This window comes from Coloeus monedula (assembly GCF_965178545.1).
Source record: "Coloeus monedula genome assembly, chromosome: 1".
Lineage (NCBI taxonomy): Eukaryota > Metazoa > Chordata > Aves > Passeriformes > Corvidae > Coloeus > Coloeus monedula.
Window position 1 is genome coordinate 24,379,470 of NC_138781.1, and position 144,179 is coordinate 24,523,648.

A 144,179-nucleotide genomic window follows, 5' to 3' on the forward strand; every position below is an offset into this window, starting at 1 on the left:
GAGTGTGACTATCCAAGTGTCTGAAAGAGACATTATCAAACCATAGTGAGTGAATGCCCCACTAATCCACTGCTAGGTATGGATTTAGTTATGCATTGCAATTTCTCTTCACATCTGCTTTGTTTGAAAGCAGTAAAATAGAGAAAGCTGTCACAGTTATCCACCAGTTCAAAAAGCTCAAAAATCATGCTTTAGTGTGTTTTATGGAGCTCTCACTGCAGCTGAGATCTATTGCATAAGCTGGAAAACAAAATTATCATATTTTATGTTTTCTGTTGTCTGATGGTAAAAAACGCTACCTTTTAGGCTGTTGCTGAGTACAGAGATACATTTCAAAACTCTGTTAATCCCCTATGCTGCCACCTGAGAGTCCAGATAGCTGATTTTTAATTTCTTTGTACATTAGCTAGTGTATGATAGTGCTGCAATATGAACATATGACCAACAAGTTTGCCATGTAGTGCTCAAGAACATAAATCAACATTGTTCCTTGGAATAAAATATGCAGCTTTTATCACAGAGCATACTGTACAGAATAGACAGTGGGATGGGTTTGCTGGAAGGGGCAGGGAAGGAGGGCTCTGTCACCAACCTCAGCATCCCAGCAGGCCAGGTCGCGTGGTGGAAGCCCCCTGTTCACTCCTGCTCTCCCCCTCCCCATGGCCACTTCCCCACCCCCATCCAGAGTGATGCACCCAGTGCTGTGTCCCTCTTCAGGCCCTGTTCCTCTTGCTCTGTACCTCTCAGCTCATGTCCCTGGCAGTGAGCTGCCCCTGGCCCTGCACAGCACTGGGACAGATGTCCTCCCCAAATCAAAGTGGTGCTTCTAGCACAGGCTGTGACGTGCACTGGCAATAGGGATTTCCCTGTGTAATCGCAATCCTAAGTGCCCTGGGTGCCCAGATGAATGGACTCACTTGTATCCTTAGTTTTTCTGTGATGTCCTCAGAAAACTTACTTCCATTTCCAGCCTTATGTTACTCTTCACTTGAGACAGTCACTCATACTTACTGGAAAATTTGGACTGAAAGCTCAGACCATCTGGCTAATAAGCACAGAGAACATGGTCAGGTCCAGTGTCTCTTGGCTTTTTCAAGAACATGGTAAAGGCAAAGGCTGTTCAAGAGGGCAAAACAGAAGGAAGTGCGATGAGTCAAAAAAGGCTCTCCCCTCCTCCTTCCAGCCCAGGATTCCTTAGCCAAGGAATGATCATCACTGCACAACTTTCAAAAATGTCTCTTGTGATTAGGAGGGACCATGCAAGAGCTGGGATTATTTTATTTTCCTCTGATCTACCCTTCTCAAGTGCTTAAGAGAGTCCTACCTCTTTTCTCTCCACAAAGCCATCTGAGCTGTTCGTCAGTACTTCACAGAGCTGAGGGTTTCAGCAATAAATAGTTTGAGGGCATTTTGAGGCTCTGAGATCTGCAGCCTCGCCCTCTGCAGCTGAGACTCAGCATGCTCCTCCCTAACACTTTTTGGGCTGAAATCAGAAAGCTATTTTGAGAAGTCAGATTTCTCAAAACTGAGAAAAAATAAAATCTGAAACTTAAGTGCTACTGAGTGCTCACTGCCATATTTAAAGGCGTAATTCAGTCTGTTGGGGATAGAAAAACTGTGGGTGTCTATACAAAAAGGAGGCAATAAAGAGTTGGATAATTCTCTGTCAGCTCTATTGCAATAGGTTTGTAAAGAGCTTCTTTACTGTGTATCTGGAGTTCAAGAGAAGCTTTCCATCTGCATTACTGCAGAGCACAGTCTGTAATCTTTTTTCAGTCTCCTATTAAATAAGAAAATAGAAAATTGCAAAACAAAATGAGGTGAGCTCTACTTCACTACATTTTAGTGTCTGTGGCTTTAAAAGGTTCTATGATAATTAGAACTTACATTATTCATACTGTACAGTTTTGTTTGAGTTTTGCTTAGGTTAGTTCACTCTAGATGGACGCAAAATTGCTCTTATGAGACCAGTTAAGGAATTCGTTTTAATTGCCAGTACAAAAGGGACACTTAGGTGCCTACTAGTGTATACTATATCAGAAAGAAGAGTATCCAAACTATATGATGAATTTAAACCATACTAAATTCCTCCTTCAATATAAACTGATTATCTAATTATCTGAATACTGTTTTTAGATTTAAAAAGAAGTCTTGGCAAAGGTGGAAGGAACAAACCCTGATAAAACTGAATCAAGGAAATGCCTTCAATATTAAAACAGGTATTTACCAGTATTTTTGTAGAATAGGCTTCATAGCAGTTTTAGATCTAATCCTATTTGAAGACATATTGAAGTAAACCAATGAGAGTTGCTCCACCAGATCAAGCAATCACATGCAGAAGCTCTGTGGGCACTGAAACAAAGATTGGAAATTTTTTGTTTAGCCTTTGTTTTTTTGCTTGCACTCACTGATGAACACTGGAGAAGTAGATCTCAGGTAAAGCAGATGCATATGCTGCTGCAGAGGAGCACTGATCTATGCAAGATCATGTTTCTGCACTTAAAAGGAGGTTATTAAGTCTTTGGATTCACTCCAGCTCTCGTTGAAATCGTGGTAGAATCCCTCTGGATGGCACAGCGGAAATTGTACAGGCTCCTTGTGCTCCAGTGCAGCAGCCTGGCTGCATGAGGGAGCAGTAAATACCATTTGTCATCACTGTTTTTCTCATTAGACTTCCCTCCCACTTTTAGAGAAAAGGGGGGGGGGGGGGGGGGGAGAGCTTTGCCAGCTGTGCTACTTTCTACCAGATGCATTTTTATTAAGTGTTTCATCATCAGTAAAAATCAAGATTCTCCTTGTTGAAAATTACGGTAACAATGCAAAGCTTTCTGATTTGGTAATGTGTATTTTTCACGCTCTACTCTTTTGACTCTTTAAATAGCTTTTATTAGTATAATCCATTCTTTTTATCTTGCTTCCCATACACAGAAAAAAATCTCATAGACAACAGAGTTCATATGCATTTATTAGATACTATGAGCTTTATTACTGCATTTCACACTAAGCTTTAAAACATGTAAACAGGCATTGCCATCTTAGAAAAGCTGCTGCAAACTTCCCGAGTAGTGCCCTACCTCCAAGAAAGCTCACTGAGCAAAACTATTGTAACTCAGCTGGCAGATACAGCATTTAACCTGTAGTTAATACATTAAGGCCTTTAATGAGGATCTGGCCCGGGAAAACAATAAGGCTTAAGATTCCTGTGTGGTCACCAGCTTGAAGTTCAGCCCCACCAAGTCAGACAATGTGATGTGCTTTGAGTTGCAATTGCATTTAAAACCTTTTCTCACAAAAGCAGGTGTGTGCTTTTGTGCCTAATCCGATCTGTCTGGAAGAGCACCAGTTTTGTCCATATTCATCTGAAATTATGGTCAGCACTGCCAGTACAAAGGGGACCTTCATTAAAAGTGACTTGTTTTATTCCCACATAATAGATACAGTGTCCTACATTTCATACGTTAGTCTTTAACTTGCCTGAACTATCTCTCTTTTATAAATAGTTCACACATGAGCTGGGAACGCTCATTTCTCCAGCATTTATTTGGAAATCACAGCTCATGATCACACCAGTGGCTAATGCTTTTATGTATCTTGTTTACATATATTACTTTTTAAATATCACTGCTGTTCATCAGGCTCTATATTCTATGATTAACACCCCTTCTCCTCAGCAATGAAGTAATTTATCAGATGACAGACATTATTGTACTGGACCACCATACAATGAAAAATGAGGCTTACTTCAACAGAAGCAAGTTTTTCTGTTTTCTAATTATTGCCAGTGATAGTCTTTCTTTCTAGAAAGACAATGAGGCAGATTTTGCTTTCAATAACACTGATGTAAATGCATAATAATTCTGGCAGAGCCAGAGTGCAGTTCTTCCAGATTCACATAGTCATAGCTGAATAGTGTTTCTCTAGCAGAACAGATTTCTTTTCCCTGTCTGGGTTAGAACAGCTGCCCTCAGCCATATGGCTGACTTCAAGCTTTGGGATAAAATCTCTCACCTCTGATCTGAGACACAAGTTTAGGGATTTTTAATTTTTTTTTTTTTTAACATGGCCCATTGTTTCTAATAAATGCTTCTTTCTAAAAAAAGTTCCATGTTTTCTACCTCCTCAACTGATGAGAAGTGACAGAGAAACAGGAATGCTTGTGGTAATCAGAAATCTGACTCCAGGCATACAAGCTGAATTCATTGTCAGTTTGCTACTACAGTATAGAATTGCGAGAAAGCCATTTATTGGGGCAAATCACTGTTAAAATTATATGTGGTGAAATTCTGCTTGCCATCATGTAGCTTATCAATAAAAATATTATGTGGTTCCACATTAATTTTTTTTCTTTTCTCTTTTTGACATTTAAAATTCCATTGAAATATGAAGATGAAGACATTCTTTCACTCTGGAAATACTTTATAAAGCAAATCCTTGAGTACTGCCACAGACCTACGATGAAGAATCAGTGCAGATTTTCATTTTTATAATTTTTATACAGTTCTTTGCAAGATATCTCTAAGAAATTATCTGGAATAATGGGTCACAATGAAAGTTAAAGAGCAATGATGTTGCAATGGAGTTTATTCAAATCTGCTTATTCCAGCAACTACTTTTCAGGGGCAGGTATGACTGTCCTGTGCAAATCACTAGTCAGGAGTTTCAGTGGCAGTTTGCCTATGCAAACCCGACTGATTATAATCACTGCTTCCCTCCTCTACAGTAGAAATTTGCACTGTGACACACAATAGTAGATGCTGGACACTGGCTACTATAATAAAAGTTAATTTGCAGGATGGTATGGGCTGCATCAATTTTCAACGTGGCAAAACACTAACAGTTGGCCCAACCTCGGGCCCGTGTTGCTTCATCAGCAAACTGAAAAAGGAAGTAAGTAATGAATCATATAAAAGGCTGTAGATGACAAGTGTTTAGATTAGTCAAAGTCACAGTAGTCTGAAGGGATAGTAAACTAAGAACACAAAGCAGAGCAGCACAGTGACAGCTGAAATTCTTTGTAGCTAAAAAAAAAAAAAAAACAAACCAAAAACCAAGAGATGAAGGCATTTACCTGGAAATATGGTACAATTTATGTAATAGCTTCAATAAGGAACTGAAAAAACTTCCATGAGCACCTCCTTTCCCTGCCCCACCTCCTCCAGAATACTCTACAGCCTGCTCACTAGGAAACCCTGTGAGAATTACGGTTTACATTAAATTTCTATGTGATACCAGGTAGATAAGGGATTAAAACCCAAACCTATGATATTTCACTGCACCCTTTAGCAGTAAGCCCTTAGACTTTAAATTGTATTTTTATGCAAGAAAAGAAAGTGCCTGTGGAACAGCTGCATTATAAAGGGCTGCAGTGGCCACTGCAGCACCCTGGTCAATCAAGAGAGCTCTTGCTGAGACCCTGAGCTGGCATGAACAGAAGAGTACCAAACTCTTGGATCCTTTCCAGGACATGAGCAGGGTATTGCATTGCTCAGGGCATGTTATGATGTGTGACAAGGCACCCAATTCTGACATCAGAAAGTAGAGTGGAGCTGCTCTAAGATTTGGGACTCCCTTTAAATCCTAGGTCCACTTTTGTACCCCATTCTAAAGATACTCCTATGAAAGTCAAAGACCCAGAGACATAAGAAGTAATAGTAATTTCTCAAACATGATCCCAAAAATTATACCCCATGGTGTTGCTGTTAAAAGACAGCCATCCTCTACAGTTAAACACCATGTTTAAATTGAACTCTGACTTCCTAAACAAGCTCATGTTTTTATAAGCCATGGTCAGAACATTAAATAAACACAGCCCTAAACATTAGCATTAGGTATGAAAAAATATTCAGAGGACGCTTTGGGCTGCTGCTGTAAACAGGACAGCCAAAATTCATAACCCACAGGAAGGAATACGGGCAATGTCCATAGATATCGTACCTTGGCTCCCCCAGGGAGTTTATACTGTCCCCTTTATTTGAAGGCTGGTTACCAAGAGAAGAGGTCTGGCATGGGACAAGCACTCAAAGCTCTGTCACTAGTTACCTGCAATTGTCTGCTACAGTGTTCTCATTCATCTGCACTAAGCAAGAGATGATTAAAATAAAAGGGGTTTTGAGACCAAGAACCAGAAACAGAGTGGTAGAAAGACAATGGCAAGCACAGAGAGCTGCTTTAATTGGGAATTTGGCAGTGATAGAAACATTAGTAAGAAAATCTTGACTACTTTGCCCATCGTGTTCCCTCTCCAAAATAGGCTTAAAGCACACGCCTGAATTTTTCTAACTGAAAGCCAATGTCATTCCAAACAACTAGTTTGTTACCCACACAAAAGCTATTCATATAGTGCAACATCAAACAGGAGACCCAGCAGCAGACAATCAGCTTAACTAAGCACCCCTTTGAGAGCAGGTCTTTCGAGAGAGCCAGCTGAGCTACAAAACTTCTGGGGATGAATAACCTCAATGCAATTTATTGGCTTTCTTCAAATAAAGACCTCAGTGTAAGGAAATGATTGAAGAGACAACTAAACTCTGTTAGAGTCATAATCAGCAAATTATAGGTTCCATTACACATATTGGTCTATACAACTCATTCAGGAAAATGACAGAACAAGCTTTTTTTTTCCCCACAAAAACATTTTATTAACATTACTTACCAATTTATATTTAGAAAACATTGTAGGTGAAATTAACTGAAATCCAGGCATGATTAAAATACAAAACATAAAAGGATGTGCAAAAGTATCACCATAGGCATAACCTACCATAAGAAATATAAAAGTGCCTCAAAAGAGGGATTACTCTTTTGTAGATGAAAATTGCAGAAACTTCTACTGCTCTAACAGCTACTGCATTATCACAAATATCAAGATCCTCTGCAGATGTAATCAGCATAGCTCCATTAAAATCAGTAAAACTATGCTGATTAATGCCATATGAGGATCTGGAGTAACAGCAAAAATTTCAGATGTCATGAAAAGTAATGGCCATGTTTTTATTTTAATACTCAACTAGCTTATTCATTGCCTTTGTCACAGTGTTTATCAAGGCACCCCTATTCCAAATTCTTTCCTGTGGGATGAGCTGCATTTAAATTTGTACTTCTTTTACTGTTATGACAGCTTCTGAAAGCCTTGACTATGAATGTTAACTGTAAGTCACAATCTATTTAAATGATAGGGCCAAAGTACGTAAATGGCAGAGCAATAAACCTCTGAACACACTTGTGAAAAGTTCATTTTCTTTAGTAAGCAGAGGATGCAAAAAAAAAATTTAAAAATCCATGGTAGCTTTTCAGTGTTGTAGTCTCCTTAGTTATACTAACAGACAATTGATTTTTCAAATTTTAATTGATTTGCAACAGCTGAAATATTCTCCCAAGGCAGTAGTAATATTCCCCCCATAAAAACATGGAACTCTAAACACCTGTCTTTCCAAAGTATTATTGCAAAGACAACAGAGAGAAAAACCAAACTTAGGTTCATTCTTCTATTAAATGCAGTTCCTTATAAAAAAGTAAATTGCACAAAAAGCAGTCCTGAAAGACAGAACTATGTCAGTATAAAACTTAGTGAAAAATATCTTACAAAAGAAGAAAGTGGAATCAACAAAAACTGTTTCAAACATCCAAGTGCACATCAGCTTTAAGACGTTGGGTTATACGTCTGAGATTTTTTAATCAGTTTTCTCACTATTTTTCTGCGGAACCCATTTGTCGGCCTGTTGATCCTCGGTTTCTGATTTCCTGCTAAAAAAACAAAGGAAGCAGTTAGGGAAACAGCATGACAAAACTGTTACTACTCTTTATTGTTTGGTTTTTTTTCATGTTATGCTGTTCAAGCAGTTGTCCAATAATAACAAACATGTCAGAAACTGTAAAATGTGTTCTCCATTCCCTATTCTCACACTCTAAGGTCTCCAGAGTGTTTACCTTTGGCACTGGAATCCTACTTTGTTGCTCTTTTCCTGAGCAGGCATCAAAGCTTTATCTAGCTGTCCTGCAGTGACAGCAGAATGGAACTAAATACACTGCCATCTATTAAAAAAACCCAAACCAAACAAAAAACACCACCCCCCCCCCCCCAACCAAAAAATCCCAAACTATTCTTATATTTGTCTGAACAGTGGCGTAAAGGTTAAAAAATACCCAGTGTTTCTGAGAGATGAAAAGAAAATTTGAGTTTCTGCACAAAACTCACAAGCTGCAGAGTGGCCTAAGACAGTCCGAGTTAACTCCAGACATGCTTTCAAAGGCTGCAAGAACTGTGTGAGTGCCGTTCAGAAAACAAGTACTCTGCAGTCTTGACTGAAAATCTTTGTCTTTCTGCTACCTATTTACCAGCATGCAGAGCCACTGTGGCCAGTTGCCAATTCTTTTGCTGTCACTCTAATGTGTTTGCTTTCTTTTCTAATATAAATTTTTAAAAATGAAATTAATCACAAACCTTTTCACTCAAAACACTATACATCAATTTAACAAGCAGTTGCATATTTGCACAGGGAAGGTCAACTGAATTCGAGACTCCAAAAGGTAACAGAAAAGATGCTGGGGAGGAAATAATGGAAGCAGAAGAGGAGGAGTGGCTTAAGTTGCCTGAATTATTTGCCTAATGTTGCAGTGCCAAGCCACAGAAATGAATATGCATAGCACAACATTAATTAGCACTAATTATGCCCTTAACTTTGGTCTTTGGCTGTACCAAGCCTTATTGAATTGTGAAATCCACAAGCTGATGAAAAAGCTTGTAACTGATACTTTACATGTGGCTATCTGGTGCTCTAGTTATAAGACAGACAGCATTTCCTTACTTCTTTCTTCCACAACAACAACAACAAAAAAAAAAAGGTGAGGAAGAGAGAAGACCCAGGTGAATCTGGCAGGGGCAGTGTGGAGGTGAGATGCTGAAGAGGCAGTTTCCTTCCTCCTCTCCCCACACACTCCAGCCTGGAGCCTGGTCCTACCACTTCACAGGTAGTAATGAATGCGAATTAGATAATCACAAGCATCTCTGATAAACTTAACATACTATTAGAGACTCTCTCATAATACAATGGCAGAGACACACTCAGACTTGTCATCCACAGAAATACTGCTGTCATGACTAACTGGCAGACAGTACTTTTATTTCTGAGGACCGTACTCCGGGTGCAATGTTTGCCCCAGTCCTGGATTTCCAGCCCAGAACTGAAGAATCATCATCTCCCAACATAAGGCTTCTGACTACACAACTTCAATACTGAAGTACTCAGACCTTGTGCATATTCTGTTTAAAACAGAGCTACTTTTTAGTTTTTCCTTTTTTTTTTCCCCAAAGGCAATATACATGCCTGATATGGCCTTAAATTTTTTTCCAATTAGTATCAGTTTTTAAAATACTAGCTATGTCTGTTTCCTAAGTGTTCTGGGGAACAACATACAATTATGCTTTTCTCTATTTCTCTCATTTATTTTCATATCAAATGAATTAAACTAGAGTATTAAAACTTGCAATAGCTGGTATGAACATATGACTGCAAGTAAAAGCACAACTGTTTTGATTTACAAACACAGCCATTAGCTGGTTTGAATAAAACCATTAGGAAAAAAATCAATTATCATTCCAAGCTTTGCCCCCACAGCCACAGATACAGCTGACACAGCAAAACTGAGGAGGCAAAAGTCTTCAGTAATGGGAATAGGAAATATGAGTAGGCAACAGGGAATTGAGGTAGGATGGTAACTTCTGAAAATTAAAAGGAAAAAAGTAAACTGATTTCACAACTGACTTTAATCCTATTTAAAACTATCCAGAATAAAATGATATTTTAATTAGTGGTCATGGAGGTACTGAACAGTTTGAAGACTGATTCCCTGTGGGCTCTAGAAAGCAGGCTTAGTCTTTTTGTGTGCCCTTCTCAATACTTCATTCAAATATGGTGTAACCACCTCACATCACACTGATCTTGCCAGAAGGATTTAGCATTGTATTTCAATTTTCCCTGCCTTCGAAAACATTGAGTCCAAAACACAAAAAACATACCCCTGTAGCAAGCCAAGGTGAGTAAAAGAACACTGTGAACACTTGTTACTGGTATGTGGATTGCTTTACCTGCTTGTGACTGACAAAATACAAAAAAACCACCCCTTACCTTTTCTACAGACATTGTAGCAATCCATTTCAGTGACAAAGTTGTTGGCATTTCCACCACAGCCAGTATATCTGAACTCTTTACATGATTTAGTCTTGGAGTCATAGTAATAGCGAGGCACAGAAGAAGAACACAGTCCTTCATCCTTTGGGCTATAGCATAGCAAGGGGCCAGCTTGGGGAAAAAAGGGCAAGTGGAAAAATAGACAAAGGAAAAAAAGAGAGAGAGAAAAAAAAATTACATAATCTCTGTAAATGGCTTCTTAAAATTGACCCTGCTATAAATTTTGTGTCTAAACAGCTCTTTTTCCCCTTGAATTGACACTATTACCAATGACTTCAGAGACTTTCTACATCTTATTCTGGTGAGTTGTGCATTTGAGAAAGCAACAGACCATCCCAGAAAACAGGATTATTATCCCATAAGTGAAATTCATCTGCTTTCCCCATTTGTGGTGCTACACGTATGATAGCTAAGATTTTTATGTAATCTTATTCCACAAATACAGGAATATAGCAATAATTTCAGTGGAACAACCTCTGTAGGAAAAAAAAAAGGCACAACTTTGCTATGATTTTGCCAGCAAATTCTGCTTGCAGCAAAATGTACAAATCCAACAACTTTCCTCAAGAGCATGTTTCTTTTTGCCTCAACAAAATTTTACTTTTCCTGCTGTAGACCCCTTATCAACTCATTAGAAGTGCAAGAGAAATAATTCAGCTTTCACCTAAGAAAATGCTGACAATCTGTCATCAGCCACAAATAAATGTCATCAAGCACTAATAAAGCTTAGGCAGTAACAGCTTTCATACATTCTGGTAGATTTTCAAAGATCCTATCTTGAACTGGATGTTCATACCAAATGATGAACCTGGTGTTCATACCAAAACTTAGTTATAGTCACCTGCTCATAATTACCACCATTCTTATTTAAAGCTCAAATAGAGAGACAGTGAAGAGTCACATCAGGCAAAACACTTTTATCAAAAGCAGAGCTGTTGAGTGCCAAAAACCTGAGCCACCTAACACCATCTCTCAGGCCTGAATTTTAGAAAGGTGCTTCTGCTTTATATTACAATACCACTTCTCTGAATGTGACTGACACAATCTCTGACACATCTGCCTCAACACAGATCTTCAACCTTATAATTTCCCTTCAGATACATCTCTCTAGAAGTAAAGAAATTATTTGGGTATAGTTATGGGTATATTTAAGATCACAGCATTTTTGTTCTTTCAGTAACAGCTAAGACAACATATTAAAATTAAAGTGGACAATATAAACATCTGCTTCACACAAGTCTTCAAATATACCACTGTATGGGTATTCAGAGAAAAACATCAAATAAAGTATCATCTTCATATCACTTTCAAACCATCTATTTTATTAAAAATTTGGAACAACCATTACTTTTTTCTGGCAGACAGTGGTCCATACAAGACTGCAAATCTCTGAAGTTATTGCCATTTCCATAACAGCCACCGTAGATGAATTCCTCACACCGCATCGAGCTCAAGTTAAAGGCATATCTTCTTAGATAACTCCTGCAAGGTCCTCCATCAGCCTCCATCCGGCATAATTTGGGCACTTCTGCAGAAAAAATAATTTCATCCTCTGTAAATTCACCTCTTCATGGTTCGCATGTTACTGCAGACAATACACTATTACTTCAGTTGCAAGCAAGTCCCAGTTTGTCCCACCTGCATTTTACTGGAGGAATCCAGTGCATTGATTAGCAAGTAGGTGCAATATTAAATTACATTTAAAGTACTAATAGATAAATTCCACACATCATCTCTGGGCCAACTCACTCTGGATTTTCTGCCTGAAATTGACATCAGCAAGAAGCTGCAACAAGCAGGAGGGACATCAGTCAGACTCGATCATCTTAAAGGTCTTTTCCAACCTAAACAATTCTCTGTTTCTAAGATTCTATGATACATCGAGTGGGTGCAAAGCGTCCGGCAAGCCACGCAGCCTCCCCGGTGTCCCCTCCAGCCCCCTGCCACCCCGGGGCCCTCTGGGACACTGCCGGTCCCTGGACTCACTCTTGATGGTCCAGCAGCTCTTCTCACAGTCGTCGAAGGTGAGGAAGTTGTTGGCGTTGCCGTAGCAGCCCCCGTAGGTGAACTCCTGGCAGCTCTGCGTGTGCCGGTCGTAGTACCAGCGCGGCACCAAGGCGCGGCACGGTCCGTCGTCGGGGGGCAGCAGGCAGGCGCGCTGCTTCTCTGCAGAGACACCAGCCACCGGGGCTAAGGCCACCGCGCCGGCGGAAGCGGCCCCGGCCCCGCGGGGTCCCACCGAGGGCCCTCTCCTACCTGTGAGGGGGCGCTGGGCCAGCGCGGCACAGGCCAGCGGCAGCAGCAACGCGGGCAGCAGCAGGCGGCGGCCGGAGGCCATGGCGCGGCGGGCGGGCGACAACGGGGACCCGGCAGCGAGCAGCGCTTCACGCTCCGACGGCAGCACTTTATATGCACCGAGGCGGCTTCCCCGGGCCGCCTCCTTGCGCAGGTGGTGGGAGGGGAGGGTGATTCAGCGGGTCAGGAGCTCTCCGTTGACCCGGCCGTCACCGGGGCGCGCCAGGCTGCGCGATGCGGGAGTCCGGGGAGCGCCCGCAGCCCCCGCCCCGCCCCGCCCCGCCCCGCCCCGCCGCCGTCGGGGGGAGCATCGGGGGCCGGGCGGGGGGCGCCGCCGGGGCTGGCTCCCCGCAGGGCTGCGCTGCCCATAGCCCAGGGGCCTCCTTCCCGGGGCTGCGGGCAGCTGGCTAGGGTCCACCCCCCGCCCCACTGACATTACGGGATGATGCTCAAAGAGCATTTCCTGTAAATCACGGCGAAATCCGGACAGGTCACTTAGCGAAAGCCCCCTCTCTCTCCCCACGTCGTCGTTGTCCCCTACCCCCCACCCCCCGAGGCCGCTCCCTGTTCAGAGGCTCCGGGTAGAGGGCGGTGGGGCACCGAAAATCAAACGCTGAGCCTGCTGCAGGTCCTGATCCAGCTGGATCGACTACAGGTTGCGTAGCGAGTGCCGCTGAGACAAACGCGCGGCAGTAGTTTACTACCGTTGTGTAAAACGCTGGTGAACTTGAGAAAATCGAGGCATCGTCAGAGGGCTTGGACTCTGGGGAAACCCGAGGGGCCGAATGGATAACACCTCTGGCCAGTGCAAAGAGAGATGGATTTCAGGAAATGTAATGACCTGTTTTATTCTGCAGATTTTAACCCCACCAGGCAATGGGGTGTGGTCTGTGGGAGGAGGGGGTGAGCAGCAGCAGCACACTTTCCCTCTCTAATGTATTAGAGACATTACATTAATTAGTGTTTTCCTCAGACTGAATATAGTGAGAGATAAGAGTGGCTGCAAATTAGGCGTGTTCTCCATAGATAACGACAAACTAATCTGATCTCCTATTGTTCTCTGCTCCCTTTACAGTGACATTGGGCCGAAGTCCTGCGGGCAGGCACTGCCCTCGATGGGGTACAATACAGGGCCCTGGAAATCTGTGGCCTGCAAGACAGAAGCCACAGTCTATACGGGCTGTAAGGAGGAGGAACTTCAGAGCATCCTGATTATTTGAACTGACTTTCTCTCCACGGGTTCTCCGCTTTCCTTATGTTGTGGAGGATTACAACCTAGTTTTCTGACATCATTTTATTTTTCATAAAGGCAAGAAAGGAGCAAATCTAATCCCTACCCCACCTATGTGACTTCTGAAAGGATATGAATGGTACCTCTTTCCATTGTTTTTCAGAACTGTGCCTTTTTTCAGAATCTCCAGTAGCTAAAGGATAAGTGGGCGCTTTAGTGACAAGAAAATAAACCCTGGTGCAGCTTGAGTCATCATGATGGGATATATCTGCCGTGCTTTAGAATCTTATAGCTACAACTGTTACTAACAGGTGTCCTCATTTTTAGGGCTTTTGCTCAGCTTATTAGGCAGAGCAGCTGTATTAAATCTTATGTCCCTCCAGAAGGAAAGAACAAACAAAACAACCACATACTTTTTCTATTTCCAAAAGAAAACAAAAAGTAATCTTTCTAATATTGGGAAACAAAAGTGATTTTATTATGTTGTTTTTTAATATGATGTCCTCGACTGATGTCCTTTAGTTTACATCACATTTTTTGGAATTGCAAAGAAAGTAATTGAAATACTGCTTTAAACAATAGCAGCAAAGTGAACTGTATAATGCAAACACCATTTTCAGTATTTTCCATTTCCTCTGTGAACAGACACTTATAAATCAAAGTCTGAGTTAAACCCACCTATCCATCAATGCTGCTATTCAGCTTCTCCTTTGCTATAACTTAGATCAGGTAAATATCTGTAAAAATATATGAACCACAATAAAAGTTTACACAGCAAGTGATAGAAAGCCCATTTGTGACTGCCATCTGCAGAGCTAGTCATGTCAGCAGACAGGTCAGTGAAGGCTTTCCATTACAGAGCTATGGATACCAAGTTCTTCCCACCCTAACCATATCAGTAGTGTGCCAGAGCCCACTTTCAGCTCACTCCTGCACCTGCCACCACCACATCACATGCTCTCTGCCTCTTCACACCACAGTGTTTCTGCTCCCACCAACAGCCGGGGCTCCTCTGAGTCTCTGGCCAGCCAGTTCCTTCCATCTGTTTTGACTGGCCCAGGACCAGCAGCTGGTAGGGTTTGGGAATGCAGCTGTCAGTGTAGGTTATGAGAATGTAGAAAGTGCCTACCAACAGCTGGGGAGGGGGAGATTGTAGCCAGAGGGAGAGGAAGAGAAACTGATTTTAGTGAACTGGCTAAAGTAAAATGAATACAAACCCCAAGAGCACTACAGGAGCAGTGCTGGAGAAGATGTAAATCTTACATGCTGCTGATAGCTGCTTACATCTGGTGAGTAGGGAGAGGAGGAGAAAGGAGCTATGTTCAGTCTCAGGGGTCCTGAATTCTGCTTCCACTGCTATTGTACAAAAGCAGCTGCTAGGATGAGAGATGCTAGGTGCTGTACGAACATGCATGGAGGGGCCACTCTGTTCCTAAAAGCATAGAATCCTTTTTGGGATCTAGATGTCAAAACTATGCAACCACAGGAGAAGAATTTCCTAACTCCTTGCATCTTCTGAATGCATCACTTCCCTTTCATTGAGTAGTCCACCTCAACACCTGTCATAACTCCATGTGTCCAGAGACCCTTTGTGCTAACCAGGCACAATAACCCTCTTACACAGAGTTGCAATTCTGCTTTGCAGACAAACCTACCAAAAAGTTGCTATGTGTGGCATTGTCGGGCTGGCCGCCTGCTGGGGCACTTGACATGGGAGTGGTTCCTTCCCCTCTCTACTTGGTCCACACAGTTGTTATGCACAAGTAGTTGTAATGCACAAGTATTCAGGAATGTACCCATGCACACCACCTGCTTCTGCCTTAGCCGCTGGGCAGAAGAACACAGAGCCCAAGGATGCTGGTGGCATAGAGCATGAGTCATTTCTATGGCCGAGAGTTGCGTGAGGAGAAGGTGCTGGGGGGAAAGATCTCACTGCTGGGCCAGAAGCTCCAGCCGAGCTCGCTGCTCTTGCCCCGCACTGGTGTTGTAGAGGATGAGGCCGGGGAGGTCAGCACAGGAGGGTTTTCCCGCTCCCAGCTCCTGCTGGGACGGCCGGACCTCCCTGTGCAGGCAGGACCCGTGTCAACGCCCCGGCAGCGGGGCCGGGCCGAGCGGCGGGCTCTAATCCGGTTAGGGGGGATTAGCGTGCAGGTTTAAAGGCCGGAGCGGCGCGGGCCAGGGGTGCAGGCGCGCCGGAGAGGAAGCGGCCGCCACCGAGCAGCGGGGCAACTCGGCCGGCAGCGTGTGAGTGAGCCCGGGGGCGGGCCGGGGGCGGCCGTCCCACAGCCCCGCCACCGCCCGGGGGCTCCGGCCCCGGCGCCCTCGCTGCCCAGACGTAACCTTTTGTCCTTACTCCCTGCGCGCTTCGATAGTGTAGACGATGCCAGCCATCAACATCGAGGACCTGAGCGAGAAGGACAAACTGAAAATGGAAGTGGAGCAGCTCCGGAAAGAAGTCAAGCTGGAAAGGCAGCCGGTGAGCGGGCGCGGAGAAGGGGCCTGAAGCTGCCCGGCGGGCGGCGGGGCTGGGTGCGGAGCGGGGAGCAGCCCGTTCCTCCCCGGGCGGCGGTGCGGGGGCTCGGGAGGCGGCCCCGGGCACGTCGCGGGGGAGCCGCTCGTCCGTAGAGCCCCGGCTGTTTTGGGACGCCCGCGGTTTGCACCGACGGCTCCTGCCACCGCTTTGGGTCAGGGGCCCGGGACGGCGCTGTTGGCACAGCACCGCTAACACCCCGTAGGAGCGCCGGTCCTTCTCGGGGGTGAATGGGGAGCCGGGGGGAAGGAGCGCATCACCCCTGGGATAGAGCGCCCCGAGGGGCTGGCAGGGCCCTGCCCGCCGCGGCTGTTCCCGGTGGATTTGGCATCCCTTAACTTCCCCTCCCTGTGTGTCCCTGGCGCCCAAGGCCGGCACAAGGCAGCCTTGCCAGGCGAGGGAGGAGCACGTCGCGTTCTGTTCCCCTCTTCTGTAGGCAGAACGCACTGGGACGTGCTGGTGCTAGGGGAGGGGTGGTCCTACCTTGGGAAGCCAGGGGAGCCCTGTCACGGCTTTACACCCTGCCCTGGCCCGTAGCTGGGTCTCGGCCGCCCGCGCCCCCGCCCCGCTTCCCGTGCTGTGCAGTGCCCGGGCGGAGGGCAGGACCCAAAGGACCGCCCGTGCCGAGCCGTGATCCACCCAGCCTTGAGCCATAGAAACATTTAGACATTTGCACTGATTGTTCCTTTCCACGAGTACTTTCCCGTTAAAGGTTTATGGTTTTCTACGTTTTCTATAGATGAAAGATGTGAAGAACTGATCTTGCTCCACGATGAAACTAATATTCTTTTTTCTCAGTTTTTTTCTTTTTTTTTCTTTAATTCTGCATGCAAGCAGAAGCAAACTGCACGTAAATAAATGCTTCTAGTTAGGACAAAAAATACATTTATATGTGGGAATCAGTAGCATTAGTCATGTTGATTACGCTGCAGTCTAGGTGTTCAGCCCAGAAAATAAGAATGCCGGAGTTACGTTTTAGGTGTGAGTTAGGTATCAGTGGTTGTAGATGTTGTGGTATAGTCTAAAGCTCCATCAGTACTGAGGGCTCAACATCCGACTAGTCTAGATATCTATATAATCTCTCAGAGAGTTCTCAGACAACTGAAATACACTCTGCAAGATGTAAAGTTTTCAAAATAATAATAATTTTAAATACTTGTCTACATCTTTGGAATAAACCAAAACCCTGATCACTTTAGGAAAATGGATTTTTTTCAATTTTCCTGTAGTAAAGCACACACAGCATGCTCAATTTCACCAGTGCATTGTAACAGAAGCTTCACTGTGAGAATGAAATCTGTGCTGTAATTGCCACAGTCCCCTGGGACCTGTATGGGTGTTACAGAAACAGGGAAATGCAGAAACCATATTACTGTTGGTACCAAAAGTAAAAACTTCAGCCAAAGTTTTCTTGACCCCCACTTGCACCTTTACAGAATAAAAAGGAAGTGTCCTTTGGAATGAATAAAAATTTCTAAATGTGTATTTAAGCAAGCTTTTTTTCTTATAAGTGAAAATTATCCTGGCAGTGCTGGCTGAAGGAAAACTACCCCTGATCCTGCATATACTTTGGCATGCAACTTTGCTATGGTGCAAGTTGCTCCAATTTGAATGAACAAAGTTTGCAATGCACAGAAGAACAAGACGTGTAAGGGGATTTGTAGGCCCAGCTTCTTATTTGCTCTATGGCAGCTAGATCTTATTTTATGCACTGTTTAACTGGGAATTAACTCTGTTCTTTCTGATGGCTTAAAGCCTAGTTTTGCACAGGCCATGCTCTGTTGTCTGTGATACAACAGGTATTTGTTGGTTCTCTTGTTGTAGTTTTACCTTTGAAATAAAGTATAATTAACAGAGGAGGCAAGGGGCCTTAAATTAGATATACTAATCATCTAGTGGCCTGGCCAACAGCTGGTTCCTGCTGCTGACTCTGCACAGCTGTGCTGCTGCAGGGACTGCGGGTAAGAAGGGAGGAGGTAGGAACAGAGCAGGAGGCTATCTTCCAGTATGTCAGGTATTCGAGCATCAAAGGACAGTTTCTGCTGACACGGAGCAAGAGATGTGTGTGCACAAGGAGCCTCAGGAGCCCCAGACATTCACTTGTGCACACTCAGACTCCACAGACATCCTTTACCGCATGCGCTGCATGTGCTCCTGTGTCAGTGAACAGAAATTAACACACCTCTTCTCCATAGGTGGGTTCTGTGCAGGTTTACCTACATCAGTGCTAGTTTCCTTTGAATGCCATGGGAAGTGTTATGGTCTCTCATAACACAATAGGCCCTTTTATTAACCATAGCTTGAAATAACCCCTGGTAACAAGCAAACAAATTGTCTTTCCTAGTTAGGCTCTTATTCAAGGTGCATCATTGCTATACCAGAACTGCAAAGTAAGAATTTGCATTACCACTGAAAAATCATTGTTGAATGTTTTGTTTGTGAAAAACACATAAAGTCATAAACACTTTGAATTCAAAGTTACTGACCTTGAAACTATTGACCATAAGTCACGCTGCTGCTGAGGGAGAGCATGATCCACAGCTTAATAAAACTAGATTGGTTAATTATGAAGAACATACGTTTAACTATGCAGGAACTGCTGTGCGGAGTGGCGTTTACATTCTCAGAGATAACGAACATGTTCTGTGCGTATTGGGATGTGAAAAGAGAGGAAGGAAGCTGAGTCTGCATGTGCTTAGTGCTCTGTGGCCAGATATTTTATGCTTGGCGGAGAGGCGAATGAGAGAGAATGTAAATTCACGGGTTTCCTCCTCTGATGTACATTCCCCACGGCCGTAACGCAACCACTTCTCTGTCCTTTCCCTCGAGGTGTCCAAGTGCTCCGAAGAGATCAAGAACTACATCGAGGAGCGGTCGGGCGAGGACCCGCTGGTGAAGGGGGTTCCCGAGGACAAGAACCCCTTCAAGGAGAAGGGAGGCTGTGTCATCGCTTAGGAGAAGGGACCCCGCGCCTGCCCCCGGAGCAGACATTCCTCCTGTACCCCTAGGGCGTCACTAGCGTGTCCCCACCGCCGCCGGTCCGTGTCGAACGAGCACAGGAGCGGATTTCTTTTTATTTTCTATTTCTCCTTACAAAAATACAGAAACCCGCGCGAAAGCTGCCGAGCCCCGCGCCGGCCGCTGGGCAGGGCCGGCTGTGTCCCGCTCCCCGGCGTGGCCGGCCCCTGTCGCTGCGCGGGGCCCTATCGCCACCCGCTTGTCGGTCGCTTCATGGCTGTTCGTTGGCATTAAAGAAAACCTGCCCGTAACCCGAGAGCTGCCGTGACTTGCTGCGGGGGCGAGAGTAGCGGGAGGAGGGACGAGACGGGACGGGGCGGGGCAGGGCCTGCCCCGGCCTTTGCTCGGGAGCAGGACCAGCGGCGACCATGGCGCTGCGGGGCGGCGGGCGCTGGGCGCGCCTGGGCTCGGCGCTGCGCGGCCGCAGCTCAGGGCCGCGGGACGCCGGGGGCACCCCGCAGCACCGCGACCTGCGGGAGGCCCTCAGGAAGGTACCGAGAGGGAACGGGGAGCGGCGGGACCGTGGGACACCCGGCCGCACCGCCCCGTGCGGGGAGCGAACCAGGGCAAGGGCAGCGAGCCGACGGAACGGCTCGGGGTGTGCTTAAATAAGTAAACTTCCCTCTGCCAAGGCCAGAAGTGGAACCGTGTGTTCCCTGCCTGTGACGCGCGGGGTGGCAGAGCCCTGCCCTGCGTGTGCTGCCCCGGGCGGAGCGGGGGCTCAGTCCTGCAGAGCAGAGCCCCCGGGCACTGCGCCCGTTCTCCAGGCGCACGGATGGACACATAATGGGAGGCTCCTGCGAAACTAAATCATCAATCAAAAAGAAACGCTTCTGGTAGCGTAGCGTGTAAATTGAATGCCAAATGGCAACCTGCAAGTGACAGTAGGGCCGGCGAACTCTGTGTATTCCCGTCAGCGAGGTCAGTGTCACCTGTAGGACGCCGTGGTACTGTTAAGAGCACCTGCCAAAGCCAGAGAATCAGCCGGTTTGGCTGTAGGGAGCCCTGGTGTGGTGCCCGCTGCGGGGCCGAGCAGCGGTGGGAAAGAGACGTCCACCTTTAAGCTATGAACCACTGAGAAAAGCGCTGGAGTTCAGTACCTGCTGTAGGGGCCAAACAGGATTATTGTGGCCACCAAGTAAGAACAAACATACAATGGGTTCAGAAGAAGGTGATAGGGAATGTAAGGACTTATCTCAGATTGACCTGTAGGCACGTTTCCAAGTTCTAGCTGGTCATGCAGTGCTCTGCTGTAGTTTTTTTTTTAAACAGTATGTTCTGCATTGCCAGATACTGACTTCTTTACATGAGTTTGGAGCAATGCTGTCCTATGTTTCGTGGATGCTTTTAAAAATTACTTGCAGAATCTTATATTTCCCTGGAAAAACTTTTTTTTTTTTCCAAATCTCACCTCTTCTCCAGTTCACTGTGGACAAAAGATAGTGGAGTTACTTCGGAGTCATGTGATGTTTAACTCAGGTTTGTTTTTTCAAGCATTAACTGTCACACTACCAGTGTTAAAATATCCCAAACCCAGTGTAATTAGTCAGGTTTTCTATCACTGAGATCTGGTATCACTGAGCTTTGGGAGAAGTGCATGCATCTTCTGTCTTACAAAAAAGAAACCTGAGCAAGAATGGAAAGAGATTCATGACCTGTCACTTTCTTAGTAAATTAGTTTCATTAGTCTAAATTCCTGGACTCTTTGTGAAGCAGAAATAAGATGCTACAGAAAGAACCAGTAGAAAAAGCTGGAAATGAAGCCTCCTCTCTCACCTGGACTAATAGTGTAGAATTTCGTAGCTAATACCATTGCATCAAATTTGTGCTGATTCTGTCTAGAGAGAGCCTTCATATTTCTGTGTATCTGCAGAGATATCTGCCCAATTAACTTGTTCCCTGGCACACTGCTTTTCATTACCTGCCCAGGGACAACAACTGTATTAATAAAAATCAATAAAAAATAAAAATAATAATAAAAAAATTGGTGTCCTGAAATACAGAGGAAAAGGCCAGACCTTGTGAAGGCAGTGATCTGGAAGATTTTGTAAGTCCTGCTTCTTTGTCATGTATAGATTAAGCCTCACATTGTTTTGTATCTCGAGTATTTGCAGCTGTGTATTTATTGATTCCAGGGGAAGTAGCTGTATTAGTGTCTGCTAGTGCAGTGTTTGCTGCTCAGCTGTGTGACACAATGCTTTTTTGTGCAAAAACTTTCCCCTCCCTTGTTTTTATGCCCCCCATGCCTATTGAAGTGCAGATAACAATATGCTCTACCTTGCTGGATTCAGTGCAGATAATTACATCACTGGCTAAGAGGGAATGTGATGCTACATTTTTCGCAGCCCTGTGATGAATATATTGTAGAATAAATCACAGTAGACAGTATAAAGCTGCTTCTTCGTTGTCCTGTATTTTAAAAAAAATGCTTATGTAGCACTTATTTTAGATTTGATCTGATTTCATACTGAAAAAAAAGAAAAATCACTATTTATGTCAAATCCAGTCTGATGTTGTTCACACAAAGCTTCTAGCAATCAGTGTTTGTTTTGGCTTAAGTTAAGCCTGTGACAATGACTTTAGGATAAATCTCAAAGTCGTTGGGAGAGAATGACCATTCAGTACCTGCAACACATCTTAAGTATACATGTTATGTATTCTGGGGCACCCCTTCCAGTAGCTAAATCCAGACACGAGTACCAGAGAAATCAGAGAAATGAGCAGTGCAATTCCATGAGTGAGAACTGGTTGGTTGGTTTTTTTGTTTGTTTCCATAATTTTTATTTTTTAGTATGTTAAGTTATTGTTCTTTAAATGATCTATAATTTCCCAATTGTTCTGAGCAGGATGAGGAAGAGACTCTTATAATTCTAGGGGGCTGTTTTTAGCACAGGTATTGAAATAATCCTGTGAGTGGTTTCCTTTACAACTTTATAGGTCACCACCCTTCCTCTTGGAGATTGAAAACGTAGCTTTTGCTTAACTTGTTGAACAATGCTTGCAGTACACTGATATCCTACAGCTTGCTTCAGTAATTAGTATAACTGATTTGAAGGAAAGAGATTAAACTTATTCTGTGTGTATATGTTAACAGTATTCATATACGTACAGAACGTATATCTGCTATTTTTTTCTCTGGTGTTAGTAGTAAGAAACTTTGGGAAATGGGGAAATTTGACATATATTTTGCTAGAGTTGCCTGTAACATCAGTGTCATTTAATTTTATGCCCAGTGGTGACTGGGTGTAGTTACACTGTGTTGTGGGTCTGTAGGATGAAAATTTCCCCTGTGACAATGAGACTCCCCAAAAGACAATGCTACTTTATTTGCCACTCTTGGCTTGTATGTCTTGAGTTTCTGTTTAATAATATATGTATTTTTGCGAGCGTTAATGTCTCTTCATATTAGAGCATGCAGGATCTGAATTTAATCTTGACACTTTCTTTAATTTTCTGGTAAAATTTCTATAAATTTTCCATCAAAAAACCTCTTTCTTGACTACCTGCAAAATACTGAAGGGTGACCACTATTAGCATTGGAGCACCTTGGATGGAGTTGGTTTTTTTATCTTTGTAAGAAAACATAAACCCCTCTTATAGAACAACAAAGTAGTAACTTGCTGGTGTTACAAAAAAAATCACTTAAACGTTAGTTTCTCACTAAGTTGGAAGAGAGAAAACACACAGCTGAGTCTAAAAAATACATGACTTGCACCTGTCATTTAAAAACCTAATTTATCATGCACCTGAGTTAAAAGCTTCAGGAAGAAAACAGTTAGATGTGGCACTGGTAAGGCTCACGGATTCTGTACTGGCTGCCCTTCTGTCTAAGGCAAGCAAAGTGTATTCCCAGGTTCTGGGGTATTGCAGTAGCCTTTGTCATCTTGTGTCTTACAGAAACATCACACAAACCTGTAGGGTCTAACTTTCTTGCTGGTGCCAAGAATTTTTGGTAGCAATTTATCAGAGAGGAAATCTTCATGATTGAATTTTGTTGTTATTGGAAGAGGCAGCTGGGATATACCACTGTAATATGAGAGACCATCCAGTACACCTACCAGTGCCCTACCAAGAAGTGCTTTTGAATCAGTGTAGGTGAACAGGAGAGAAAAAAAAAAAATGAGCTTTAGCTTATTCAACCAACCTCTCTAAAAAGCTTTTTCTCATAATAGGAAAAAATGTCACTTTCTGTACAAATGCTCAATTGTGTAGCAAAAGTGCAATAAAGGCAATTTTGTAATCAGTGCTCATATTTGTTATTTGGTGTCAGAGTAGTGCATACATCTGAGATTGCACTTCTTGTGTCCTAACACTGGATTTTTTGCCTGCCCCATATTAATATTAGAACAAATTTCCACTGTATCTAGTTAGACTTTTCAGTGAACAGTTTTTATTAGAACTGTGCCTACTGGATATTTTTGCATCTCAGGTCTAGCTATTATATTGCTTTATCATTGCCACGTTTGATTAGGTAATACAGTTATGCACTTCTGACAACTAAAACTGTGTCTTAATAAGCAGTTTATGACTGAGTAAACACTGGGGTTGATACTGGTTTTGCCTGGCTGTTCAGATGTGATGGTGTAGGCTGCAGTGAGATAAATTGTTTTGTTCCTGCAGGGATGTAACCCAGAGTCAGAAGGAGGACCCAAACCGCAACATCCCAGCCTCTAGTGGACATTACACTGTATCTCAACTCAGCATCTCTGTTTTGGAAAGTATGACTCGAAGGAGCAAAAAAAGATGGTCACTTGCTCAGTTCTGTATCTCTTTCATAACTCAATACAAGTAACCTGGATAACGTTCATAACTCAATGCCAGTAGCCAGATCTCCCAGTCATCCAAAAGGCTTGCCCAGGGTCAGTGCCTAGATTGGCACAGCATCCATTTTTGATCTTGTAGGACTACCCTGGTTTAAAAGCATCTGCCCTCAGATCCTAGGAATAGCTATGCCCTCAGCACTCGCTTTTTCACAGATTTTAGGATCCTCCCTTTTCTGCCATACTCTTGGATAGGGCAGCTGAAGGGGTTCCAGTTGTGAGTGTGCAGGGACTGCCAAGACACTCAGGTCTGCACAGGAAGGATTCGTCTTTGCAACTGTCTTTGGAAAAATAACATAGGGAGGGAGAAGGTGTTGGCTGGGATCATGTGTGTTCCTCCCCAGCTGGAGCTGCCTTCTAGCCATCTCATTCCTCAGGAAATGGTTGAGCAGGGCTCAACTCCAGGGTGGTGGCCTGAACCTTTCATTTTCTTAGTATGGTGATGATGTGTGCCCTCTCTGCTTCAGCAGTGGGGCTCCCAGATGTGCTGGCAGCTGCATGGGGTGGAGAGCAGAACATGCTTCTACACTCACTGGCAGACTTGTAATATTTGAAGCTTTCAGTAAGTGTTGGCAAAAACTTTGTGGTTCATTCAGGGTTTGGATTTTTTGGTTTCCTGAAGTAACAACTGTAGCGAGATGTAGCGAGATAATCAGTATTCAAATTTCTGAACCAGTAATCAGCTTTGCTTTATCCATTAGGTGTGTTGCAAGGAATTGTGTTGCAGTGAAAAGGAAGAAACATGATGATTGAAACAGAAGTGTGTCTAGATACCGACAAATGAATAGACCAGGCAAAATGGCAGAATACTTATAAAGTAAGTGCATGCTTTTTTCCGTGGAAAATCAGGTCTTGTAAAAATAGATGAGTACAGGTATGTTTTATTACACAATGAGAAGCTGCCAACTCTTACATTAGAGAGGGCTTCCTCCACTATTTTTGTCCTCTGAGAGGGGGAAAATTTCATTTAGTAAGTTTGTTCTTGTATTTGGTGATCACTGCGGTCTTTGGTACCCAGGGCAGTAGCAGATTGCAGATTATTTTGTTGCCTATGGCACAGCTTAATTGAAGGTACAAAAAGGAATTGTGGTGCTCTAATTAATCAGTTTTAATTACATATACTTCCCATTGCAGCCTTATATTTTCCAGCTATTAGGAAAATTTTCTGGGGTTTTTCCTTATATAAGCCTCCTGAATATAGGTTTAAGATCCATTGGAAGCTTCTCTGGAAGCTCAGCTCTGGCCACAGCTATGTGCAATAGTATTGCAGAAACCCATGTTCTTTTTTCTTCTCAGTGATAAATTCCGGCTGGCTTGAAGTGTTCTTTTCATCCAGTAGGTTTTTTTCTCTGTGTGGGCTACATCTTGTCCTGCAAGCACCGTGTAGAGTAGTTGACTTCTGCATATGAAATGCGTGTGTGGTGGTTGGGGAGATCAAATGTTTAAAAATCTTAGGTCAAAATTACTTCATTTTTGTTCTTTATTTTAATTATCAGGATATTCTGCTTCTAGGACTTTTTTTCTGCCGCATATTTTTCACAGGGTCATGAAATGAAGGTCTGCTTTTAAACTGAACTTTTTCAGTTCAACCCCACATCATTGTGGAAAATGTTATCTTGGCTTGTTTCCAGACACAGTCTAACGACATCTCAGAGTATGGAAGTTTCCATATCTTCATTGAGGCCCAGCCTCAAATCCCATATGCAAACAGGGCAAATTCTTCATTGACAACTCTTGTAGACAATCTTTTGCCCAGGTGTGTCACATCATATATTTGGCTGGGTAGCCAACTGGCAATATTGAGTAAGAGGTGCATATTGTATCCAAATGCCAAATCTTCTATGTTGTGGGAAAGAGGAGACTTGTCTGTAAGGCACGGAAGTGTTTTGGCGGCATCTGGGACATTCACCACCTTGACAGGACCACTTGCATAGAAGTGAGTCATATTTTACATAGATCTCCTAGGTGAGCTCCTAACTAATAATAATGTATATTTTTATGAGAGGAGTGAGGACTATCCCCTTGTTTCAATTAGTATTAAAAAAAAAAAAACCTAAACCAACCCCCAAAAAATGCAAACAACCCCAAAAAACCCACCCACAAAAAAACAATCCCCAGAAAACAGTCCTGCAAAACTTGCTGAAGACCTTTGCCCTGTGCTGGTGATGCATCCTGAAAGAGGAAGCACTAGGCTGTAACTTTGCTCTCTGGATTACTGCAGACCACAAGCAAACTCATAATACTGGATTTTGCTTGCCAGTAGAAAGTGCACTAAATAACTTTGTATGAGCAGGCAACGTTAACACTGCAGGGAACATTTTCTGGCTGCTGTGTGGTTAAATCATATTTGTTTAATGGTGTTATTTTTAGCCTGTTGTGGTCTTTTAAGTCACATACTCCCTCTGCTTCTGCACCCAATGTCATGTCAGACTGAATGATTGTCTCTTCTGTTGGGGCACTGACTGTGTCAGGTCCAGGCTCGCCACCACCATGCTGGGTGATCCAGGCACATGATCAGCTCCTGGCTTCTGCTCCTAGCATGTGGGGACTGGAAGCACAGAAGTAACTAACTGCCATCCCTCCTGCCAGTGCTAGAGGGACTCCACAGGTGTCGGAGGGGACAGCAGGACATGGTTTTGCCTACTATGTGTCATAGACATTCTCATCAGTGAGCTGCCGTGGCAGAAGCTCAGTCTCTCCACAGACTCTCTAGCAGGTAGCAGCTACAAGGAGCTGACCTGCTTCTCTCATGCAACTGTATTCTCCCTAGTTCTGTCCCGAGTGTGTTTCCACACTTCAGTCTCCTTCCCTGTGCCCTTTCCCTACCTTTCTAAAGAGTATTACTGGGAAAGGATTGTTCATCAAGCTTTATGATGGCTTTGGAAGAGTCTTGAGGGAGTCAAGGAGGGCCATGACCTCCAAGCCCAGGAGTGAGAAGAAATGAGTAATATACTCTGAGAAACTCATTCAGGTGTGCTTGGGATGCATGCCTTGGGGGGACCCAGGTGGAGATCAACATGTGGGAAGTGGGCTGCTGCTCTTTGCATTTAGGACTTTTTTTCTGCCATGTTTTTCACAGGGTCATGAAATGGATATCTGCTTTTAAATTGGACTTTTTCAGTTCAACCCCATATGCTCATGGAAAACATTCCCCAGGCCCTCTTGGGGAGCAGCTGAGAAGACCTGCACAGGCTGCATGTGTGGCCAGTCAGGAGGTTGCCAGTGGGGTCCTGGCTGCCTTGCACCCCTGAGGTGGGTTTTGGTGTCCAAGTTCGGTAGCATCCATGTGTGGCCCACGGGTTTGAACACCTCAGCTTTGCCTTGCATCTTTGTAAAGTGCTACCTTGACCTCAGCACAGTGTTGCTCCAATGCTGAGTTGTCTCATGTGCAGTCATTGCTGCTTGTGGTTTTGATTAAAACTAAAGGAGAAATGTTGTTTTGAAGGCTGTTAATAATTTGCTTTCTTTATCGCTGATAGGAAAGCAAAGGAATCTCTGGTCTGTTACCTCCTATTCAAGTCATTGTTGTGCTAATGTCTAGGTGTAACCACTCAAGAACTGTCATTAGTGGTTTGTTGTTTATTTATTTGCTTCTTACATTAAAGATCCTATTAACTGTCATCTCTGGTTATTATATTAATAGAGTTAAGTTCAATTGCTGTAACTTGATTTAAAGGGAAAAAACATGCTGGTCCTAATATAATATGGAACAGTTATGTCATAAAATCATACAATCATAGAATGGTTTGGGTTGGATAGGACCTTAAAGATCATGTGTTTCCAGCCCCTCTACCATGGGCAGGGATGCTGGTCACTAGATCAGGTTGCTCAAGGCCCCATCCAACCCGACCTTGAACACTTCCAGGGATGAGGCATCCACAACTTCCCTGGGCAGCCTGTTCCAGTGTTTTACCACCGTCTGAGTAAAGAATTTCTTCCTAACATCTAACCTAACCCTGGCCCCACAGACTGCCTTTAATCTTCTTAATACAAAATACCTTTTTCTCAGACATTTTCTCTTGCTTCTCTAGTAAATTAGCCTAATCTCAGCTGAGGTATAACTCACAGGAAGCTTTAGTAAAGACTTGTGTCATTTTTTAAGAATTCAGTTTATTGTTTCAAAATTCATCATCTTGCTAATAGTGTGCTGAAATATCCTACCACTGTACAGTCTTACAAGGGGTGCTTAGAAGAGGTGTGTATAGAAGTAGTATGGCCTTTAGTTTCTGAATTGCAGGATAGAAGGTAAACATGCTGGTGGATAATGAAAACTAATCTTTAATTGCTGTAAGGGACATCTGTACATACTCTCAGTACCCAAATTAATTCAATTACAGTTTCTACTGTTGTAGAATGCATTTGTTTTAGAATGCAGAATTAAATGGCAATTGCTAATATTTCTGGGTAGTCGCTAGTACAGTATCAGCACAAAATACTGAACATCAGCATCATATATTTTTGTTACTTTTCTCATTTAAATGACATACTAAGTTTCAGTGGAAAATAGTCAGAACTGTGGCAATGATTTGGGGGGGTATTTTCATTGCTCTTTTCTGAAGAGAAATTAGAATTACCTATTTTTAAAAAATCTGAATTTATGTCTCTGTCCCCTCTCCAACCCTGCCATAGTATTTCCCCAGTCCTGGGCAGGGAGCTACAGGTGCTGTTTTCACAAAACTTTGCCCAGATAATTTCTAATAAAAACACTTATTTTTCTTACCATCATTCAGCATGAAGTGAGTTTGTTGGCTTGATCCATTTCCGATTGGGCAAGTGTCCACAGTGGTTTTTATAATTCCCAGCTGATAACAGCCCTGAGGCCATTCTTTTGGAGGCTCCCCAGAGAGCAGCCTGAACTCTTGCTGGGATGCAGGCTAAACCAAGGCTGCCTCCAGAGCCTAGTCCTTCATATTTGCATCTTCAGTGTTCAGATGAAGTAGCCTGAGATAAAAACCAGTCCCATACATGAGACTTACTGTGCCCTTGCTGTCAGGAAAATAACAGTTTCTGTTGTGGTTTACTGGTACTTCAGCAGGTGGGAAAGTTATATGGCTCCTTGATCAACTTTACATCCCAAATGCCACTGAGATTTGGCAAGCTAGATCAGGTGGAAAGATTTCCTTTGTGGCTGGGAGTATCTATCAGATGGTATCTGTAATAGGCTGTTGCAGTGGGGATACTGCAACATGCATATATCAAACCAGGAGTCCCGTGGAAACGAAGTATATATGGACAGATTCGTGGTAGATGTTTCAGAGATGTTTATTTCTCCAGCCGCATGGCCGAGGCTGTCCTGAGGAACTGTTCCAGTCACGGGACCCGAGGGTCCTTGGGGTTATCAGGGAACACAAACCAACCAATGGGGAATGAAGCTGACCAGGGACAGGGAGACCCCGTGTCTCCCCCCCAGGGCCCCTCTCCCAGGGCTCCATGGCAGGGGAGGGACCTCAACATCTCACCCGTTTTATTTTAATAAAAGGAGAATGAAAACAACTGGATAAACATAACAAGAACAGTTTCAAGACAAAACAAGCCACCCTCCTGAGTCTTTAAATGTCCAATCAGATTCTGTGGAACATCTTAGGGGTGGCAGAAGGGAGACAGAACTCTCCAGGCATGCTTTGTGGGGAAACTGAGGCAGGAGAGGGTTTAATTTCTTCCCTCCCGCTTTTCATCCCCCCCTCGGCATCGGAGAGGAATTGTAGGGAAATGGAATTGTATAGGGAAGCCATGGGGTAAAAACGGATTAGGAATAAACTGGGGATAGGGTAAACTTAGGAAGGGGTTCATATTGGGTATAGGGTAAAAGGGGGAAGTAGGCTGTGGGTAGGGAAATTGCAGGGATGGATATTGTTTATAATTTTGTGCATAACGGCTGCCTTTGATGGGAATACCCCCAGGCCCAGTAACATTTGCTGCTTGTAAACCCTTCTTTCCTTGCACTATATCAAACTGTACAATAGGCAGTGCTAAATATTTCTACTCATAGAAGTTTTAGATCTTGTGATCGTTGGTATCCTAGTGGTGCAAGTCTAAATGCTGGCACCCATGACTTCCATGTTTCTCACGATAAAGCATATATAAATAAGCAGACCAGCTGCTCACATACTGCTGAAAGCTTGCTTTTGTATACTTACCAAGCACTGCATGGAAACCTTAGGGTGTAAGTTAAGGTGGCTATATAATACGTGTCTGCAGTTCAAGTGTAAAATAGTTCACTGGTGGCACAGATGTGAGGAAGTTGCTAAAACCAAGGGAAGGGATAAATCAAATGATTAGGTACAAAGCATTATTGGACCTGTCTTCAGCAAGGTTTTAAGCAAATGTTAAATTTTGTGATCATTCAGTCGTTGCTGGCTTGACCTTTAAAATTACCTCTCCTTGTTTCAGTTAGCTTTTCTAGGAAGGGATGAAAATACCCAGTAATCAGTGCTGAAACGCCAGCCAGTTGAGCAGTAATGCAGTTATCCAGCAATTTGGCTTAAGTACAAACTTAAGTACAAGGGAAGGTGTTCCCCCAATCCCCTTATGATTACAAAATCACGTGTGTGATTTTTTGCAAGCAATTTGTGACTGAAACGTAAAAGCTTTTGACAGGACTTAAATCTTTGCAAAAACACAGTGAATGGTCCAATAGCTAAGAAGAAACTGTGGCTATCAGTATCTGGACTGCAATATAATTTTTTTTATTGAGTTTAAAGCCATACAAAATTTATGGTTTGTGCAGTCAGATTGTCTTTGGGGTTTTTTTGTTGTGTCATGCAAGGCAGATCTTTTTTCACTCAACATGGCAAACCTCACCTGGTAATAAGTCCAATCTGTTAAGCAATTTGAGTTTTACTCAAAGGCACAGGAGAAAACAGGTTCTGCAGAAATCATGGCTTAGTCATTCAGAATCTGCTTAACTTCAAAGGTAGCTTTGTATGTAGGCTACGAAACACTTGGCCCAGTACAAGCTACAACAAACACAAAACCACAAAACTCTGTTAGTATATTCACCACATGTTTTTGCCAAGATCCATCAAAACACTGGAATAACTTTTTGTGTGCTCTTCCAGGCATTCCCCTGGGTGTTATCCAATGAGCATTGCCAGAAGCTGTTACAGCCAAAAAGGTGTTTCACCACCTTCAACACTGAGGGTCAGCATCTTAGGATCTGAGCACATAGGATATGGCAATATAGAAGAGAAACGTGAGCTCTACTAGATAGGGTTCTGCTGAGTATTTTTTTGCTGTTGATCCTTAGGCCTATGTTAATCAATATAAGAGAGGGAGAGAGACAATAATTACTGAATGAGTTGAACGTTCAGTATGTGAATTTCTCAGAATTTGGTGAGAGGAGTGAAAAAGTGATTTTTCTGTTACCAGCAATCAAGTATGCTTATTTCTGTGGCCAGCTGGAAGGCAGAAAGCAGCCATATATGGGCTGAAATTGTCCAAAGAATGTGCAATAAATAGATAGTTTGGAAGAAGGTTCCGCAGGGTCTCAAGAACACAGCAGTCTAGGAGGGAGAGGATTCTGTTTCCAGCTCAAGAAATAGTTAGCACCACAGGACTTGTTTATTTAGCAGGAAGAGAAGACTAAGAGGAGTAAGTTCTTGAAATAACAAATTCTCTCTTCATGAAACAGCATAGTAGTAAAATCATGGTCACAGGTTAAAGGCATTACCTTTCTGCTGGGAACTGGTGTTTGTTTTGGTAGGGTTTAGTTTGGGGGAAGGATGTTTCCCGTTAGGACTGCCTTGTGTGGCTGACAGAGGTGTGTGGTGCACTTGGCTGCATGGCAGAAGCAGCCTTTTCCAAGGCCTGATTTGGGCTGCAGAGGTGGGCACCATACCATTGCCTCATGATGAGCTGGTAGGCAGCAGGAACACACCTGCAGGCTCCCACTTTGCTCCTTCCCCATGGTCATGGAAATCTGGGACTTCGTGGAGCGAAACATCCAGCTCTTGTGCCCTGAAAGTGTTGCTGAATGTAGTGGCTGTACTCCAGATGTGTTTTGCTTGCAAAGGCTGGAAGGGAATGCAGCAGCCTGAATAGTGTAAGGACTGCAGTCAGGCAGCTTAGGACTTTGGCTTTTGGAAGGTGTGCAGCAGTAGCACAGTCAAGAGTTGTGCAGGGACTAGATTTGGGAATATTATAAATTCTGGGAGAAGATCAAACTTTTCCAGTACATGTTTTGTCAGACTTGTGGGGAAGTCTAAATACAGACTAGACATAAATGCCCTGAACAGCACTGACTTCCTTGAGAGTGTTTAAGGCAAAGGGAGAGGAAATGAATCTCTTCTACTTGCCTTTCTTGGTACTGTGTGTGGTCATCGAGGACAGATCATCAACCTTTTTTGCCAAGGTTCCTCTGAGGATAATCTAGACTTCCCTTCCTGTCACTTTCTACAAACTGTATGCGAAAAGGTAACAAATGGTGGGGGGAAGCAGCCATTTTTGTGTACAGGGTGAGCACACAGCTCTGTGTCAGGCACGTGTCTCATATGTATGTCCAGGTGCTTCTCCACAGGCTGCTACCTCTATAGAAGAGGGAATAGCTCTCAGAAGAGGCAAAATTAGCAAAAAGGTCTTGTCTGGGTCTTAAAAGAGGATGTAGATTATGTGCTTAAAAGAGGATGTAGATTATTTCCACAGAGAAATGATTTTCACGTGCCATTTCCTATCTTCTCTTCAGGTATCTGATCCTGTTTCTAGCCTCTATTGCTATGTAGAAAAATACCCTGCCTGTATTCCTGTGAAAGCCCAGAGTTAACTCTTTGGTAGTTTGGATTCACAGAGGGTCTTTGTTGCCTGTTTCCTGGAGGCAGTTACAGATCATGCCCTCTGTACAAACTGTACACAAAAACCTAACAAATGGTGCGGGGAAACAGCCATTTTCATAGACTTTGGAGAGGCTCAAAGCAGTTCTGAAGACCTGTTTTAGTAGTAATTGCTAAAAGAATGATTTACATTTGCCTCATTACATTTGTTGTAATAGTTGTGGGTGAGTGGAGAATAAGGGTATCCCAACAGGAAGTAAGAAAATTGGTGGGCTTTCAAATTTTTCCCTGTATGTTGTTTTTTTCTATTACTTCTTAAATTACAATTTTGAGGTGAAAGTAGTCAAAAGTTTTTGTGTGGAATTTCTGTGTTAATAACTAATACAATTTATTTTCCAAATCTAGATCATTGACAAGGAGATTAATCCGTTTGTGGACAAGTGGGAAGAAGAAGGACAGTTCCCAGCACATAAAGTGTTTAAAATCCTGGGACAGGCTGGATTCCTTGGTGTGGATAAGCCAACAGGTGGGAGAATATATAACTCCTAATAGTGATAGATTCAATACATTATCTCAATTAGCTTTTGCCCCAGGTCAAAGCATGGGCTGGAATTCAGTGCAAAGTTTACCTATATTCCTCAGTCATGCTGGCTGGCAACTCTGCAAATACATAAAATAACATTGCTGAGTGCTTAAGTTGATATTCTTCTAAATACAAATGTAAAATGTATGACTGTTATTTTAAAATTAGGGAAATTAACATCCCTTCAGTTTTCAGCATAAAATCTGTGTAATAACTTTTCTTCTGGACCCAGACACATATGAAATAATCCAGATCTCCATTAAAGAAACCATAATTTGAAGGCACTGGAAGTGTTTTAAGATTTGGCTTATTATACTTCCTGAACATGTAACCTCTACATCATTTCAAAGGATGTGGATGGTGCGACCTTTAGGCCATTATCCCCTAGATTGTCTTTAAAATGCACTATTCCAGCCTGTAGAAGCCTGAACAGAACAAAAGCTGATGACACAGAGAGCACGTTTTGTGTGTACATATATATATATAGGTGACATAAAAGTCCAGGGGAATAGGAAGTATTTCTGCTTTTCAGCTAAAATACTTACTCTGCTATCTTTTCTGTTTATATGTGATATAATATGTACTTGCTTTCTTTTCAAATGTTCAAGTCAGAATTCTCTGTGATTCTTTTTACCCCCATTTTCCTACGTCCAGAGCAGCCTGAAGTGACGTGTTTGAACAGTTAACTGCAGATAATTGCCCATATGCAGCAGCTCACACAGCCTTAGCTATGCCACACCACATCATGGTGTTGCTAAGGCCCAGGGTTCTATGCAACAAATTATGTCTTTTTACCACTTACTTTCTGAGGAAATATTCCCTCTTTCATGTAATCATATTACAATGTGGAAGGTTGTCCCATAGCTGTTCAGCTGTTAGATCTCAGAGAACTGCTTAGCTGTGATTGTCTGACCAATCCAATTAGGTCTGAGCTGGTATTTCTTTACAGAAATGCTGACAGTTTGAGATTGTGCTTAAGATCTGTTTAAAGGACAAATAGGATTACTGGGGGAGAGAGAAGACCACTTTGAATTTCTGTTATAATTGTCCGATAGGCAGATTTGAATTGCATCTCAGTGGATCTCCTTCACATTGCTGGTACTCGTGTTGGTTGTAATAATGGCACATTGCATTGCTGATAGATTTCAGTCCTGCCTTCTTTAATTCCTCTCAGGGCATGCAGAGGTTCAGCTGGGGTAAGAAACATCATTGCTGAGCGTGCTGCACATAAAACATTACAGAGGTGGGAACTTTGTATAATACTCACGAAATGGACAAGAAATAATCAGAGTGAAATCTAGTGAAGAAGGGACTCAGGGAGGTAAAGGAGGCACAGAAGGTTGGATCTGCTGATTACACTTGTCATACTTATGTTTAAGACTTTTTTAACTTTGGCTTTGATGTTTGTATCTAGCTGTTAAGGTAATTTATTTGACCTCTGCAGCTACATTTTATAAAAGGTTTAAAATTTGATAAAATCCTCAGCAACCTGTGGTCCGTCTCAGTTCATCTTCTGAAGCAAGGTATTGTTTGGTACAGAAAATTCACCAACTCCTTGGAAGATGCTATCTTTGCAGTATTCAGTTGTGCAACAGAATGTCACCAGATGCAGCTTTGCTCCTTAGTGGTGTAATGCCGCCAGGTACATCCTGAAAGTCTTGAAACTTTCTCCTGACAGTGAGTCAAAGTCAGGTGTGTAACAGCACAGTCTCAACTGCACAACTTTGGCAAAGCCTGAAATTCTTCGTCTTACACGCTTCTACAAAGTGCTTAGGCTTACTGTATGATTAGTGTGTACTGCAAAACAAAATTTAAAGATACACCTTTTATACTCTGCTCAGCCGCTTCTGTTATTTATTTGCTGTTTGCAGAGGAAGAGAAGTCTTATGAGATTTGAGGAAGCCAAGAGCAGCCAGGAGTTCTAGAGGGGTGTTGCGGGAGGTCTGAAGAAGAGAGGATAAATTGATTTGAAGAGAGCAATTGCAATGCAGAGCACTTGTGAGTTAACAGTCTGCCCTACTTTCTCTTTCACAAACCAAAACTGTCATGTTGTATCTCTTCAAATCCAGATCATAAAACATTCTCTTTAAAGAACACTGATTTTTTAAAAGTTAATTCACTTTAGTAATAGTTGCAATTTTGAAATAAAATTTTATTGAATTTGTTTTCCATGATCATTCTTTCAAGTATGGAGGGTTTTTTCCCCTGCAGAAATAATTTTGAAGCTTTCTGATTGGGCAGAAATGGCTCACAAACTTGTTTTGCTTAGATAGAAGGAAACATCTGTTGGATTTCAGATTTGTTGAAAGTGGACTTTTTCCTGTGTAAACACCATTCCCTTTATGAACAATGAGTTGCTTAATGGGAGTCAGGTTTTTAAAAGAACGTGCCTTACATGTGTCCCTTATCACTGGAAACTTTCTCTGTGTGGAGAACAGATTTGGGGCACAGTTTGTATTGCAAAGGCTCCATCGATTCCTGCTATATGCAGTTGTGGGCTACAAACTTGACAAAGCTTTTCCTGTACATTTTTTTCACAGCTGTTTACACAGTAGTTGCTTCTAGTGAATATTGGCTGTAGTTCAGGATGCTCATTGGAGGTCCTGTAAACACTGTGGGCAAAGCTCGGACATGCACCCATAACTGGAGAATTTTTGAGATCATCAGTAGATTTAATTTACTGTCTGGTCAGTTCTCTGCCAGAGAAATTCTTCTCTTTGAACCATTTCTCTGCTCTGTTGTCCTTTACATGACTCAAAATTAGTGCCTATGTTGGCTTTCCTTAGGAAAAACTTTGTGTTGTTCTGTTACATTGCAAGATTCTTCCTACTAGTAGAATACATGATGAAAACATGTACACTTATGCATACTTATCTTATGCATAAACACACTTATGCATAAAAAGTGTCTTTCTGCCCTATGCAAAATGTGTCTTACAGAATTATTAGTTCAGGATTTAGAAGAAAAAACCAACATCCCTATATACTTACTATTCTTCATTAATGTTTAATGTTATGTATTTCTCCATAAATTATAAAATTCTGAGTTATTGAGCTACTGCCAGTGCCAAAATTAAGGGCAAAAAATACTAGGGTAGGCAGCAGAAATATTTAAGCAGTCTTGGTATTTTGCCATTGTCTGTTTTGCTAAGGGAAGTAGACAAGACATATTCTTTGAACTGTTTTATGTGCAGATTAGATGACATTCTGGATTAAAAGCTGAAAGTATCTATGTGGTTATTTGTGATCTTACGATTTATGAATCAAAGCCTTGACTGTTGCTAAATTTTAGGGTGTGTTGCCAAAAATGCAGGCTTAAAATGTACTGTGTGCCTGCATATGCCAACACAGATGATTAAAAGTTGTTTTATCAGCTGATGTAAAAGCACAGGAATCCTGTAAAGGATGGGAGAGAAAGGTCTGGAAGAGGGCAGTGTCTGCTCTCCTGCATGTTCACATGGCATCACTGTGAAACATGAGTGATAACGATGCCTGCTCTGGGTATTTCATTAGTGTTTATACTGGCAGTACTGTAGGAATATTTAGTGGAATGCGTTAGCATCTAGAAATAATTATGACAAGTTTGTCCAAATAGTAGCCTTCATTTATCCCTGTCAGACACTTAGCAGAGAACTTAGAAAATATGTTCTTATATATTTCAGGAAAGTTAGGTAACAGTGGTTACACAGCACATTTGCACATGGATGGGAAAGTACAGTTCTATACTACCTGCACCTTCCCCTACTGCTGGGGAAAATGCCAGATTTGGGACTGGAGAAGGTAATAATCAACACCTTCTTGTCACTTTAGACAGATAAGCATCTAATGAAACAAAAAGAATCTTTCAAGTGATTGACTGCACTGCAATTGGAAAATGATACAATACCTTTCCTGTGGAAAAGGATTATTTGCCTGTTTATTACAAGTGTCTGTGTGTTGAATGTGGGAAGGGAATATAGATAGATCTAGACTATCCTCTAAGGTTAATTTTGTTGTTTTCTTCACAAGTATAAATTTCTCTGTTAAAATGAGACCTTGTGAGAGTTTGGGCGTGGAGAGTCACTTGGAAAGAGTGTACGGAGTTATTTTTAACCCTTTCTGTAATACTAAGCCTTGTTATTATAGAGAATGAGCATAGAAGGACCTGGGAGGAGCAGTCACTAGAAAGGGATTTAGTAGTTAAGGTGACACGGGGTTTGATGGTATCTAAGAAAGTGAATGGAAGATGCTCAGGTATTTCTGTGGATAGAACTTAGAAGGGATATATTTGTCAGAAGTGAATTCATTGTCCCAAACCATTTCTGTATGGCAGTAGTGGACCAGCTGCAATGCTTGTTCTTGGTTTAGTAGACTTAAGTATAGTCAGCTGAACTGCTTGATCTTTTTCTCACTTATAACAGAGTGCAAGAGTAGTTAATAAATAATAGTTGCACTCTAATGGTTTGCAAGAGAAACCTTTGGGCCATGTTTTCAGACACCAATGAAAAGGTAAAGCAGCACTCTCAAGTGTTTACCAGCTATCATTTTGTTCCAGTTTGGTCAAATTTAGAGATATATCCTCTGAGAGGAGGCACAACCACCCCTCCCCCACCAGGTTCGGGAAAAATAAATTTTCCTCTGAGGAAAGTGAAGGAGATAAAAACTATTTATTTAACAAACATATGGGAAAAGGAAAATAATGCTAAATAATAAAATCTTTCACTGTGAAGAAAAAACCTGGGAAAGTGTTAGAGTCCTCCCTTTGGTCTCCTCAGAGCTGGGGCTTGGCCCAGGGCCAGGCCCTCTGTGCCCGGTGGAAAGTCCTCCCGATGTGCTCTGATATTGAAGCAATCCACAGAAAAAGGGAAAAAATCCGAAATTCCAGGGAAGGAAAAAAAGTTCAACTCTCAGTCTCTCTGCAGAGAAAAAGAAACTGAAAAACTGGCCTAAAGCTGGCTGGGAAAAAAAAGTCGCTATCTCTATGTGACCTTGAACAAGCTGCAAACTGCTTTGAAAAAGTTTTGCTCAGTTTTCCTTCCCCCTCTCAGGCTCAGTTTAAAGGCATAGAAAGGCACAAGAATTAATTTCTGGGCATAGGGCAGCGATATGGGATACACATCATAAGGTCACCCCCAGACACATTTATACCCGTTTTGCAATCAAGACATAATTTTGATAGGCCTCCAAAATCCAGTAGACCAAATCAATCGCTGCTTTATTTGAATCTATTTGATGACAAAATTTGTGATGTGTGGCAGGGTTTGGAGACCTTGATCAGGTAAGTGTAAGAAATTTCAGGTCCTTATTGGACCTTCTAATTTGGTGGATTGGATTGAAATCTCAGGAAAACAGGGTTTTGTATGTGTACATATAAGTTCTGTGTAGTTGAGACTTTTTTCACTCCTCCACTGTTGTGAAATGCTGACTATTCAACTCCCATCTAGTGTCTTGCAAGTGCATGATGAAATTCAGTTGAAAATGGTAAGGGGGGGACAGTTTGCTATGTTTCACAGATCATCAGATATTTCTGATCAGACAAGGAAATGAGCACTTGAGTTCATCTTTGGTTTTTTCCTCAACTGTGCACATGACTTGGGGAACGGCTGTGCTTCTTTTCTTCATGGCTGGTTGGGAAATGCAGCCGTACCTCTGGGAATAGCTTGTTCAGCTATCAGTAGCAGCCAGCAGAGAACTGACTTACTGAAGGACAGCCAGTCTTTGTGGAAGAGATAATCTTCCTTTAAATGTGTTGTTGATAGAGGGATCAGATTAGTTCCTGGGATTCTGCTTTTGTACTTGAGATAAGGCAAATCCTCACACTTGTGGCTTATAATGCAGAACACAGCAGTACCTCATGCAGTTCAGGTGTGCTCATACCAATACCTTAGGGGGCAGACTTAGGAATTTCTGAAATGTGGTACATGTAGAGGTAGTTACAGGTGATGTCATAATGATACTGAGAAGGCAATTTAAAATGCCTCTTTCCTGGAGAAAGTTAGAAGCATCTAACTGGGAGCAAATGCTCACCTGTGTATGTGCAATTACTGCTTGAGCTCTTGACACACAGTTTTCTCACAGCAGACCTGCCATGCCAAATTCACTTCTGTGTATCACAGGCTTTGCACAAACAAACACAAGACCCATGTGGTGTCTTGAAGGTGACTAGCAGCACCTAGAATCTGTTAGCAGAGATGAGAGTGTTGCAAGCAGCTGTTGCTGTTCTGTCCCTGTTTTGCACCTGTTCTACTCTGGGTTGTGCAGGAGAGTCTGTCCTCCATTATACTTGACTTTCCTCCAGTTTTGCAGGAAATTGTCAGTCTTGGGGATTTTCAAAGAGATGTATCTGCTAAAAATATGGTGTCCGTGGTTTTATAATTGTGAGAAAGAGAAGAATGCACACTAAAGAGAACAGTTGAATATATTAAAGAAATATTAAATAATATAACACCTGAAAAGAATATAGGGATTGAGACATTATCAAGTAAGACACACTGTTCAGGAAGTTTCCATTAGAGGAGTCTTGTTTATTCTTTACTTCTGTGGATGAAATGGCAAGACTGTCTCTTGACAAAGCTTGGCCAATGAATGAGCTTATACTAAAATAATTTGGGCATTACAAATCTCTGTAATTTACACATTGTTGGAGTGAAAGCATCTCTGGACTCAGGCCCAGAGGAAAACCAAAGCACAGGGGTTGAATTAAAATCTTTGGATAAACTGAGATACATGAAGTCACACCAAAGTGAAATAGAAGTATAGATTTTTTCACTTTTAGTAGAAATATATGCTAAGTGCCTTAGACATTGAAAAGCTGCAGTAGAGACCTTAAACACAGTTCTTACTGCAGCAGTGGTACCTTTTCACAGAATTGTTTTACTTTAGACAAAATATAGATAGAACTATACTGTTCAAGTTTTTTAGATAGAGTGTTCACATAAACAATAAGAGCTGATAGAAACTATATATGCAAATCTGTGTAATACCTATGTAACACTTGTGTAAAACTTACAACTGTTAGAATTAGACCAGGATAGGTTAAGAAAAGGAAAACTAGAATTGTGTGTTAATCTTACTGGTCAATTAACAAATATAATCCACACTTCCGGAAGAAAAAATAAAGAGCATATAGAAGAAACTAGAATTAGAAGAAGAAGCTGGTTTTGCCTGCTGTTGCTGTTTCTGCTTGCCTTTATCATGTAACCCCCTTGAACTCTGCGTTCAAGAAAGCTATGAGACTATGAAATAAAGAACTTAGCAGAACAGCAGCCTCCTGTGCTCTCTTACCCTGGTCCGAGAAGGAAGGGTATCCCATCCAAGCTCACCAACACATAACTGTCTTTTCCCAGTCTCGAGATGCTTGACATCTGTCATATACCTAAATGGCGTAATTTAAAAGCTTTCTGAAAATATAAATGCACCTCTTACATTTACATGTCAGTACACTGTATGGTGAGTTTTGGAAAATTATTTTTATGAAGTATAGGCTTGATTCGGTTTTACTCACTCGCTTTTGTGTTATGCTGAATGTGAAGGTTGATTTCTTCCATGGGGTTGAAATGTGGAAAAATATTGTTAAACAGTCATTTTGATGCTGGCATGGAAAATCTGTGAATAGTTATTGACTTGTCAACACTTGCAGATCCCATTTTACAAATTTTGAATGACATCTGTCTTGAAGAAGGGATTCTACAAGATTGCAGTAAAAGTTTGCTGTTCCTAGTTGTGTTTCTATCCCCAGCATTTGAGCATGAGAAATTGGAGTCCAGGCTGTGCAAACCTGACCGTGTGTAGCCAAGTAAGAAGAAAGGAAAGGAAAAAAATTCAGACAGGAAATGTATTTAGTTTTGATTCTCCTAATCTAACATTTCTAATTCCTGGTGACCCAGTTCATGCAAAATCATAAGCATCATTAATAATCTATTCCCTGGGGATCTTGCATGAGTCACTCCAGCATCTGTAGGGAAGTTCAGAGGTCCCCATACAATAAAGTGCCTTTTTATACAACTGGAAAACGGGTCATGTACCTACTCATGGCAGGAGGTTTGGAACTAGATGATCTTTATGGTCTCTTCCAGCCTGAACCATTCTATAATTCTGTAGAAAGGAGGACAGGCAAAGGCATGGACCCAGTATTTGTGGCTCTGTGTGACAGGCAACTTGCCTACAGGATAAGCAGTGCACACAAGACTTAATAGCTTCATATGCTGCACTGTAATAAAAAGATGTCAGGGAAGGATAGTAATATAAGGAATTTAGCTCCTTGGAGCTTAATATTTAAATAGGGCTAGAGCTGGCCATTTATGGTTTTCTTATTTGACGGACTGGAACAATTGAGTTTGTAGGCAGAGGTGCAGAGAACTGAAATGTGTTTTTAATCATGCTGTGTTCTGGGGAATAGATACCATCATTTCACAACAAGCCTGAAAGTTATCTATACCTCGTTATTTGTCATGGGTCTTATGTTTATACTGCTTTTAGGTCTACTTTGAATTCATGTTTTAGTGTCATATAATACTGATATGCACATCAGAGAGTGCATGGTATCTTTGACTAAGTGAAGTAGGAAGTGAGAAAATTCATTTTATTCCAAAATACTTCTAAAATCTATTAAACTGATCTGAGAAGTATTTGGATATCCTACACTCTGGTCTGATGGCACAACCCTGTTGAAAGTCTTTTATAGATTTTGTCTTAATAATGCACTGTATAGTAGATTTGAGATCTAAACAATCCATGTACCCTCAGTTTCTCAGCTGATTATTAAATTTTTTAAAAATGTGAACTGTTTTTGAAGTGATGATACATTAGAGATGGGAGTGAAGGATGTTTTAAAACTTCAAAACTTGATCTTTTGTCTGGATGATCTGACCAGTGCAAGACAGCTCCTTGGCTCATTTATGGTGAGGCAAATGGGTATTTGGGGCCATCATTGCTTTATATACCGTGTGCCTTGCAGCTCTGAGGGATGTATAAATTCCCAAGTTCCCTGAACTGGAGGCTCAGGTGGATGCAGCCATTCTTTCCAGAATATATATACTCCATATGGAAAAGTTCTCTTCTGCTTAGTATTTTGTAGAGATAAGCATGATTGTATATACATTTTAAATTTTTACATATATTGCAGTAAAGTATATCTTATTTTATACATAATTTGTATATATATAGAGAGACAGAATTTTATATTATTTTTGTTCTATGAAATCATAAAATCATAGAATGCCAGTTGGAAGGGGCCTCAAGGATCATCTGTTCCAATCTTTCTTGGCAAAAACATGGGCTAAACAAGATAGCCCAGCAGTCTGTCTCAATCTTAAAAGTGTCCAACATTGGGGAATTCACCACTTCTTTGGTGAGACTGTCCTAATAGCTGACTGTTCTCATGTGAAAACTTTTCCTTTTGTGTATAATCAGAATCCCCCCAGGAGTAGCTTGTAACCATTACCACCATCTCCTTTATGTGATTTCCTGTAAAAAGAGAGTCTCCATATTTGATCATCTTTGTGGCTTGTCTCTGAACCCTCTCCAGCCTGTCCACGTCTGTTTTGTGTAGCAGGCACCAAAACTGAACACAGTATTCCAGGCATGGCCTGACGAGGGCTGAGTAAATTGGGATAATGACTTTGTTATCTCTGATGGTGTTGGTCGTGCTGATGCAGCCCAGCATCCTGCTGATTTTCTGTGCTGCAGCAGAACACTGCTCACTGATACTGAACTTGTCCACCAGGACCCCCAGGACTCTTTCCACAGAGCTGTTCCCCAGTCAGGTGAAGCCATCTTACCCTGCTTAGGTAAGATGTACTCTCTGCAGAATTGCATCAACATGCTGGAAGTTCAGTGTGGTACTCTTAATGGGCTTTGTTTTTCTGGTCTCCTACATGTTTTAAAAGAATGGTGCAGAAAACACCTTTTAAGTGAAGACACGAACAGCATTCAGCGCAAACTGGATTGATATCCACAGGGAATGGGTGCACAATTCAATGTGAAAACAGAGGATGGGAAAGTAGCAAAACCCTGAGGCTCTGTGAAACAGTATCAGTCTTTAGGGGTGGAAGGAGCACTGAGCAGGACTGGTGGGTTGGATGTGCTGGGCAGAGTTAGTGGCAGTCTTGCTTCTGCAGTGTGGTGCCAGTGAAATCGGAGTAGTTGTTTTGGTTATTTTGCAGCTGACCTCGTTGACAGAAACATTTGGAGGAGATGTGTGAAAAGTTTATTGGGCCAGAGGTTGGGGACCTGGCACAGGGTTTGGGAGGAAATGCAAAAGAAACTGCAAGACAGGGTGAAGATTTGTTTAACACTATTATTCCAGGTGTGTTTGGTTTTGTGCTGTCATTTCAAAGTAATGATCATCTGCAGGAAATACAGCTTCACCCTGTTTGCAAAGAAGAAAGAAAAATAGAAGTGTGTGTCAGTTAAAAAAAAAATTGTGATAAAAACTTGAAATACAACTTTATTTTTTAAAATTATTTTCCTTCAGTCCACTCATGAAACCCTTTAAATATCTTAATCTTTTAAGGTTTTTTCACTAACGTAAAGAGGCTGGAGGCTTTTCTGAAAGCAGAGACTTGTGAAAAGTATCTGTTTAACTATTTGAAGTGAGGGCTAACTGTGAGAAACAAAGTCATAAGTAAAGTGTTCTTCCAATCACCAGAACTGTACATACACTGAAATTTAATATAATTTTTCTGTTTTACAGACCAAGTTTTGAAGTAAGACCTTGGTGTCAGGGTTTTTTGTGGCTTTTTTTTTCCTTTGTTTTGTTTCTTAAGCAGAGGCATGGGAGACCATTTGTGATAAAGTACTTCTTGCAGGACAGTGTATTTCCTGAAGAATGTGCCTGTTTGTTCTCTTTGTGCCTTTCTGGGGTGGCCTAGAATAGCTGATTTCTCTGTTATCTCTAGGGCAGTAGCTATAGTTTTCCATAAGACTACAAACCCGCTCTGTGGTCTTGCCTGCTCTGGGAGATGCCCTCAGTGCTGGGTAGCAGGAGCCAGGAACATGGCATGACTCTGGAGGAGGGCAGGAACTTTTTGTGTAGGACCTTTGAAACACCATGACCTCTGTACATGCACTTCCCTTGAGCCTGTGAACTGGCAGAAAATGGGCACTTGCCCAGAACCTCAACCACTTACAAATCAGCTTCACGTGTACAGCTGAAAGGGGAAACAAAGATGGAATTTATGAAAAATTTCCTTGAAGGTATATCACAGAGGAAGGTATTTTGAGTTTTTTGTGGTATCATTAAATGCTTTAAAATTATTTGAGAGTGACTTGAGTCAGCATTTCTTCTGTTTCCTATACTGTGTGTCAGAGGAAATGAATGAGACTTTTTCTCACCCTTGAATTATTATTTAAGAACAGGAATTCTTTTTTTTTTTCTTTTTACATTATGTATAACCTGTGAAACTCATTCCGCAGAAATCACAAGGAGCAAACTTTAATAGGAATCCAGAGGCTGTTAAATAAATGTATAGATGGTGGCACCATCAGTTACTACAGGGAAAGTGATTGTATTTCTGATCATCAGCTTCTCACTTAGCAGATAAATACACCATTTCACAGCTTCTTGTTCTCAGTGGCCTCACCAATTCCCCCCTGAATAGCGCATCCAGCACTGCTCCGTGTGCTGGAGTGTAAGCCTGGCAAAAACAATCACAATACATATTTCAGCTTGTTCAGGATCCTTCCCCAGCCCAAGAATGGAAGCCTTTAATTAGTCACAGAATCATAAAGTTTGGAAAAGACCTCTTAGATCATCAAGTCCAATCATTAGCCCAGCACTGCCATCATTAACATGCCAGGTTAATTTTTGCACTTCCCTCCGTCTTTGTATGTTGGAATGGTTGTGATCATGGTTTTTTTTTAGGTCATTATTATCCATATTTCTTTTCTAAATCTTACCAGTTGTTTTCAGCCACCTTTATCTACTTGTGTTTCCCACTGAGCCTCATCTCTTTCTTCTTGCTTTTTTTCCCCTCTTGAGAGGATTCTGGTGGGTCCTTGTGTAACTTCCCTAACAACTTCTATTTGCTGCTTCTTCTATTTTAACTGACTTTGGAAGGACTGAGGGTAATAAAAATATTTTGTTAAAAAGTAATGAACATCTGGGTTTAAGGAGGGGGGGAAATCATCTTTTATGATCAAATACTTTTGGTATTACTAACGACCTCAAAGTCCTGAAGAATGAGAATATTGAGGCTTTTTTAATCAACATAAATCACCAGCTGTGGATTTATTCTTCAAAGTCAGTGCCATTTAAGAGAAATTTAGAGAGATAGGCTTTGCACTGTGTGTAAAGCTTATTAAAGATTAAATTGCACTTTTTTTTCTCAAGCTAGTAACATGCTGTGTTTCCTTTACCTGGCCTTTTGTTTGTTTTTGCTCAATAACATTTTTGTGAGTTATATTTTGGAAGATAAAGAGATTATCTTACTCATTCAGCATTCTAAAAGGGTTTTGCTTTCCAAGTTTCTCTTCTCATAGCTAAGCAGTTCAGGTTAAATCCTGGTATCATGGAATTCTGTGTTTACAGACCAAATCAAAAAGCCTCTGAATCCATTTTACTGGCTTTTTGGGCTTGATTGTTTGCTTGTTTCAGGTAGAATAATGAGGGGGGCTTCCCCCCCTTTTTGTTTTTCCGAGAGAGAGCATGGGAGCAATTTGCTCTTCTGTAGCTGGTGTAAAGAAGCTGTTAGTTGAGTTTGTCACTCAAAGCTAGTCAGGAAATTCTTTCCAGTGTGTCCAGATGCTTCCTGTGCACAAGGGTGCTGTCATACTTGGCACATGATTAAAAAAAAAAAAATCACACTGGGGCTGCTTCTTATTTTGCTTTTAACCAGGTCCTTTGGCACCATGGAGGGAGGACAGTTCTGCTGTCTGGACAGTGGCACTGTGCTTGGGGTTGTTTGGGAGAACAAAAAGGAACCAAGCAAAAATTTTTTTTTTTTTTTTAATTTTTATAACCTTAAACTAATTCATATTCTGCACGTGGCAGGTTCTGCATTGTTAAAAAAAATATTTATGGCAGCTGATACTTGTAGCAGTGCTGCATTTCAGAGGAGGAGATGTTGGCATCCTTGCATTCTGGGGGGTATTTGAGCTGATCACGATTCATCCTCTGACCTCTTTGCGGATTGTATTATTTTTTACATGCTCTTGCATGGGAAAAGTTGTGTAAGCTGGGTGTTTCTTGTTGTTCCTGTAAAACCTGTGGGCTGCTGGACCTGTAAAGGAAGCAATTATGCACCTGCTAACTTTGGACAGGTTGCACCTGGACTCCCAGGCACCACACTAATGAGATGCCCAGGTGAACTCAATTCTCGCAAGAACAAAGGCAGCTTCCTACATTTTCTCCCTCTTTCCTTACAACACAGTGTTGGGAATCCCATCCTCTGTCTCTGCCCAGGTTGAAACTGGATGCCATCAGGTCCCATAGCCTCAGAGGAGGATGTGGAAAGAGGACAATACAAGAGGAAACAAACACCAGGATGAAAATTCTTTACATACAACTCATTCTGACAGGAAATGTTCTGCTTCTTCCGGCAGAACTTTGTAACTATTTTCAAGATACCAATTTCACTTTATTCTGGTTTTGCATTTATTTCTTGCTACTGAGAATCCAGTTTCTTCTCTCCTGGAAGATAGATGAGTATTTTTATCTTTGAAAAGTTTTCTTCATCATCAACTTACAGTCACCAGCAGATCTTTAATGCACATGAAAGATGCTGTGAGTTCTGCTGGATGGTACATTTAAAACTGAAGGAACCCTCAGTTTTGGAGGTGACCACTGAACATTCTTCTGTAAACTGCACAGGAACTGGGCTGTCCTGTAAAGTCACTGCATTGTGTAACCCATAAGCAGCTCCAAGGATTTCAGAGTAGCACCTCCTTGAGACAGATCAGAATCTGGCCGCTACATGGATTCTGTGGTGCTGCCAGCTAAATTAGGGAAAGAAAGGAAAACACCCATTTTCTGTTAGGAAACTGGAAAAGCAGTGGAAGATAATGAATTGGACTTTCTCTAAAGATATTCTTCAAGCAGTTTAGTTACGTGTCTGAAACATAAAATATGTAAATGCAGAGGATTAGAAAAATCTTCCAACTTTGATCTTGCTAAAGGTTTAACAGGTTTTAATTGCTCGCAGGTTTCAGACAACTGTTGCGGTGGCTAAGTCCACTTTACACCTCCCAGGTTGCCCTAAAAGTGGTCTCTCCCTACAATACTGCTAGAAAGTTCTCTCTTTGCCTAGTTTCTGCTGGTCACTGTCCCTCTCCCCCCTCCCATCCCTTTTCCCACTGGCCCCCGTTATGCCATTCAACCTTGCCTCTGCCCCCTAGCCCGCAGACTCTTGGTTTTGGGAGCTCTCAGGATAAAACCGGCATGGGCTTTCAGTTCGGGGTTCTTCTTGCCTCTGTTCCCTTCAGGTGTGTTGCCATTAAACACCTCGGAATTGCGTGCAGAGAACCCCTCTCGCCTCTCTGTCTCCGGTTCGTGCACAGACTGTGGGTGTGTGGGCGGCTGTTTGTGACCACCTGCGAAGGTGAGATCGTGTGCCCGCGTAGGCGCTGGCAGAGCGCCGCCTGAGCGTCTCCACGTGGGACCCTGTGGAATAAACGCGGCATCGATCCACCAAAGCTCTCTTTCCATAGACAACAGACTTTGAAACAATCTTAAATCCAAAAACTAAAATGATGAGATTATTAATGTAGAATATTTTTACCATTGCAGCAACCGTTACCTAGATCTATAGCGTAGTGTGGTTTCCGGAAGGAAAAATGCACAGCAAAGTGGTGAGGGTGGAGAGGGGGGACACATTCTATGTTGCACCTTGTGCCTGCATGATGGGCAGTCAGGAGGGAGCATCAGGTCTTCTATCATAGTTTCAAGCTGTCTGGGATTCATGCAGAGTTTTGTGGATGGGCTGCCCTGCATGGCTTTAAAATGTTTTGCCTGGGTTTGGATAGGTCTGTGTTTGTGGTGTGCACAGTCTTCCACTGATGGATTTAGCCAGGAGAAACTGAATAGAGAGTGGGTATGTGGACATGGCTGGTAGATGTGGGGGTTGAACCTGCTTCCTCTCCTACCACTCCAGTGAGCACTGTAATTAGCTTGTCTTTGATGAAAGATGGAAAAAACCTTCAGCAGAAACTTTCCATGTCCTGATGAGAGATGAAGCCACACATGTGAAGGGTGATGATCTCTAACACTGGCTACCATCATCTTCTTTCCTGTCATTTGAATGAAGACACTGGTAGTGCTTAAAATAAAAAATAGTTGATATTTTAACAGAATTTTCCCTTCATTTCACTATTTTATTTATTCATTGGGTAGTTGTGAGCTGTATTCTGTAAATGCCTCCACATGCTGAATGATCTAATTTTCCATGTGGGAGTACAGAATAAACTTTAGAACACAAAAGATTGCATGGAAAGGTGGAATTAATTATAAAAAATTACCATCAGAAGGCAGATTATTATACAGAACATTCACTTTAACATTATGAAACAGCTTTTAATTTAATATGAAGTTTAATCTGACAACACTCAAAAATAATCACAAAGCTTTGCAGTTTAATTTCTTGTAAGGGAGTATCCTTAAAGGTAGTTACTGAAGCGTACTAAGTAAGTTTGGGAGGAAAGAGGAATTTAAATGTAAGTTCTTCTGAATAATAGTAAAGGACTTAATTGAAATGATTAATTTCTGGTCATAACAGAGCTTGCTGAGAAAAGGTGAAATGGAACAATACCCAAGTCTGAGTCCCAAATATCCACTAGCTTTAAAATATGAGAGCAGCTTTACAGGGAACAACACTGCGGTTGGGTGTACTGGTGGATGAAAAGCTGGACATGACCTGGCAAATGTGCACTCTTAACCCAGAAAGCCAAAAGCATCCTGGGCTGCATAGAAAGCAGTGTGACCAGCAGCTCAAGGGAGGGGGATTGTCCCCCTCTCCTTTGCCCTTGTGAGAAACCATCTGCAGTGCTGCATCCAGCTCTGGGGTCCCAGCACACGAAAGATGTGAGCCTGTTGAAGTGAGTCCAGAGGAGGGTCATAAAGATGATTAGAAGGATAGAGCACCTCTCCTATGAGCAAAGGCTGAGAGGGATGGTGTTTTTCAGCCTGGAGAAGACTCCAGAGAGACCTCGTTGCAGTCGTTCAGAGGGAAGGGAGCTTATAAGAAAGGTGGGGACAAGCTCTTTAGCAAGGCCTGTAGTGATAGCGCAGGGAGTAATAGTTTTAAATTAAAAGAGGATAGATCCAGAGGTAGATCCAGATTAGATGCAAGGAAAACATTTTTCACATTCAAGATGCTGAAGCTCTGGAACAGGTTACTCAGAGAGGTGGTGGATGTCCCATCTGTGGAAACATTCAAGGTCAGGTTAGACAGAGGTCTGATTTAGTTGGAGGAGTCCATGCTCAGTGCAGGAGTTGGACTAGATGACATTTAAATGTCAAGCCAAACCATTCTATGATTCTACATAGTTAATTTAATGGACATACAAATGTAAACAAAAGCTTGCAAAGAAAAGTATTGTCATTTAGTTGATGTATTGTTTAAAAAGAAACAAGAAAATTAGGTGGTAAATAAGAGGAAAAATCAAAACATAACATAGGCACCGATTTGTCTTGTGGCTGAAGTTGCCAAATGTGAAAGTAGACAGTGATGATGTAAGACCTGTGTTTTGCAATTATCCCTGGCTTTGGAGCTGCACAAGCCCTTACACGTTTCCTTTTTATCTCTAATTATGTCATCTTATTTTAAAAGGAAAAAAAACCCAAAAAACTAACCTACCCCAAGAGCTACACTTACAGGGTTATTCCAGTGAGATGAAAACCCTCACATGGTCATAGTTCTTTTTGCTTATATCTGGAGGCCACCAGTGTAACCAGGGCCATGATGCTAGGTGGATGGTGGGTACCCACTGGGAGCCAGCTTCCAGGAGGCTTCATAGCTGTCTGCTGAAGTGCAGGGATGGCAGTCTGTAGCAGAGCTGGAAAATGAACCCTAAATTTGGGAGTCTGGGTAGCTGTGATGAATGTGGGAGACAGGAGATTCCTGATCAATGTGCTTTGTGCTTGCTTTCAGAAGATCTTGAGGGAGTTACTGTAGTCCAAAACTTGAAAGATCCCAACAGATGAACCTTGCGGAGAAGTGTTTACCTTCTGCCTTCTCCCAGCATTCCTGCTCAGCTTTCAACTGCCCTTCCCACTCTTGTCTGTGATGTTCGTGAGTCGAGGTACTTTGGGGTTTTTGTTGTGAGACTGGTAAATTTCAGAAAAAAAGGGGGATGTTTTAAAAACATATTAGAAAATGTTCTTGCTGTTCAGGCATCAGGCTGTGAAATCACTTGGCAGGGGAGGTTTTATTTCAGCAGGGATGGTTTTATTTCAGCTGACTCTGGAGAACCTGAAGAATGCCACAAATGCATTTTTAATGGTCAGCTGCAATTTTATTCATAAGTAACAAATTGCAACCAATCAGGGCGTAATTTAGGATGAAAAATGGCTCAATGATATGAAGTCATTCTAAAGCACAGGGCCAGATGAAAATATCCATGTTCAACATAGGCTTTGAACTCATGTTTGTGAAGCTGATCAATAAAAAGCACAACCAAAACATTGCTCTTCTTTTCTGTGTGTGAGATGTGTGTCATAACAGACCTGTAAAGGACGAAACTCGGGGGATTATAGTCAAGCTTATTTTCAAGATGATACTCTGTTAAGACCGTATGTCCACATGGATCTGGCTCTTGCAACAGTACTTTCAGCACTCGGGCTGCTGGCTGAGACTTGGATAATTGAATATAGTGTCCCTGCTGCTTGCCTGTGTCTTTTTAGCTGCTGTGGGGCAAATATCACATTTCTTTAAATAACCTCTGTGCAATGAAAGGCCTGAGTGCTAGTTATTGGGTTTTGGCTCTACTGCACACCAATGAGAACTGGGGACATATTTGCAATTTTATTTTTTTGAAAACTGAGATTGTAATGAGAGAAAGGAAATTATGTGGTAAATATGCTTCCTCTGCTTCCGTAGGACATCTTTCCTTGTTGGTTTCTAATAAAGCCTTCAAGCTGCCTGGAACCAGGTAACCAGATCAGTCAGTCTGTCCTAGGTGTTTCTCTGCTGCAGACCTCCCCTGTCTCCCAGAATGATTACACCAGTGCAAGGCAGAGCAGGGGAATGATGAGACAGGTGTCAAGTACTGTGTGCAGTGATTTTAAAGGCAGCATCCTCACTGACTTTAGTAAGCCCTAGATTAAAGGGCAGGAGATGTCTAATGCAACATCTGTGTAACCAAGGGAAGCTCCCTGAGCCACTCATGGATATGTCACCCAGGGGATGGGCAGATGGTCACCATGCCCCTTTTTTTGTCCAGAACAGAACAGAAGAGTGCTTAAAGTTTGGGCAGAGGGATACCTGTGATGAAATAAAACCAATGCTACGTGATCTGCAGCAGTGGTCTTTGGAAGCAAGGGGGGGCACTGAAAGCTGTTTTTATGAAACCGTGATGTGGTTTGAGTCAGTTTCCTAAAAATCTCTTATGTCATTAAGTGCTCAGTTTCCTTTAATACTTTTGGATATTATCAAGCTTAGCCAGATTAATTTGAGGTCCCAAAGATAACCAGTTCCTGAGTGTCTGAGAAAGTCCGTAATGGGCAAGAGGAGAGAGACAAGAATGTGTGCTACCAAGAAAAGAAATGTGGTGTGAGTTGAAGCTGTCTACTCCCTTGGGCCAGTACCTGTCTTAGCTGCTCCCTCAGCACCAGCTGGAGCAGCTGCATTTGTAGCCACCTACCCCATATACCCCAGCCTTTTTCCTGGCTGCAGCCTGAGGGCCTGGAGTGGGGAGCTGGTGGTGCAAAGCCTGAGCACAGAACAGGGGGAGCAGAGCACCTGGAGCTTGGAAAGGATTTCCCTCTACATGATGGCAAAAAATACCAGTCTAATTATTTTTTGTTTGCTTGTTCACCAAGCAGAGTAATGATCATCACTGATGCCATAAATATTTATAGAAAAAAATTCCATTCCATTTTCCACTTTCACTGAGGTTTTTTTATCCTCACTGTTTCTCTGTTTGTTGTCAGGTTACCCACCTGATTAATTTTTCATCACTCTACTTGTGGGGCTACTGTAATGTTGCAAATATTCAGATTTTTGTGAGAAGGATTACTGCACTGTTTTTGCAGGAGTGCTTTTTTACTATATATTTTGCATGTTGGTAATAGAGTGTTTCTGTATTGCTTTGAGATGGTACATTACAGTTGTTGAGTGTATTTTTTTTTTCTTTTGGATGTTTCATCAAAGCCTTCACTGGTTTGGTTTTTCTAAGAAAATCTTTATAAATCCATTTTCAGTTAGCTGTGCTTTACATATTAATGTATTCATATATATTTTACACAGCCTTAATATGTTAAAGAAAAATCAGGGGTCAAACAGAAGCTCATAGATCCAATTAATGAGTTCTAGTAAACGCTCTTAAATCCTTTGTGCACTGGGAGTGGGGCACAGAGACACTTCTCCTGATGCTTATTTTCACTTATTCCTTCAATATTTAATTAGCATGGCTTACTCACTGTAATTCTTAGTGAGTTTTTTAAAGATTTAATTTGAAACTAATTAGGCCAATTCCCTGACTATTAATTACCCACACCTGCAGATGTAGGAATGGTAGGAGATCCGTTCATGTGAAGATGCTAGGTGCAGTTTATATCAAGACCAAATCTCAGGTGTGGCTGAGCAGGCTTAGGCAAATCTCTCCAGCTTTCGCTGTGCCCCTTTTGTCATTGGGAAGAGGGGAGTGGGGTAACAGCCTCAACGTTGTGCTTGGCGTTTGTCCTACAAGGAGAACCAGGTCAGCCCCAAGCAGTGCTGCTCAGTCATGTCATCTGAAACATGAGTCAGAGTGGCAGGGCACGTTGCTGGTGTACATATGTGCACACCACATGTGTGTCTTATGGTACATATGTGTTTGTGTGTGCATGTTGTGACACATCACAGAGTCACAGAATGTCTCAAGTCAGAAGGGACCCACAAGTATCATAGGGTTCAGCTCTCTGCTCCTCTCAGGACTACCTAAGACTAAACCATATGACTAAGAGCGTCATCCAGACATATGTATTTTCCAGTCTTTAAATTAATGAACCATTTTTATTTTGCCATAATTTTAAGGGGTGAAATAATTGCATTGCTTGTGGAACATCATCTTTTTTCTGAGGCTCTTTCCTGGCTGGATTTACAGATATGGGAGTCTGTGCAGGAGACCTTGTTTCTCAGAGGTTCAATGTGCTTTTTTTTGGCTAGTAGACATACTGCTAGTTGGAGATGGTAATTTGTTAATCAGCAAGTGAAATTTCAGTCAAGCATTACAAACTCTTAAGTTTTCCATTCCTGCTTCTGGGCATATGGACATTACTGTAAGTTTGCAATAAGTGTGTCATACTGAAATTTGTAAACTTGCCAGCTTGACTGAAGTGAGGAAGCTTGCTCATGCTTCGTAACTCTTGTGGTTTTGTATAAACATTTCTTAAGCATTCTCAAGTTGCCGTAACGAACATACACCTGAGTCTCTTCGTTACTTCAGTAAAGACACATGGGCTCGGATCTCACTCTTAGAGGAATAAAAAGTAAAATTATGCTTCTATTTTTTTTACATTTTCCAAAACAATGCTGTCCATTTTTCCTGCTGGTACCTTGGTTCTTACGTGATACTTCGGTCTTGCATCTTGCTGAGTGGCTGGATGTGACTTGTTAGCAGTGGAATTGCAGGCATGGAAGCATTGCTGCGATGTGCTGTGCAAATCCTGCTGTCATAGGTTAGCAAGCATAGTCCCGGAAAGGATGTCCTTGCTGAGGGGTGCTTACAGTTTCCTCTGGGACCTGACAGAACCTACCAGCTGGCCAGTTTGAATATGGACAGTTCTCTAAGCCACTTAAAGTTGTGACCACCTCTGTGATCCACATTTAAGAATAGACAAACTCCCCCTCCAAGCTCTCTCTCGTTTCCGGTGCTGGCACAGGTGGCTGCGGGCCCCGTGTGGGGGCCAGCGGGCCCGGCCAGGCCCTGCTTGGGCCAGGTTGGGCCGGGCCACGACCATCCTGGAGCCATGGACCTGTTCCAGCCGTGGAACCCCCTCACAGCCCTGCTGTGGGCAGCCGGAGCGGCTCGGCTCTCCCCCCTCTCCACTGCAATAAGAAAAATTCAACATTCCAGCTGCAAAGCTGCAAGGCTGAGGTGAGATTAACCCTTTTATTGCTGTGAAGAGCTGAAAACCTGAGGGAAGAGAGAGAGGAGATGCTTAAAGCTGAAATTCTGTTGTGAAGCTATGATATATCAGAGTATCCCGTTGTAATTCCATGAAGATATGGGGGGTGGAGTGTTCAACTTGTAAGCAAAAGCACCTGTGCTGAGATAGGCAGATGCTGAAGCAGCTGTAATTTGATGAGAAGTTTGGACAGGGAGAGATGGACCAGATAAGGACTTTTGCTCCAAACGGGAAAGGAGGAAACCTCAGTTCCTAGAGATGCTCCCAGAGATAGTCCTAAAGATGAAGATGATGAAGACCCTTTGCTCCCAGGGAAGGAGAAGGGCCTCTGTTTTTGTTTCTGAACGGCTCAACCTTAAAATTGTACCCCAAAAAACTTCAAGAGTGGACCCTCGAAAGCAGTTGCGGGAAAAGCTGCAAGTCGGGGGAAGGGACTCACACGCAGGCAGAGAGACTCCTCTTCCTAAATGGACTGAACAATATTTGGAAGAGGGCGGCTGTCTCGTTGTGATAATGTTTTCATAGCACAAGCAAGAAGAGACTTCTCTTTCTAAATGGACTGAACAAGGTTATTATGAAGTGGTAAACAGACTGAACATTTTAAGGGTTGTTTTTTTATACTGTCAGTGGGAGAAGGGAGGAAGGTGGGGGGAGGAGGAGAGTTCTGAAGGTGGTATAATTTTTTTTTTCCTCTTTTAGGTCTGTTAATAAACTTCTTTATATTCTTTCAAGTTTGGTGCCTGCTTTGCGTTTCTCCTAATTCTTATCTCACAGCAGATAAACAGTAATGAGTATTTTGGACCAAACCACTACACTAAATTGGTGTTTCTGCTTGGTTACAAACCGAACCCGCGACACCTGCCCAGCTAGTTGTTTTCCCACAGACCTGCAGCCCTGCCAGACAGCAAGAGGTGTGGATGGCAAAGCAGAGAGGCTGTCTGAGAAACCACCGTGCAGCTGTGGGGTCTGGTCATGCACCGAAGTGGGAATTAGACTTTTCTGTCCATCATTTCTTCAAACGGCAGCATGAACCCAGCTTCTGCCTGATTAAATCAGTACAACAGTAACTGATGGGAAAGTACTAGTGAGATTTATTTCTGTGTGTTTACAACTGTTCCTGATGTGGTGGCAATAGGTCTTCCAAGTGAGTTACTGCAGGTGCCCTGCATTTTCAGACACCCTCAGCTGCTGTAAATCGCAGTCATGCTCTGTGACTTTCAGTGTTTGTTCTTCACACTGATATCAAAACTATGCCTGCCTTCATGCTTGTCTCCCAACCTCCCACTGCAGGAGGGAATGAAGAAAGCAGTGCTGTATCCTGAAACACACAGGAGATGAAGTGTATCTATTTTCACAAGAATACTCATGAGGAGCTGCAGACTGAATGACTTGAGTCTGTAGTAGTAAGGGTGACTGCAGTTTCTGTAACCCTTCATAGATGACAGTAAGATGAGGGTTTTACTTGGGGTAAAATTAAATCTCCATGCACTGGTTGCTCCAAACCCCAAGTAGCAATTGAGGATATTCTTAAGTAAGGTGTCTTTTAGTCTGTTATCTGTAGTTAATGCAGTATACATTATTGGCTAGGAAGGCTGTGGTTAATTTGTTTAAAACTGTAGAAACAACAGAACCCTTTTCCTGGCACATGCTGTGTCTAGTGGCGATAATAAAAAAAATAAACTTAGATCTGTTTTTAATTTTTTAAATTCACCTTAGTTTCCTATGATTCTTCTCTTTTTCCCAAATACAAAATACTGAAAAATTACCATTTTATATGCTGCTAGAGACAAGTAATATATTTTATCTAGTTTAATTTGGTCTGTGATCTTGACTTTTTTTTTTTTTAACCATCTGTTCATCAGCTAGAGAGACATTTTTGAGAGGTCTTCATGCTTGAATGTTGAAATAACTCTGCTGTGGTGCCAGACTGCTTCTGCCAGTAAAAGACCTAAGTTCAGTAAGTAGCATTGAACCATGTTCTGCTGTCAGAATGTTTATCCTTTATGTTTGAGCAGAATTTGATCCCATTCTTTATTTAAAAAGTTGTTTTCTTTTTTCTCTTTGCTGCAAGGCTGCTTTCTGCATCTGTTTACCACGTTTGTTGCAGAGGTCATCACTGTAATTACCAGTGAAAGCTCAAAGAGGGAATCAATCTTTTCTGTGTTTCAGGGAATTTTCATCTACAACTCTTAGGACAAAAACTAAATTAACTGCATATTTTACTAACACTGAGGACAGATTTGGAATGGAAGCTATTAGATGGGCATGTCTTGGCCTGAAAGTTTTTGGAAAACTAATGAGGTCAAGGAAGAAATTACGAAAGCTCAGGGGATTGATTTGTAGGAACAATTTAAGAGCTCTTTAGTTGAGCTATGGAGTGATCAGAGTAGTGTGATTATAATGTAAGCGTCTGGCATAAACAAGGAAATGGGGACCTGTTTAGGACAGTGGAAGAAAATGAGAAATATAGGCTGAAAAACTGCCAGCAAATGAAATGCTGAGATTATCGCTTTTCACCGAAAGTTGGAAACCTTACTGGTGAAGACATACCAGTTGTATTAATGGAGAAGATACGCAGCTGGGACTCAGTCTTCTGGGACCTTCTGTAGAGGTTCTTGGCTTTGTTTCTCATGTCCTCAAGTCTTTAACTACCATTAAGAGCATCTTTATAAATAAGACAGATAAAAATAAGTCTCTTTTCAGTGAACAGTGGGAGAGTATGAATAATGAAAAAAAAATCATGTTGGTATTGCTGATAGGCAGTTTGTCTTCAGAAACTGTAAATTTGTTCAGAAAAAGTGTTTATTAAACAATTTCAAGCACATTTCTAAGTTTGTTGTCTATTAGAAACCAGGCGTAAAGACCATCTCTGACTGCAAATTATTTGCTATATACATTTCAATCACGTACATATTTATTTCAATCACATACATATTTATTTTATTAAAAAGTCTTGCTCTGTTTCTGTGTAAAAGAAACCTGGCTTATGTCATCATTGAAAGTAGTGAAAAATGTTCAATCATATGTCCTGAAGCTAATGAGAAAATATTCTCAACTGTAAACAGAAAGGGTAAGTAAGAAGAACATCAGTCTTCAGTCTAGACAGCTTGTTAAGTCACATTGAAGTTAGAGAGTGCATGCCATGGAAAGACTTCTAAAGCAAATTTTGGGGAACAAAGCACCGAAATGGGTGTGATTTTGTTCATGTCTTTTGCTATCTGTCATGTAAAAGACCCAGACAGAGTATTAAACAGACAAATCTGAAATTTCTATATAGAGTTTGGCTATGGGACAGGAGGTTTTTTCATATATATCTAGTTTGGTTTTGCATTATTCAGACAGTTCTGTTGGGACTGGTGACGCTCATTAAAGAGCGTGTAGAGTGGCCATTAGAATTAGAAAAAAGGAAGATTTAAAGTGGAAGCATGCTTTCTTGCTACAACGGTTCTTAAAGAGCTGGTGTAAATTTTACAAATTGATTTTAAAAAGTATCCTTCTAATAATTAAAAGGGGGGTGGCCTACTGTGTTGTGCAGGGAGATAGCATAACCAGTGAAGTACACTGCAGTATAATTTAAAACAGTCTGCCACTTTTTAGTACTGGTTATTTCGCAGCTCTTCTGTTGATTCAGGCAGTTGTGATTGTGTGGCTGAGGGATAGGGAAAGAAACAGGCAGAGACAAATTATGCTTAGGCTGGAATAACAGCAAAGCTGCTGGCAGAACCACAGTGTGACGGCCATGGCTGCTCCAGGAGTCAAGCATTCTTCTCCTGCTGGTTTCTGCTTGCAAATGGGGTAGTGGTTCATACTTAGGGATAGTCTGTTATCTTCAAACCAGTCCTCACAGTGGGATAAGGAAAATTAGAGTCCCAGCTGGTAAAAGTCCCAAACCTGCATTTGGGGCTGCAGCCTCTGTAGAACTGTGAGCCCCCTATCCTGTTGTTAGGTTTGTCCTGTACATACCCATTTCTGTGGAGGCCACTTACACCAGACAAGATTATGGGATGGCAATAAAAAAATCTTAGTCTGTTAAAGCTGAGTTCCTCTAAGCAGCAGAGCTGGGCTGTTTCTCCAGGTCTCTACCTGCCTCTGAAGAAGCTTTTTCTTACTGTTTGCTTTTTCCAGGAGGAATCTCCAGATAAAGCACATACCAAGTTGGTTGTGAAGATTCATATTTCCTTCCACTCCTTGCTTCATTGAATTAGGTTTAAAAATAAAATACTTTTATTCTTAAACTTCCTTCTCCTTTGTTTTTTGCAATGGTGAGCATCACTCTCCCCAGCTGTCTGCCTTCCTTTCCATGCACTTCCCTGAAATTGCTCCTCTGTTGTGTTCCTTGTTAATTAATTATACTATTCTCAGCTCCAGGGTTTCTTTTTTTTCTCCTTTGGCTTCTTCCAGACTGTGGCAAAATCCCATAACTTGCATATCAAGAGACTTGCTCGTTATACTTGTGTTAGTTATCTTGCAGCATCTACTTTGTCATAGAGACCAGAAACATCACAATAGTAAGTTGCAGGCAATGCACTGTTTCTAAATTACTTTGTCCTTCCACACGATCCTCCTCTGTGCCTTTTACCGGTTCTGTAAATCCTGCTTTCATCATTAAGGGGAAAAAATTTTCATTTTTTCAGTAAGTAGTGGGGCATTTTAAAAGAAAGTTCATAGTATAATACCAAGGCTTTATTGCCTCACTGGCCGTTTATTTTAAAGACATATAAAATGCTTCTGTGTTTGTGCAAGAGATAAGAAAATGAAGGTAGATGAATGGGTAAATGAAGGATAAGAGGTACAACTGTTTGGCATTCCTCTTCCTTAGTGGGAAAGACCTGATGGCAGGTAATACCTTGTATCTCTAAGTGAAATCTGACCATCAAGAAATGGGGAGGCAGCAAGGCAGTGTGGGGAGCTGAGGGGTTTTTTGCTTAGCAATTGGCAGAGCACAGCACTTGTGGCTGTTGTTGACGGCAGTTGAGAAACTTAGCTAGAGGTCAGATTAAAAAAAAAATAAAGTGAGTCAATAGGGAAACATTAAGGATAATTGAATTCCAATATGATTAGTTTTTATATAACCTTGTTGCAGCACATTATCCATTGCTGGCAGGCTAAACAGAGAGGTCTCCTGATCCAGCTGTAAAATCTGTATGAATTTGGTTTGGATTTTTCCATCTTCTCTGTGTTTGTAATCAACAAAACAATCAGATCAGTAATGCCCATTCATCTTGCTAAGACATTCCAAAAACATCCTGAATGTGGGAAAAAGAAGATAAATCTTTGTTAGCATAAGGAATAGGATAGAGTGAAGCACTGCCCAAAGCTGATTTCATTGGTATGATAAAGACCTTTCATTGAGGAAGAAGTTAGGGAGCAGTTTCACCCCAGGTTAGAATGGAAAACACAAATCAGAGAACAGGATTTGTCTGAAGACGCATCTTAACTCTGGAAAGTCAGCATGGAAGGATACACTGAGAGATGGAAAACAAACAAAAATCATATCAAAGTTTGTTGTTTGATTACTCAAGCATATTCATCTTCAAAGATGTGACCAGTTTCTTATATCTCTTCATTCCAATACAGTAAAACTTGGTAGTTCTTCTCTTTTGCTTAAAGTTTTAGCCTAAAGTTTTCTGGAAACTGACAGGCTGCACACAACTTTTCAACTTCAGGGCAAGATTAACCACTCCATCACAAAGTCAGGAGCAAGCCAAATCTCAAAGAGTGAATTGCAATTAAATTGCAAGTGGAAGACTTTTTCCAGTGGTAAAACATTAGCGTGGGTAACCTCAGTCTCCAGCGGCAGAGCTTCCAAACAGCAATTTCCCTAAAATGGTAAAAGGTTGGGGTTCCTTTTGTGGTTTTTTTTTTGTTTCTTTCCATAGCAATGTTTTAACACATATGAAAAATCTGTGCAACAGGAAAATATATCTATTCTTTCATGTAAACCTCCTTAAAATGAAGATAATAGTGACATGGTTTGGTTTGAAAGTGTAATTGCTAAGGTCTGTCTTTTAGCATGCTATTTAGGTGAATTTGTATTTGCTGCATTTTTCATGTCTTGCTTTTGTTACTTGCTCTCAGTCCATACTTTATCAATGCTACTCCAAAATTTAGAAAACAGCATTAGCCACAATGTGAGAAGGATTTCAAACAGGAAAAAATTCTTTATTGACACATGGTGGTGTAAGAAAAACAGAAGCTTGGTCATTACCATGTTTGCAGAAATGGGAGCAAAATAAATAAGCTCTTTTTTTTTCTTTTGTTTCTGCGTTGGAGTTTTTTTTTGTGATAGAAGATACACATTAATTCATGTTTGACTTGGTTTATGTCACCTGACTTGAAGTGATGAGGCTGTAGCCTAGAAGATGCTGTGATCTTTTCCAGACAGAAAAACTTATCTCACGTCCTCCTCCCTTTTTTTTTGGTTTAGGTTTGTTGTTGTTGTTTTTGTTGGGTTGGTTTTTTTTTGGAAAGAGAATTCCAGCTTTACAAGTGAGGAATTGTTCATGTAAGTTTTCATTGTTTCAATGATGTATAGCATAGTCTTAAACCTTACTGCTAATTTAGAGTGTTCAGTATTCAATGCACTATGTATTTTTCCTTTCCTCAACTATTTTAAACACAGGGTGAGATTTGAGCATAAACTGATGTCTTTGGTGTGGGCTCTCTCAATCTTCATGGTTCAATATAATGATGTAGTTGGGAAAAAGGAGTTACAGTCTCTGCTGCTTTGCTCACTGTTAATTTACTGTTGCCAGAATCCCTCAGTTTGGGACTACCTGATGCTGAGAGATGCTATGCACTGGGTTAATCATAATGAGTTAGCAAATAGTTGTAGTTCTTAAGGAGGAAAAGGACTATAATAATGCACTGCTGAAAGGATGTGCAGTATGCTCAATATCATGAAGCTTATGAGTTGTAATACATTTATTATAATTTCATCTGAGACACTGCAGAAGCTTCAGAATGGGTCACTAATTACAGATGCTTATATATCACTTTGTTTCTTCGGCATCTAGCTTTGGACGTTGACCATGCTAATGTTGATGAAAAAGCTGCTTCACGCCCTTGAACAGCTGACCTGGCTCTTGGGCAGTTTATAAAGACAGTCTGAGTCAGTGTGGGGTTGGTGTCTCCACCAGACTAAGGGCACTCAGAGATGTTGACCGTGCTGGATTTTTACATAACTCTGAGATACAAGATTTGGAAATGCATTTTAAGCCAGAACCATTCCAGAGCAGACACCTGCACACTGCTGCCCCGGCTGTGCAACGTGGAAAGCCCACAGCACCTCAGCTGCAGGTGAACTCCAAGGGTCCAGCAGCAATGGGCTCCCTGTGTGGTTCATCAGGATGGTCCCTGCAGTCCCAGCCACCTCCCGTGTCATGTGCTGCCCATAAATGAGGAAACAAATTTAGCCCAACACCTCTTTACGGTGTCTCAAATACTGGAAAGCTTATCAGCAGGCTCTTTGGAGACGTGGTTTGAGAGTAACAAGGAGGTGATGGAAAATACTTCTCTCTCTGAACAGAAATGTCCAGGAGATCACAGGGAAACAAAGGATTCATCAGCAATCTTACTTAGAGTGGCTGCACAGTGAGATGTCTAACTGTGATAAAAGGTGCCTATTGTAATAAAATCCTCTTCAGTTCCCTTTCTTGCAGGCCTTTGCTGCCCAGTGGGGTCTCATGGCTACAGAAGCCTGTGGTGATAGATAGACATGTGAAAATTAGGCAAATAGTTTGTGACTATTGAGTGTCCTTCTAAAATAGTGCCTCTTATGAGATGGAAAGTTATGTAACTCAAAAACATGACAAAGAGCCTTAATATATTAAAATAATTTTCTAATTGTGGGATTTGTGTCTGGAGAGTCTTACACTACTTGCCAGTAAATTGAATGGGATTTTATTTTTTATTTCAGATGTTTCAGTTACTCATTTAGAAACAATGCACACAACAATGTAATAAACACCTGGTATCTGAGGGATGCTTGTAAATGCTTTAAAAATTCTTTGCAATTAAATGAATCTAATGGAAAGTCCATTATACAAGACCAACTTAAAAATTAGTAATAATATGTAGTTTTGACAAGAGCTTTTTCCTGCATGAAAAGGCTACTTTTCTCTCCCCTGTCATCCCCACTTTCTCTCTACATGTGGATGTGTGGGAGAGATGGGGGAAGCATGATGACTCTGGACAGTCTGTGTCCTTGGGAGGTGGAAGGACTTCAGACTCCCTGATTGGTTTTTTTGTTGTTGTTTGGTTGGTTTTGTTTTGGTTTTTTTTTTAAGGAAGGTGTGTTATTGGCTAGATTATTGAGCCATGAAGATAGTAATTCAGGTATTTGGCAATACTTCTAAGATTATTTTTAAATATCTCCGGGAATAATTTATGAATTTCTATGAAGAATGGTTTGGGGTTTTTTTCCTCAATAAAAGTTGTTTTGCTTCTTTTATTTTAAAATATAAATATTTTAAATTCCGTTTCAGGGACATCCCATAACAATACATGTGTTGATTTAATATAATTTGACTTTCAGAATTACTTGGAGAATGCAATGAAATTTAATTCCTTTACAAATTTACTATGTGACCACATATTCAATATGTTATTGCCCTGAAAAACACATTTATTGCTATGTAACTCTAGAGGTATATTTTGAGAACAAGAATTTGAGATAAAATTTGTTGTATAGCTACTTATGAAAAAGTAAATTACTGAGATGCATAGTGTACCCTGCTTGGATTCCTGAATGGTCTGTAAATAACAGAGGTAATATTCATAACTGTGAGAGGTCTGACTTTAGCCTCAAGTGTTTATATCGTGAGTGGTGCAAATGCATCCTTACTGTAGATTATGACCAAGTCTATTTTCTATTTCTGTTGGAAAAAATTACAGCTAAGCTGTATAGTAAAAGGGTAGTTATACTACTGGGGGCATGAATTCTTGGGATCATTAATTATAATTCAGGTAGGATTGGGAGTTGAGGAAGATGACAGGGATGTTGTGGGGAGGATGTTTTGTTATTTTTCTTATCTCAGTCTTCTACAGATACCTTTAGCCGTGTCATTGTTCCATTTTGCACTAGGTTATTCACTTGGTATGTTACAGACCTCAGTGTGTCACACAGGTAATTGTGTATTAGGCAGTTGGATGTGATTTTAATTGTAAACTGTATTAAAATTTTATCTGGTCTGTTGTAGGGTGCTGTTATTCCCCCTTGGAACAACCTACTTTTCATGGGTTTGAGAGCTGATATGTTACTGATTTTAAAACCAAATCAGTAAGAAGAAACAGATAATTCTGGTCAATAATAATTTCTTGGAGTGGACTACACTGTGTGATTAAATGCTTATAGAAATAATATAATACTTTGAGTAGAAGGTTCTTTTGAAGAAAACAATCTGGAATGGGAAATTTGATTTGTGGTATGCTTGTACTATACTGAAAAACATTTCATTTTTGGCCAGTACCACATACAAGGCACACCCTCCAATGTCAGTGTAAATAAAAATTGCAGTGTAGCATATTTCACACTGGAGATTGCAGTTCAGATTTGAATCCTGTTGTGTCAGCTCTTCTACAAACAGAGAGGGATTATTTATTTCATGATATGGTCTGGCTGACAAATCTTAAGGACAAGGATGCACACAGAATCATAGCCAAAAATGAGAACTGAGCCAGATATTTTCAACTCTAGAATAGCACTTAAAATGTTTATCCACACTCGTTAAATCAAATAAAAGTTTTCAATGAAATGTTTTCTCCATGAAAATTACCAAGAATAGAGAAAGCATGGAAACTTACTTGTTTTACTGAAATACTGTCTTTGTTGGAGAAAATGAAGGGGAAAGGCATTGTTCTGACATTGCAAATAGTCTTTCATTTTTACCCCAGAACTGGTTTTTATTTTGACATTTCCTTTGTGTGTCTTTCAAAAAAAATAAGGTCACCTGACAGAAGTAATTGTAATCAGTAATCACCTGAAAAAATTGTAAACATACAATTTAATGTTATAAAAATACTCATATTTTTGCATTTTTATTTGACTTTTGTTCCTGATTTGAGATCAAACCCATTGCCTTTCCTGGAAAACTGCAAATTTGAATTTTGTCTCAAAGAGCTCACCACAATGCATTGCTCAGATCTAGAAGTATTCTTTCATAGCTTCGCTTTTGCTATCTGAAAGCAGTTTCAAAACCAGTCAGGTTTCTTAACAATCACAAATACAGAAGATGCTCTCCTTTGGTTCCTGCTGTACTGGGGAACTGAAACCTCTGGAGATGCTCCAGCAGCATGATGGGCTGTCCCGCAGAGTGAGTGGCTGGCAGCTGCCAGAGATAAGGAGCTGTGGCACTGGTGGTCCCAGCCCTGCCCATGCTGAAGGCTGTGCCAGCATAGAGATGCAAATGTTGCCAGCTGAAGAGAATTTATAAACAAGGAAATTACCTAACAGGACAGGGGTGGGCTTCTAGCTGCAACATTACGTGATAGATGTCTCTTTAATAATTTGTTGTGTGTGACTGTGCTGGGAATATGTTGACCTGCAATGTGGCAGGTATTTTAGGATGCCATGTTATGTTTTTCTCAGTATCTGACCCAACATCTCAAGGGCTTAAGAAGTCAGCCAGTGGAAATTCATTTAGTCTTAAGTCTGAGCTGATCAGAAATTCCTGTGGAAACCTCCTGCAGTGCACTTCTGTTCCAAGTTTGGTGCTACTGAACTAAAACCCTTGTGCTGGCCAGGCTAGCTCCAGACCATGTCCAAAGTTTATTTCATTATTCACTGCACACATGCTGAAATCCCTTTTTTTTTTTTTTAAGTTATTGAAAACTAGCATTTTTCAAGTTTCTAACCCCATGCCCAAAATGTCAATTCTCGATTTGTAATTCCATTAGGAGATTGCAAGTTTTGGAAAATGTGATCTAGTAAAATTTATGTCTTTTGGTGTGACATGTTGAGCTAAGTGTCTAAAGTTTTTCGTGTTGTTGTTTTTCCAATAAGCTTGGACTGGAATAAAAGATCTCGTAGGGAAGAAAATGAAACATAGCTTTCAGCTGATAAATATTTAGCCTTTGTATTAAATCTTAGCCTAGAAATTTTAATAAGTAGCAAAAGTAATACCTCTGTAATCCTTAAATCACTTAGTATTGCTTCTCAGATTCATTTTTTTTTAATTGGAATGCAGAAGAAACAGAACGATCTTTTTAATATTGATAATATATCCTGATGCCTTAAAGAAATGAAAGAAATTAAATGCCTTAAAGAAATGAAAGCATTAAGTCTGCTTTTTGCTCATAGAGTGTTACAAAACCGAGTACAGTGACTTCTTTTCATCCAGCTTTTAGAAATTTCTAACATACTTGTATTCAGTCATATTACTCATCTTTTCTCTCTGTTGTGCTTAAACTGGGGAATGTTCTTTAGGATATCTCTCTGTTATCCATTGATTAGTCAATCCCCATTTTCTTTCCCTGTTCACCTATGGATGGTTGAATGTCTGTATATTACTGTATATTCCTTATAATATCTATTTGTGCATTCACATTTAAGGTCCTACTGGAAGAAAATCTGCCGTGATGCAGAGTAATGTGAACTTTTTGTAGGAGTTTGTGGTAGTTCACGTGAGAGGACGAGTCCTGACTGGGAGCACCAGCAGCACATATAGATGATGTGCCTGCTTCATTCTTGTACAGGTGTGGGGTTAATTACTTGTTCAAAATGAACAAACATGTTTAAGATAGCTGAGCAGCTGTGCAGACATTTTCTTGGGAGGAAGAGTGCATTTTACGTGGGGCTGACAGATGCTGATGACAGATTTTGGAGCCTCTGAGGGCTGACTCATGGTTGTGTCAGTAGGACTGCAGTGGACGCACACGTTGTTGAAGGATTTGAGGCAGTGGTGGCCTGATTGTCAGAAGGGTGGCTGCCTTCAAGCTGGAGAGAAGCAGCACTCACTGCTGGATACGCCTGACTCAGAGAATTTACTTGAGCATCCACAAGCCGTGTATAGAGCAGGCGAATGTGCAAGAGCTTGCAGCAGTGTGTGTGTTCGATGCACATGAGGAGCTTGGCAGCTGTTGCTGGTTGACTGATCTCAAGCAGCAGGCAAGGTTGCAAAAATATCCTTGAAACCCATTCTATGATTTGTTTATGAGCTTGCCCAAAGAGAAGTCCCATGAGAAGCAACATGGCTTTGCCACTGAAGCTCAGGAGGGCTGATATTCAGCCCATATACTTCTTGACTTCGTTTTTCTATGTGTTTGGGGTTTTTTTCATTTTCTTTATGCTGCGGCATTTAGTTTGACTGACATTTTCAAATGTACCATAATTGAGATCTGTACTCTTTAACTGCAAAGAAAAAATTGTAGGGTGGTCTAACTACTTCAGGTAAATTCTAGTTTCTTTGGAATAGATGTTGGATCAGACCTGAGTAGGGAAAAATGAACTCCATTTAAAACTCCAGGCAGAAGATGACTGAGGAGTCTGTGATCAGGGATTGCTTAAAGTTTTTCTCTGACTTGGAGCTGATGCAATAGCTGGTGCCTGGGGCTCTGTGCACTTTGGATCTTCTTTTTCCTCTTTTGTGTTTTGGCTACTGCATCTTTTACATTGTTAATGTGTCTTATGTTGCCATGTGCACATTTTATTCTATTGTACCAGGCAACTTAGCTTTTCCTTCCCCATAACATTGTTAGTACACAATTTGGGGGGTTGCGTTACATTGTTTTTAAGAGCTCTGATAACCTTCTGGGTTGGAAGTTTTATGCAGATGTGACTGGTGACTCAATGTCACTGGGGATATACTGCATAACCACTTAGAAGATTAAGAAAACTTACAAATTTGTGAGGGATGATTTAGAAAGCAGAGGGTAGCAAGTTCAGCTGTTGACAACTTAGTGATTTAGAATATACTGCTCTGGCTTTTAAAAGTGTCTTATACAGCTTTGAACCCTTTTCAAATGTGTCCATGCTGCCCCTAGCTGGGGCCAGGTCTGTGTGGGGCATTTATCTGCTTAGCGGCAGTATTTATCTGCTCAATGGTAGGCACTGCCAAGTTCCTCTGTGGTATTTTGTGGTGGTGTTATAGAAGGGTTTTTATTCTTACACTGGGGGAGAAGTTTCTCCTTTATTTTACAGTGTGGCTCTGTCTTAACCTAAAACAGTGCTAGACAGACCCAACCACCTTAGTCATCTCAGTAAATTTAGTTTCAGTGGTGACAACTGTGATGACTTCTGTAGCAAGAGGGAACAGAATAGAGAATACAGAAGATAGGAGTATTGTAGAAACATGTATTTTGCATTGTTAATTGCTCTTGGGATTGTACTTGGTCTGCTAACCATGAGTGTTTGAAAAGTAATGAGAAGCCAATCCGTATTTTTCCTTTGCAAGGGTTACTGGATCAAAAGAGTAATAGTTAAAGTTTGGTTAGCAGAGTAAGTCCTTATCTGTCTTGGAAATTTTGGTTGAAGTAGTATCTGTGAGAGAGCAAGTACTGAATGTGACTGCAGTCTTTCTAGGATCAACCAAACAAAATCTTGAAACACTAATTTTTCCTGGTTTGGGACAAACTTTCATTCAAATGATAGAGTTTGGTCTATCTGACTATGGTAATCTGTTATAAGGAACTTTGCATCTGGTACAAGGGTTGGTTTGTGTCAAGAGTTTTTGATCTTGGTTGGTTTTTTTTGTTTGACGTTTTGGTTTTTGTAAATTGATTGGGGGAGGGGAGGAATAGCCAAAAAATGTATATGTCTTAATCGCAACAAGAGTAAAGTGCACTCGCAGTGTTTCTATTACACTAAATGAGAGGTTTTTTCCTCTATACCCAGCCAGAAGCAAATAACCAAGAAGGCAGGAGGTGTTTTCTGAACTTCATTAGTCTCAGCTTTTCAGAATGGGTTTATGGGAAATTGCAGAAGACACAAGAGTACACCCATGGTGATTCTTTAAATTCCTTCTATATAAAGCAGAGGAAAGGAATTATGATATGGATTTCTGTACTGTCCTACCTGATTACATTTGCAGCTATGTAGCTTCAAGGCTCTTTGCAGTTCTCTGGAGCTGAAATTCTTGAACCATATTTATGACAGGTGAATAAGGTTTGAACACTTAAATTTTGCTTCTGTTGATTTAAAATTTTAGGCTGTGGTGAAAACTGGCAATTAGCTCTGTCTTCGTAGTGTCAAATATAGGAGTCTCTCAGACCTATCTTCAAAATGGGACTTGATTCATGCTTTATTTGTCTTTCTAGTCACTAGAAGTGAGAGCACATACTTGTTTTTTTCTTGCACTGAGTTAGGTGCCAATAGTAGAAATAATACTGAATGATTTTCTTAGGTGTAGATTTACTTTATTTCACTTTCACTTTATTGAAACTTTGGAAACCATGTAAGCAAACAAGATAAATTATATATGCATTTAAAATGGAGTTCTGGATATGGCTGTATTGTGTTATCACCATTCCATTTTCCAGGCTCACTTACATTCTTAAAACATTGAGGACCACCTGTTTCACCTTGCTTTCACTTACTTACAGACCCCTTTCACCACAGATGTTGTCATTCCCACTGACAGCTACTAGAAGGGATTCAGAAACAAATTCCACAGAGAGACACTTGTAAACTCTTTCAAATTTTTGACTAGAGACTTCAAGCCTGTCTCATCATTGAACAGAGTCATATTTGAACAGGGATCCTGAACAAGTGGCAAGAAATGCTCTGGTCTTCACAAAAGTGAAATGATTATATGAAAGACTTCAGCTTCTCATTTACCTTTATGAGTCCTTTTTCATAGACTTTCTCTGCCTTTGTTTTTCCAATTGATCTTCTCAGCAGTGTTTCTATTTTGACATGTTGCAACTGAAGATCATGTCTTGCTCTTTTATTTGTAGTTTTGGGCATCATCTGTGCTGTGTGCCCCATATTCATATATAAAAGTCCTGATACCCTAAATTATCAAATCTAATAAAATGTACATCTTTTTGCATCTTTTAAGAAGAATGTTTTTTTAAGATTCACTGTGTTCTTTTGGATTCCTATTCCACTGCCAGGGTCACAGACATTACATGTAAAAATTTGCTGATCTATATAAAATAAGGAGCTTTTGCAGAGTGGGAGTGTTAAAATAATGCGATGGTGGTGATTAGTAGAAAAGCAGAGAGCCAATTTAAAGGAATAGGTTAATATACTGACTATGGTGTGGCAGGTTCACCTCGGCCAGCCGCTAGCTCATTCCCCCTCTTCAACAGAACAGGGAAGAAAATACAGTACCAAGGCCTGGCTGTCGAGAAAAGTCAGGGAGACTGGTCACCATTTACTGTCATGGTAAAAAGCAGACTTGGCTGGGGGAAAATTATTTTAATTTCCTGCCAATTAAAGTAGATTTGTGTAGTGGGAAGCAAAGGCGAATTAAAACAAGATGTTCCACCATCCTCTTCCCCTTATTCCCAAGTTCAGCTTCAGTTCTTCATTCCTGAGTCATCTACCTCACTCCCCACCCCAAGTGGCACGGCAGGATGGGGAGGGGAGGTTGTAGTCAGTCCATAGCACATCCTCTCTGCTATTCTTCCCTCCTCACACTTTTTCCTTCCTGCACCTTGGGTCCTGCCTATGGGTTGCAGTGCAGAATCTTTATTTATTTGTATGTTCCTGTGCTCTCTGCTCTGGGCCTTATGTTTTAATTGCTTTGTAAAGGAATCTGAAATCCGACAATGGATAAGATATTTTATTAGGCCATTTAATAGCTGAAAGTTGTGCTATTATCATCAAAACAGAAATAATTTGAATATAACTGAGTTGCCTTTTTCTACCTGTTTTCAATTATAAAAGTAATAGTTCATTAGACTTTCTGCCTAGTTTAATTTAGTTTGTGTTTTGTTCTTTTAAATTTCTTGCAAATTAAAAATGGTAATGTAGCCAAGCAATTCTCTGAAGGTCCCTCATCTCATTTTAAAGTAAAATGAAATATTTACCCCAGAAATGTGAATATTTAAATATAGTTTGTTATTCTTGATGTGGGGGGTTTTTTGTTTTTTTTTTTTTTGGGGGGGGGCAGAGGGGTTGGTTGGTTGGTTGTTTTGTAAAGCACTCAAATCTAGAATTTATTTGGTTCTTTCATAATGGATTTTTCACCAAAAATTTCACTGAAGTGTTCACTCCTCTGTTAGGCATGGTGTTTGCTCTTCTGAATTAAAGTTTAATTGACCTATTAGCATAATATCATGGTACAGGTATTTCCAAGAATTTTTTTTCATTGATGAGACTGGCGAATACAAACCTACTACCACCAGCATATTCCCTTTTTCGTAAATAAGTGTTATTCCAAAAAGAGTAAGTCCTACTCCAAATAAAAATTAAACATTAAGTCCGTAAAACATTCACCATCATCCCTGAAGCAGATAGAAAAAAGAATGGCCTGGTGGTTTTGTCTCCGATTGAGAGCTGAATCCCACGTCATGCAGGAGAATGCGCTTGGACCAGCCCCAAAATATCTGGCCGGAGTTCCAGCAGTGGGGCTGTGAACACCAGGCTGCCACCAGGAGCTGAGGGAAAAAGGAAGTTGCTTTGGTGCTTGTAGCCAGCCAGCACTGCCAGCTATTGCTGTGTGTAACACCCCTGGCAGCCTGGCTCGGTGTGGAGGCCCAGTTCTCCAAAGAGATGGGACACAACTGTGCTTCGCCATGCCCTAGGTTACCCAAATTACTGGGGAAATAACATCACAGACTGCACTGACAAGTCAGTCGCCACCTTGATCAAGTATTCAGGGCTCAAAAAGACATTCTCTATCATTGTCCATCAAATCACTCACATTTCTCCATGAAAATTTAGCTTCTTGGCTCCTGGAACAGAACTGATGAAAGCTTAGGTGTGGTCTGATTAATGTTTTTCCATTTGCTTCTGCCCTTCCTGCCTGCATCTGTGGTTGTCTCTTGCATTTTCTATCCCCAGATCATAAAATCTTTGGATTTTATCATCTCTTTGCCTGGCAGGACTTCCCTCTCCACCCCCAGCTCCCAAAGCTTCATTCTGTCCTTTGGTCAGAAATTCTTTCATTGTCATTCCTTTAAAAGTTGGCCTTTTGCAGCACTTTGTTTTTAAAATGTACTGCTTAGTAATTAATCTCAAATGAGAGCAAGAAGAGTCTGTTATGTGGTAATATGCAATGGACTGTGGTATGGACAAAGAATGTCTGTAAGCTGTATACTTGGATAAAGTAGCCCTTCTTTGGGTCAGTTTTGTGCATAACATTCCTCCTGGGAAGTTACTTCGGGTAAATCTAGAAACTAAGGTTTTGATCTGTGAAATTTAAATGAAAGATGGGAATATAACTGCCTTGTAGACAAAACTAAAGATAAAATCAGTAATAACAGTAGTTTGGCAATAAAAGTATTGACTGATTTAAAAAAAAAAAAAATCTAATGAAAAGTATTTGTGAGGTGCCAAACCTGAGGTTATCTTTTATAATTCTGCTATAGATCCATACAAAATTAGCAAAATCTCTCTCATGCCAGATATCTTTAAACAGTCCTGTCTTTACCTGCACATGCTTTCCTAACTGCTCCTCAGAGCATTCATTTGCTGATGGGGGCTGTGTAAAGGCAAGAAAATTAGATTGTTATGTTAAACACATTTCCATATTGTTATTGTTTCATTGTACTGCTTAAGCTCACAGTAGGAACTTTAAGATTGCGTATATTTTTAAGAAATTCTTTTCAAGCAAAAGTTTGGAAAAGTAGCCATTTTTTAATTCTGACAGTCTAGACTATTCAGTATGACCTAAGGAGAAGTGTTCTTTGCAAACCAAATTTTATGCTTTGCCTTTCCTGCTGTGTTTTCCTTTCAGCAGGGAAAGGATGCACAAAGATAGTTCTTGTGGGTTTAGGAAACAGATGATAGCATGCAAAGCCCCATGTTCATATGCACTGTGGTGTTTTGACTTTTATTTAATGGTGTTTTTTGAAAACTTCAGAGCAGGTCAGTAGAGCGGTGTACTCAGTGTTTGAGGTCAGCAAGTGAAAACAAAAGAGGGTCATCTGCCCCTTATTGTGTGTGTGAGGGGTGAGGGTTTGTTTCTATTTATTTGAAATTTTCTTAGCCGGTCTTCAAGGCAGCTAAAAAAAAAGGAGGTAACGTTATCTAATCACAGCTGCTCATCCAACTAATGACGTCAAGCAGTAACCTTTGCTTTCTCACCATATTTCCTTTGAACTGTAAGCTATTTAATACAGCCAAAAATTATCTCATCCACCATAGCAATGTAGCCCTTTTCTGTGCTTCACTTTGTAGTGGGTTTATCAGCACTGGGCATGGGAGTGAGGTGAAGAATAATTTTTTCTTTAATTGAATTTGCAGATTGGAATATGGAGGGGAGAAGGGGAGCAATGGGCTGTGCTGGCACCAGGCCAGCATCCCAGGTTGTCAGTCCCCTATGAACAAAGAATGCTTTAATCACTGCACAGACCAGGTGCCAGGGTATGAAATACACGTGTTCGGTACTGTAGTTGTGCCTAACGTGAATTTTGAGCGATGGCAGTAATTTAGCATAGAAACACAACCTGCATGTGGTCTCACTCCATGCCGACTTGATTGCTGTGTCTGAGCAAGATGATTCCATTGTCAGATGAGTGCGGGTGTCAGGTGTTATCATGGGGAAATAAAAGCACTTCTTACCTTGTGTTGTGATCTGTTCATATGACCTTGCTGTTGGAAAGAATAATTTTGCCTTCTGATATAATTTTCAACAGCATGTCACTTCTTCCCGCTGCTTACAGTAAAAGTAATGAGGCTACTTAGGATACTCAGAGGTGACCTGATGTGCACATGGATAATTAGAGTGGGTGTAATTCTCAATTCAGACACTGTAAAGAATAGTGTGGTATTGCTTTTGTGAAAGGAAAGCTGGTAATTGTCAAATACTTAAAAATTAGCAGTTAAATTGCAGTTGGCAAGTGCTTGCAGTAGCAACATCTTTTTGTGTTGTTGTTTTTCTTGCTGCTTATGCCAGTCTAAAACATGAGAATCATAGATCTGTTTTTTCCTCAGAATATGGTGGCATGGGCTTGGACTTCTCCTATAATATTGCAGTGGCAGAAGAGCTGGGAAATATCCGCTGTGGAGGTATTACTATGGCTATTGGAGTGCAAGCTGGCATGGCTACTCCTGCTCTTACAAGGTAATTTTCAGAAAGTTTAGTTTAGCCTAAAACCCAAAGTGTCATGAGTAGAGAAAAACAACAGTGTATATATTTCCTGTCCAGCCTGAGGAAAGAACCTCCTTCCTCTCTGCTTCTCTCAGACAGTTTGGTTTAGGGGAGAAAATACTCTTTTTTAAAATATATTTTTAATGCTAGAGTATTATATGTTAAAACATAAGCCTTGTTTAGTAGTAGATTATATGTTTACAAACACAGAGTTTTGGTGCCACAACCAATTAAAAAATTTAATTCCAGAATCCAAGTTATTGGTGTTTGTCTTTTTTCTTAGCCAGATATGCCAGTGCAGTAATATTAAGGATGTGTTTAGTTGCAGTGATTAGGATCAGTCTAATTCTGCTTTATAATTTACTTGTTCCTTTTCCAGCTTTGCAAGGTGTCAATCCTAAAGTTGTAGCACATATATCATGCTTCCTAAATATGCCCATTCTGGATAATTAATCATTTTTCTTTTTCTCGGTAGCTATGTCAGTGTTCCCATTTTAGTCACTTGCTATCATTCAGGCTCCTGCACTTGCTCAATCTGTTTTGTTGGGTTTTTTCCTCCCTCAATAAAACTGACAGTTACCAACTTCTTCATGTAGTAGTTTCGCAGACATTCTGTGTCATAGCAACAGTTTTTAAAACTAGAGTGGGGCAACTGACTGATCCAGCAGTTTGCCCCTGGAATGTGGATACACCCAAAATTCTGGAAGATGAGGTGCCACCCTTGTCAACAGCATACCTGGGAATGAATATCAAAAAAAGTTAGTTTTACTATGTGATTTATTGTTTGCTGTAAAGGAGAGAAGCTGCAGCTGACAATCAGAACATATAAACAGAACTATGTGGATCACAGAAGTGTTATATCTGTATTTTGCCATGGTTTCTTTTCTTTCCTTTTGCCTTCTAAATATGGTATTGTATACCACCGGAATTTTTGTCTTTGTTTTCATGACATTTCCACCAATGTTAGTTACGAAGTATGGAGCAAGAAAGGATGAACCACTTTCATGCAACTCAATGTGTCAGAATCTCACACTTGGGACTTCTGTGTTACACAGGATCAACAAGATTCATTGACTGTAGACTTGTGTGTGTGTATGGACACCCAAATGCATAGAAATATATTTTATAGTGATGCCAAGGCCGCACAGTTAATCACATGGGAAACTGTGTTCTGGGGTATGACCCCAACCAGAAAGCAGACATGGTCAGGTCTGTCTTGAGCCAGAGCACGATCTCCTTGAAAGTAGAGTTTTCTAATTCTGTAGCTGTTAAACTGGGAAGAAGTGGGTATCACATTTGTGCAAGCCTGAGGTTTTCCTGGGATGCACTTAAGATGGGTAGAATTTTACAGAAATGACATGTTTCTAGCAGAAAGCTAGCAGTTGAGCAAGAAGCTAGCTGTCTCCTGCAAGGCACATCTTCTGAAGATAGAGTTGCGTGACTTTTTCTTGATTGCAAAATAATATCTTCTACAGCCACATTTTTGGAAAGAACTGAACTGTTTTCTGGAACTCAAAACAAAGAAAGACATCAAACCAAAAATATCATCCTAAGAAAAGTTCTTGCTGTGAAAATTCTCTGTTGAAATGCTAAAGGTTAGCAAAGTTTCAAGCGTCAGAAAGCATTGCCAAAAATCACCACTATCTGCTCTCATTATCTAGTTTTCCATGTTGTTGGTTGGGTTGTTTGGGGTTTTTTTGACTAATGAATGTGCAACTAGCCATACTTGATCATACCCATGGAAAGTTAAAAAGAAGTATACTGCCTAACAGACATGGGAACTTTGTTCCAGTATGCTAGAGTGAGCAGCAAGCACTCCAGACTTGCTTCCTGTATTTATTTGGGATTGCTGCTGTGATTTTCAGCAGAGACAGGACTAGGAATTGAGCTCCTTGTGTGCACCAAGTGGAAATGTCTGCCAGATCCCAGTCTGTTCTCTGGCTGTCCCGTGTACTTTGTGCCAGGGCTGGTTGGAGGGGATGGCTTAGTCTTAGCTTGAATGGCCCCACTCCTTTGGAAGTACTGGAACTATGTTTTAGAAGGAGGCCCCAGTGAGCCTAAAGAGGCGAGTGATGATGATGACCTGAGAAGCCTCATACCAAAGAGGAGGCTGAGGAGGAACTTGAATTTATGGATTCCTGCACACAGAAGACATTTCATGACCCAAGGAATTTTTCAGTCGCATGAGAGGTTCAAGAACTAGACCTTGAACTCACCATTCACACTGCAGAAGAAATCAGTGAATGTTAATTAGGATAAAATCAAGCATAAAATGAGATGGACCATATTTTGAATGGATATGAGCTTCTAAACAATGGGAAAATAGTGTATGCCTCTTAACTGAACCGAAATACAGCCAAGTGAAATTTTTGTGTTAAAATACCATCAACAGCTTGCTGTTTCCCTTTTTATTTTTGTAGAGATAAAAGAGCAGCTGAGAAGAAGCATTAATGGATTTTACTGTGTGATTTAAATATATTAAGAGATAAATAATTTAAATACATATATTTGCAGATGGTGGCCCTGACATGTCATAACTTTTCAGTCATCACTAAAACCTGGCAAAGAGCTGGTGCAGAAGTCTGAAGATAAACAGAGAGCAGGTCCTCCATCCTGGCTGACTTCAGGAGCATAAAGGGGAATCCTCAGGGGTTATGTTTATTTAGATCTGGAACTCTTAAAGCAACAATCATAAAGAGAGATTTTTGGGCATCTAGGCCATACATTTCTGTGGGAATAAGATGCCTGAATACTTTTTAAAACTTGTATGAAATGATTGTGGCTGCACTTCTGGTGAAGACTGAATCACAGCTTTGGAAGGTATCTATTCTATCTTTTGGCTCTGGGACAGCTTTAACCTGGTCATAGGAAAACTGATCACTGTGTGGGTAGAACAAGATTTGTAACTAACCCCTAAATAAAACTGACCTTCATAAGCTTTTAATAGCCTATATTTTTCATTATTTTGTTGCAGGTTTGGTTCCCATGAGTTGAAAAAACAGTTCCTCATACCAACTATAGCTGGTGATTTTGTGGCTTGCTTGGGAATCAGTGAAGCTGGAGCTGGGTCAGATGTTGCAAGTAAGTTAACCTAGCAAACTGCCAGTTTTAGACAGCTTGATGTTTTAATGGAAAGAATCTGTTTTTCCTGACATTTCACTTTGCCCCCATCCTTTGTAATAAACAAAAGGAAGGAAAGTCTGGTGTGGTGAGGGCAAAAAGTAACATTCCAGGAACATAACACATGTTTCTCATGCATCCAAAAGCAATCAATTTTAACATATTTGTCAGGTGAATCAATGGAGTAACCTTGTATAGGCTGAGCACAAGAGATTTTTTTCTTTTATACTGGCCCCAGTTTTCTTCTACTGTTGTCCTGCTGCTGCCTCCCTGCTCTGTCCAGGCTCACCGCTGGCAGGAGCGCTCCAGCACCTCATCAGTTGCACAGCCAGCGTCAGTCATGCAACTCGAGATGTACGTGATGGGGAACATAACCTGTTCAGCTGTACTGGAACTTGCACTGCCTTAACACAACCTCTCCTCTGAATGGGGGCAAACTACAGAGCCACTCTGTTCTGAAAATGATGGCATCACTTTCACAATGATTTCCTCTTGCTCATCTTTACCACACCTCAGCCCCTTCTGTCATTCTGGTGAAGCAAAAATATATCTCAACTGCTGATTGCTTTATTTAGAGGTAATGAAGAATTTGTGATGTCAAATCTATTACCTTTGTGATTTAGTTACTTTGCATGCAGCTGTTTTTCTTGGTTTAATGCAAGAATATGTTTAAAAACCTGAACAAATGAAACTATTACTCTAAAGTGCCTGAGGCTGTAGAAAATTTGAACAATTAAACCAAAACAGATACTGTGGAAAAAGAAAAGATGTCTCCTCTGATGCTGAATCATGGGCTTCATGGAAAAGAGAATGATAAGTGACCACTTTTAGAGGTTTAGTTGGACAGAACATGGCTAAGTTGAACACATTGTGTTCTTACAAATTACTCAGACATTTTCCTGCAGACAAACTTGCCAAGTATGAGATATTTTTTATTGTAGGAGTCCTATATCCATCTCTGTGACAAAACTCCTGTTGGTTTTTTCAAGGCAAATAGATAAACATCCAGCTGCAAGGGTGCAGTAGGTAGATTTCAAGAACGTTAACGTGGATAATGAAATCATGGGACTAAATCTTCCTGCATGATCCATTGCTGTTTTCCTTTCTGGGTTAATTGAATTTGTTCATAAGAAAAATTCCATTATTGTAGTAGACTTGTTTATTAAAGAGCAACTATTATTAATACTTAATAATTATAAATAATAAACATATAAATATTAAATTTCAATATTATTTAAATTAACATTATTGCTTGTCATAATTCAAATATTAAGATGTAAATAATTCATCTTATAATAGTACTTAGTAATTTACTTGTTAAAGTAATTATAAATTTGAATTTTGCTAATGTAAGAAATGCATCATTTATTTTAATAAATGCCTCTCTAGTTTAATTAGATGATTATCAGAAATTTCCAAATATGAATTTTTTGATGCAGTGTTCCAGATAATAAGTAACATAAATAATGCTTCAGCAGCATGTTGTTTATAATCTAGTTAAAGTGGTATGATGTACTTAGATTAATGCAGTTAAAAACAAATTTGGAATCAAAGAGGAGTATCTAATGAACCTATGCTGCAGCTTGGAGACACTGTAGGATGAAATGACAATACATTTTCCCCCTGTTCTGGAAAATTTGATCCCTGATATATATGCCAAATCAAGCTTACAGTGCTTCTAAAAGGTAATTAAATGGACAACTTAGGTGTGGGCAACAATAGCTTGTGTTCTGAGTTGCACCATTTTGCACCATCTCCAGGTGGCCCAGCTGTAAAGTAGACTGAGCTGTGTGAAACTGCACTTGGTGCTTCCTTTTGTTTCTCATGCTATTGGGGATGTTTGTTCCCCTAAGAGAAGTGAAGGGACATAGCAACTCTTCACATGTGAGGGTTGGGGACATGCTTCTGCCATGTGAGCCAGTATATTTTAAACTGAAGAATGACAGAGACTGAGGTAGCTCTAACATTTTTTCCTGCAGTTCCAAAATTAATTAAGGCGATATGAGCTGGGAAGACAAAAAAAGTGTTTACATGAGAACTGAAATGTGCCTCAAACCAATTTATTTAGAATTCAACAGAACAAAAAGGACTGTGTATATTAGTCTAACAGAAAATTCATGTCAGTTTGAAGGAGCACCTGTCTTCTTTCAAGTGCAGTTCTGTATTGTCCATAGTAGTGACCGAGTGCACCAAAACTAGCGCAGAGTTGGCTTGAAAAGAAAAAGAGAACAGTACAGTTGGTACAGAAAGTTCTTTAATTTCAGGATTCTGGTACTACAAAGCATAAACATTTGTGTCAGTTTGAATTATATTTTCTCATTCTATCTCACTCCAATTCCACAATTTATAGAATGTTTTGCTGACAGTTTGTGGGGATATTTAAGAACACATCATGGAAAACACTTCCTCTTGTCTTCGAGTTATGTCCAGGCATCTACAGCTGATAACACTGTTCATGTATACCTCTTCAACATAGATACCTTTCCCTGTTTTGTTTCAGTGGAATCCAGCCTTTCTGCTTTTCTGAATTGAGGTTGTCTTTTTTGAGCAAAAAACCCCAGAATTTCACATGGTGTCTATAATGGCACAAATACTTTTACAACCCTAGTAGAAGTATTACTCTCCAATATGTGATGTTACACAACAGCTTGCAAACTTGCAAATCCTGTGATTAACTGTGGATCATCTTCATTACCAGTTTGCTATGGAAACATTGCAGGATTTAGCAATCACTTTTACTACTTTGTATCTGAGTACTTGTACTTGCCATGTTGAATTTGAAAACTCAAGATCATTCCTTTCTCACTGGGGCACACTTCAGTTGTCTGTGTTGGTGATGTCTCCCAAGTTTGTGTCACAAAATAAATTTAATTAGTGTATTCCTACCCTTTAAAAGATCATTAATGCAAATATTCAGTAGGTTTTGTCCAGAGGCTGATATCCAAGGAGGGGCTTAACTAGTACCTCTCCCTGCACATCAGAACTTCATCTTTTAATGCAACCTGATGCAATTTCCCCTTTGCCAAGTTTCTTATGCACATTTCCACTTTTGTCCTAATTATCTTTTCAAATTTTAACTCATAGTTACCTAGTAGTGTCAATTTCACTTGCTTGGGTCCAATAGGATTTTTTCTCCAGAAAATCCAATTTCATAATAAACAAATCAGGTTGGGTTTCAATAAGATACCATGGGTAAATTGAATTCTCTTTTCTTTCCAAATGTATTTTGAGGCTGTGGAGATTGCCAAAACCAGCAACCTCTGTTTTCACTAATTTCAGTTTCTATACAGTCCTTCTTGTAGGCGTTTTGCTTTGTCAACTATATTGTAATCCATCTGTAATCTCCTGTAAAAAGTTTCTTTTTTTGAAGTGTCCTCTATATGCCTCATTTTTTTCCCATCCTCTTTTCATTTCTGTGGATGAAACATTTTTATTTGCCACCCTAACCTTCTTTGATTTTGTTGGGTTTCGTCTGCAAGATTTAACTTAGTTCAACCTGTAGCAGTACTTATCTTTTGACCTCCAAACTGTAGCTTGCTTTCATGATTAATCTTGTTCATTTCCTGCAAGTCATCTCTTGGTTTTTTGAAGTGATTATTCATTCAGTTAGACTTGAAGGTATTTCTTTAAAGTTTTGGGGCTTCTTTTCCTGTTCTGATGATGTAAATTTCAGATATGTGTTCTTCATATTTTACTTGAATGATATGTGTTGCCTATCTTTGACTGTAATATTGACCTTAAAAGTTGAAGCCAACCTTATCTTTAGTAAAATCTATTTAGATGCATGACTGGACTCAAGAGTGCAGTGGAGAAGAAAATTGAGGCTCGAGTACACATGATTTGAATGGTGATGTGACCAACCCTGATTGCTTATATGGCACCAGCTGTATCATACGCCTCTGGTGATGCCTTGTGCTCTTCCCCAGAAGGGCTCCTCAGAGCATGTTGTGTTGAGACATAAAAAATACAGGGTCAGTGGTGTGGGCCTGCAAAAATTAGTCATGGAGCACCCACTGAAGTAGCCTTTTCCCAGAGCTATGCTCTATCAGGGAAAATAATCAGTCATATATTCCAAATTTTCTGTATAGCCATATTCCTGAGTCCACTTGACCTTAGTAAATTCTTAAGTACATTTTCAAAGCCTGCTGTATTTTAAACATAAAACTTACATATTGATTTGATCATCTTTCTTTTAATTAAAGATAATCAACTCTTCATAAGATCATTTAAAATAGTTGCTTCTCAAGTGTTTGAAGCAAACTTCGAACCATTGAATCTGGGAGTACTTAAACATTCTCATTAGTAAGGCATTTGTTCTTTAATCTGTATTTGGGTGGTTAGGCCCCTGTGACGCCATGCTTGCAAGAACTATTTACATTTGTGGTAACATCACAGTGCTCATTGTTCCTTTGCAGACCTTCTATGAGACTTCTATCTAATCTCGTCAGTAGCTGTTTCGTAACAAAGGGATGTGTGATGTAAATCACTGTGTATGCTCCCATCCTTGTCACACCATTTCAGCAGTCATATTTCTTATTCCAGCTCTTGTGTGTCCTTCATTTATTATTTAGTCTCCATGTATATGAGTGTCCAGTGTCTGTGTCCATGTATTATGAGTGCCAGTACTTTAGATTCCTTCAATTTCTTGGCCTTCATTCTTATACAGATTTCATATCGAGTCCCTTGGACAGATTTGCCACAGCCCTTTCACTGGGTGAATTCCTCTGTGTCTGCTGGTTTTATCCACATGATTACTATCTCCTTCCCTTGCTCTTGATCATTACCAGCTAGTACATTCCTTTAGCCATAGCTATATACTCCCATCATTTTTCCCCTGTTCCTTCATTAACAAGACTAGTTTTCAGCCATGCTGACCTCAGTCCCAGTTTATCTCCTAAATGAAGGTCAGATACTTGGGTTTGCTTTTGGCTTATGTTTAGGGCCCTAGGGAAGAACGTGCACGTGCAGATTGAGGTGGTTGTGTATGAAAGTGTAACGAGATGTCTTACATGTGCCTGCCCACTCCACCTGGTGTCTGACTCCTACCCTCCCAGTCTACGGTCCCCCTCAGTGGGCGGCCTCTTACAGACTTCATAGTCTTGTTAGATTTACAGGTGCTATTGGGAGTGTGGCAGGGTTCTCTTATACCATCACCTACTTATAGCTGGATATCTGTTGGAGAGTCTTTGTCAACTGGGGTTCTTGTCGAAGAGGTTCAATTGCAGGGAAAAGAAGCCAGCCCTTTGGAAAGTCTGCTGGGGGGTAAATAACAACTAGTGATTCTCTCTGGCTGTCTGTTGAAAGCAACTGGGGCTGCTTGCAGCGTAATGTGAACAGTCGCAGAGGAAAATAATATTGCTTTTTGCCAGGGTGCATAAACAGCAGGTGTTCAGATCTCCTTCATGTATAGACGTTCATTGCATTCAGACTTGGCCTTTGATAGTTTACCAGCTTTGAAGGTATTGCACCCCATGACCAAGAGCATGCAGGAAGTGGATGTCGGTTTGTCTTTATACATTCATAGATAGCAAGGTTTATGTTTGTTTAAGTCATGACTCTGGAATTAATGGCTTCGTCAGAACCAGTGCACAGTGAGAGAAACTCTAGTAGGTCACCTCAGAGTGAAATGCTTCTGTCCCAAGTTTTTGACCACCACACTTAGGAAGTTTTCTGCTTTTATCCACTGGGATGAAGATTCCATCTAAAGGAAGGTGAGAGAAGTGGAGAAGTGATCCTGTTTCCCTGACTTGCCTTCCAAGAGTTGTCCAGACTGGTTTGCCTCATGCCTGGAAGGATTATAGGACATGGGGTTATGAGGGAGAACCAAATATGAGTTTTCTGTCTGAGAGCAAGGGACTGACCCTGCCACTCATACCCGGACCAACATGCCTCTCCTTCCCAAGAATAACCCTTCATTTCCTGTGTTTTGAAATAGATATCAAGACAACGGCTGTGAGAAAGGGCGATGAATATGTCATAAATGGAGGGAAGATGTGGATTACATCCGGGACCCAGGCAGACTGGATGTGCCTCCTGGCAAACACCAGTGAAGGACCTCCCCATCAAAATAAATCTCTCATATGTCTGCCAATGAATCTACCTGGTAATAACACAGGACTCTTTGTCTTCTAATTTGATTTTATTGATGTTTTTTGTATGCCTAATACAAGAAGGAAAGGTGCTTAATGAAAATATATTTAGAGAAGTTGTTCAGACACATTTTCATGGCAATGATTCATAACCATATAAAAGTAAAAGGATAAAGAGTTTAGAGATTTCAAACTTGGGAAATACCTCTCAAAACAAGCCTGGTGGGCTTGCTGAAGAGAATTGCAGGCATTCTCAGAGTGTTTCGTGGCTGTGCTGTGCAAAGGAATCTTTTCATGAGAGCACTGCTACCAATTTGAATTATAAAAATAGTCTGAGAGTTAAATGTGGGCTGGAGTGAAAGATTCTTGGAAGTAGGGATTTGGTTTTGAATAAGACTAGCAATTCAGGTGAAGACATGGAAGAAATACAGCCTGGTCTAAGGGTACAAGTTTCAGTGGTACAGTCCACACAGTGTCTGTTCTGAGTAATCTGCAGACCTTGAAGAATGCAGGAGTGCTATATGCATAAAGAACATCATTCAGAGAGGATGCAGTTAAGATTGTGCTGGTGGGATCCTTTGCAGTTTTGACACTTGTGCAAAAGTTTCTAAATCTTTTAAGTTTTCACTCATTTTAATATTTTAAAACATGCAGTATATTAATTTATGCACTATATAATATATAGTATATTTTAATGTGCAATTTTAAAAATTAATGTTTATTTAATGGAATGAAATACTTGTTTTAATACTATTTAATATTTGTTAAATCTAGAACAATGTATATCAATGCATTTATTATATAAAATATTTATAGTCAGGGCTGTTTTTTTCATTCCATTCAGAGTATTTTACACATGAAATATATGCCATTGTTGGCATTTCACATGTAGGAACACCGCCGTGGCAGTGAAGTGAATGTCTCTGTGTTCACTTAATGGATTAGACTGAGAACAAAACCCAGCTCTTCAGTGTTGCAAAAGAGGATGATGAGAGATTCTTAAGGGAATGTCTTTTAAGTGAATTTCAGTATGGGGTAAGTCAAGCAAGTGAGCTGCCTTGAGAATCAAGCAGATTCTGAGTGAGTTGTGAGCTTCTACAACCTCTGCTCATGCAAGACAGTCTTTGAATGGGAGCTCACAGAAGACAGACCTGAGCTGCTTCACTAGTTGTGGACTTCATCGTTATTGAGAAGTGATGAGTGAACATGTAACTCAGAGTCAGAATCTCTCTGAATTTTCAGGTAAATTCACTTATCAGCCATCTGCTGAAAAATGAATGAAGTCCTTCTTGTGATTTTTCATGAAAGGGTCAGAATGCAAATGCAGTACTACTTCTTTGAGATCAGTCTTCCTAAAACAACAAAGCAGCTGACCCATGGCTGGTGGCAGATCAAATATACAGAAGTTTTCTTAGAGGTTTTCAGCTACTTTGCTTCCTACAAAAAGACGTGAATTGTCATAGCTCTAGGAGAGGGGAGATGTTAGATCACGTAGCCTAAACACAGACCTTCTCTACCTGCATTAAATAGATTTGGAGTCGAAAAATTGCCTGAGACACCTTAAGCTGATCTGCAGAAGTGTAGAAGTCTTCCTAGGAACAAAATTTGCACTCCTCAAAGTGCACGTGTTTTAATTCTTCTGTGATGATACACATATTTACCTCCAAAGGGGTCACAGTACCAAGATTGGTGACCTTTTGAAATGAAGTATTAAGACTGTTGATTGTGCTCAGTGGGTGAGTCATATCAGAAGTGAGATTTTTCAGGAAGCTCTATCTGGTTTGATACATCCTAAGGATGTCTGTCTGCTAAAGATTGTGCTCCATGGAGGGCAGCAGACCAAGGCTGTACAGGAAGCGTCTGGAGGACATCACTGAATGATGCACTCTCAAACGTCTGTGGATGTATGTGTGTCAAAGCTCAAAAACAGCTGCAATGGAGAGCAAATGTGTTATGTCTGACTCACCTCTGCAGGCACCAGCCTATATGACTGGGTAAAGAAGGATCCGTGGTGCATTTTTTCTAAAAATCTAAGTTGTTTTGTACTTATATAGCATGGTGAACAAACAAAGAGGGAAAAAGATTACAAGTCTGAAAGTGAATTATTAACTTCAACAATTGGTAATTTATTGAAGATACAAAGTAGGATTTGCTTCTTCTAATTTTGGGTATGTGTACTCTCTAATCTAAGGTGAAGCAAATCATGGTCTAGATTTGATAGACACTGCTGGCTACATTTCTCCTAAAGAGAATTTGGATAACAGCACTATGGATCCACAATACATATCCAAATTAGGTGAATACTTCTCATACAATAACAGTGTCTGAAAAAAGCAGCTGAATTTTTCATATGATGAAAGAGGATCTAACAAATTACAAAATGTCTGTGTGTAAGGTATATAGACAAATTGCTTGCAGCCCTGATCTGGTAACTATTTGTCCTCTGAGTCCTCAGATAGAACTAGGGGAGATTGTAAGGGGGAGTTAATAAAGAGAAGAGCAACCAGGAAAAGAGAAAGAGCATGTTTCTCAAATTGAAATTTGAAATGTGTCTGTTTCCATTTGTAATGGCACCAAATGGTGTCAGGAGAGAGCAACTGCCTTTCTCTCAAGATAGAATATAGGAAATAAAAGAGATTTTCAGAAGGCTGGAGGAATGGGAGAAGATGAAAAGTCAAAGACACTTGGGAAGAACTGCCCAGGCAGAGAGATACCAATCCATCTCAGTGATACTGGTGCAAGTAGCTCAAATGGCTCTGTTAAGAGTGATTTTAGTAAGTCAGGTGCTTGGCCTTGTTAAATTGAGATTTGTGTGTTATTGCATGTGATTTATTTTGATTTCTACTGCTGCTGATAGTTTTACATTAGTAGTACCCCTTAGGAAGGGAAGGAAGACAAATGAAGGAAAGGGAGATTTTGATGCCCCCATGGTGGCAAAGAGATGATTATGTATCACTGTCTTCCACAACATAAAGCATGTACTAGCCACGGAAGGGGCATTACATGAGACTGATGCAGCTTGGTCTCCTTGTGGGTGAGAAACATGATAAGGACAAGTGAAACTGGTATGGCATGACAAAGGGGAATGCTGGAAAATTGAGCACACAACCCAATCTGGAAGAATTACAGATAGAAATCATTAGCACATTTATCTCCTCTAACCAAGCCTGTAAGAGCTTTCAATAGTTGTTGCTGTATGTGGATCTGGGAAGTTAACAACAGGATTGATTTAGCAATATAATGAACTGACAGCAGTTGTGCTTTCTCGAGGAGAGTCCTTTTAAACCACCCACTAACAAGAGCAGTAAGTGCATCTTCATATGGGTGAAGAGCAGTGATTGCATAAAGCCAGTTGGCTTTAGGCCACACATGATCTCTGTGACTCTCAAAGAAACCAAATAGAAGTATTCCAATGGGAAACAATGTTCCAGATTTCATCTGGGCTTGTAAATTGCTCAGTGTGTGGTTATTTAGCTCTGTTTATAAAATGGAAACAAACCACAAATGCTTTTTTGGCTGAGTACAAATTGCTAGATAATTTTCAATTCAAGAATCAAGAATTTTTGTACAGCTGTCCTGATTTTATTCCTGCATTGACCACGTATCAAAGCAAGTCTTCCTAACACATAATCTGATTACAGATTGGTTGGTGGAGAAAAAATCTTGAGTGGAACTTGTGGAACCTTATTCTTAGAGCAGTCTTGGCATTTGTAAATGCTGTCAGTATTTCTTCTCTGTGAAGAGATGAAAATTTCCATAACCTTATTTAGTGCAGCCAGAGAGAGTGAATTTGAAGGAAATGACTGCCAACTCCTTCTGCCTGCAAAACCAAAGTAATTTTCACATGGCTGAATGCCTCCTCTGAGTAAAAGTTGAGATGTCTGTATTAGTTCAGAAAATTGTGTTCTCTGAAAGCCACGAAGTATAGCAAGATACAAACAAGTACAGAGGGACCACAACAGTCTGTGTGGTGACCAACCAGCTTCTAGTGAGCCATGTCAGAGAGTAGTAGAGATTGAAAAAAAAATAGAATAAAGAGGAAAACATTGACAGAATACCTCCTCATCACAAAACTGGGTGGAGAAACATGTACGTGAGTAGTAAAAAGGTTTTGTTTTCCAGCAAAGATACATATGCTGATATGGAGGACTGTTTTGCTACATATATAGACTTGTCAGATGTAATTAACATGTTTTGCAAAAATCCTTCTGCCTGGTTGTTGTCCTCTCACTTTTGAAGCATTCTTGACTTTCACCCTGAATATTTGAATTAGCTCCAGATTAAAAGGGAGATAAAAGCTGAAGACAGGAGAATTGCCACGGGAAAACAGTGGGTGCCTGTTAAACTCTCATGGCACAGTGGTAAGCCATGCTTGCATCTGAACAACAGCAAGAAAGAACTTGTAGCTATGAGAAACAAACAATGGGACGGAGTCCTGCCCACTGTGATGAGGTTACTGAACCCTCATGTGGCCAGACCTGAATGAACCAGGTTCATCTTCAACAGACCATTGCACGTGGGGTCAGAGTCAGTGCTGTGTAGAGAGAGGTCTGTGGGGAAGCAAACCCTCCTCACAAACATACACACATGAAAACTCAGAGTGATCCCTGTACCAGAAAAAAATCAGGGTAGGCTAGAAAGGGGAAGATAAATGAAGAAGAGAGGGAAGGAAGAGGATTTCCAGGAGGAGAAATACGTAAAATGTAGCTCTGTTTTTGTCCTTATTGAATAATTGTCTACTGTTTCATAGCAGTGCAGGCACTTGGAAAATATTGCTGAATTGAATTCCAGCATTTTATTATAATGCTAGATAAAAATCAAACATAAACACATAAATATTGCATTGTTTGAAGACCTGTGTGGAGTACAATTATTAGGACCACTAAATTCTTATTATTTGGGGAATAATGGAAAGTGGGACTTTTAAAGTTTCTGATTTGCTAGTTAAATAAAGTGAAAAAACCTTTTAAAATAGGATTTGGGCCATTTTACTCCAGAATACTGTTATGTTTTTCCTACAGGTAGGTTTCATTGTTGTCCTGGAACATACATCTGCAAAATTTTCTCTCTGAAAACATTGTACTTGTTCATAATGATTCTATTTTTTGTGGTCTTTCTCATACTCCTTTCTCTTCAGGCATTCATGTTGCTAGAAAGATAGACAAACTGGGTATGAGGTCATCAGACACAGCTCAGATATTTTTTGAAGATGTAAGGGTCCCCTGCAAAAACCTCATCGGTGAGGAAGGAAAGGGTTTTACATACCAGATGTTGCAATTCCAAGAAGAACGGCTGTGGGGAGTAGCCACTGGTAAGTCATCATTTGCGCCTCTGCAACTGGGCAGGGACACAGGGGTCACTCTTTGCATGACTAACAGCACTTTTCTTTTCTTGTAAGTTACAATGACCTTTTAGGATCTGTTTTTGAAATCTGTCATAGCCTGTATACAGAAGACATTCCCTTTCTGTAGGAAAACCTGAAGCAGAAAATATTGTGAGCCATTGCAGAGGCTGATTTTGCCCTGTTTTTTTTTCTTGGTGATTCTCTGCAGATAAGAAAGTATGGTATCATGTTATGTCTACTACAAGTATAGTGCAAAGGCTATCAAAATACCAGCATGAAATAGAAGGATGGTGACTTTTCCTGTAGTACAGTGAGTTATGATGTTTATCATGGACTTTAGAAAATTAACTTACTGGCTGTGTAAAGAAGTGGCTCTTTCAGGATGTCGGAGCTTTGTTTTGCAGATCTGTTTTACCTCTGTACACTTTGGACATAAGTGGTACAGTACCACATTCATTTCCCTGCAGTTATGTTGTCACAGAGTTTGTTACTCAGAACTCAAGCTTACTCAAATCCATGTATTTGGATTATATGGATTCTGGATATTCCAGGAAACCAGATCCAAGTCTGGATTGTCTATTTTCAACCTGCAAACTTTCTCCCTATTCCCCAGTGTTTGCTTCTTCAAGTTAAATATAATGTGGTTCACTGTAAGAAGATTGGTCCTCCTTCGATTCCAGGGTTGTCTAAATAATGTCACTGTATTCATGCTCTTGTGCATTCCCTGTCTGCCACTGTCTGTGGCTGGGGAATTGAGAATTCTAAGAAGTGGTGTTTTGATTCAGTGAACAAATAAAAAAGCACTCACTGTTTTGCATTTATCCCAGACCAAATATTTTAGAGTTCAAATGCCTTTAAAAAAAAAAATCTTTTTTTGAGACAAAGTTTTTAGTTCAGCCTGAGATAAACAGTACATGTGAGAGTAGTTTTAGCAAAGGACAGGAGGTTACACTTGCCAAGGATATCACTGCAGACACAGGCAAGCAGGAGATGTGATCCTACCACTGCTTCTGCTTTAATTGAGGTGTACACAGGCTGCAAGGGTGTACATTGTGCATTTTTATGCTCAGTTTGAAGTCTAAATTAAACTAACCATCAGAAGCTCTGGGTTGCAGTGAGACTCCCCAGGCAGCAGAGTAGCCAGCAGCTTTAGTCATGCCCTAGGCGAAAGTGACGCGCACTGACAGCATCAATACACAAAGCCTGGCAGGTTAGATCACTCCTGCTAAAACCACGGGCAGCTTGGTACTGTCCAGTCTTGCACAACTGCCTGGCTGTCGCTGTGCTCTGCCAGGAACTGGAACACCAGGTTTCAATTCTTTTTTTTGTCCAAAACAACGCAGCAGGAGCAGGTGAACTCTTGCCCTGGATGAGCAGCCTAGGAAGGGCATCTCTGCTCCCCTGCTATGGCCAGGCAGGGGCCATCAGAGAGTCTTGGAGCTCACCAAGGAGAGGGAGCTGCCTTCTGCAGTGGCTACTGTGTAAACCTTGCTGGACCCCTTGGTCTTGCTTTTTTCCCACTATCTAATACAAAATGCATGAAAGCACTGGCAGCGGGGACAAGACCCATGGTTTGGGCCAAGCTGCAAACTTCAGAGGTCACCAATTGTGGTAAACAAGAAAAAGGTAACCACTGTTCAAAAGGAAGCCCGGTAGTTGACGGGTGCAGTTTGTTACACCACAGCATCTAGAGATGTTAACTTCCAGTGCTGCAAATGGTTTCACATATGTTCAACCATGACTGCTTTGCTGAAGGCTCAGATGTGGGAAATGGTGTAAGTGCCTTCAGTAGTTTCATGATTAGGTCTGCATGTTTAATCCTGGTCCTCACTTCTGCCTCTCAGCAGGACATTTCTGTTCCTTCCCATTTCATGACTGTGACATTTAAAATTGTCAATCTGCTTTTAAATGCTTTAGGAACCAGTCTTGGCATCCTCACTTTCACTGCTTCCTTTAACTTGGAAAAGGCAGTTGACTGCCATTCTTGTCTGTTTTTCCTTTCTGGGTGTTGTTTTCTGGTGTTTGGGGTTTTTGTTGTTTTTCTCTTTGTCTGGGAGCAGGGGGGGTGGTTTATGTATCTTTAGTTTCAAGTATCACATGCTCTAGATTACTTTTTGTTTATTAATTATCTTCTTTGTGGCCAGTTTCTTCCTTCACCTTTTTTTTTTTTCCTTTAAAATCTATTTTCAGTTTTTAAATATTTAAATATTTAAAATACAAATGGAAAACTAACTTCCTGGAACTGCAAAATCTGGTCCCAGGTGTGGTCTTTCCTTCTGAGTGACACATTTTCAAAGGCATTGGTCAAAGTCACTGTGTTTCTTGCTTCACTGAAAGAAAAGAGATGCCAGATGTGTGCCATGTTGTGACACTCGGTAAGCACTGTCCATTTGAGGACCTGTTGCACTGATCACAGGAAAAAAATGTTGCTATGGCAAAAAAAGCAAACAGTTGTTTTGTGAATTGCTTAACTTGGAGGCAAAGAGGGAGTTCAGTGTGCATGAGAGAGCAGAATGGCACTTTTCTAATGACTTCTATCTGCTCCTGCAACCTCAGTTTTATGAGCACCATTGAGTCACAGCCAGTAAGCAGGATGACAGATCCTTTTGCATGGGCAACACACATCCTTAAGAGTCAGATTGCTCAGCTTAGAGCTCACTGTACGTCTCATTAGAGAGTAATCAGCCACAACCGAAGAAAAATATATTAATTTCCTTTTCTTTTCAGAGGAAACATAGCAACAAGGCAAAGTGTCTTTACAGTGATCAGAAGTTTCAAGTGGAAAAATATAAGTTGGATGGAGATACAAGGAAAGATTATTCGGCATTTGGCAACTTCAAGTGCTTTCACAATTCTCAGCTGTGTGGTAGACGTGTTCCTTAGGTTGCCTTAGAGTGACATTTCCTGCATGTGCTGTCAGTTGAAACCCATGGGGCTAAGTTTGTCTGAGGATGTGGAGAACATTGTATAAAGAAAGGAAACAAATATACAGAAAATAAAAGGGTTTCCCTGCTATGAATGGCATTTCATTGTACTTGTATGACTGGCAAAGTGTTGTGTGCTGTTATCTTGTTGAACACAACTGTTGACTGTCATGGTGTTCATGATGTGCTGCATTTTGGTGCTGTTTGTTACACAGCCAAGCTTTGCTATATTAGAGCTGTGCTCAGAGCTCTCAATACCTGTCGTCACATCACAGAATGGTTTGGGAAGGGAGCTTTAAAGTTCATCACATCCAACCCCTCCACCATGGGCAGAGACACCTTTCACTAAACCATGTTGCTCAAAGCCCCATCCGTCCTGGCCTTGAACATGTTCAGGGAATGGACATGTCATGGGGCATCCGCAACTTCTCTGGGCAACATGTTCCAGTGTCTCACCACTGTCATCATAAGGAATTCCTTAGAATCATAGAATGATAGAATGGTTTGGGTTGGAAGGGACCCTACAGATCATCTAGTTCCAATTCCAAAACATTCTTCCTTATGTTCAATCTAAATCTACCTTCTTTCAATTTAAAACCAGTCCCCCTTGTCCTGATACTACAGGCTCTGGTAAAAACTCTGTCCCTATCTTTCTTATAAGCTCTCTTTATATATCAAAAGGCTGCAATAAGGTGTCCCCAGAGCCTGCACTGCTCCAGCCTGAACAACCCCAACACTCTCTGCCTGTCCTCACGGGAGAGGTGTTCCAGCCTTTTAATCTTCAGGACTCTCCTCTGGACCTGCTCCAACAGATCAATGTCTGTTTTGTACTGTGGGCTGCAGAGCTGGATGTAGTACTCCAGATGGGGTCTCGGGAGAACAGAGCAGAGGGAGAGAATTACGGCCCTTGACCTGATGGCCTCTTTTGAAGCAGCCCAGGACTGTCCTTAGATATCCTCAAATGACAGTTCCTGAAATAAGAAGGGCCGTGATGGCAGCTAAGGAAACAGGAGGATGGATCAGCAGGGGCAGAAAGAGGGCAGTGAATTGGAGAGATGGACCCTCTAAGAGCAGTTTTCCCAGAACCCCAGTCTGAGCCGTGATGTGTGGTGACAGCCTGAGCAGAGATTGGCCAAAGCCCCTTCATGGTTTTTAGACCTTTTGCAAGCAGGATCTAAGCAGTTTCTGTCCTGTTTGTTCCCACCGGATCTTGCTCCTGCCTCCTCTTTGCTGTTTCCGATCTCTTTCCCTGGTGCTGGATGCTGGGAACCACACAAGCCATGCTGTGTGGTCTGACAGACCAACACAAGATTAATCTCTTGTCCTTGTCCCTTCCACCTCCCTTCTGCTCTCCTAGCACTGGCAGGTACTGTTTAGTTTCCCACCCAGCAACTCAGACTTGACTGTATTCTTCCCAGATTTCAGTCTAAGGGCAAGGAACAAGTGGTGCCTGTATACTCCTTGCTCTTTCTTTACATTTCTCAAGCTGGAGACCATAGACATACAAGTGAAAATGCTGTTGGTGTTAGACATGCTACAGTGTTGTGTGACATTGTCCTTTGGAAGAACAGTATTTCTATTCAAGAGATGTTCCTGAAAACAGAAATTTATTTTCCTGTCCAGAAGACTAGCATTTGGGTGACAGCATAGTGTGTCAACACAGAAGAAATGAGGACATTACTGTATATGCTTTTCTGAAAAATAAGTATTGAGGTTAGTTGTATGAGAAAGGAGGGGAAAATATTTAGGGAAAGAAAAGCTGATCACCTTATGGAATGTGGAGACATCATGTGAAAAATGCTGCTCTTTGGAAGTGATGGTAAATGATCTTGGCAGAGGGCAATTGGTGGGAGCAGAGTCTACACAGGAGAGCAGTACAGAGATGAAATCTAGATAGCAGTGATCTTGAAAACAAAGGAAAAAGGTACATGGGACCACACCAGGCTCCTGCAAGGAATTGTCATGTGAGTAACTGGCAGGTAGGAAAACAGATACCATAGTAGTCCAAGGCTTGGTTTTATTTTGCATTTCAGACTCAGTTTTGTGGTTTAGACTCTAAATGCAAATGGATGTGGATATGCATATTTTGAAAAGAGAAACTGTGACCCTTCTCATCAGATAGATTTGTAAAATCATTCCCTGCTGCTCATCATAGTAACATGGGTCCACATTTGCCAAACAAAATTCTCCACATATTCTGCACCTGCTGTTACCCCAGCTACACTGCAAGAGACTGATAGCTTAGTCATTCACTTCAAGGCTGGTTTGCCTTGGAAAATAAACTTTTCCCTTTTTTTCTTGTTTAAAATGGGATATGTTTGTCAGTTTGCACAAAAAGAAGGTAGCAAACTACTACTTCTGCTTTAAAGCATCGTCTGCTGCCTCTCTCACCTGTTTTTCAGCAGTATCCTATTTTCATTCTATTTCCATTAGGAGAATTCTTTAATGTTTTTTAAAGTGGATGTGAATCTTTTCCTCTCTTTGCTGGGACCTGATCACAGAATGTAGATGTAATAAGCAGTCTGTTTGTATTTCTTGATCTCAGCATAGGTTTCTGCCTTCTCCCTGAAGGCTTCCTTCAATTTACATTTCTACAGCATTCCTCACTGAGCACACTACACTGTCTGCCTTCAGATTTTTTTCCCAGGATTTTAACAAACCTTCAGGACACAGGTAGCATGGAAAGTAGGAGTTGCCACAAGCTTTTGCTAAGGCCCCAAATGGGACACTAAGCATAAAGTTTACCTCATCATGTTGGTGCTGCTTTCTATGACTCTCCCTCCTTCCAACCCACCTCCCTCTCCTCAGGTTTTGGCAGCTTGGGGCTCAGATAACGTAGATGTCATCAAGGTACAAGGAGGTATCAGACTTTTCTCAGAATTGAAGCTGTACCCCAAACGGAGTGTACAGAACAATTTGCTTTAAAAAACCTAATGTGTTGGTTGTACAATGTGAAAAAACCTTGTTTTTTCAACAAGCGAAACAACAGATCTGGCTAAAATGATGTCTTGTTCTGTGCTTTGTTTCTTCAAGCCCTGACACCACTGGAAACTATAATACAAGAAACTATTGACTACACCCGCCAGCGGGAGGTGTTTGGCCAGCCTGTCCTGCACAACCAAACCGTGCACTTCCGCCTGGCCGAGCTGGCAACCGAGGTGGAGCTCCTGCGCTCACTGCTGCACCGTGCCGTGGGTGAGCTCCCACATCTGCTTCCCAGATGTGCTTCTCTTCATGTGAAGAACCTTGTCAGGCTAAAGGAACAAGGGGAAGGGGTTGACTGCTTTTTTATCTCTTCTTTTTTTTATTAGCTCTCTATGTAGAAGGCAACGATGTGACAAAATTTGCTTCCATGGCTAAGCTAAAGGCAGGTCGTCTGACCCGTGAAGTGACTGACAGCTGTCTCCAGTTTTGGGGAGGAATGGGATTCACCAATGAAGTTCTGGTGAGCAGGTTTTACAGGTAAGGGAGTGATGAAAATACAAAGTGGCTTTAAAGGAAATTTAGCCTCTTAAATGTCCTGTTAAATGATCACCTACTTGAAAAGAGCACCAGCTCCTCACCAGCGTGAATGGTCTTGTTCTGCTTCATGGCATGTCACTGAAGTGCGTTGCGGATACAACGACACCCAGTGCAATTAACTTTGGGGAGACATGTGTCAGTACTTACTATTCTTTTGCCAAGTCTTGGCTTTGCATTACAGTTGTGAAGTTTGAACTACCCACAGGTTAGCTTAAATGTCAACTGAAAGAAGAAAACTCAGTATTTTCCCTGAGGGTCCTCTGGTTTCTGCCACAGAGTAGAAAAAAGCAGGAAAAAAGGGAGAGCTACCAACCAGTGACTTTTTCTTCTCTTTGCTTTTTGTTTGCTTGTAATCTTGACTACAATAACAGAACTAAAACCAGAAGCTTTCTTCTAAAATGAATGAAAATCATTTATCTTTTTCCCCAGATATGTGTGAAACTGGAGTTCCTCACTTGGCTTCTGCAGTAGTCTTTTCTGATAGCAGTCTCCACCCACTTAGTCACACTAGATACCATGTGAGATATATGAGAGATGTAATTGTTTCCAGCAAGTTGTTACATCATTTAAATGGTACAGGCCTTTTTTTGAAGTCTCTTCAAGTTTTAGTCTATATCTGCTTAGAGCAAAGTTCTCCCTAAGCAAACAGCTTTCTTGGTATCTGGCCCTAGTGCCTTATATTCTGTAAAAGGACCAAAATTGACCTTGCATTCTCTTGCAGTAACAGCTTTCTGTTCAGCCCTTACATAGACAATACCTAATCCAAAGTTAGCCAAGTTAGTGGTTCAGTTAGTTGAAGGTTTTGGTAAATGTGTCTATATAAACTGAGAGCAGAAAACTTGAGAAAATCTGCAAAAAGCTTGTTTCTTCTTAGGTAGGTTACTTTTTCTATTTTTAATAGCATTTTATGAACAAGAATGCTGTTGTGGTAAGTCAGAGAGATCCTCAGTATTTTTTGACAAGTGGATTTCTAAATTTTCTTACAAAGGTACAGACTGCTTTAGGATGGTAGTTTTAAGCCAGCTGTCAATATGATGGTTTTTCTTAGTTACTTTTTTCACAGCCTTATTTTAACAACTAATAGTCACGGATGATGGAGACATTAAGAGCACAGTAGGCACTCTGAATAAAATGAATCCCTGTCTTGAAGCACTTACTGTAACTGTCGTAGTCTGTACAGATTAATGTGTACCTGCTTTTACATAGCTTTAAGATTTCCTAGCCCAGTATAGTGATGTTAACTGTGAGCAGGGCTTTTCTGTGTGGATTCCAGAGCGGTTTCCAAGTATACCAGCACAGTGACATTTTTCCTGAGAAGACATCCAGAGTGTTTCCTCTTGGCGTACAAAGTCAGCTGGCTAAAGAAATGTATCTTTCCATCTCTAAAACAAACACCGTTCTAAATGAGGCTAAAGGCAGTGTGATATTTATACTCTGAAATTTTCTATGAATCAGTAAAATTCCATCATTGAGTAACCAAATTTATTAGTTTTACCTAATAAAACACCTACACGTTCAAGTCAGAATCTTGTTAATCTGTAACAAGCAAAGCAGCAACTTCCCTAAAGCCGTTCTTTTTAGTACAGCAGTCTGAGTAACCATTCACGTCACTGTGATGTTTGTCCAGTAGCAGCAGTGTAATTGCACAGCAGGACATCTAGTCCTAGTGTACAAACATTTTTGTAGCATAATCTTTACGAAGTTCCCAAAGAAATGTTGCTTAGTCTTCGACAGATCAGGCTGTTACTCACTCCTCAAAGAACACACAGCACAATGTAGCTTAGTGCGTGAAGTCTCTGAATTTTAGTTATTAGTGTCAGAAGTAAACAGAAACAGCACAAAACTGTTTGCCAAGTTACTTTATTCATATCTGTCATTTAATCATTAACATTTTAAACTTTGTAGAACAACTGGCATTTCTTAAGTGCCTAATCTCTAGAAGGCATGAAGAGAGCTGCTTCATCATGTAGGTGCCTAGACTGGGTTGATTTTGTATATGTAAATGTCTCATTTTCAGTTGTACAGATTCTAATAAGGAAATAGGTTTTTTTAAAAAAAAAAAGTTTAGAGCCCAAATATCAAAAGGTTTCATATAAAAATACAAGCCAATATAAAACCCATAAAGAATGGACTTTCCAGACTGTACCCTAAAAGCAGGATTCTGGAGAAGGAGTGCACTAACCTGGAGTCATGCTTGTTTATTTTTCTCTGTCTGAAAGGTTTTAAAGACATCATGAGTTGGCAAAAATGAATTATTGAACAAACCCATAAGCTATATGAAAAACCCTGTTTATAAGACATCAGGGGAAAGAAACCTTTTAGTATCAAGTTTACTGCAATTTTTCAGATTTCATGAGTTTTAAAAAATTTCAGGTAGTGGTCCATATATTTTAATAGTAATTATGTACACTTCAATTGTTATAGGAAGAACTTACGTGGTCTTCTTAAAAGAGTTTGGTTTTTTTAATTGATTGTTACTAACTGCTAAACACATCTAACTTCTTCCAGTTCTTACAAATTTTACTCTTGTGGGCTGTGATGGGGAGAATGCTATCACTTCTTTACTCACTGCATTGTGAAAGACTCCAGAAAGCAGTAGTGAATAATACTGACTACTCATGTGAAATAGAAGTGTAAGTAGCATTGCAAATGCACAGCTGCAGAAGAAACACATTTTCATTTTTCTCCTCAACCATTGTGTAGTTATTGCAATATGAAGGTCTATCTGTAATTTAAGATAGTTAAAGAGCAAACTTCTGTATAGTTTTAAATGGATTATTTTTACAAGTAATGTATTCCCATCTAGATTTTTTTCCTTCACGTATTTTAAGTCAGTTCAAATACTTTATTCCGTTTCATTCTTTATTTCCTTGTTTATAGTCTTTCATTCTTTACAAAGCATGTCTAAACTTGAGTGAGTCTAGACAATTGGGGGATTTTAATCAGTTTTTTCTATTATAGAAATTTATGGTTGTACCAAACAAAATGAAACCTATCCATTTCTGCTGACAAAAAACAATTTGCTTTGAGGTCTGTAGCTAACTGCTGAGACAACACTTAATATTAATTCCTGTCATCTGTGAAACGAAATCTGCAGTTTCCTCATTTTTCTGCAGAGGCTTTGAGACAGATGCCTGTCTACCAGTTTGTTTGACTTTTATGAGTATCTTGAGAAGGAGCTTAGGAGATGAAGCACATGACATCTACCTTTAAGACAGCAAATCAAAGCAGGTAACTGTATAGTGACGATTTTAATGTAGAGCTATGCCCCAGAGCAGCAGAGGTGATGTCCACGGCCTCAGCTCCACCTTCAGAATGTCCCTGAGGAGAAAGGGACAGGGTCATGGGAACTGGCAGGCACAGCTGTGGGCTGTGCCAGCCTGGTCAGAGGCCTGGTGCACTGAGTGGCACCAGCTCAAACTCCTCTCCTAGAACAAAGCCTCCTTCAGATTCTGCTTAATTTGGGCAGCCTATAGGCAATCTAGCTGAGCCTGAAGATGGAAGAAGTCACAAAATATTAGGCTTGAGTGTTCATCAGTACATTTTTTGGAGAAAATTCCTGCCAGTAATGAAACCTTAAAATAGTTAAAATCTAAAAATCCTTAGTCAAGGAAAAAAGGGCAAAGGTTTTGTAATCAAGTGCAATTTTTGCTGAAAAGAAGCAGTTCTGGCTTGGGAAGCAGTGCTACTCTGAGCCACACAAACCTTGGTAAGAATTTACCAATGGCCTTGTAACCAGGGAAGCAGAGAGCAGCAGCTCTGAGGGACCACTGCCATGAAGCCAGGCTGTTAGGGGAAACCAGGGCTTAAGTCACCAAAACTCACTTTCTTCCCCATGTCTGACCAGCACTGATCACTGCCAGAAAAGGGAAAGAAAATTACTTATTTTTGCAGGAGTTTGAAGTTTTGTGATGACACCTGCATCAAAGATCATGTAGCAGGCTCCACTCAGGGTGTTTGGGAACAGAAAGGGCTTGTTCAGTTCAATGCCATATGGTTTTCCAGAGGAAAATGTACTGTAGAGCAGCTCCCAGAGCAGGCCCAGCTTCTCAGCTGCACGTAATAAATGGTACTGGAAGGCACAACTGCAAACACAATCACATTTTAGCAGCTTGAAGCTACAGACAGATTTAGTGTGCCATGAGCTGCAACCTCAACACCTACATAGCACACTACAAGATCTGAAAGTTTCCTTGTGCTGTCCCTGCTTTATGGCTAGGGAAACTGCACACAAGGGAGAGCTCAGCCAGCAATAAGGACCAGCCCTGATTTTCAGGAAAACTAGCACCAAAAGTTTTAGGGGCAGGGTAAGAGACATGGCTTAGCTTGTGCAAAACAAGGTCCAAATGGTGCTCAGGGTGCAGAGATGTCAACACCAGCCAAGAGAGGAATGCTAAGATGCAGACTATTTTGGATTACACTACTCAGAAACACATTCAGGCTGTAAATTAGAGGTCTCTTAATCATTAGAACAACTTTGTTGTCTGATAGCCTTCAAATTAGGGTAGTCCAAGATTAAAGGGAGCTTGTTTTTTCTCCTTCAAGCAGTGCTTGACACATTTCTGAAAGCTGTATGACATGGTTCTTATGGAGATGGGAAACATGATTTGACAACATGGACTTTTTTTGTTCCTGTTGCTATGTAACTAGAAGTTATTGATAACCTGGGTTGAGTTTGGTGGGTGGGAATTGGCTCCTCACCCTCCCTCCTACGTGAAGTTTTTTAACTTGATATTGAAGGAATTTTTGCTTTTATTCATCAAAAAGTGGATTAATTTTTACCCTTTACACCTTTTGATTTGGTTGAGTAGTCTTATAATTTACAGTGAATATTTCAGACACATGGAATTTCCCAAATGTAAGGGAACTCTTTGCAGGGAGTGTTTTAGAAGGACAGAACACAATAGTTGGATTTCTCTCCTTCCTCAGTTTAACTCCCCCTCTCTACAGAAAACAGCATTCAACAATATTCAACAAGTAGCTAAAGGTTTGGTCCCTCAAAATGACACCTTTACAAACTGCCTGGTGTGTTGCAGGCTAGTTCCTCATGGTCTTTGGTCATGGTGAAACCACCACTGGTTGGTGCTCACCTCAGCAAGGCTGCAGGTAGTTCAGAATGTGCTGCTCTGTCATGGGGCAGGAAAAAGGTGATGCAGAGATTAAAAGCAAAATGTTACTATGCCAGATCAAAAGCCTTTACAGCAGTAGCCTAACAATGTCCCTTACAAAAGCAATTAAATTACAGTATTTATATACATAGAAACATTTATGTGCTGTATTAATAATGCATTCTGGATATAAAATAAATTATCAAACCATACGCATACATTAAAAAACTGATATACAAGTTTACTTTACTATGTCCTCTTCCCCAGCTTCCTTACAGAGTTTCTGGCAGGATAGTTAATCCCATGGTTCTGTTTTCTTAGGATGAAAGCAAGTTTCTTTCCCAGAATAGGGCTGGCTAGATTAAAATCATTTGAGTCTTTTGTCATCTTAATCCGCCTAAATTAGGGGAAACCTTCTGTCCTGTGTCCCCAGAGGAGAGATCAGCATTAGTCACCTGATTGTAGATTCTGTAAGAAATATTCCTTATCTCACCCATAGAGACAAAAATATAATTGTCAGCAAATTCATAAAGATACACACAAGCACAAAACATACGAAAGGTGTTCTGGTTTTTTGAGATGTGTCTTTGTATGTGACAGCCTGACTTGTCTGTCACACACACCACCAAAGCCAGATCTCACCACTGCCTATTTATAACTTCATATAAACAAGCCCCATGTGTCCAGGATTCCTGCTGCAGAGGATTTCTGTTGACATCACAGAGGAGTTCTGAGGATTAGTTACTTGCTGTTGCTACAGTGAAGATGCCAAATGCTGAGCATTGGCAGGGACTTTCTGCAGCTTGATAAAGCAGACAGCACTGCAGCAATAAGAAGCAACCTACCACTGTTCCAGGTCTGCTGCCTTCAGCAAGGCCCATAGGAGGGTGGGGAATCTTCAGCTACTAAGTAGAGATAGTTTAGAAGAATTGTTCTGGTAGTTTTATTGGTGGTGGCTTTTTCTTCTCCCCAAAGGAGGGAAGAAATTTGTGAGTAAAATTGCTCAAGGCTGCAGTAGTTTACACTCTGGCTAGCACAGGGAACTCAGGCAGTATGTTTGGGATGACTTAGTGATGGTAATGGCAGGTTTTAAACGAGTGTGATCAGAAATATCAAATCAAGAGTAAATATTCTTGAAGCAGCCATTAATTTTTAAAGCACAGAAGCTTTATAGACTATATAAAACTATACCAGAATACTATACAACACTACTTGTAATATTAATTATTATACTATATAACATTAAGGTACTATCTAATACTAATAAGGCTTTTACCAGATCTTACATAGCCATTAGGGAAACCAGGATTGGTTAGAAAACCTGAATGGAAATTGTACCCTTTCTGTACAATTCTCCAGTAATTCACGTGCTGGTTGACTCTTCTACCACAGTTAAGCAAATTTAAGTGCCGCAATGCTTTTTGCTGCTGGCCCTGGAAAAGCTCCCTCCCCTCTTACAGGTCAGCTGCAGGCTTAGGCACCTACAGGTTTGGAACAGGACCAGCAGGGGTGTTGTGGGAAGCATCACAGAGCACCTGCCCAGGAACCAGTGGATGAGGTGTTCTGCAGGCATCTGGTATTTGCATGCAATGTGTAAGCAATTCTGAGCAAGCTGTCCACCATCAGAACAGCATGCAAATGTTTAAATCTATCCTTTATATTTCTGCAGAGACTTAAGATTGATGTCAATAGGAGGTGGCACAGACGAAACCATGCTTTCCATCATATGCAAATACATGGAAATACTTCCAAGAAAGTGATGCATCTCCACTCTTCCTTGAAAATTAAGAAAGCAAGAGCATGACTGGTGCTGCACACTGAAGGTGACAAGCAGCCAGTATGCTTCAAGTGGAAAATCGATCAGTAATTTTGCCATCAAAACGCACATCAAGGTCTTTCACCATTACCATTCTGTGTTCTCCAGTGTCAAATTTTTGTTGATATGAAGCACTCTGAAACCTTGCAGCCTCCTGCATCCCATTTTTTCAGTAGGTTACTTAAGTTTTCTAATGACCCATGCTAAGCACACAGAAAAAAAATGTGTTCTTTATCAAGCTTTATCTACACTTTAGAGCATCTAAACTGACAATTAAGAAACAGAACTTCCATATGAACAAAGCTGTGTAGCTTAATCTAATTTCAGTATAGCTTTGCTTTCAAGATCAACAATTATGGCACAAATGATTCTCTGCCAGAATCAAACCCTAGAACAGTACCTTTCCTCTCAATTACAGGTACCTTCCCTATCTTTCACTCTTAGCAAGCAATCATCAAAATAAGCTCTGTCATCTTTGCCAAATCCATATCAATTTGTACTACACTCTGTCATGGATTTTTGGTGATTGTAGTGGTGTTAGATTTTTATTTGCAGAATTCTACAAACAACTGTTTAAATGTATCTGAAGCTTTCAGAGGCCTGAACTTCAACAGCAATGTACCATGTTTTGTGCATAACTGTTAAAGAAAAATATTAAAAATAAACATGTTAATATGAAAACTGTGTGGTAAACTCTTCCTAAAACAGCCATTTAAGCTGGAAGAGGCAGCCTGTATTATTGACTATAAAAATAAAAATTGCCCCTTAAATACAGCACTGTTTCCAAAAAAATACACTGCTATTCTACAGTAGAAAAAAATGTATATAAACAACACTAGCTAGGATAATACTACAGGACACTTTTATTTATAAGTTCATAATTGGTTATTAATGGCAACACATTATACAGTATTTCTAGAAAAGTTTTCCAAAATTGTAGATACAATTTCAATATCTAGGAAACTTAATTTTTTTTTGAATGTTAAACTCAGCAATGTAATAGCCTCAATGATTAGAAACTACTTGGTGAGCCAAAACTAAGTCTTCAAAATAAAGTACCTTACTGTGACTGCACTTCCAACAAATGCATCATAATATACTTTAATATAAAATTCAAAATATCTGCCATTGTATTTCAGACATCATGCACTGTAGATTTAGAGACTATCACTAACTGAAAAGCAAACATACTAATGGTAAAAGTCCAAGTGATTCAATGGAATCATTAAGTTTTAAATACTTTAAATATAAAGAAAACATTTGTACTGTGTCCATATTGGTTGGTCCCAATGATGAAAGGCATTTGCTTAAAAGAGCAGATGTGTAAACATGATCTGTCACATTTAAATTAAAAAATAAAAATCCAGTTTTAAGTAACTTCTCCCCAGAACATGTAGTTTAAGCTACTTAAACAGTATCAGATCTAACCACAAAAGTAATTTTTGGGGGTACCACTATTACACTTGTTAGCTTCAGGCCAGCCTTTTAAAAATCCACAGGCAAGACCTAGTCAGAAAGATCCACATATTCTTCGTGTCTTTACAACCTAGGAAATTACTATACGCCTGAAACTGGAGCTCTAATTTAGAGCATGGTCCACAATGAAAAGCAGAATGAAAAATAAAGCCTTGAAATTTTGCAATTACTTTATATTCAAATAACCATTGTTCTTTGAATTTTTTCAATCAATTCTAAAAACTATTTTCCCCCTAAAAAAAAATCTATCATGCTATGCTAGCAGTTTCTGCATATTTACAAATTATCCCCCCAAAACAGGGGATGATGGAAAAATTATGATACATTAAGAAAACGATATATAATTTCGCATTAATTGTTAATGCAATTTACAACAATTTCACTGTGTTTTACCAACAGAATGTGCCACTTTAGATCAATGTCTTCATTAACTAAGGCTACAGCTGAAATTACACAATGTAAACCAGAGGTAACATGCATCACCTCAGTTTAATAATCCAGTATATTACCAAAAAAACAAATAATGAAAAGAGCATCATGTAGCATAATAGCTTTGTCTGGCTTCCTCTGGAGAGTGTTCTTAGTCTGCCCATAGTTGCACCTAGAAGTCCACCCGTAGAGTCAAAATCATTCTCCTACATTTAAAAAAAAACAAACAAGCAAACAAAACAACAAAAAAATGTCACTCTGAGAAAAGAAATACCCTTACAGCTTACTAAGTGTAGTTTTCCCTGTTTTTTCAAAATTTCCAAAACTAAAATTATTTTAGAGGCAAAAATTATCCAAGAAAAACTTTCACAGTTTTTTTTTCCCATATTTTTTTCCACAGTTTTTTTCACAGTTTATCCAGTGCTATTTTTACCCCAAGCCAAAGCAAAGCGTAAGCAAAAAAGGCATTTGCCTTTTTAATGATACTATACATTTGCTAATTGAAAACCAATACTCGTATCTGAAGCATGAAGATCTTGGTTGTGTCTTAAAAGTAATGTATTTGCACACCTTATCTTTTTGAACAGAAATACTGATACTGTTGACAAATTAGTCACATATTACAGTCAACAATAAGCTGTCAACATTTTAATACAAATGTTCACACTAAAAGACAGGATGCTTTACATTATTAACTTCTTAATCCTGACTCATATTTAAAGGAAGCTAGATATTCAACACTTACCATTTCTGATAACATTTTATTCTGGTTTTTAACTTCTGTTCCAATTTCAATGGAAAGCTATGAAAAAAAAACCAAACAAAATAAAACAAGAAGTATTAAATATGAGTAATCAGTTATATATAGATTAGAGAACCCAGCTGAAAATACATGACATGACTAGCATTTCCCAAGTGAAAGCAATACCTGATATTTTCAAGAAACAAAATAACATGCACAGTGTTCTATCAATAACCCTTACGGAAATAAAGATTTTTCATCTGACTAGATTAATCTCAGGAGTCAGAGAAAGTACTCAATGCTCCTCTTCCCCTTTTCCAGATAATGTCTTACTTGAATTATTGCATGGACTTTTAAAAACTCAAGATCTAGTCAAGTCTGGAGTATCAATTACCCATTTCCTGGAACAACTGTTAAAACTGCTGGCACACAGCAGAGAGAACCACGAGCATTGGTTTGACTCAGTGTTGCTGGAGTTGACACTTGTAACCAGCAAACACGTCTCTTTTGACAAGCTGCTGCTGTGCTACAAATGGCACTTTCTTCAGCGAACTTGTGTAGCCCTTCTCTACTTTGTGTCCCAGAACAGAAGGGTGCGGCAGGCCAAGGAGGAAAGCTGCACAGGCCAGGGACAGGCAGTCCTGAGACACTGACCAGGGCCAGCAACAGCCTGGGCAGCAGCCTGAGACAGGTCTCAGGTGAAGCCAGAAAGTGAAGTCAGGTTAGGGTTGGAACCAGGGAGGTATGAGACCAGACACAGCTGGAGCTGCAACACAGCTGCAGCACCGCAAAGGTGGGAGCCAGCCAGAAGAGCCTTGGCTTAAAGCAGCTCTGGAGGTAAATGGGAGAACTGGCACTGAGCCCGACTCTTAGCAGCTTTTCCTCTGACATCAGCACGCTGGCCTTGAACAACCTGCTCAACTCCTAGGATGGAGGGAAATGCACTCCATGCCCCCATACTTTGGATTAGCCAAAACCCATTTGTTTACACATGTCACAACTTGAATCTCATTATCTCATACTGGTGCATTTCAATCAAGAGTGAAACTGATTTTACATGAGGCTTCTTGGAAGGTTAGGGGAAGGCTATTCCATATACAAAGATTATCACATTGCACTAAAAGATGCAGCTACAGAAAGAGCTCCTTGGGGCACCATGAACTGCACTGTTGACATATACAGATTTTGAAACATAACATACCACTGGAGGAGACAAGAAATGAAATTTGATAACAAAGGTCAAAGCTTTTTTTTTACTCCCTTGTTTTAAATTCTTATTCTAAACTTGTTTAATTCCTCTTTGAGACTAAACCAATTTTAATCAACAGTATTAGCAGTAAGACTTCAAGTCAGTTCAGGCCTAAAAATTCACTGGAATGTACTTTATAAAACTTTAAGCTTTTAAGAACAAGAAACACACACAACTTTAATCTCAGAGCTGTCTTTCAGTCAGACTTGTTTGAAAGAAGTCCTAAATCTCTGAAAGGAATTGGAATCATCAGAACACCAAATTTCTCCTTCAGAGGACATTAGCATGCTATTTCTAAGGGCTGTTTTCACATTACATTTTTTTTTTTGACCGCAACTCCCATTCCCCGTTCCTGTGCACCACTGAGGGGTAGGAAGTAGAGAAAATTGGGAGTGAAGTTGAGCCCAGGAGAAAGGGTAGTGGCAAGGTGTTTTAAGACTTTATTTCTCATTACCCCACAGATTTGACTGTCAATAAATTAATTTCCATAAGTCAAGTCTGTTTTGCCCACAATGGTAACTGGTGAGCGATCTCTCCCTGCCCTTGATACATGAACCTTTTATCATACTTGTTCCTCCCTCATCCTTCCACCTGAGGAGTGATAAAGCAGTTTTGATGGTCACTTGGCATCCAAACAGGTTAACACATTGCAGTTCTAAATTTCTGTTTTAAACTATTCTACTGCTTCCCTTATTCAGGTAATTGGATTCAATGAATGTGACGATACCACTGTAGTTAAATACGTACCGATTTAATGGCACTGACTTTCGTACGCAGACTCTCTGTTAACCTGTCATTCTCTTCTTCATAAACACTGTAACCACTGTTGGTATAGCCATAGCTCCCTGCAGCTGCTGCATCACCTGTAAACACAACAATCAGTAGTCAGAGACAGAAAACACCGCTGGAGCAAGTGTTCTGCATGTTCCTGGAACAGGGACTCAATCTTTTTCCAAATGCAGAAGTTATCCTTCAATATGCAAATAAAAGAAGAGAAACTGAGGAATGGCTGTAATTTTTTTCCCTTGATAATGTTTTCAGATGAGTGCTATGGAAATCAATCCAGGCATTACATGGAGATGGGAATGAAGCACTGAGGCATTACACATGGTAAACCAAACTGAAAATAGGAAAGACCATTCTCTAACAAAGACAAATATCACTCGATCACACATTTAAAGGAGAAACTATACCATGATCCTCCCATGAGTTTCTTTACAAGCAAGACCTTAGAGCAGAAGTCAGGCCTCTGAGCAGAGCACTGCTGTTTCAGTCACCATTCCACAGTTCTCACTCCTGCCTGTGTTTTTTGGGTGATGGAGCTTCAGGACTGTCATCCAGACAACTGAGTCAGCACAGTATGCAAGGCAGAAGCGAATGAAAGCTGCTCAGCCCCACACCTTCACTTCCTCCAACTTCTAATAAACATCTCCTACAGACAGCAGCTGGACAGCAGCATGGGTAGAGGAGAATTAAAGTCATGTCCAGTTGAGACAAAAATCAGTCATAGACCTCAAATCTAAGAACTGAAAACAATGCATAGATCAAGACTTAGAAAGGCAACCAGAAAAGAACTACTATAAGCTTTATGATAAAGACCCCACTAGATTAATTCAACTAATAATGCAGTTAAAACATTAAAAAATATTTTTCAAATATACATAAATATTTTTTTGCCTAGTCACAATGGCACACTTAAATTGAATGCCTTTTAAATACACTTTAAAGATTTTTGTGTTTAGGTGGATTTTTTCTTTTTGAGGCAAAAGGAGAGAAGAGACACCAACCATATTCACGTTGGGAGCTCCATCTCAGAAAGCTTCATTGTGTGCTTGGCATACATAATATTAATATTTTAAAATAGAGCATTACAATGCTATTTTGATGATATAATTTTGTATTTACCCATGAAACCATTCTTTAGATCTAATAATGAAGATTTTTTCACTTGTACGTTAAGCTAATGACAGATCTTCAACAAGACCGAATTACAGAATCTTCTGAGTTAGAAGGGACCCACAAGGATCATCTAAGTCCAGCTCCTGGCTCTGCGCAGGACCATTTCCAAGAGTCACACCATGTGGCTGACAGTGTTTGCTTCTTGAACTCTGCCAGGCTTGGTGCTGTGACCACTTCCCTGGGGAGCCTGTTCCAGTGCCCAACCACCCTGTGGGTGATGAACCTTCTACTGATATCCAACCTAAACCTTCCCTGATACAACTTCAGGCCATTCCCTTGGGTCCCGTCACTTGTTACCACAGAGAAGAGATCAGTGCCTGCCCCTCCTCTTCCCCTCACAAGGAAGTTGTAGACTGCAATGAAATGTATGTTTTTATTTCATCCCAGTGAGTCAAGAAGCCTTTTCTACCCTGACCTAAATTAAAAGTACCAATGCCTAACACAGAAATGTGACTAAAATGTTGTAATTTAGAGTCAGGGTTGTTCTCACTGTGTCTGCTTTTACAAGTACATCTAACTACAGTGCTTCCTACCAAGTGACCCATGATTTTGATTATGTTTGTAAGTTAATATACCATACAGCTTCATGCCAAAACACTGAAACTGCGTCTCTTAAATGGACTGTGACAATGCAGACATGAACAAGTGCCCCAAAGCTTTTCAACAGCACAGCTGCTTCTTTTCACGTCATAGGAAGCACAAGGAAGAAGCCTGGCTACAACTATTCATGGGAAACACAGAAACTTCAGCGTGGCAGTTCTACGGGCTCTCCTGCAACACTGCTCATTGCCATGTAACAGGGACATGACCAAACATAATTGCAGGCTAAGAGAGAGGTACCAGGTAGCTGGTGACAACTGCAGAGGTGCTGGTACTCAGTTTCTATTTCCAACTTATCAAATAAAAAATAAGTCTGAAGTGACAGCTGAAATGCGAAGGTAAAGCAGAATATTTTACTGCAGCTGATAACAGACATTTGAGCTTTCTGCTTAGCCTTCCAGAAAATTTTTTTAAAAAGCAGTTTCAGGATGATCCATAAGGCATTGTTTGCCAGAGACAGCCTAGAAGCAAGCATGCTCTTTCTTCAGAACTCCTTGCATAAACATCCATTACCTCTTCAGAAACACCACACTGAGCTGGGTGGCCTCCACTCCAGCCTCTCTCAGCTCACACCCAAGAGCAAACTGTCAGTCTAACAAAGGAAAGGACTGAAGACCTAAGCACTATCAAATGCCCACTTTTTAATGAAAAACATCCTACAACCTCTCTTGATCCACTAAGAGCCTTTCCCAAGACTTGTTTTATTTCATGAAAATACTACTGCACAATACAAATCTGAAGTGTAGGAGTAAATCTAGGGTAGTGTCAGACACACCTGGTTTAGCCCTAAATATTTTGTAGGAGGAAGCCCCAGAACTCAGTCATAACACTTCTGAAGCGCAAACATCTCCTAAACTATACAGTGCCGTCACAGCACCCACATGGTTGTAGAACATGACGTGGGAGTTCAAAGTTTCCTTATAGTCATCAGCATGACTGCTGGCTGAAAAATGAAGCCTAAGCTGCTCAAGACACTCAGCAGGAACTCTGCAAGGATTTCTCAATTTGCACCAGATTATATCTGTAATAAATTTATAATAGTTGGGATTATTGGTTTTTTACTCCCCAAACATGGCAGGAAAACATATAGAAGTAGTAAAAAAAACCCCCAAAAAACAAAAAAACCCAACAATTTCTGAATTTGGAAAGGACCTGACTGAAGAGCAACAAATCTGCCCATCCATGGGAACACATCTAAAACTAACATGGTGTTAGAACAACTAAACAACAGCACAACTAAATAGGGCAAAACTATTTACAAGAGCATGCAGTGACAGGACAAGGGGAATGTGTTCAAATTGAAAGACAATAGGTTTAAATGCAGTATTAGGAAAGAATGCTTTACTGCGAGGGTGGTGAGGCGCTGGAACACCCACAGAAGCTGTGGGTGCCCCATCCCCGGAAGTGTTCAAGGGCAGGTTGGATGGGGCTGTGAGCAACCTGGTCTAGAGAAAGGTATCACGGCATGGGGGGTGGACCTAGATGGTCTTTGAAGTCACTTCCAAACCAAATCGTATGATTCTATGATAAACCACAAACCCTAGTGCTGCTCCGTAAATCCAGCTGGGCCAGAAGGAGAGGCAGAAGCCGGGGTGATGGCCCTTCCCCGCCAAAGCTCCCGAGCTCTGCCGCAACCCTGCACCCACGGGCACAGCCCCTCTCACGCCTCCCCGCCCCGAGCCCTGACTGCGGCCGGGTTCTGCCCGTGTCGCGGCCCGGCCCGGCCCCGCCGCCGCGCTTACCCAGCCCCGCGCGCCTCATGGCTCTGCCCTGAGCTGCCGCGGGAGGAGCGGGACAAGGAGAAGGAGGAAGAAGAAGAGGAGGAGGATGAGGAGGAGGCCGGGAGCGCCGCAGGAACACGGCGGGGCTCGGCGCGGCGGCCGCGGACCCTTCACCCGCGAGCGCCACGACAGCGCTGCGCGCGCGGCCCGCTGGGTGCGCGCCCGGGGCGCGACGGGACCGCGCGGGGGCTGCTGGGGGCTGTAGTCCTGGCCGAGAGCCGTAACGGGCTACCAAAAAAATTAAAATTCAGTGCTGAGTGGAGATATTCACTTCTTTTTTCCTCCACCGTTTATTTAGAAATAACAGGCATGCCACTTCAGCATACAGCAACTTGGATTGGAAACTTGAAGATTACATTATTATTGAATGATTAAAATTTTGTTTGCAATGATAGTTTTTCCTTCATTCTTTAACCCCTTGCAATGCTTTAGCACAAATGAGTTTTGTCTGCTTATATGAAAGATGTGACTCATTCTATAACACTGAATTGAATTTATTTGCCAGGATGATGCCAGAAGGATTTATCAGCACTCCAATGAAGAGGAATCGCCACGGAGTCCATTCAGAGTTTGCTATTTCAGGTGTGGTTTAGTCCACTGGACTAAAGAAACTTCACTGTTTTTTCCAATTCCAACAAACTGCCTTATCATAAATTGCTTTGGTATGTATGTTCTTGTAGGAACCAGGACCTTCAGTATTGGGCCAGCACCCACTTGCATTGTACAAGGTATAGAAACACACACCACAGCTCCTTCTTCAGTGAGCTTGCGGTACAGCAGGAATCTTCACCTAGGCAGGCAGAGCTGTAGAAGGAAGAATAAAATAGTTCTGGTCAATAAGAAGGCCCATGGGATCCTGCTGGCATCCTGCTGGCATCCTGCTGGCATCCTGCTGACCTGCTGTGTAACTGCTGTATGACACCCCAAGTCTCTTTTTTGCAGTGCATAAACCCACAAATAATTGCAGCATTTCTTTTCTCTCCATTTGTCAAAGTGCATTTGAGACCTTAGTCTTGTATCTGTCCAACTTCAGGACAGACACTGAGAAGCTGCTCGTTTATTTACTTCTCTGTAGCCTCTGGATGCCTATGTCTCAAACAACATTACAAAGAGTAAAGTAACTTAGTGTAGAAAATGGCTCTTTATTTAATTTTTGATAATTTAAGGAGTTCATCCAAAATTTCAAGTACAGCATTATTTGCACATCCAAAACAGAAAAGAAAGCCAAGGAGATGAAATGAGCTGCAGAGCTGTGCCCTTTAGTGCTCACTGCAGAGGTAATCTCCGCAGGATTCTGTCTGGAACTCAGCAATTCTTGCAGGAATTTGCAAGCTACCATTATTGATAACCTGACACTTGATTTACAGCAGTTCAGGGAAATGCATCAGTTGTTTCTAAGAAGGGAAAAGTGCTATCACCAGATTAAAGCTCAAAGATTTAGCCCTTTGAGGTAAAACCATCTGAAGTTCACAGGTGCCCATCTCTTACCTTGCCAGGGTGAAGATGTCTCTTAAAGGATTACATGCTTAAAGCACCAAAATTTAGAAGCTGCAAAATTCACAGAAAATGAATGGATTCTGAGAAAACCTTCTTCCTGAGTGCTTCAGATTTGAACTAGGGCTCTGTTAGGAGCAATGTCCTCACCATCACAATTTTTGAAGAGGGGCTAGTGTGACAGTCTATACAACAACTAATTAATCAGAGAGTTAAAACTGAAGTTTTGGGATGCAGTAGGAAATGTCTTTTCATAACAGCTGGCCTGACTCTCTCTCACTGTTAGGTGCAATTTTATTTACATTTTTGTCTTCATACACCATTCGAGCAAATTATCACATTTGGTGGCATTGCTATATGAAAATACTTGTCTTTATGGTATTTGCATATTATATGTCATCCTTTTTTTTCCCACATGACTCATGTTCCATTTTTCAGTAAATATGGATTTATACATAACTAGGTAAAATGTATATCTCTCTACAAGGATTGTAGTTATGATTCATGTTAAGGGGCTCATTTTTCATTTTTGCTTACATTTTCTGTAAAATAAAATCCCATTTAACCACATGTAAGGTGTTCACAACTCATAGTGTTCAGATATATAATCTCCTTATAATGATGTGAAATAACATCTTGAGTCTCTGTGCAATTTATAAATAGCACATTTAATTCTATAGTTTCTTACAGCAAAGCATGAAAATGGTACTGACGTGAATAATGTTTCAAATCCATTTCAGTCGTACTGAATTTATGTTTTTTTCATACACTGGAAGTACCTCATAGGAGATTTAATTCTATAGATCTCCTGGCATTACAATAAGGCAATTGTGATTACATCTCACAGCAGAGGCTGGACACAGAGGTCAACTGGGTGTCATTAATATTCATTATGTTTACATTACATTTCCATGGAACAGCTTGTATTCATGCTGATGATTTCTCAGAACAAGTCTGTGAAATAAATACAGTTTTTCTGTTGAGGTGATTAACTGCACTCCTGTTGGCTTCCTGGCCCATTCCCTGGCAGCTCCCTACACGGAGCCCTGAACTCCTCTGCCTTGCAAACCGGCTGTGCATGGTTGGCTAGCAGGCGTGGCTGCAGCTGTTCCATAGCATCTGCAGTTCTTCCTGCCAGGAAGCCTAAATGAGTAGTCAGCAAGTGACTGACTCATCAATGTTTTGTTTATCAGTGACAACATACAGGAAGAAAAAGTCTGTTAAAATAAAAAAAATAAAGCCAGCAAGCTTACCTGTCTTGTCAATGCTTTTACAGTCTTTTAATAGTAGCCTGCTACAGGTGTGTCATTGTCAGGGACCCTGCTGAGACAATGTGCATGTCAGGCTCCTTTCCCCAAAATATTAATGAACAATTACTACTGTTTAAAAAAAACAAGATGTCTTTCATAAAAGAGGAGCGTTCCACATGCCCTACCAACTGTCCTATCATTGCTATCATTTTTTTGGTTCTCATTACTGACTCAAATTAAACTTGATGAACACATTTACATAACAAACAGTCCATAGATTTTATTAGTGGATTACTCCACGACTTCACTGCAAAAGCAATAAAAAGGCAAAAAAAACCAACTCACAGGGAAGATGATTCAAAGAATCCTGTAAAATCAATCTTCCAACACACAACTGAAAATCCATGACTCTTACTAACATGATATAATAATGACATGATTTTCATCAAATTATTAAATAAGTAAAAACAATTTCAGTGTTTTTGCATGTTTAAAAACAGGGTTTTACAGTCTTCATTATTAACTTGCTACTTTCAACAACAATAGACTGTGAAAACAGCCTGACTTAGTCACAGGCATCATTAGCAAGTTGAAAAGCTGATATAGCATGGTATAGTGTTTATTATCAAATATTTCAATCAATGTTTTGTTAAGCATTAAACTTCAATTATTAAAAAAACCCCACTTGCTAATTAAGTTTTCATCCATTTGTACAATTCAGTAACAGCTGGCATTTCTAAATAAAACTAAAACATTAATGACATAGAAACAGCACTAGACAACAGACTATTCTAATTAGCCTCAGTGTCTTCAAAAAGGAGTAATGTCAGCATCTTTCATCAGTATCCTTGTCACTTAATATCTTGGTTTGTTCTAAGACTATTTAGTGAATGAGAGCTCTCAAAATGCTTCTGTTCCAACAAATCCAGTAAGATCATCTAGGAATTTTCTCCCATGCTGTTAAGCTGAAAAAACTGATAGTGGGCTTGGGATGTCACCAGCTGTGTTCTTCCTGGTTGTGTTCTCCAAATAATGCCCTCAAGAAAACCAGATGCTGTGTAAAACCACACCTTCTGTAAGACTTTAAATGGCTGAAGGAGGCTGCTGCTCATTGCCACCCAGTTTGTCAAGCAAAGAATTAACCATCCAAGTCACCAGAGGAATAGTATGTGCAGTCATCATTCAAATTCTTTAATGATGAGACCATATGTAAATCACTGCAAGTACCAACAAACGTGTTGGTGTCACCCATCATGATGATTCAAAACTTTATTAAATACTGCCAAAGAGAACCATGGCTGTTTCTGGTCTTAAAGCATTTCCATCATAGATGGCACGTTCCTTCTGGAATAAAGTTTCAACTCGTTTCATCTCATTTTGTATTCCAAATACTTCTTTTTTAAATGGTGTTATTTTAATAGGAGAGTTATAAAATATCTGCCAAAGTAGCCTTTTAGTGTTTTTAGAAGATAACCAAGAAGATATCTACCTGGACAAGATTCTGAGAACTCCTGTAATCTTTTATAAAACCATGTTGCTGGGAATCAGAGGAGCTTCTTTGAATGTAAGTAATCGTATTTATCCCTGCCTGGTCATCCTAAGCCTTTCCATACACAGTTTCAAAAGATCATTAACTGTTGCAGCGGGGATTACTGCAACAAGCATACTTCAAACCAGGAGTCCTGTAGAAACGAAGTATATATGGACAGATTCGTGGCAGATGTTTCAGAGATGTTTATTTCTCCAGCCGCACGGCCGGGGCTCTGCTCAGGAACCCCGCAATCACGGGACCCAAGGGACCTTGGTGTTACCAGGGAACACCAAACCAACCAATGGGGCACAAGGCTGACCAGGGGCAGGGAGACCCCGTGTCTCCTCCCCAGGGCCCATCTCCCAGGGCTACATGGCAGGGGAGGGACCTCAACATCTCACCCGTTTTATTTTAATAAAAGGAGAATGAAAACAACTGGATAAACATAACAAGAACAGTTTCAAGACAAAACAAGCCACCCTCCTGAGTCTTTAAATGTCCAAACAGATTCTGTGGAACATCTTAGGGCTGACAGAAGGGAGACAGAACTCTCCAGGCATGCTTTGTGGGGAAACTGAGGCAGGAGAGGGTTTAATTTCTTCCCTCCCGCTTTTCATCCCCCCCTCGGCATCGGAGAGGAATTGTAGGGAAATGGAATTGTATAGGGAAGCCATGGGGTAAAAACGGATTAGGAATAAACTGGGGATAGGGTAAACTTAGGAAGGGGTTCATATTGGGTATAGGGTAAAAGGGGGAAGTAGGCTGTGGGTAGGGAAATTGCAGGGATAGATATTGTTTATAATTTTGGGCATAACGGCTGCCTTTGACTGGAATACCCCCAGGCCCAGTAACATTTGCTGCTTGTAAACCCTTCTTTCCTTGCACTATATCAAACTGTACAACTTCTCCATCTCCTACACTTTGCAGGTAATTTTTAGGGTTATTCCTTTTAATGGCAGTTCTATGGATGAATAGATCTCCCCCTGTATCATCTCGTGTTATAAATCCGTAGTTGTTTTTGACATTGTACCATTTCACAGTTCCTGTGACTTTCGTGGCTACAACTTCTCCTATCACATGCTTGCGTGTTCGTCGTGGCTGCTGGTCCCGCGTGGCCGCCGCCTCGCTGACTCCGACGTCTCGGCTGGGCCCCCACATTGTGGCTGCTCCTCGCCCTCCGAGCGGCGCTGCTCCGGCGTGTCTGGGCTCTGCGCGGCCCCGCGTTGCCATCGCCGCTGGCTCCGTGCCCTGTGAGTGCTTCTGCTCTGCAAACTCCACGCTGCTTTGAGAGCAGCCCCGTTCCGGCTCGGCGCTGCGCGGCTTCTCGTGTCGCTGTGGGAACCGCCGCTTCTCCCTCCGCAGGGCTCTCCGAGCCGTGTGCTCAGAGCGGGCTGCCACGCCGATGCCGGTTCCTGGCTGCTCGTGGCCCACGGCACCCGCGGCGCCTGCGGCATCGCTCCCTCACTCGCGGCCGCGTGGCCGGGGACCCCGAGACAGGGATGGGGTCCGTGATAAGGCACGGGCTCCCGAGGGGGCCGGGCGCATCCAGCGCAAGCACCTCCGCTGGTGTGTGCCACAGGGATGGCGGCCGCGCGGCCTCGGCCGCGGGACTCTGGCCGTCCTTTGCTTTAATAGGACCATATAAATGCTCCTGAATAGCTTCACTGACCACCATGGATCCACGCAAGGGTTCAATCACTAATGCATGTTCTGTTTGATCTTTCATCTCCCACAAGATCTCGTCCCAAAAACACCCCTGACAAGATCCAGGAGGTTCAATATCAAGAAGTAAGTCTCGAGAAATACAGGAGAAATTTTTGAAAAGCCAGTTAAAAAAAAGTTCTAGATCTCCCGGTTCCATTACTTTTTTGTTTTGTTGTTCAAGGATTCCTTTAACTTCTAGGTACATTTCTTTCTGTGGCTCAGAGAGCCCCATCTCCCACGATTCTTCCATAGTCCAGAGAGAATATCCAAACCAAGATGAGAAGAGAGAGGTCTAGAGTGGTTATTTTACTCACGAATCTTCCTCAGGGATCGGTGTCTTGCCCGCATTCCTCCACCAGTTTGTTGCAGTGGGGATTACTGCAACAAGCATATTTCAAACCAGGAGTCCCGTAGAAACGAAGTATATATGGACAGATTCGTGGCAGATGTTTCAGAGATGTTTATTTCTCCAGCCGCATGGCCGGGGCTCTGCTCAGGAACCCCGCAATCACGGGACCCGAGGGTCCTTGGGGTTATCAGGGAACACAAACCAACCAATGGGGAATGAGGCTGACCAGGGACAGGGAGACCCCGTGCCTCCCCCCAGGGCCCCTCTGCCAGGGCTTCATGGCAGGGGAGGAGACCCCAACAATTAACACTTTGTAGCTATAAAGACTTCCTATCTCATAGCTTTGCATATGTGTATTATTACAGGTTGAAAAACCACATAAACCTATCTTCAGATTTTTCAACTCAGTAAATATGCTTAGAGCAAAGTTTACAGCGTGTGTTTGTAAAAAGTTGTGGCGTAACACATTCCACACTATTTTCTTGTTCCTGATTTCAGTATCATCTCCATTTTACAGTCACAGGAGAGGTCCCTCAGGAAGCTTGGATTGTCAGACACACATCAGCAGTGAAGAACCACCTGGGTGAAAGAGAAAGAATATCTGTAGTTGCATCAGCAGAAAGTATCTAGTAAGAAAGTATGGTCTTTTTCACCTTTACAACACTTTTTAAACTGTAAACACTTTTCACTCTTTACAACACTGTTAACAGTGAAGGCATCTTTCTTCTCACTTTGACATAAATTATATTAGGGAAGTATTGAGCTTTACATTAGCTCATGCACAATGTAATTTAATTATAATTATATGCCTAATTGCAAAATACTGTGATTATTTGTATTGTCTCCTTCAGTTGCTTTTTAGTATCATAAACTGCTTTGGCTCCTGTTTAATTCTGCAGGGAACACACCCAGAAATCTCTGCTGTATTTTTATAAATTTCTTGTCAGTGCTGTTAAATTACATCAAAAGAGAGAAGAGATGTTATGGACACAACTGCTGGCCTCCCTCCTAAATTTCATTACATAGGGACTAGAATCAAAATTTACTGAAGCCATGGAGAATTTTTGTATTGTCTTTGGATCAGGCCATAAATTTTTATTAAAATCTGCCTCTGCTGATTCTTTGTCTCCCAAGTAGTGTATGCTGTGTAATTTATGAATAATTCCAGTCATGATTTCTTTTTCTAATATTAAGGTACCATTTCTGATGTCAGCTTTGACTGGGTAATAATATCAGCTGAGTGAGTGATAAGAATTCAGATCCATGGTAGCAGCCTGAGCATTAATAACTGTAATGTCTAAAGAGGAGGAATAATACATTTAAAATAAAAAGTGGAAGTCAAAGTAATTTTTCATTTCAGTAGAACAAATGTATGGGATGAATGGAGCACACAGTCCCAATGCTTCATAAGATGCAATTAAATAGTAACTTGATGATTTGTGTTGTGTTTATTTTGACCTTTCAGATATGTGGGAAAGGCTTCCACCAGTCAAGCAGAGAATTCAATAAAAACAGAGACTTTGAGCACAATGACTTTCAGTGAAGGTAGTGCTATTTTGAAGACTTGCAGAGCATTTTCCTACAGGACATTTTCAAGACAAATGGAGCAGACATCATGCTGCTTTCTTTGTCTAGCAAGGCAGAACTGAGAATGTGAATCAGGATTCCTGGATGTTGGAGCTACCTTTGTTCCACCTTTGTGCTTGGCCACTGAAGAATTACTTAAAAGGAAAAAAACAAGCCATCACGTACTTCCTTCCTAAGAGAACTCTCTTCAGTTTTCTCACGAATCAACAGATCATGTGCAAACCAGTTTATTTGATGACTAGTTAGAGAAGCTAATGCCTGAACATAAATCTGCAAAAGCTCTTGCAAGCCACCTGTTTTCCAGAAAGACCATTACAAGCGAATTGTCCATCCAAAGCACCTTTATAAAGATCATTTTCTTAGGCTGCTGCACAGACTGCAGCAGTGGGGTTAATTACCTGTGCTGGACAGAGCACAGTGCTAATGGGACAATGTCACTTCCTGCTCTGTGGTAGTTCATTCAGAGCTTACTTGTGTGTTTCTGCATAGCACTACACTGGGCCACAAGGATACTTATTTAATTTCTGTATTTGTATTTTTTGCTTGATGCAGTGTAGCAAATGGGAAGAAAGTGTAACATTGTTCACCACAAAGGTGCCTCAATGCACTTCTAAGAAAAAGCTATTTTAACCTACTGAAAATCTGAGTGCATTATCTAACTTTGAATGAAATCAATAACCAAATTACATCCATTTTTATGTCATGGGATCAAAGACTGAAGTAATTAAAATGTAGATAGAATCATGTTTCAGAATTAAAAGTCATAGGTTCTCTTCATGGTTTTCTGTAAATATAGCTAAAATCAAACTTAGGTTATATTTTATGCTATGCTATGAAGAAAGATTCCATCTCCTGCAGCCCATTCATCAACAGAAGTAATCTTTGCTTGAAAATAACATGAGAAATCATTGCAGTTTTATAGTCAAAAAGAACATGATTTATGAGTTAGAATTAAATTATATTCTACACATCTATGCCACCACACACAAACCATCTACTTCATGGACACAAACTGCACTTGGAAAGCCATACTTGGACAATAACTACAATCCTCTGTCACTTTAGGGATCATGTTAGGCAAAAGATCCGGATACAGGATTAAAGGTTTCTACCCCATTTAACCCCAGTTCTAGTGCACCAAACCTGTGTCCTGTTGTGGATGGCTTGAGGTCCACCAGCCCATATCCAGCAGTGGGTTGCTCCTTGGTTCAAGGTCCACCAGCTGGTGCTTTGTTGGGTCCTGGCTTACAGTGCAAAGTCTGCTGGACTGCTCTTCTTTTACACTCTGTGCTGGCCTTGGCCTGCAGGAGCTCCATTCCCTGCTGTTTGACTTGTGACAAATTAAGCAGGTCTCTTGGACATTTTTTCCTTCCCTTTTATGCTTTGCTAAGGAGACCTTATTCAGTTTGTCCGTCCTAGTCAACGCCATTTTATATACCTGCTGCTCAGATTATCCTTGAATAATCAGTAGTTGTACATAGCTGAGTAAATATGGGCTGGTGGTTTTGAATCCTTTTATCTAAAATCCAACTGCTTAATTGAACCCTCTTATCCAAATCTCTTCCCTGAAATCCTGAATGAGGGAAAAGGATCAGCCTGGTCGTTTCTAGAGAATATCTTTTCCTGGAACGGGTCAGGAAGGATGGAGAGAACACTAAACACAACAAACTCTACTCAGAGTGATGTTTCTGACTTGAATCCATATGGTAATTACTTGTAATCCTGTTGGAAATTCACAGAGTTAAAATACAAATGTTAGTTTACTGGAGTAATGCTGAACGCCCATATAGTCCACTGATGTAAAAGAAAATCAGCATATCTGAAGTTCATATTAGCGAATCTTCATTTATAAAGATAATTTTTCTTTAAACGAGATTGCTAGGATAACCTCATTCATTAAAAATAAAAGTTGTTATTCCATATGACTGTCTTTTAAGTTATCTATTCCATATATACTTAAAAGCTATGCTTTAGGAATTACTAAATGAAGTGTACTAGTGCCCCAATCAGAATCCCTATTTCCTGACAGGATATATGGTCATGGATCTGGCTTCAAAAGTTCCTCTGATGGCTTCCTGCTCAGTAGTGTCAGCAGTATAAACTTTAGACCAGGTTCCTCCTTCATAGGTCAGCATAGATCACAGATCACAAGGTAACCCAAGTTACAAGGGTTCCACAAGGATCTTCAATTCCAATTCTCATTCTTGCACAAGACAGCTCCAAGAATGACACCATTTTCCTGAGAAATGCATTGTTCACATGCATTCTCCAAATTGCTTCAGGCTTTTTCCAGAGACTACAGTTCTTAAGAAATTAGTAACAGAAAAAAGCCTAGAAAAAGCAGCAAAACCATATAGCAAAAAAGGCAGGTCTGAGGCACCTGGCTCTTGTGCGTGGCATTTGCTTGGCACATACAGGTCAGCTCATCCTGTGCCAAATGTCAGACTGGACTGGAGGCACTGGAGCCACTGCTGGCGTGCTGTTGATTTGATGTAAGTCTAACATTTCCAACATGTGCCGTGTGTGCAAGTGCAACATGCGTGTGCACGTGGCACTGAGTACGCCACTCTCGGATATGACTCATGGTCTTTTTTAATCATAGGAAACACAAAATATCCTGGGCCAAGCCTCAGAGAAAATCTTGGTGACCTGCCAGGAGAGGAGGTCTGGCTGTAATTCTGGATTTGTGCCTCCTACTGTGGTGGTAGATGAGAAGTGAGACTCAGTGTGTGCTCACATGCTGCTCCCTGGAGAAGGGGTAGTATTTCCTCATTTCTCTGCAGCACAAAGTGCAAATGACGGCACAGAAAGTATTCCTAGAAAGTGATATGCAGGATGGAGAGGGAGGATGATTGGATTCTAAACTTGGAAAATAGATTCTGGGATGGAGCCAAAAACATCCTTATTCCTTTTTTTACCTTTAACTAAAATGTTAATTTCTTGCCAAGAGTGTTAAGAGGTTTATTTAATAATTTTTACTAATATGCCCTAATGCCTTGAAATGTGGCTTAGGAAAGAAAAGTATTATTCATAGTCAGTGAAAGGATAATGTCCACTATTTGTTACAGTAGGAACAAATGACCTGATCTATCATGTAGATTATATAGGGAGACATGATTCCTTCCTCAGAGTCAGTGGGAGAGGAATGATCCTTCTTTGCATTACAATAGAGTCAGATGATATGGTTCATCTTGTATGCTTTATAGAAAGGCACAACAGCTCTCCTAGATGCCTTATAACTCTTATGACTCCTGTAGTGTGTTATGTTACTGTGAGCATTACATTTATGCCACATTTTAGCAACAAGGAAGCCATTTGAAGGAAAAATATATAGAAGTGCAAACTTAATAAAAATACATTAATATAATGTTATATATAAAATATATTTTTATGTGTAAGTCTTTATAATGAAGTAGAAATTTCTTTTTGCTAGAAATAATGTAAATTTGATAAAAGAAGCTATATGCTTTGTTTTGATGCTGCTGCACTGGAATTTCCAGTTTGATGAAAAAAGTAGAGAATGTGCACACAAGTTAGCAATATCCTGTTCACACATATCACCAAACAGCTATATACAAAGAGCTTTCATGAGAGGCTGTTCAGGGTCATGTTTTGTTATGGAATAGATACAAATTCTGTGTGTGCACTTAGTGGTAATGATAATCTAATCGAGAAATTGCATAATTGTGGAGCAAAGGCTCATTTTAGGAATTATAAAGAAATATTTGATATCAATCACCCTTTAACAGATTCATTAGAATTTTTGAAAAATTAGAGGAAGACAGGTAAAAATAAGCAGATTTTTTCTATTGTATACTATGAACGGATTTTTTCAAAGCTTTCTCCTGACCTTCCCTGCATCCCCCACCCAGTGATTGTCACAAAGAGGAAATTCATCTCTCCCTTATGGCACTGCCAGCAGGGAGGGAAGCAGCCTGCAGCATTCAGAAGGATCCCTGCACCCTGATGTGCTCACAGGTGCAGGGGTTTCTACAGGTGGAGAACTGAAGACAGAAGAGCTGCATGCTTCTCTGCTGTCTCAGGTCGAACTTCTCTAGCATCAGCCCGGAGGATTGGTACCTGGGTGTTGCAGCTGCTCAGGTGCCCATGGTGAGGGTGCTGGGATGAGCGCACCTGTTGTCTCTGCTTTTGGCCAAGTCAGGCAGCAGCCCTGGTGCTGATCCCAAGAGAAACAAGGAGCAGAGGGAGAAGGAAGGGGCAAGAGAGGGACCATCCTGACATGTAGTCAAGCTTCCCTGTGAGCAATGAAGGCAATAAAATCTTTCTATTCTGGTTTTTCTGTGTAGCTGAAAAAGCTTAAGTACTTGCAAAACACCTTTCCTTCTACTGGTGTGTTATTAAGGTTTTTTTCAGTAGTTGGGTGTTTTCAGGACACTTGTGGGAATTTAACACCAATAAGGGCAGAAGCTTTTTCAAATTCAACAGCAATTAGCTAGGGCTTGTGTTCAAATGGATTCAGGGACTGAATGCAGTGTCACTGGGAGCTGGCTATCCTCCTGGGATAAAACTCCTCTGCTGGAGAAGCAAGGGAGAAGAAGGGAGAGAGACCTCCTTAGACTGGAAGAAAATATGTGGAGGGGTAGAAATTGCTTAAAGCCTTGTGCGTGGTCAGTGCAATTACAAAAGCAAGGAGGTTATGCTGTGTAGGAGATGTCTTAAGGGAGCTGAGATATTCAACCATCCCTACCTAGTAGAATTCTCAAAAGATGTTGAATCCTTGCTGGACATAAGGGATGTGAATATTGTAGGCAGCTGAAAATGAGAGTATGTTCCTTTGTGGGTGACTTTTGCTGAGAGGTTAATTAGTAAGTTGTTACATCTTAACTTTGATGTTTATAGGTAAACTATGTTGTACAAAACTGGTTTTCAGGAATCTGTTATATGAACTTTGATAGTAATCAATTTAGCCAAAGCTCTTAAAATAATTCTACTCTCTGCCTTCAATCATTTAAGAGCTTATTTTTTCTAAAACTCTGGAGAATATTACCTTGAAGTGAAATAAAACTGTTTACACATACTCTGAACGATCAGCAAAACAATTAAACCTCTTTCTGGGAGACCACAATGCACTGACAGTTAAGATTTTATTTAATGGAATACTAACAAGGACTTGAAATGACACTTAATGAGTTTGAAAAGATTGTTTTCTTTCCACAGCTGAATTAATAGTAAGTTTGTACTGAGTTGCAGGGTATCATTATTATTTTTACGTCAGTAATGCCTTTCTAACCTCAATTAGCAGGAGATCAGAAGCCACGCTCTGAATCTTTCACTGAAATGCAGTTGTCAGCTATGTAAATGACTTTATAAATATGTCCTAAAAATGGAAATGGTTTATGCAAATTAACCTGAACCACAGTGTGCAAGATTGGAAGTATAGGAAATAACTCAGTGATGTTGGGAAGCATTGAAAATCATGACTTAGAGAATCAGCTGAGTTCCACCAGAGGCAGGAAAGGAGACCTTGCTAACATTTTCAGGAGTGCCAGTGTTGGAGAAGGACATCTCTCATGCTCATCCTCTTTCCTTGTATCTTTTTCATTCTCAGAGTGTTTCCACTCATGTAAAAAGAACTGTAATTTTAAATATATCCTCACCAGCTGGGTATATTATATAAACCTACTACAAATGGAAATAGATATAAAATTTAGACATTAATATTTCACGCTCCTTGGTGGTACCTGACTCTTACAAAGATTTGGAAAGAAATATAAAAATCTTTTAAACCTTTCGCTTTGAATTATTTGAAAGCTCATAGACTGACAAAAAGAAATATAAATCTTTTTCCTTCCTTCGAAAGTCCTGAATAATTGCTAATATTTGCTATTTTATCTGTTATATTAAAGACTTACTGTGAGTGTCTGCTGTGAATTTGCTTTAGTCATTGATTATTAATGTCTCACATACTGTCATGTGAGACATTATTACTCAATGTCTTTCAGTAGGTTTACCTCAGTAAAATCTGCAATTGCTGCTTCTTTTTATTTTTAGTTCATACAACTTGGGTGGAATTTCTGATCCAAAAGGTATTAAGATGTATTATTCACCTTAAAGAGCATAGAATTTTGATCCCAAAATGAAAAGTGATTGATGAAAGAAGATCCAAAAGAGGACCAGAAAGATGTCTGATGTGAAGCAGATTCAGGTGTTAGGTTTTAGTTTGTACAAATGTAGTAGTATAGATAAAAAGATACACCTTCTTCAATTCTAACAGACATGTTTTTCTTCTGTGAGGAATAGTGACTCTGTCCTAGATGCTTTCTTGAGAGATTTACTCATTCTTTTAAACTATTGATTCTTAAAAGCTGATAATTTTTGTTAAATGAATTATAGTTTCTTTCAAGATACAGAAAAATAGCAAACCACAGCTATTTTAGAAGTTGACAATTACAGTGGTCACGTTAGGCTACTGCTGCTTAATAATGATTATTTCATAAAATATGTTTGTCTTCTAACTTTTTTGTTAACATTTTAAAGAAGTTGTCAGCTCACTGTTAAAATATGTCATGTTGATGCATTCCTTACCTTCAATACGAAAAGTTCTCAGATAAGCTGAGATATTGCATCAAGTAGTACAAATTATTTGTGATGTTAAATTTCCCTAAGTATCAAAAATTGGAAGGGACCTCTGGAGATCAACTGGTCCAACCCTGTGCTCAAGCAGAGCCAGAAGGCTGCCAGGACAATGTCCATAAGGCTTTTGAATATCTCCAAGGATGGGGATTATGTATCGATTACCTTGTGTCTCTTAATGACTCTTACAAACACTGAAGCAGGCTTAGCATTTTTGAGAAAGCTTCAAGGACATTTCTGCCTACTTCAGAGCTGTGAAATACACAGTGATTACACTGTTCTCTGTACAGAGGCCTTACCTGAGAGTCTGGGTTGAGATTCCACAGCACACTGGAATGGTTCAGTTATGTCTTAATTTTTATATTCGCTTCCTACTGTTTCATATGTTTCATTGGGACAAATCTGCTGAGGATTTACACGAGCAGTTATATTTTTTATTTGTGTTTTCAATTATACTTCCAGTCCAGACATTTTATCAAACACACAACAGTTTGCTGATAGCATTCACTGCTTCATGTCAAATGCTCCACTTATCACCTGGTTTCTGCTGGATGCTTTATCTATTTTTTAGAAAAAAATAGATATCACCTTATCAGTTTGCTCCTTTTCTTTGAGTGATTTTCCATTTGGATATGATCAAGTTTGGTGGCAAGCAATGTCACTGTCTAAAGCCTTTTTTCATCAAAAAAAGCTTTCAGTAATCAATCATCTTTTTAGTAAGCAATTGCTTTCTATCCCAATTTTTTATACCAAGTCCACCCCAGGGGTAGAGAGGTGATTAACAAATTAGCCAAGGAAGGACAACAAAACATTTTCTTTGTACTGGCCCCCCAGGACAGGCATTTCCCCTTAAAGTTAAGCCTTCATAGGGACAAAACCATCCCCACAAGGCAGCAGCTGCAGAATTGGCCTCAGGATTAGAACCTGCCAATTTTAGTTCTCCACAACAAACCACAGACTGGTGGGGGGGGGGAGGGGGGGAGGGGAATCTTCACAAGATATGAGCAGCAGAATAGGCTCCAGGACTTGAACCTGCCAATTCTGGCTCTTTAACCCCTAAATAAACTCCCAAATCAACCTCCAAATCAGTTTAACCCATCTCCCCAACTTCCTCAGAGAAAGTTGCACCAGAATTTCCAGGAGTTTGGGTTCCTTACAGAAAACACCTCAACCTCCACAACCCCTTCAGAAAAGGCTGGATCGAAATTCCTAGGAGTTGACCATAATCTCCACAACTTCCTCAGAGGAAGTTGCATCAGAATTTGCAAGACTTTGGGCCCCCACAGCAGAAGAGACCTCAACTTGCACAACCCCCTCAGAGAAGGCCATGTCAGAATTCCTAGGAGTTGCTGGGTCCCTACAGAAGGAAACCACAGGAAATAATCCCCTTGGAGGAGACCATACTATTGCCAAAGACACTTTGGGTCAGAGAACATTATCCTGCTCACAGTGCCAATTAAATAACATGATCTGGTTATTAAAGTTCTTAGAAATGCCTTTGCCCAAATTAATGTGCAAACAAGACCATATGCCAGTGACAATAGTATAAATTTTATTTGATAGTAAATAGAAAGAAAGAGGGGGGGAAAAAAGGAGAAAGAAGACAAAGAAATGGAAAATAAGTGGGGAGGCACAGAAAGGGAGGGACAGAAAGACAGTGACAGAGACAAAATAAAGAAAATATCACCACTCTGTGGATCCCAGCAATGTTCTGTTAATTCTCTCCAGCTGGTCTTCTTGGTAGTCCCCCCAAAAAGCATAGAATCTGATGGGTTAATATATGCTCAGGCTAGGTAGGAAAATCCAGGCACCTCCCTGGGAGGGGTGGGGGGAAAGTTTGGCATTGTCTCTTACAACAGACTCCAGGTTTGTTGCATCACAGGCAGTCCTGTGGTGCAAGGCTTCAGGAATGACTCTGGGGGGCACTTCGGGGGGGGTGATCTTTGATGGATTGTGACTTCCCCTCAGTTGCCTCTCGTGTGAATGCCCCGTGGATGTGGCCTGTGGGGTTGGGGGTTCCACAGCTGGGCCAGTTTGTGTATAGGAGAGGATGAGTGCTCACTATTTTAACCAGAGGTTACACCTGAAACCTCCTGCCCCCCTCACTTAGGGGAGAGACTGTGTAAGCCTGGCTTCTGTGGACTGTGGTCTCCCCCACCCCAAACCTAGATAGGGAAGAGTTTCTGCTGCATTTGGCTTTCTTGTGGATGCATTCTTTTCCCTCAGCTTTGCTTGTTTGAGGTGACTGAAGAATGGCTTTGTCTTTATCTGATCTCAGCAGTTTTACTTACCATCCAAAGTTTTTTAAGGAGGGTTCTGTGGTTGAAGCTTCTTTATACAGTTTTTGCTATAATGGACAAAACTTCGTAACAATGTTTAAGGCATGAATCATTTCAGTCCCTGACACGTCTGTTACATTTCCCATAAACAATTGTTTAATTTCCATCTACTAACTCACAAAAATCCATGGACCACAAAGATCTACATGGTCACTGGAAGTGTTAGAAGTGAAAAACTTCCTGTAAACTTACAATCACATTTTTTCACATGCCTCCTTTGAAATAAGCTGGCAGACCTGGTGCGGTACCCCAGTCCACAAATCTAGGGATGAGGTGAAGTATCCTGTGTTTGTGTCAGCACTGACCATCTAATTACATTCATTAAGGGTGATGTTCTCAGTTAGTTATGAGTATACTGGTCTTTGAATTTGCACAAGTGTGATCTCTTGAGCTACCACACACAATTAGAAAGTGATAGCTAAGTGCTGCAGAACGGCTCACACAAAGTAGGAGATGGCAATACTGGACCCAGCAGCAGCAGTGAGGGTGCAACGATGACTGCACAGGAACCACAAAGAAGGCTCTGGGAGCAATTTCTGTGCTCAGAAAGAAAGGTTTGCTTGTATTCCCAGAGCTGTGACCTATATATTCAAGCAGTCTGCAAACCAACATATGCATGGCTGTATGTCCAACAAATGAAAAGTATTTCTGGGGCTGTTGCCACATTACTTCCAAACAAACCATTGGATACAATTAGTTTGGCAAATACATTTAAAATTAAGGAAAAACCCCCAAACTGGTACTCGCATAAGTAATAATTGGATTTTATTAATAATATTCTGAAGTCATTTTCTGAATGATTAAGAGAGAACTAACAAAAACCATGAAAAATCTCTCTCTGGTTAGTATTCCATAAGGAAAAGGTGACAATAATTTTGTTTACATAAATGAGCAACTCAAAGGTGATATATTGGACTATGGACAGTTGAAAGATGTGGAACTACAAGTGTATTACAGAGTCCTAAAAAACTAAGACAGAAGTAATTATAAACCTAGACTGTAGTACCCTAGGGAGAGGAGTGAAAAAGGTAATCTTTTCATCTATACTGAATAAAAATTGAAAGGCCAAAAAGGAAATATATTGTTTCCTCTGTTCATATTTAATATCTCGCTATTTTACATGTCAGAGATATGCATAGATGTGTTGTTAGAGTCCACTAAATATTGGGGGTTTATGTTCATTTACATTGTGTGCCTTTTCAGTGTCTGTTCAGTGTCAAGTAAATTCAGGAATTGTAGCTGATTTATTATTTGTATCTGCTTAAGGCCCAGGCTGTAAATCTCTCTCCTGTGGTTTACAGAACTGCTGCAGGATGCTTCTTGGTGTCAGGCTTCCACATTCAATTAATCTGTACTGAAACAACCTCAGAACATATGAAGGATGTAGAAGAACATACGTATTTCATATATGAGTATCTAGGTAAGTGTTTAGGAATTATTTTGGCAGAAAGACCACTGCTTTTCTCAACTGTAAATGTAAATTATGCCTCATTTCTCTAGGGTTCACCACTCTTGGAGCCTATTTCAAATATTTTGTAGAGTGTTAAACGTCTGCTCAGAGTGACCATCAAATTTACTGCACACAGGATTGCTTTTGCATTATCACACATAAAAGTGAGTGTCTAAGTCTTCAGATGCTTGGAAGGCTGGAGTTGCTACAGGGTGAATTGGTTCATCTTCAGTTCTTACACAGGGCAGGTTGCAGCTGTGTCTGGATCATCTTGCAGTCCTAATATTTGCATTCACAGTGCGTGAATAATGTAAGAAACTCTGGTATTTCTGCATTGCGGTGGAAAGTAAAAACCTGAAAGTTTAATTTAGGATATTAAAAAAATAAGTATATGGGTCTCTGAGAGAGGGCTTTAGGCAGCATTTAGCTTCAAATCCCAAACTGGAATTTGAAGAACCTCTCCACATTTTCTGCCTCATAATACACACACTTAAACTCCTAATCCCCTCAGTCCTCTAGACTCTAAAGTCCTTCTACTCAGACCCAGGCACATTTCTGCTTGGACAAGGCTGACCTCCTCAGGATTTTTCAATTTAGATATCAGATATGTAAGAGTTTTGGTGACTAGCAGCCAATACCCCGACGTGGCTATTTCTTTTGATTGCTGTATGGAATACTTAATCTCGTATTACCACTCATACTTTTTATAGTGAATCTAATTTAATTACTTTTTTCCCCCTCCTTTGTGTGTTTTTATCCTTGGAGTGATTTCTGGAGATGTTCCCCAATAAGTGTGATTTTTTTAGTAAAATATCATTGCTTCTTCAGTAGTTTGAAAATTTTAGCTAATATTTAGGCTCACAAAAACATTCCTTCTTCCCCATTTTTTCTTAGCAATACTTGTTGATATTGACAAAGTTTTTGCTCATGGAGTATAGGTATCATTTTTGGTATTATGACTTATTAAGTCATAATAAAAAATAGTGAGTGATCATTATGAAGACAGCAGATTTCAGTTATGAAAAAGTGAGTTGCTGGAAGGGTGAAATCTTAGTCATACTGAAGAAATCCTCTAGATGTACAAGTCCCCTTTTACATAGCCTTCAATCCAATTTGGGGTATACACCAGTAACTCACTGTGATAAAAAATTGGGCTGTCTTGAATGTCTAAAGGCTTGAGATCTCATTAAAAAAAAAAAAAAAAAAAGATGCTTTGAAGAGGATACATAACAATACCCCAAAGTTTGAATGAAAAAAATCCTAATTAGGATGAAGAACACTGTATCTTCTCCCAAAGTCAGAAATACACTCCACAAAAACCCCACATATTTCTGTCAGACACTAGAAGAGAATAACGTTTCACTAATTTGGTTGAATACATTACTCCTTTCCACTTCCTTCTAACCAAATAATTTATTTCAAATTTGACAGCTCTTTATATTATGATCTTGAACACATTACAATATCTGTTGGCAGATAATAAATTTTAAGTGAAGTCTGACTTAGAAGTTTTTTTCTCTGATGAATGTTTGTACCTCTGGGTAAGGGGAGTTCTAAAGGTACGAGGTTTGTGAAGAAAAATGTGAAAATAGGTATTAAAAATCATTCTTCATGTAACTATTTTAAAAAACATCTGCTGTTTATGCTACCATATGGGTAATTTTCACTTTCAAAAGAGATGTCTTTTATTTTCAGAAACAGACCTTGGAAAACCTTATAGAGATAGTGCTTTTGTTTTCTGTCAGATGACTGGCTCTAAATGGATTGTACTATTATAGAAACGTCCTCCTGTAGATTTAAAATGTTTTAGAAATACCAGATGGGAATAGGAGCTGATTTTTATTTTTAAAGAAAAAAAAAAATGGTCATTATTTAATTCAAATGAGAAAGCATTAAAATATATTCCAGCTCCTGGGAGTTTGGGATTTTGTCTGTGTGTAAGTTTTACGAATCCATAAAGTAGCCTGTGCTTTTCCTTTGAGTACTATGGTGCATGTTTGTGATTACTGAGCTTATTTTCTTTCTCATCAGCGTGCTTATGACTTCCAAGGTGGGGTTATTAGGAAGTTATTAGGAGCTAACAGCAGGTAAATTAAATATATGTAAAGAGCCACATGTTTCTGCATTTACTTGGAACAGTTGCTCTACAGAGGAGAAATGCAAGGCTTGAAGAACTTGCAAGAAGTAATATTATGTAAGTCTGGAAGTGCTAAGTTTACTACGTTGCCAAACTTCTGTTTCACTTCCTTACCAGCTCTGTGTAGCGATGTGGTCCCTTCCAACCTTACCCATTCTGTGACTAAAGGCAGCAGTGCTGTGATTACCTGGTGACTGTGCTATGATTGTCCTTCTTTTGCAACGGAAGTGTGTGAGAAGTGGTTAGTCTCCTGGCTGTTTCTTAGTGTCTAAAACTGAGACAGCTGGTTGTGGGTGGGAGTTTCCAGGGCTGAAGGTAAAGCCTTAACCCATTTTTATTTTGGTTTTCTTTCTATATTTTTTCCCTCCTGAGTGTACTGATTCCCTCTCTACTAGCAGAAAACAGTACAGGATATAGGACAAATGAACTGTTGCCGATTTTCATAACTTACAGTCTGGACTAGATTCAACTGGCTACTAGCTGATGTCAATTTTGACTCTGGAGTTCGTTGTAAAATAAAATCATACAAAATCTGGACTCACACTTTCAGTGTTCATGAAGTTCTGTTGTGGCCTAAACTGAAGAGTGATTTACAGCTTTATAACCTGATTAATGTCTACAGCATGGCCAAGTAGTGTGTTGGTGGAATATTATCGACAGTATCTGGTATGAGTTCTATGGATGCAGTAAGTTAAGGCACATAATGTTCAAATCACTGCCCAGGCCCATTTAAAATGTCACAGGGAAAAAAATAGAATCAAATTCAGAAATAGAGAGTCCCCATCTTTTACCAAATAATCTGAATTATCTGTGATTAGGAAAGAAAGAGTACCCTCAAAGCAGATATTTTTTCTGGACTGCTTAAGCATAATGTATGCAGTCTTCAATAAGATTGAAAGATGTTAATTTTGTATGCTTTCATATTTTAAGATTCCAGTAAAAACAGTAAAGGTGAATACTGAATAGAGGGTGAAGAGTTCCTTTGGAAGCTTGCTAATGAGGCTTAATTCAGGACATTCTGTTAGCTGCCTTTTCATAAAGTCTTTCTCTGTTCTTTTTAGCACTTACCTGACAATTGTTCTTTGTTAACTTCAACTAGATATTAATAAAAAATAAAATGTGGCTTAGAAATGTACACCCCTTGACAATTCAGGCATGCATAGGTATGCCTGCAGTGAGACGAACATGCCTTCAGCAAGCAAAGAAGAGATCTGATTTCATTTGCTCTGATCATCGATGGCTGTGAATCCACTGTGGTTTGGGGCCTAATTAGATGACTGTTAATTGCTTAATGTGTTAAGGAAAAGTTAATGATACATAAGAGAATCTTATGTTGCTGATTTCAAAACCCATGAGTAATCCTCAAGATTGGAAGCGGGACCATGGATGACTCAGCTCTACAAACACATTAGCAAAGCAAAACGCTGACAAATTATTCTGGGGAGAACTCAAGGAGAAAGTGTTGTTAGTCAAGACAGAGCAGTAAATGTGGTCTTACTTTGATTTGGTGTTGCTGGTATACTGCAGGTTCTCGCTGTCCTCTATCATCTTCTCCTTCAGCATGTGCTTTGTGCTTACCCTGCCAGCCATCAGCTAGAAAACACGTACACTCTGACTCTTGTTAAAGCTGAGAGCAATTATAAAGCCCTGGATACTTTGTAAGCCAGAAGGAAATAAATCAAAGGTTAGTTAAGGCTATGGGAAATCCAGGAGGTGTGGCAGAAGCTTGTCTTCACTGGGAACCTGAATAGAGGAAGGGATGAATTAGAGGAGCAGAGCCACTGCTGCAAGCAGCAAATGGTTCTTAAACCATCCTTGGATGCAGACTGGTGTAGGGTAAGCATTTCCACGGTGACATTTAAGGAAGCCGAACACACCATGTCTTAAAGAGGAAGATTTTCTTTTTTAAATTCCTTTTCTCATTTTGGAGGCAGAGATGCATAAGGGTTTCCAGAACTGAGAGGCAGGATAAAAAAATGAGCTGGGATCAAAAAACTGTTACCTTATATAATGCTTGACCTTTTTACCTTGTTCCTAAATAAATTGTAATTACAGTCTGACTTATAGAAGGAACAACTCTTTGAAACATAAAATAGATGAATTCTGGTTTTTAGAATTGTCAAAAATTATGTATTTGATGACTTTAAAACATTTCTTTCAATGTTTTTATTATTTTACTAGAATTAAATACTTTTTGCAAGGTGCATCAGCTTTCATGGATACATTTTTCATTATCAAATACTTAGGGTTGGAAATAAATAGATTGCTTTTTTTTGAAGACCTCTAAGTATGTTGGAGTATGTTCTACATGTGAAAGACCATGTATGTTCTTTTGCTATAGAGCTCATAACAAAACACCACTATGTTATTTTCAAATCCAGAGGAGGTATAGAGAGGCTACAGTTCAAATTGCACTACTTGAAATCAGCATGTACTTAGATCAGCTCATTTATGTACTGTGCTGAAAATTGATTGTTGCAGTTTTTGTGCCAGTATTGGACAGTATTGCCTGTTGGTGACCTTGCAGAGCTGGTAAAGGAAATGTTTTTATTTTTCTGAAGAATGGTATGTATAGCCTACTGAGCTCATATAAAGGAAACAATGTTTTGCATCTCCATAATAATTTTAGTAGGACTCATCTCAACTGTAAGTGTGAAGGATTTTTCCATTTCTTCTGCTGTAATTTCTTCTCAGCATGCATCAATGGAAAACTACAATTTAAGAGTTCCTACTTCAAAAGATACTAATTTTCATAATATTTGGTGTTCTGTCAAATATGGAAAAGTCTCACCATGAAGAGTTTTATAGTTAAGACAGTAATAGCTGCAATTCACAATTCAGTCCAGCCAGTACCAGAAACTACAAATCCAAATTCAAGACTTCCCACAGGCTCCTGAGAGAGCAGAACTTCATTAGCTTGTACTTACCTACTTGTTACTAACACTCTTGGAGGTAACCCTCTACTTGGGCAAATGCCTTCTTGCTTGTCTATCAGCATGGGTTGTGATACGATGTTTTTTCCAGTGGTTCCCCTTTCTATGCCAAAGCATGGATTGCTGTAAGTCATCATCTGGGTTTTCTAGCTTTCTACAGGTGCCTTGCCGTGAGACCTATATGAAGAAATGATTTTTCATTGTGCTCACCACTATGTAACAATGTAACCTCGACCAAAAACATTAGGTTGATTGTGCTGTCAGTAGCTGTTTCATCTGGACTGCACTTTCCCAGAGATCCCTCTCAGGTTGATTCTATCACCTGTGAGACAAAGAAGAGAGAAGTTCAAGCAATGAAGCAGTTCAAATGTCAAAACGTATTTTGGCAAGGCAATTGTAACTGATTATTCACAGAGTTCATGATCACACTGTGGCGAGCAGTGTAAAAACTCTACTGAGATTAACAGTTTCCTCCAAACTATTCAAGATAAACAATTCAAATGTCTGTGGGAAACAGTCCTTTGTGGCTGTTTCAATAAGCTTTCAAAACAAGGGCCAGAGTCTATTCCACCAGAATGTCCCCTATTTTACTGCCAATTGAGAAAAATCCAAAAACATCAGAATAAAGCACCCTTGAGATTCATTGGTGGCTGACAAAGCTGTTAGCATCTATTTAGAGTAGAGACACCTGGGCTGTTTTGGTTTTTAAATGCAAGGCACTGAAAGCATAACTAAAAGATTAAGATGCTCAGCATCTTGGCTGAATCACTAATAGCTTACTTTGAGTCAACAAACACCATTTAATGGGAAAATTACTTTTTTTCAGTCAACATTATCTAGATGTGTGTTCTATTGGTTGCAAAACTATGGGACTTGAAGAGAAGGTCTTGGAAGTCACAAAACTTGATTCTCCAAAAAAGTTTAAAAATACTCCAAATCTAATAGATCAATCAAAAGATGAAAAGGGGCTGGGCAACAGGGCTGCTCAGTGCAGACGTGGAGCAAAATAAATACCCCATAAAGAAGATTCATACTCCAGACCTGTGTGTACAAAAGCAGTGCTCTGTTTCCTCACCAAATTCTCAAACCTTATGTGTTCACAGCCCATGAAAGTCATTCCAGTATTTCTAATTCTAGAACTGCTTTATATAGATACTAAATGATGTAAGCAAGGCTAGTGGAGGCCACTTAAAGAGCAGACTATGTTCCTTAGCTGCCATAGACAGAAATACCAATTCCCATTGTCAAGTGGCTGAGAGCAGCATGAGCTGTGGACTTTGTACTAATGCAGTGGGTTCTCTTGTGGGTGTGTGGGAGCTTTGACCCCAGCAGGAACTACAAGAATATCCAGTATCTCTCTGCTAGTGGCTAAAAAGATGTCTAACTTGCCTTGCTTTACTGGTTAAACTCCTTCTTGAATTTAAATACCTGCTTTCTTCCTAGCTGTGCTGTAGAACAACAAAATAGTTGATGTTAAATTTAAAGACTAATTGAAGTAGGTTTTTTTATCCTGGAGTACTACTGTATTTGTAAACTCAGCAGAACATATTAAATAGACAGCTGCAGTCCAAAACCCCATTTACTATGTTTCAGTCACATCCTGGAGAAGTTGTTTCTAAATGGTTGTAGAATGATGAGCAGTGACACATTTCACTAGACCAGGTGATTCGGAGCCCCATCCAAACTGTCCTCAAACACTTCCAGGGATGGGAAATCCAAAACTTTGCTGGACAACCTGTTCCAGGGTCTTACTACCCTCAAAGTGAAGAATTTCTTCCTAATATCTTTTCTAAATCTACCTTCTCTCAGTTTAAAGTCATTCCTTCTTGTGAATTACCACTACATGCTCTTGCAGTAAGTTCCTGATCAGTTAATAATAAAGTCAGGATCCTTCATCCCTTCAGTTATGTGCTAGAGGTGTCAGAATATTGAGTTGGGGTTTTTTTTGTTGTTGCTGTTTTGGGGTTTTTTTTTTGTTTGGGTTTGGGGGTTTTTTTATGCTTTCTGACATGTACCAGCTGAGTCATCTTAGAATTTATAAGCCATTCAGAGTCTTAAGGGAAATCATTCAAAAGAAAACTGGTATTTTAATCTTATGCTTCTTACAAAATAGTGAATGTTAATGTAAGATTCCTCACAGAAGTTTAAGCAAATAAGTATCTGAAATGCTCCACAAATAAGAGCAGAGATAACAGGATTTCAGTGGCATGTAAACAAATTATTTGTGTGTGTGTAATGACTGCCTAAACAAATAGGCACTTGAGCATGCAAGTGATAATTATGTATGGTAGTGTCTTGTTATCCACCAAATTGTGTGTCTTGCATGAGTAAGTGGTTTTCATGTAGGAGCATATTTGTGTAACCTCTGCATCGAGCCTTTTCTCAGTCTTCTCTGAGCTCATGGGAGAAGGTTGATTCACTTCATGTTATTGGGTGCTTGGTACTTTCTGCAGCTTTTGCCCATCTGATTCAATTTGCCTGGTTTTGATAATGAAGTTCCCATTTTTCAATACTATCTGTAGCAGCCTTTTAAAAGAGGTGTCTCTCAATTTTTATTAGGAAGTAGAGAAAAGGCAGAAGGAAGAATCAGAGGTGCAGGTTCTACAAAGTGCTGAGGAGTCACGGCTCCCTGTAAGGACCTTCTGTCTCCATTTGGACGGCATTACTCACCCAGCTCTGTATCTACATTGTAGTTCTGCTTTATTAAATACTCTTCTCCAGCCTACTGGTTGTGAGCAATGAGAGCTTCAATGTATATTTTGCTTGAAGAGCTCTTGCTGTAGCATTCCATTACACATGGACTGCCTAGATGCTCTGAAATAGTAGTCCATGGAATGTATCCCTTGCACACAATAAAATACAGGTTCTTAGTCATGAAATAGATCCAAAGTTGATCTGTACTGCAGTTCTCTGTTTGAAGAAAAAGCTTTAATAGTGTTAATTTTAATGCTTCTCAACACATAGTTTCAAATGAAAGCAAGTCAAGTAATAAGCCCCCAAATACATCATAACACGCAGTGAGCAGGAGAAAAGTGGGGAGTGAGCAGGAGAAAAGTGGGGAGTGAGCAGGTATGGTGCCCACCTGCTCAGTAAAGGCATGTCTGATGGTGAGCAGTAGGTGCTAACTCCCATGCTTTTAAACCTTTTCCTTTGTAACAGGCTAAATCTACTTCAGCCAAAGAGTCGAATTAGCTGAGTTATGTTGCTGTAGTTCAGCTCTGTGGAGAAGGACCTGGGAGTCCTGGTGAACAAGAAGCTATCCATGATCTAGCAGTGCCCTTGTGGCCAAGGAGGCCAATGATATCCTGGTGTTCACTAGAAAAATCATCAACAGCACGTTGAGGAGTGTGATCCTTGCCCTTTACTCAGCCCTAATGTGGGCATACCTGGAGCGGTGTGAACAGTTCTGGGCTCCTCAGTAGAAGGGGGGCATTGAGCTCCTCAGAAGAAGGGGGACATTGAGCTCCTGGGGTGGGTTGAGCAGAGGACAACAAAGATGATTAAGGGACAGGAGCCTTTCTCTTATGAGGAAAGGCTGAGGGAATTGAGTCTGCTCAGCCTTGACCAGAGAAAACTGAGAGGGAACCCCATCAATGTCTATTAGTATCTGAAGGAAGGGTGTCAAGAGGATGGACCAAGCTCTTCTCTGGTGTCAGGCAATAGGACACAGCACAGAGGGCAGAAACTGATGCACGGGAAGTTCCTCCTGAATATGAGGGTGAGCTTCTTTACTGTGCAGGTGACCATGCACTGGAACAGATTGTCCAGAGAGGGTGTGGAGTCTTCCTCACTCACTGGAGATATTCAAGAACCATCTGGACACAATCTTCTGTCATGTGCTCTGGGATGACCCTGCTAGAGCAGAGAGGCTGAACCCTATAACTTACTGTGGTTGGTTCCAGCCTTAATCATTCCATGCTCCTGCAATTCTGTGGTGAGTAATGTACCCTTCCATTCTTAAGGGAGAGTCTGCTGTAGTTTGAAAACTGCATCTCACATTAAGTTATTACAAATTAATGAAGTGTCTAACTTTAGACGCAAACAAGCCAGGTAGTTCCTAAAGCTGTTCAGTAGTCTGTATTGATATTTGCATGTATAGACCTATCTCCCTCTCCCTGCCTCTCTCACCTTAGTGATATTAACATCTTTCTTGATGTGTTAAATCCTGTGCTTGTAAACTTTCTAAGAAAGCTCTTGGTTCAGTGTGCCTTCTGGTGGTGTATTTCTCTGTTCTCACAACACTTCCTGTGGTTCAGCATAACTTCTAGGAAGATAGCATTACAAAGCGTGAGCTGTTATCCAGAAACTGTACTGGAGTTTTAAAGCTTCCCCATCTGTCTTGAGTTGCAGTGTTTGTGTAGAAGTTGAGCTGAAGGAAATGAGTAAGCGTAAAAGGAATTCTTCTGTCTTGCAGAGAAATTCTCTTTAGTTTGAATGTTGGCTGTGGCTTGGGGCCAGTACATTGAACTGTTTTGCACTACAATGAAGTATAAAACGGGACCTCAGCTGTATGAAATTGCTCTGGCCTCTTCCACTGCATCATTCTAAGAAAACTGAATTTGGAGGGAAACTAATTAGTACAAAGACATGTGGAGGCTGTTTCCTCTCATCTGTTAGAGCTTTTCAAGGTGTGCTTCTCCAAGAAGGGGACAGCTGTTCTCACTGCAGGAACTATTTCCTTCCAGAAGACATCTGCAGGGAAAGGTAATGCAGGTCTATAAGCTTGGTTCTATTCCAATGCTTCATCTTCCCAAGTGCTTCATAAGACAGCCAACAGAGTGAGCTGCCTCAGAATAAAGAAAATCTTACAATGCCTATTATTTTATGGCTATCCAGAGAAACCTCCTGGTGATATGCCTATTGGGTGTGTTTAACTGGAGCAGTAAATATTCATGTTCTCAGGAATATTTTTACGAGTATTTATCTTAAAGAACTGCTACATCAAACAATTATGTAATGCCTACAAAGGTAATTGACAGCTACATTTTAATTAGGCATCTCTTAACTTCATGTTTCAAAATAAATGTAATAATCATTACATTACAGTTTTTTTCCCCCTTTATATAGCCTCTTAGAAGCTTGATCAAAAAACTACGGCTTGTAACTGCCAACAACTCGGCATTTGTAGGCATGTAGGAAATTCAGGCTTAATTCTGTACCCGAAGGGCATTGGGGACCTGAATTAACCCTAGGCAAGTAAACCAATTTCTGGGCTGTTTAGGAGGTTCTTGAAAGTTAGTTTTTGGGCTAGGAGTGAGGTTGAGAAGTATCTGATGTCACTTGGGATGGGGGAGAAGAGGAACGCTCTGAGAGGAGCTCCTGTTGGCTCTGAAGCAGGATAACTTCCTGATACCTTCCAGTCTCTGACAGGAGAGGATCTTCTGTTGTCTGATTTATCTAATGATTCCAAAATGCTGGGATCTCTGAAATGCAGTTTTTTCCCATTCACAATGGTAAGAAACCTATCAGTAGATCTTGGTAGAAGTTATTTTACATAAAAACTTGTAGTAAGTGTAAGTCTCTTTTGACTTTGAGATACTATTTCAGACAGTTTACAATAAATCTCAGAGAACTGAATGCTTGTATTCCTGCAGTGGTCTCATGCTACTTATCTTAGGAAGCATGAGTTTGTAATTTTGAACCATATAGCCTCTGCTTTATCTATCCCGATTCTGTGCAGCTCTAGGGAATACAAAAATACTGGCCTTTCTATGGTGCCAAGATATAAAAGTGTCTAACTGGAAAGCTGAAATAGCACAGATTTAAGGGAGAGAAACATCTGGATTGAACTTGTTCATATTTTAGACATTGCATTTGACTTGTTACTGTGTTTTATTTTAAACATGGTTCCTAAGTGATGTTTTTATTTGTCCCTGAGTTTTATTCAGACTCAAGTGAAATTAACAGCACACAAAATTCTAAGGATTGTTTTTAACCTTTATATTAATGTTTCATTGCTGCCCAATGAAGCCTCCATCCAGTGGAAAACATTTGCTTGTGACTATTCAAGATCAAGATCAAAACTTAAATCATTATAGTAGGCCTGGAATCAGTGCACAGCTGGAATGTGAACATCAAGGAAATGTATATGCTGAAACATCTGGAGGTGGCAGAGGGAGCCAGGAGGTTGTGCTGGCTTCCCAGCAGCCCACTTCTCTTGCCAGAAAACTGGGGACTGCTCTCTGAATTTTCTGTTTGCAAATGTGTGAGCACTTGAGACTACATGATTGGGAGACTAGAATTCCTCTCTCTCCCCCAGACACTTATCTTTAATATTTTTAAATTAAACACCACACCAATACCACTTAAATACCGGAGATTGACACTTCATATTTTGCATCCTAGTAAAATGAATTGTTCCTTGAATTGTGCTTGATTTCACTTCCTTGACTCCTAACCTTCAAGCAGAACAAGAGAAAGTTAATAGTGTTGACTATGTAGGGGACAAAAGAGGATTGAGGTTGGTGGAGAAAGTCTTGAAATGAGCCACTCTTCTGACTGAACACAAGAAAACACATTTCAAAAAATTCAGTTTGGTAGTTTAAAAGCTAGTAATATATACTGCATCAAAATAAGTTTGTACAATAGTTAAATATCCCTTGAATATTAGACTCTTAACTTCCTTGGATGTTCAATGAGTTGAACTATCCCAAACAAACCTGTAACAACTTCCCCACCCAAATATTATTTCCTTCTGCGTTGTTACATTCCTTGTTTCATTTTGCAAAAGAAACATCTAGTCAGAGAGTGGGTGGAGGCAGACTGAAATGTACCTTCTAATATTTTGGCCAGTGATATATCTGCTGCTAATACAATTTGAACACAGTGGAATTTAGTAATTTGTCTATACTGGAATTGAATTATTTCTTTTCCTTGACATCTAAACTTGCATTATATGATAAAATATAGAGTATAACTGTGCTGGTTTTCTGGATTTTATCTTCTTTGTCCTCCAGTACTTAGTTTCATTTTAAACACGATTCTACTACTGATAACCTTGACTGCAAGAAAACCCTGCCACTTAGGCCTTTGTGAAGTGTCACATCAGCTTTTATTCAAAGTTCAACTGTGGAGAAAAATCGACCTTTTAGTGGAAACTGAAGGTAGTGTGTGATTTTTCCTTGCTGTTAATAGCACCACAAACTGTGTTGGTCTGGTCTTTATACAGTAAAGTTTTGAGTTTTCCAGTAGCTGACAGATGATGCTTTCATGTTCATCTGTTTAATCTCGGAGCTTTGTTAAACTAGGCAAATGACATTACAAAAATCCTTCTGTAATGAAAATTGGAATACTAGCTGCTACAACAGCAATCTATTACCTGATTGTTAGTAAATGCCAGCATGCTGTGGTGACAGCTTGTTAGATGGGATGCAATGCTTTATACAGCAATTACCAACTCTCCACTTTTTCACCAGCTGGGGATATAAGATTTGCTACTGTTTTCCCAGGAAGAGAGTCAACATCTTGCCATAAACCTGTCTTTCTCTGATCTCGTCCCAGGCATTTGGGTATAGAAAGAGTTGCCTGCTACTTACTGTTGGTCTGTGTGACAGAAAGCAACTTCTTATTGTAATTGCTGGCTCAGGGAAATATGATTCAAAATTAATAAGCACCTAGACCTGGTTGCATCAGCTTTGAATCTGGTCATATAACATCAATCAGCTTGTCCTTTACATAGCTTATAAAGGAATGTTCTAAGAATAGTTTCTGGGATATACTTGCAGAAATTCAATCCGTGGTGAATTAAGACCCTACCACAGTCTTATCAGCCATATGAAGAACAGGATGAAACCAGACCTCCCCAGACAGGTCTCACACAGGGTTAACTGCTCCCATCACAAACACCACCGCTCCTTCAATGCTGGAACAAAACATGTGCAATTCATCTGAAAAGTAAAATCAAGGTCAGTAACACAGACTAACCTGGTTCAGTGTACAGTTGATTAGAATTTTATGCCTGTTCTATCTGCAAATGGTTAAATAGAGAATCTCACTAACAAAGCTCTGGGGGGTGGGGAAAAATTCTAGATTTATCATTCTCAAAGCTGTAAACTGAGATGTCATCAGGGCCACAGAAGAGGTAGCCCATGCTAATACAGGATGTGAGGAGAGAACACCATGCTTTTATCTTCTTTCTCTTACTAATAAAATGGCCATGTATCTTCTCTCCATGTGTTCAGGCTGCCTGCAAACAGTCCCCCTCGGGTCTTGGCCTATCTTGTGAAGTATTGTGTTGTGGTGGTGATACAAATATTATGGGTGTTGTGAACAGTTATCCAAGATACAATGGTTTAGCAGGTACCATTGCCTTGAATCTTATTGCATTCACTACCAGTGCTATAATCCCTTCCCCATGATGCAGTTTTCCCTTTCAGATTTAAAACGCAATAATCATATTATGAGTATTGTTTCCAAACTTAATGGGTTTAATTTAGTTATTTTCTCATTAGCTCTGGATCAGGACCTTGCTGCAGTACTGACTCTGCTATGCTTCATTTAATTATATTTAATGCAATCTATTTGTTTCCCCAGAAGCTAAATAAACTTGCAGCCAAAGACTCAAAATAAGTACAGAGGGCTATTATATCTACTGCAGGCAGATCTAGAAGAACTACACTTAAAGCATGCATTGCATCTACTCTTTAGTTCCCTACCTCTCCATAGTACTGCATGACCCCCTAACCGGGCAGCAGGAAGCCAACCCAGTTTAATATGAAAAAATGGCTCTTTCCCTCTGGACAGATAATAACCTGGTTTTGTGCATGCTTTGGGTTTCCAACCTTGCTTTATGCCTGGTCTTTCTACATCCAAATGCTTATTTTAGCTGAAGACTTGAGTTTTGTTTGGAACATCTGCCAAGGAGACATGGTACTGAGCACATCCACAGAGCATGTGGCTATTCAGTTAAATCTCATTTCCACATTTATGTGCTGTAATTATTAGTTTTCTAACAATACTTACTGGAAGAGTCCAATTTAGCAGTTTTCATTTTCCAGCATAAGTTGAATTCTGCCATTCCAACGAGTTCCTATGTTTACCATCATTACTGTGGCTCCATTTCCCATACCAAAAAGCGGTAGTTTTCACGTCCTGGGAGATATCCTGCTGTTTCCTAGGATACTTTTCACAGAAGTTCAGAGATACCTCTTCCTGCAAAAGTAGTATTGCTGATTGCCCACAGGTAGGGTGAAAAGGGCAGAGAGCAACTGGTTTGAGCTGAAGACCATGGCAAAACAGTGTGAGGAGCAAAACTGCAGAATCTGATTCTGTGGAAATTGTGCATATTTCTCTTTCCATATCTGTTTTTTAAAGAATCACCAGCTCCTATTTGCCTATTTTTACTGCACAGGTACACACAGACACACTCTACAATGAAAGAGTCCTAAATGGCAAAGCATCTGTTCAAGATTCACTGCTGGGCATGTTGCCGCAGGAGATCACTGTGAATGAAGCTCCTCAGGAACAAAGCAATTATTAAGAGTGAACAAATTAGCATTTCCTCAAGACCATGGAGCCTCTACAACCAGAAGAGATGTGAAGGCTAACTGGGGATGTGACTGGAGGTGAAGAGAGAATACAGATCTGCTGTTCCTGCAGGGCCAGATGCTCAGAGAGGGGTTGAATCCCCTCTGCTTTGAGGAGTACTTGGCTTCCTACTACATGTCGCTGTCCTTTATTTTTGCAGGTGGCTTTCATTCAGTAGTAAAAGCCAACATGGGATTAGGTAAGAATCTGGTTAAAACCCCATTTCATACAGAAGAATTACATATTCCTCTGGGTGCTTCTGTAGTGGTACCAGGATCTTTTGCCTAAGCTTCAATTAGTATAGCTCTGTAATAGTACATTTCACCCAGAAATACCAAGGGTTTAATAAAATTAGCTCTATGGTTGTGTTGTGATGTACTCTAGGGATTTTTAATTAAAGTTGATTAAGAATGTTCCAATTAAATTATTTTCTAGTGGATTATGCATATTCTGCAGCATTACAATGTTTCCTTTCACTTTGCCCATGGAGCCCAGGGAGGCTTGAGGGAGAAGGCTGCTATATGGTAGAGAGCCAGCCTTCAGCATTCAAGACACAACCCTTCTCCACAGCAAAAAGCCTAAAGTGGTAACCCAAAAGGATTTGGACAAGGCTGCCAAGGATGCAAGTGTTCTTGGCTGTACAGAAGGAAACCAAAGGCAGTCTCCAGGAAAGAGAGGTCGCTGTCATTCTGAAGGGCTGAAATAAATCTTTCCAAGCCTCATTCTGTGATGACAGTTTTCAACAGTCTTTCTGATGAAAAACTCTTCTTATTTTTTCTTCTGGAATTTCAGACTTGTTTATTCCAGCCAAGCCTCCTCTTTTCCTAGCACACAAAGCAGTGGAGGCGTTATCAGTCTCTTAACTTCTCTAAAATCTCCTGGGAAATATAGGACATAGCCAGCAATAAAGAACAGGAGATATTATCATTGTTTTCTGTTATGACAGGCATATAACTCCTGACACTGTCACTTTTAAATGGCTACCTACCTTCTGAGATGTGCTTGGAAATCTTCTTTTAATAAATGGTTAAGATTAGTCAGTAATGATTCTTGAACTGGATTGCCTTGGACTAACAAACGACTTAGTCTTTTCTACTGGGCTTATAGTAGGAACGGAGACTTTTAATTTGCTAATAGGTGAGTTAGAAATACAAGAGCCTCAGTTTTTGGAATCTTACCGTGCTCCTTCTTCAAAGGGACATGTTGTAATCCTTGCTTTCTTCAGCTTCAGTAGGGTCGCTTGTGACCTTACGTCAGCT

The 144,179-nt window shown here is 40.6% G+C and overlaps 4 protein-coding genes across 5 annotated transcripts; 2 read left to right on the plus strand and 2 right to left on the minus strand.

Moving 5' to 3' along the window:
• Nucleotides 1-6,688: 6,688 nt before the first annotated feature.
• On the minus strand, nt 6,689-12,691 carry TFPI2 (tissue factor pathway inhibitor 2). Its single transcript, XM_082295007.1, has 5 exons — nt 12,444-12,691; nt 12,174-12,353; nt 11,536-11,715; nt 10,125-10,298; nt 6,689-7,743 (listed from the first exon to the last, which is right to left on the minus strand). The coding sequence occupies exons 1-5, from the start codon at nt 12,523-12,525 to the stop codon at nt 7,640-7,642; spliced, it is 720 nt and encodes a 239-aa protein (XP_082151133.1). The 5' UTR covers nt 12,526-12,691; the 3' UTR covers nt 6,689-7,639.
• A 3,105-nt stretch (nt 12,692-15,796) lies between these two features.
• On the plus strand, nt 15,797-19,506 carry LOC309575591 (guanine nucleotide-binding protein G(I)/G(S)/G(O) subunit gamma-11). Of its 2 annotated transcripts, XM_082286161.1 has the most exons (3): nt 15,797-15,957; nt 16,086-16,189; nt 19,073-19,506. In XM_082286161.1, exons 2-3 carry the CDS (start codon nt 16,094-16,096, stop codon nt 19,196-19,198), a joined length of 222 nt encoding a protein of 73 aa, XP_082142287.1. In that variant the 5' UTR covers nt 15,797-15,957; nt 16,086-16,093; the 3' UTR covers nt 19,199-19,506. The 2 variants fall into 2 exon arrangements, with proteins under 2 accessions (XP_082142287.1, XP_082142288.1); XM_082286162.1 differs by lacking the exon at nt 15,797-15,957 and having other exon boundaries at nt 15,983-16,189.
• A 92-nt stretch (nt 19,507-19,598) lies between these two features.
• LOC309575897 (putative acyl-CoA dehydrogenase 6) lies at nt 19,599-102,472 on the plus strand. The gene is made up of 9 exons (XM_082286767.1): nt 19,599-19,752; nt 33,252-33,372; nt 73,712-73,841; nt 76,843-76,949; nt 82,924-83,091; nt 88,215-88,388; nt 94,379-94,540; nt 94,657-94,807; nt 101,645-102,472. Exons 1-9 carry the CDS (start codon nt 19,630-19,632, stop codon nt 101,733-101,735), a joined length of 1,227 nt encoding a protein of 408 aa, XP_082142893.1. The 5' UTR covers nt 19,599-19,629; the 3' UTR covers nt 101,736-102,472.
• Nucleotides 102,473-102,623: 151 nt separating this feature from the next.
• Nucleotides 102,624-110,163, minus strand: BET1 (Bet1 golgi vesicular membrane trafficking protein). The gene is made up of 4 exons (XM_082286777.1): nt 109,989-110,163; nt 106,435-106,550; nt 104,442-104,498; nt 102,624-103,902 (listed from the first exon to the last, which is right to left on the minus strand). The coding sequence occupies exons 1-4, from the start codon at nt 110,005-110,007 to the stop codon at nt 103,747-103,749; spliced, it is 348 nt and encodes a 115-aa protein (XP_082142903.1). The 5' UTR covers nt 110,008-110,163; the 3' UTR covers nt 102,624-103,746.
• Nucleotides 110,164-144,179: the final 34,016 nt, after the last annotated feature.

Bases quoted from the DNA above. Each gene is read 5' to 3' on its own strand.
- TFPI2 (XM_082295007.1), bottom strand. From the start codon at position 12,525: ATGGCCTCCGGCCGCCGCCTGCTGCTGCCCGCGTTGCTGCTGCCGCTG. The intron at 11,716-12,173 runs GTGAGTCCAGGG...TTTTTTCTGCAG, and splicing joins GAGCTGCTGGACCATCAAGA to AAGTGCCCAAATTATGCCGG. The intron at 10,299-11,535 runs GTAATGGTTGTT...TTTTTCCCCAAG, and splicing joins CCACTGTCTGCCAGAAAAAA to CTGGCCCCTTGCTATGCTAT.
- LOC309575591 (XM_082286161.1), top strand. From the start codon at position 16,094: ATGCCAGCCATCAACATCGAGGACCTGAGCGAGAAGGACAAACTGAAA. The intron at 16,190-19,072 runs GTGAGCGGGCGC...CTTTCCCTCGAG, and splicing joins TCAAGCTGGAAAGGCAGCCG to GTGTCCAAGTGCTCCGAAGA.
- LOC309575897 (XM_082286767.1), top strand. From the start codon at position 19,630: ATGGCGCTGCGGGGCGGCGGGCGCTGGGCGCGCCTGGGCTCGGCGCTG. The intron at 76,950-82,923 runs GTAAGTTAACCT...GTTTTGAAATAG, and splicing joins AGCTGGGTCAGATGTTGCAA to ATATCAAGACAACGGCTGTG. The intron at 83,092-88,214 runs GTAATAACACAG...CTTTCTCTTCAG, and splicing joins TCTGCCAATGAATCTACCTG to GCATTCATGTTGCTAGAAAG.
- BET1 (XM_082286777.1), bottom strand. The intron at 104,499-106,434 runs GTACGTATTTAA...TTTTTTTCATAG, and splicing joins AAGTCAGTGCCATTAAATCG to CTTTCCATTGAAATTGGAAC. The intron at 103,903-104,441 runs GTAAGTGTTGAA...TTTTAAATGTAG, and splicing joins ATAAAATGTTATCAGAAATG to GAGAATGATTTTGACTCTAC.